Here is a 144,179-nt window from a genome sequence, read left to right on the forward strand (position 1 = left end):
TTTGGCGTCATAAAATAGTGAGGTGACATTTTGTCACCCCTTGGCCTTACCGGTTGGGACTGTAGCTAGTAGTCGGGGTGTAGGAGTGTCTGCCCTATATAGATCTATACACACGATGCCCACTCTCCCTCCAGGAGACTCTGGTTACAAAGTGATACAACAATGTATTGTTGTATCGAGAAGTAGTATTTCACATTCAAATTATCGTATCCTAGTGTTTGTATAGTAATTCATAGTGTAGTAATGTTCTCTCTGTACTAGTGTATAGTATGTTCTCTTGTATAGTGTATTGTATGAATTGTTTCTCATAATAGTATGTTCCCTTAGTTTCTCATAATAGTATGTTCTCTTAGTTTCTCATAATAGTAAGTTTGTATCGACTCATAAATGAACTGACTCTTGTATATATCGTTGTATTAGTAATATGGAATAGTAATCTCTTAAACTATACCTATTATAGTTTACTAGTAATGTTGTTTGAATAACTGCTTGCATATTGAATAGAAATAAAAGCTTTTATATCTATATACATATACATAATATATAACTAATGTTCAAACAACACTCGGACAAACAACCGAATACTCTAAGTCCACAACCAAACAAGGAACAGGAAATAAGTTATCAGTCCTAAGTCCTTTCAACCTTATTTATATAACTATATCTATATAGACACGATTTTGACAATATATAAGTTTAAAAGAGTTTAAGAAAGAGTTTTAGCATAAAAAAGTTTGATAAAATGTTTTGAAGTATTTGAAATCCATAAGTTTGACAACAGCTTGAAAGTAATAGAGAAATCTTTCTATTTGTTCTAGTTATTAATCGCATGTGATTGATATAATAACTAGAATGTTTGAACTTGTATTCCCCCCCCCCCCCATAAAAGCATTTAAAATCATCCAAAGGTTGATTAAGGGGTATGACTCACCTGTAGTGAGTGGTTCTGACATGTGGTTGGAAGAGGATTGCAGAATGTCAGGTGTAACCTTGAGCACACAATGATCCTAATAGACACATATAGACATGTATGTGTATGAATTTAGTGTACAGACGAATTAATAAGTAGGGTAACACCCTTATTGGCTAGGAAACTCTAAGATTTATGGGATACAATCACATATGATTACAAAACTAGGGTATATGGCCACCCTATAGAGTTTACGGTCAAAGAGGTATGACCATTGGAGTTCACGGTCCAAGTGTTCACGTTCTTAGGTGTTTATGGTCTTAGGTGTTTACGATCTTAATGTTTACGGTCCAATGACCTTATGGTCATGGAGTTCACGGTCTAAGGAGATTCAACCTTAAACTCATCAAATCTTGCACAAATGATGGTTTTCAAGGGTTTCATTCAAAGGCATCGGATTCTAGGGACCATGCTTAGCCTTAGGAAGGGTAAAGGCTATAAGAACACCCTTTATAAGGGTTTACGGTCTATGAAGATTCACAGAACCGTAAACTCTTTTGTTAATGCAAAGAGTGATGATCTTAAGTCCAAAATGAAGGATTGTAACTAGATAGATGTAAAGGAGGGTGGTACTTACGGTTTTGATGTCAAGGAAGGTTTTTTCGGTCCAAAACACAACCGTGTTCTTGAGAATCTTTGATGATCTAGGTAAAAGATGAAATCCTTGGATGAATCAAGAGTGAAACATGGATTTAGGAAGGATCTAACATCCAAAGAAGGAATCACTTACATGTTCTTGAAGATTTGGAAGCAAAAGTTTATGATCCTTGAGAGTGAATCCGATTTCTAGGCTTGAAATGGTGAAAAGTGATTGAAAATGGCTAAGTGTCATATATATAAGGATGGGTTTACGGTCACCATGACCGTAAACTCATTGGTCTTGACCGTAAACTCCCTTTTTGAGGAGGTTTACAGTTGCAAGCAGTTAAGAACTTAAGTTGCTATTTTGAATCTCTTATTACTTTGATGTACTAGGGTTAGAACACTCAAAACGGGTTCCAAACAGTGATAACTGGAAGCAAAATGAGTCTAACACCGATAGGTTGAATTGATTAAACAAGCTTGGAAATTTCAGGTTGTCACATCATCCCCTCGTTAGAGGGAATTTCGTCCTGAAATTAGAGTTTAAGCAGCTAAGTTATTACAAATAACTAAGTAAAAAGATGAGGATATTTAAGTTTCATTTGATCATCGCGCTCCCAAGTGAATTTGGGTCCACGCTTGGCATTCCAGCGAACCTTCACCATCGGGATACGACATTGCTTTGTTCATTTGACCTCTTGGTCCATGATCTCTACCGGTTCTTCCAATGGTTTCCTTCTCTTGTCAGCATAGCTTTTCTGTCGGTCTCTAAAGGCTTTTAGTTGTTCACGAATCTGAACGATCTTCTCTGTCGTTTCCCGAATGATCTCCGGACCTTTGAGAGTGTTGTCAAGAACTCGTCCTTTAGCTAACTATGTGTCACCCACCTCAGCCCAGCACATAGGGGATCTACATTTCCGGCCATAGAGGGCTTCAAATGGAGCAGCCTTTATGCTCGTGTGATAACTGTTGTTGTAGGAAAACTTGACAAGGGGTAAATGAGTATCCCCTGCCTTCCCAAAGTCGATCACACAGGCTCATAACATATCTTCCAAGGTTTGGATAATTCTCTCACTTTGTCTGTCGTTCTGTGGATGGTAGGTTGTACTCATGTCCAACCTCGTTCCTAGGGAACTTTGCACTGACTGCTAGAACCTCGAAGTGAATATACTATCTCAATAAGAGATAATGGATATGGGAACACCGTGCGGTCATACAATCTCCCAAATGTATGTTCTTGTGAGCTTTTCCATCTTGTCAGCTTCTTTGATGGGCAGGAAGTGTGCGGACTTGGTTAACCTGTCAACGATCACCCAGATGGTATCGAGACCACCCGTAGTCTTGGGAAACTTAGTTATGAAGTCGATCGTGATCCGCTCCCACTTCCATTCCGGTATGTCCACCTCGTATCCCTGACTGGGACCGGCGTTGGTTTCCTTCGGGTAGTTACCTAGGGTTCTTTTCTCATGGAGACATATTGAATTTCTACTTCGTCTTACTTCCAATTCCGACTCTGGGTGTCATCACTTCATGATGGATGACTGGAAATCTCGGAAGTTTAGGCGAATCTCTCACCGATGTCCCTAAAAGATATAGGCACTTGGTGATTTCAATAGTCTCGACCTAGTTCATTTATTTCCGAACTGGGAATCTTCTCAATGAACCTCTTCTGGGTCTGAATCAACTATTCTGTCAAGCACTGAAGTGGATAGGGTTTTCTACAGGGTTCGTGCGAGAATGGAAATGTCTAAAGAATCCTAAGAGATTATTTCATTTCACTGGGTGATCCATATCGAGTCATGCTACGATTACACAGGGTATACAAATCATATATAGCTTAGATCCGATAGGCCTTCGAATATGTGATACTACTCTATATCCACATCCCAACGAGGAAAAGGAAGTAGAGCGAAACCACACATTCTTAGCCTATGGGATCCTTATTATATATAACCTTGGGAGTATACCCTCTGTAATTGTAGGTATATCAATAAGGATTCTTTTTAGTTCTTCACACAAGGTTGTCTATGGATCCTAAAATACCCCTATGGTATTTTAATTTCTTGTTTGTTTCTTATCTTCTGAATTTGATTCTGGGATTAACGTGAGTCTTTTAGTATTCCAAAATACTCCCATAGTATTTTAAACTTTATGTTTGGCTCTAGCATTCCTAGTTGGTAAGTTTCAGACCTGTTGCAACACCACTAGCACTCCCAAGCACACGTTCATCGAATCTCGAATAAATGTAGTTGATCAGGTTACATTTATTCCAGCTTACGATTACATAACTGCCCAGGTTTGACGGTAATGCTCAATATCCGAAGAGCTTTATTATTGTTCTTCTTGTGATACTTGTGTTCGAGTGTTTAGATTCTGGATGTTCTTATACTTTGGTAAAATATGGTTATATTTTAAAGTATAATTCTTGGTCAGAGTGTTTTATCCCTAAGTATTTATAGGCTGTATATCTTTTATGAATTGATATACTTGGCTCACTATAAACAATGCTCTGATACCAATCTGTCACACGCCAAAACCGGAACGGCGGAAACGTTCTGGGGTGGATGACGTCATGTCAAGTATCACAACATATGCAGTATAGTAATCAAAGTACAACAACCATTGCATCAATAGTAATAGTTTTACATAGTTTACATTTCATAGAAGCATTGAAGTAATACAAGTAATAATAAAGGTGCAGCTTGGTACTAAACGGTCTTCACCAAAAGTGCCTGGGATGTACCTGTCTATTGCTGACCTGAGAATACAAGTTATTTGAAAGCGAGTATCAGCATTTTTACAAATGCTGGTGAGTTCATAAGTATTTAGTGTCATTTTATCCAAATAACTTTATATAAGTAGTAGTTTTTAGAGTATACAGTGAATTAGAGTCCTTTCCAGAAAATCCTATATTTTCTAATTAAAAGCAGTCTTCTACCAAGACTGGACAGAGTTATGTTGTAAAAAGTAATTTTTCCCTTAACACTATCATTATCAAAATATGGCATTGATTTTAAAGAAAGTAGGAGAATATCAGGGAAAATAACATATGCCTCAGCAGTGAAGACTGCTGACTAAGGCAAAAGAGATCATAGGCTCCAGGAGAGTATCGAATGAACGACACGCCTGACTCAGTCTAACAAAAGAGAGACACAGACCCCAGATGGTATCAAATGAAAGATACAGCTAGCAAGGTCCAAGACAGTGGATACAGACCCCAGACAGTATCAAATGAAAGATACAGCTGGCAAGGTCTAAAATAGTGGATACAGACCCTAGACAGTATCAAATGAAAGATACAGCTGACAAGGTCTAAAACAGTGTAATTCTAAGAGTGTGTTTCAAACATATAGTGTTAAATATCGTTACCTTCAGACCATGAATTATAAGGTAACATGGAGATACTCGTAACCATACTAATCGACACTAGAGTACTTGACGCCCTGCAAGCGTCGGTGTAAGTATGACATTTGTCACCCCTTGGCTTGGTAGGCCGTGGACTGTAGCTAGCAGTCAGGGTGCGGGGGTGTCAATCTCGTATAGATCTATACACACAATGTCCGCTCTCCCTACAAGAGACTCTGGTTACCAACTAGACAACGGAGAAGGCCGTGTCCTGAAGATGTATCCCAAATAGTGAATTCTGATGAAAGTACTGGACTAGCAGTAGAGACTCATAACTGAACCGACCGATGTAAACCCATATGTTTATACATGTATACATGACATATAATTAATGATCAAACGACCTTCGGATGGATATTCGATCCCACCAGACCACATCTCAATGAAAAAATGGAAATAGGGCGAACTAGCCTTCCTAAGTCCTTTAATCATTATTTATATACTTATACAAGTACAGGCATACATTTAACGATGTGGAAGCATTTAAATAAGTAGAAGCGTTAACAAAGTAGGAGTGTTTCACGAAGTAGAAGCGTTTCTCGAAGTAAAAGTGTATATGGAGTATAAGTGTTTACAAAGTAGTAGAATTAATAAAGTAGGAGTGGTTCGTGAAGTAGTAGCATCAATATAGTAAGAGTGGTTCGTGAAGTAGTAGCATAAATAAGGTAGGAGCGTTAATAAGTGGAAGCGTTAATAAGTAGGAGCGTTTACAAAGTAGGAGCGTATCACTAAGTAAGAGTGTATCACGAAGTAAAAACGTAAAAAAGTAAGCGTATCTCGAAGTAGAAGCGTAAATAAAGTAATAGCGTTTAACTAAGTAGGAGTATTAAAAAACTAAAAGCATAATGAAGCAGTAGTATCTAACCAAGTAGGAGTATAAAAATATGGAAGAAAACTTTGGAAAAACCTTTATGCGTAAGAAAAATCATGACTTGGTATTCTTTTGTAAAATCAGTTTGAAAACCTTTAGAATTTCTTTGGAAACCTCTCATAAACAAGTTTTAAGTGAAACTTTGATAAAACATTCAGTGCGAGAGTCAATTTGAGGAAAGCTTTGTACAAGTAAAAACGTTTTAGAAAAAAAAACATTTACTGTATCATACTTGGTAAAACAGTTGACAGTGTAAGAAATCCTTGTGCATGCGGGTTATCAATCACATGTGATTGATATGATAACTAGCATGTTTAACTTGTATCCCCCCTCCATAAAAACATGTAAAAACATTTAAAAGGTTCATTCAGGGGTATGAACTCACCTGTTGTAAGTGGATCCGACGGAGGTGCCGGTTGGGTTCTCGGTGTCAAGTAAAGACTTGAACACACTTAGTGACCTATTAACATATGATGAAATATGTTTACATACAATTAGTACATTTAATACTAATTAAACAAGTATACGCATCCTAAAGTGCGGAAAACATTTTGATTAAGTGCTAGGGGTGTCCCGGGTAACATTTAAGGGTGTGTATGGATTAGATAGGGAAGAGTAAACTCTTTATAAAGTTCACTGCCTGGGACTAACTCCCCATGAGTTTACGGCCGTAAACTCATGGTGAGGTGTTCTAGGATGCCAAAAGGTCTTATATCACTCAAAGAATTAAGTTAGGTCCAAATACAAAGTGTATGAATGGATTTAAGGCATCAAATGGACCATTTGAGGAGTTTACGGCCCTAAACAAGGAGTTTACGGCCGTAAGCTCCTATATGCATGTTCTTTTTGTGTTTTAGGGTCTTAAATGGTAGAGAATAAAATCCTGTGTATTTTTCCAAGTCAAAAGAAGAGTTTAGGGCATCATTTGGGCACTTAATGGGAGTTTACGGCCCATAGACCAATTCTATGGGGGTTTACGGCCGTAAACTCCTATTTCCTTGGTTTCTTAAATATTTAAAGCCTTTGCTTCAATGGGGTTTGCTTCTAGACATTTTCCAAGGCCATCGGAGGTGTTTGAGGGCATTTCTAACACTTGAATTCAAGTTTACTCCCCATGAAGAGGAGTTTACGGCCTAAGCATGTCCTTGGGCAGTAAACTAAAGTTTACTCTTCAAAATTTAAGTTCAAGGTGTTCTAAGTCGGTTCCCATAAGTCATTTATCCATATCTAAGCCTTAGGGGTAGTTTAGAGGGGTTTTGGGGCTTAAAAACCCCACTTAGGGGTGTTCACGGTCGAAGAGTGTTCTTGGGCCGTAAGCACATGAATTTACCCCTATTTGATGTCTCAAACACGAATTTGCATGTTAGCTAAGCTATACAACAAGTTAGGGTAGATTGCTTACTCGTTTGGGGCTCGAAACGGGCGGTTTTTGGCTCGAAAACAAGTTGTAGAGAGAGAGAGAGAGAGAGTAGAGAGAGAGAGAGAGAGAGCAAAAGGTGGAAGTGAAGTTTACTCTTCCTTATATAGGGGCTAGAGTTGAGGCTCAGTGGAAATCTAGCCGATACTGCCATTAAACGGGGCTTTTGGTCGCACCCGATTTAGTGGTCGTATTTTGACTTGGTTGAAACTAAAATTTTCCAAGGGATTAATGAGGGTGTTTCTAATTTGTTTCAACCCTTACAAAGTCATTTAAAAAGTCCCAAATTAATTAGCCAGTCCAAAAGTTAACGGACAGTTAAATAAAACGAGGCTTATTAACGGAAAAGGGGTTAAAAATGACGGAATAAATTTCGGGTTGTCACAGTGTAATTTTGGATGCAAGAAAAGAAACCCTAGCTTAATATTTTTACCATCTAGGCATTGTACTTTGTTTTCTCTATAAAGCATTTGTATTTTGGATCATGGATTGATATTGGAATTGTCATTTTGACTCAATGGATTTGGGTTGCTATCAAGATACCATTTTTCATGGTTTAAAGTCATTGAATAATGACTTATTGGGTTAAGTTGTCAAATTAACTCATTAAGTCAAAACTGGAAAATTATCAGAAAAATGTGTAATCTGCCCCTGTTTTGTAAAAAATCTAGAAAAATCATCAAAAGTCAGAGTTAGAATCCCTTTTCTATAAAATCTTACAAATTAAGTCTATTTTGTCCCATATTTTTTCCCAGATCTGATGTGAATCGTAACGAGGGTGAAAGTCATCGTTTTTCTAGAATGGTACGAAATGAGATGCAATGATATGTAGTTTTGTAAAATTACCCGTAAATTCTATTAAAATAAAATGAATGAGTGTAAGTAGTCCTTGAAAAGGTATTGACCTGAACTACTTGCCTGTAGTTCAGTTTTGTAAAACATGGGGTCTAAGGGCGAAAAATAAGTCTTAAACAGACTGTGGTTTTTTTAATGTAAAAGGCTGAAAAGAAACATAGGAATGTTCTAGTGAATTCATGGACCAAAGAGTATTTTCTAACACCATAAATATTAATATAGGGAATAAGGAAGTACCTTTTTTGAAAAGCTTGGGTCCTTGGTTCAGGGGTGATTCACATACGATTTCAGGTGAGTTCCTCACCACATAATATTAGGGTGTTAATGCTTACTATTTGATCACCTACAAATTAGAACTATGTGAATAATATTTGATTTTGTTATTGTTTGTATTGATTGTATTTAAAAATTTTGCGGCCGAAGGCCGAGCCGATTTACCAAAGGTCATCGTGCCAAGTCAGACTGGCCAAAGGCCATTGTGTTAATTCATGGGACCGAAAGCAGAGACCCCTATTGTGACAACCGTCAAAATTAAAGTCGGTTGTAGATTTGAATAAACTTAGTTGCACTTATAGGCACGACACATAGATTTAATAACTAGAAGCTAAGTTATAACCTACTAGAAACTTGGAAACACTTAAAACGATGGATAGTATACTTAGATTTCAGATTGATATGTGAATTCTACAACTATTTAACTGTCATGACTATCCATATTCGGGTCATTCCTAGACTAGAACACCTTTTCGTGAATCATACACACATCATGCATTTGACCTAGTAGTAGAAATTAGGTGTGAATCTCATTGGAACTTAAGTCAAAGTTGAAAGCTAGGACTAGTATACTTGATTCCTCAATTTCACTTAAATCTCGAAACCACTACATAGAATGCCAATAAACCGATAAAATAAGTTGCAAATATTATTTATAACTATAAAAGAGTTATAATCCCATAAGATAAGTTTAAGTCTCAAAGATTCTATTGATTTTGATATCCAAAGATTTACAAACTCTCAAAAATTTAACTCATTAATGTTTACCCTTAATTTATAAATCAAAAATCAAGGTTTTATGAATAAAAACTTGATTTTAGTGCACATTTTATATAAAAATTGAGATATTTTATAATGTTTACCCTTAATTTATAAACCAAAGTTCGAGATTTGTTTTTTGAAATATTTAAGTTAGCTTTCAAACCTATCCGACCTCACTGGAAAATTCCAATATTTTGATTTTTAGCAACTTTTACAAAATTGTTGTTCAAAAAGCACCTTATGTGAATACTAGTTTTTGTATTGCATGTTCAAAGGTCTTATTCTTGACTAAAAATCTAGGAAAAATTAAATTGGGCACCTAACATTATGTATTAAGAGGGACAAAAAGATCATGATTCAAAAGTGTTTGGAACATGTCGAAAAAATTCTCAAAGTAACATCAATAATCTTTACCAAAATCACAAGAACCAAATTCTCTCTATAATTTATTGAGCCTTTAGTCATGTTTTTCTAAATCAAAAATAAGAAGAAGATTTTTCATTGTTATTAAATTGTATGAAGATGCATTCTGGAAATTTTCAGCTCAATATATATTTTCTTTATTTTTACATGAAAATAATAGGAAAATAGAGTGTTAAAGCATATAAAATACTTACAATAGTAACTAAATTCTAGAAAAGTTCATGAATGACCTATACCTTAAAAAACATCCCCCATGAAGTTTGGGAAATTGTTATTACTATTTACTATTAGTTTTTAATTTATTGTTATTAAGCACAAATAAATAACAAAAAGTCAGGTTCCAAATTATAAAAATCATATTTATTATTTTTCAAAGCTTCTATATATTATATAAGCTTCACATAAAAATTTTATGAATTTTCCATAACATTTTACTATTTTTCCAAGATTTAATGTATATTAAAAGAATTAAATAAATGAAAACTAGTTAAACTTATCCAAAATTCACAAACATTTACCAGGAAATCTTTTATTACATTATAACCATAAATAAAATTTTGGGGATTTATCTTTATTGTTTACTATTTATTTCTATTTTCTTGATATTAAACACACTTAAATCCTAAAAATAAGGATTTTCTGTTCAAATATGACTCTCAATAATTTTCCCAAGTTATGTACACTGTATATGAAGTTTACAAAAAGTTTGGTAATTTTTCTAAACTGTACAAAATAATGCTTATTTAAGTGAATAAAACAAAGAAAATATCTAAATTATTTAGAAGCCAACTTTTATATTTTTACCAACTTTTATAAATGTAATAACACTATTAAAAAAAGTTTGGGGAATTTTTGAAACTATTTTATATTTATCTCTATTTTGATAGAATAAATACACAAAATTAGAATAATTGTGTTAAACTATTTGAAAATACATTTTATTATTTTTTCCAGATTATGTAATCTGTAAAACAGGTACACAAAAATTATAAGAATTTTTCATTATAATTTACTATTTTTTCATGATTTTACGATTATTCAAGGAATTAACATGGTGAAAAATAGTTAGACAAATCAAAAATTCAAGAAAATTGATCTTAACATCTTTGACTTCATTTGAAACGAAAATAAGAAGTTTGGGAAAGTTTATAACTAAATTGATTCAGTTTTTGAATATTTAATCATTGGAACACCTCTTAAAATGTTAAATATTAACATTTTAATAATGGGAATTTTCCACTTAAATTGTTATATAACAATTTATTCATAGAAATCTAAATTTTACGGAAAAATGTTTGTAACTTATCAATATTAAATTTTGACACAATATTGGCAGAATTCTATTGTAGTATGTATTCTAGTGTTAGATTTCAAATAGAGACTCATTAGTGTGTACAATTATTGTAGGAATCGGTAGTGGCACAAGTGGAATGTAGTTCAAGGCACCATTTTCATCATCTCAATGCATTGTGAGTATCGACGACTCCCCCTATTTTTGGTTTTTATGTTTTGGGGTGGCAAAGCATGTCCGAAAAACTATTTATTGTCGTTGTATTTAAATCGATTTCTATCAAACTTGATTGCTATATTTTGCTATGTATGTTTATGAAACTTGAAACATGTGTCCTTATCGTCTTAAGTCCCTTCCCTTACACTTTACTCCACTCGTTAACTCTTTGAGCCAATGGTCATTATGGATAGCGCTATTAGGAACTAACAACTCCTTACTCGGCCGATTGCTTGAGTGTGATATCATATTAATCTATGGAACGATAAGCATAGATCTTGATAGGGAATCAGTCATATGCTTGGTTGCTAACTCATTGTTTGCTCATATACATACAAAACTAGGTTACTTATTGTAGCAACGAGCTTTTATCACTGGAAACTTATTTACTTGTCTTAGCAACGAACTTGGTTGCTTATTATAGCAATGAAACTTGTTTACTCGTTTTAGTAACAAACTTTGTTTACCATGAGAATATGAACGTTGCATCTCATTTGGGCAGCATAATTTATCTCTCATGATGACAACGAACTTTGTTTATGCAAACTTATTACTCATTTTGCAATATATTTCTATTTATGGAAACTTTATTAATCGCTTTAGCAACGAACTTCTATTCATGAAAAACCACCATTTTGCAGAAAAATATCCATCATCCATAAGGGCTCATCAAGGTAAAAAGCACCTAACTAAATCATGCATGCAAGTTTCTACAATTTTCTTATGATTTTATGTGCGTATTACTTCAAAAACCAACTTCTACTTCTTCATCTTCTTCAAAATTGTTTCCTTTTGGTTAAAATGGATTTTATAACATCATGGATGTGTTTTAACACCATGCATGTAGAAAAACATGGTTGCATGTTCATGATCTTAGCACAAAAATAGTTTTCAAGTTAAGAACATAAAACTCATTTTTAAGAGTTCTTGAGAAATAAGATTTTTGTATTTTAATGCATGTATGTAAATTATGATTTTTAAATATATTTGATCTCTGGAAACATGACCATAACATGCATGGATCATGATTTCATAAAATATTTCAAAAAATTTACTCAAAGAAATGATGAAAACTCACTTTTCTAACCAATCATCATGCATGCAATCTGCCAGATTTCTTTACTTGACTTTAAACTCCCATATCTCACTCATTTCTTAACCAAAATTCAAAGATTCTTTTTCTAAAATATAATATTGTGAGTTAGCTTCCAAACCCATCTGACCTCACTGGAAAATTCCAATATTTATTATTATTATTATTATTTCAAACTATATTATGTTATAAACTTGTGAGTACCCACCAACTATTTTTATAGTTTACGCTCGTTTTACATGCTTTTTCAGGAATCATCTAGTAAGAGGCACTTAGAGACACTTTACTTTTAGGAGCATTCGCATGTGTTGTATTTCAGTTTACATTGTAATTTCTTTTAAAAAAAAAAATTCAAACTCATTGTAAATTTCTAATGATTTTTAATACCATGGTTCGTGTTGCCTTTTAACTTTTGCTATGAAACCCTTTGTACTGCCATGTCCCGTATTTCCGCTTTAGCGGGGTGTGACAAAAATGGTATCAAAGCCTAAGGTTATAGAGAATACTAGTTTTCCTTTAGAGAACCACAACTATTGCAAAAAAAATTCAAAACCTTTTTAAAATACTGAACATACTACTGGTATAACTAATTCGAGTACACATTATTGGAATTAAATTAAGTATAGCCTGGCCAACTATGCTTAATTAAGGAAAGTTAATGCGAGGCTGGAAACGGTTATAGTAGAATTATGTTTAAAATGATTTTCAACTTATACTTTTGAAAAACAAAATTTTCCGTTGTCCGTACGGGAATTGCATATTGTAGGCATTCATCTAGGTATACTTAGAAACTAAGTGCACTTTTACCATAATGTCTTATTTAGAAATATTCGCATCCCTTATCAAGTGCTAGGTTAACCACTTAGGTTATATCACTAGCCACTCTAGGAGCAATCCACTCAGTATTGAGAATGAGTGTTCATCGGTGGCAGTTGACTTTAGATGTATGGTTAGTAACTAGATAGACACTAGTAATAATCCTATGTTGAAACCTACACCAATTATTCCTCAATACCTCTTCATCATCATCGTACTAGAGTTACAAATAGGAAAAGCATTTTGATACCGACAAAAATGAAAATTGGAGCATCGCGTAAGGAGGTAGATGAGTCGCCACTAAATAATCATTTGGATACCATTTGCGGGCATTCTGGATTCGTGTCACGAGGAGACACGAAGGTTTAACCCATATGTTAGACCTTATTACTTCACTACTATTTAGCTCTAGGTTGTTTCCACCTTGAGCTTAAAACTTAACATAGGATATCCCTTTGACCTCTATAAAAGGCCGTAAACTGCATTGGCAACATAAAACGTTTTACAAACAATTTTTCTTGTCCTTATTCTTGGGGAAAAGACATTAGTACTTGCCTTGTATTCGCTTTAGTATTTAGGTACGATCAGCTAAACTAATCTATATATTCCTTACTTCTTAATCTTCCATCGAAAAGTTATTTCGCTTCATCGGTTTTATTTATCATCGATAAAATACTTTATAACCACTTCATACAACTTACTAGACCTTTCTTAACAATGTGAGTCATATCCTCGCTAAAATCTTTTAATAACTTGCTTTAAGTTAACACTTTTTTTCAAAACTGAATTTAACCAATATTGCCATTTTGGCACGTTTTCGAAAAACTTAGAAACATTTTCTTTTATAAAATTGTTTAAATTCTATGTTATAAAACTTAATCATATGACATTAAAGTTCATATTACGCGTAAAAGCTTCACCGGATATTTCAAACCACTTTTGTTTTAGCTCTTTTGACCACCTTCTCATCTAGGCATTGTACTTTACTTAAATGTGTTTTCTTGAAAATTTCAAAACATACCTCATTTGTGTACTTTGCTTCAATGTAGTTGTATAAACTATAAAGTTTCTGCAATTTACAGCATTGCAAAACTTAGTGTTCGCTTTTAAACTTCTATTGACACACTTTCAACAATGTATAATTATTATTGTAACTATGTTGAGTCTTTACCTTATGCGTTTTAACCATTCTTGGACTCCAATTTAAAAAGTCAAAAGTTGTCATATTTTCAATTACTAGTGTCAGTGTTTCTTCTTTTTCACAAATGAAATTTAACTTAACAGATAACTCATGATTTCTTTTTAGCAAACACTTTAAAACTTCCACATGTCTATTTAGTCACCAGCATACATCAATGATTGAAGCTTGAAATATATTTCAACCTAAGATTTAAATCTACTTACGGATATTGTCCTTAAAATTTTAATTGTCGCTGCTACCTTCCTTTTCTTTCCCCCGCACTTGATTTCCTTCTCTCCTTCTGATTTTAGATCTCGCACATCCATAATAATAACATAATACATTGTCTAACTTTGTTTCTACCTATTTTGTTTCTCTCGGTATCATGTTCGTAAAAATGCAGACTAGAAGTCTACCATTTCGTTTTGAGCGATTAAGATGTGTATAGTCGTGAGGCATAATTTTGATTTAGTCAACTTTGATATACTCAATTATGTCTTTTATCATATACATCTTGTTTTTATTTTGAAATCTATTGTAAACAAGTAATCCTTATTTACATTTGCTCTTTCATTCTAAATTCGGAAACTTGATTTAAAGTGCAATTTTCATTGTATTTACCTTACAATTAATACACAAGATGAATACTCTTATGCTTATCATTTTTCTATATCCGAAAAATATATGTGAAAGAATACATTTTCTTATGTTTCTTCTTTTCTTTAATAGTATATAAAAAAAGGTTTTTAAATGTTACGATTATCTATCATTCAAATGATTGTTTTTGTAAGATTACAAAATAAAGAATGCACCATTTTCAATGATCAACTTTTTGACACCTTTCTTAAAATAGAATTCTACTTTTCAATTTCCATTGAGTTCCTAAACTCTCAAACATGTTTTCATAGATACTCTGACTCCTCGTAAACTTGAATTTTTCATGACTTAAACAATTGGACAATTTCTCAAAAATATAATATGAATATTTCTATATAAATTCTATCATTGACGACTTAAACCTTTAACATTAATTAATCTCTTTATTATTTTAATACTTCGTTTTATTGCCACACATGTATCTTCATTCTTTTGGAATTATCACATATTTTTAATAATAGTGAGATTAGTTATCATTTTAAACTCTCAAAATGCAACCCAGATAACGTAATTTAAAATATCGTAAACTTTCACCGCCTTCATTAGAAACAATTATGGTTCTATTATAGTTAGAGTACCCATAGTAGAAATTTTAACTTCAGAAATCCTCGATCGTTTCGTAACTTCTTTTGTAGACAAGACTTAAATAGTTTTACGCTTGAGATGTACCAATAGCACGTATCATTAGGAACTTACCATTAATTGCTTCTCTTTCATTCATGCTACCCCTTCTTATTTCCGAATATACCTTTTTCAGATTCAGTAGCCAATCTGGACGTGAACAAATTGTTCCCTATCTCTTCTTTATTAGCCAACAAATTTAAATTTACAGTTGATTTAGAGCGTGACTTAAAGATCAATGCTGACTTAACGCTCAATGCAGTTGGTGCTTCAGCAAAACTTATAGCACTTCTTTTTCGACATCAAAAATAAGAATACGATTTTTCATTGTTATTAAATTGTATGAAGATTCATTTTGGAAATTTTCAGCTCGATATATATTTTCTTTATTTTTACATGAAAATAATAAGAAAATAGAGTGTTAAAGCATATAAAATACTTCCACTAGTAAATAAATTCTAGAAAAATTCATGAATGACACATACTTTAAAAAAATATCCCTTGAAGTTTGAGAAATTTTTATTACTATTTACTATTCGTTTTTTATTTTATTGTTATTAAGCACAAATAAATAACAAAATTCAGGTTCGAAGTTATAAAAATCATATTTATTATTTTTTGAAGCTTCTATATATTATATAAGCTTCACATAAAATTTTTATGAGTTTTCCATAGCCTTTTACTATTTTTTCCAAGATTTAATGTGTATTAAAAGAATTAAATAAGTGAAAAATAGTTAAACGTATCCAAAATTCACAAAAACTTACCAAGATAAATAGGGATTTTTGGGATTTATCTTACCTATTTACTTTTTATTTCTATTTTTTTGGTATTAAACACACTTAAATTCTAAAAATAGGGATTTTTTGTTCACAAAGGACTTTAAATAATTTCCCAGATTATGTACAGTATATATGAAGCTTAAAAAAAGTTTGGTAATTTTTCTTAACTCTTTACTAATTATTCACAGATTAATGCTTATTTAAGTGAATAAAACAAAGAAAATATCTAAACTGTTAGGAAACCAACTTTTATAATTTTCCCAGCTTTTATAAATGTAATAACACTAGTACAAAAAGTTTGGAGAATTTTTGAAACTGTTTTATATTTATCTCTATTTTTATAGAATAAATACACAAAAATCAGAAAATTCGTGTTAAACTATTTGAAAATACATTTTATTATCTTTCCCAGATTATAGAATTTGTAAAACAGTTACACGAAACTTATTAGAATTTTATGATAATTTAATATTTTTCCACGAATTTTTGATTATTAAAGGAATTAAAATGGTGAAAATAGTTAGACAAATAAAAAATTCAAGAAAATGTGTCTTAACATCTTTGACTTCATTTGAAACTAAAATACAAAGTTTGGAAAAGTTTAGAATCAAATTGATTCATTTTTTGAATATTTAATCATTGGAACACCGCTTAAAATGTTAAATATTAACATTTCAATAATGAGAATTTTCCACTTAAATTGTTATATAACAATTGATTCATAGAAATCTAAATTTCATAGAAAAATGTTTTTAATTTATCAATATTAATTTTTGACACAATATTGGCATAATTCTATTGTAGTAATAAGTATACTAGTGTTAGATTTTGATTAGAGACTCACTAGTGTGTACCATTATCGTAGGAATCGGTAGTGGTACAAGTGGAATGTAGTTCAAGGCACCCTTTGCATCATCTCAATGCATTGTCAGTATTGACGACTCCCCCTATTTTTGGTTTTTATGTTTTGGGGTGGCAAAGCATGTCCGAAAAACTATTTATTGTTTGTTGTATTTAAATTGATTTGTATCAAACTTGATTGTTATATTTTGCTATGTATCTATATGCAACTTGAAACATGAGGCCTTATCTTCATTAGTCCCTACCCTTACACTTTACTCCAACCATTAACTCTTTGATCCAATGGTCATTATGGATAACGCTATTAGGAAGTGACAACTCTTTACTTGCCTGATTGCTTGAGTGCATTATACCATATTAATCTATGGAACGATAAGCACAGATCTTGATACGGCATCAGTCATAGGCTTTGTTGTGAACTCATTGTTTGCTCATAGACATATGAAACTAGCTTACTTATTAGCAACAAATTTTTATTATTGGAAACTTATTTACTTGTCTTAGTAACGAAGTTGGTTCCTTAGTATAGCAATGAAACTTGTTTACTTGTTTTAGAAACGAACTTTATTTCCCATGAGAATATGAACGTTGCGTACTTTATCTCTCATGATAACAACGAACTTTGTTTATGCAAACTTATTACTCATTTTTGCAATATATTTCTATTTATGGAAACTTTATTACTCGCTTTAGCAACAAACTTCTATTCATGAAAACTTATTTACTAATTTTAGCAATGAACATTTGTTTATGAAAATTGTTATCAATATTCTTATTATCATGATTTCAAACTATATTATGTTATAAACTTGTGAGTACTCACCAACTATTTTTATAGTTGACACTCGTTTTACATGCTTTTTCAGGAATCATCTAGTAAAAGGCACGTAGAGACACTTTATTTTTAGGAGCATTCGCATATGTTGTATTTTAGTTTATATTGTAATTTCTTTTAAGAATTTGTGCAAACTCATTGTAAATTTGTAATGATTTTAATACTATGGTTAGTGTTGTCTTTTAACTTTTGCTATGAAACCCTTTGTACTTCCACGCCCCGTATTTCCACTTTAGCGTGGTGTAACACCTAGTCCGTGGATTGAAGGCAGTAATGTCGAGTCCTTATTTGGGTTCTGTTTACGATGTTTAGGATTGTTTTTTCTTGAACATCCACGTATTCTATGATGTACATGCATACACGTTACATATATTTGTATGATTGATGATGGCAGGGTAATTTGGAGTACGATATACTACTCTGATTCTATGGTTGAAAGATCTAGAAATCATATAAAAGTGATATTGATATTTAACATATGATACTAATGACTCACTCTAACAAAAACTTGATACAATTTATTATTTATTAGTAAATGATTGTAATAAATATTCAATAAACTCTTATAATTAAACTGAAAATTATTTATTTCTAAGAAATAATTGATTTTCATTAGAAAGTAGCATATTATTTCATTTGGTATGAATTAATAATTCATCTACAACCCTTTGGAAGAGTTGAATCCCTTTGTATTTTACCTAAAGACAAAGTTTATATTTTATAAACTTTGAGTTTATAAAATTCAAACATTTCTTCTTCTTTTTAAAGCATGGCCCGGAAATTGATAAAGAAAGAAAGGGATAGGTTTTCCAGTTCTTTAATTGAAAGAAATCAGGCTAAGAAAGCATGTTAAGTGTAACGTCCAGATCCTGGTATATAGTTTAACAATTCGTTTTTGAAAAGGGACTCGACGATTTGGAAGCCCCAAACTTGTCAAGTAGGAATGGAATTGTAACAGCCCGGATTTCCAGGTATCTTTTATGTTTTCAATTTTTGATGTTTGTGAGGGGACTCAGCGAGTTGGAGCTCAGACTCGCCGAGTAGGATCGCGATTCTGGACGCGGGTTCACACCTGGACTCGGCGAGTCCAAAGTATGGACTCGGCGAGTCCGCGCTGTTTAGTGAAACCCTAATTTCTCGGGTTTGGGGACCTATTTAAAGGGCCTTATGGCCGTCATTTGTGCTCACCAGTCCCTTGAGCGAAACCCTAATCGAGTGTGAGCGTTTTGAGCATAGAAGGAGGCCATTAGTGAGCTTGGAAGTGTCATCTTGCAAGGAAAAGGAAGGATCAGCTAAGGAAAGGCAAGAGGAGCCACTTTATGAGAGTTTGGGGTCCAGAGCATCGCATTTGAGGTATATTCTTCGAGCTATTTCTGCTATGTCGAGATTTATGTTGATTTAGGGCTTATTGAGCCCTTTTATGATAAGATCTAGTGCTTCCTTGGTCCCTTGAGTGAGTTAAGTTGTAGATCTGGACCTTTAGAGGTCCAGAGTGTCCCTTTGCCCAAGCTTTTTGTGAATCAATGGAGGTTTTGGATTGGAATCCTTATGCCTTAGGTCAAAATGCCATTTATGAGCCTTGGGGTGTGTTATGAACACCAAGATAAGGACTTTACGTGTTGAATCAGTCTAGGGAGGCCAGATCTATGAATTGCTAGAGCAGATCTGACCTTAGAAGCAGGTTTGAGTGATTGCATGGCATGGACTCGCCGAGTCCGATGAGCAGACTCGGCGAGTAGCTTGAAGATTGCCCTCAGATCGCCCAATGAGTGGTCCAGTCGAGTCATAGGTTGACTCAGTGAGTCAGGGCGAGTCTGAGAGGGTTGACCGGTGGTCTGAGTTGAACTGGTACTCGCCGAGTTGTTCTTGTGACTCGGCGAGTTGAGTCGGGGTAGCCCCGCGATTCTTCCAGGTGGAACTCGTCGAGTCAGGGGGAGTACTCGACATGTAAAAAGGGAATTCCATAGAGATTGGTGAAAATGTCTAGACTTGCCGAGTCGCCATAGTGCACTCGCCGAGTCCGGTCAAAGTTGACCGTTGACCAAGAGTTGACCAGTGTTGACTTCTTAGGGGTAGTCAACCTTAGTGTTAGAAGTGTTAATTAGAGTCATATGATGTTATAGGGAGATTGTAGCTCGGAGGATCGAGCACGTGTGATTTCGGGATTTGCTAGCCATCGATATTCACGAGGTGAGTCTTCTCACTATACTGTACCCGGGAGGGTTTTGACTGTGTGACCGGAGGGTCGGATATGTTATGAGACGTATGTGCTATATGTGAAAAGTTAATTGTTATATGTGCTGAGTATGATATGCTTGATTGGGCCGGAAGGCATTATGTTATGGCCGGAAGGCGAATATGTTATGGGTCGGAAGGCGTTGTGATGTGGACCGTCAGGTTGACGTAGGAAGGAAGTCCCCTGAGACATATGGACCGGAAGGTCAGGGCCTGGAAAGGCGTATGTGCGTAAGTTGTATTTTGGGGAACTCACTAAGCGTTTATGCTTACAGTGTTGTGTATGTGTTTTAGGTACTAGCGAGGACCGTGGGAAGGCGCCGGCGTGATCTGTACACACTGAGGGATGATTTATGATCTTGGGATTTATATGATTGTATTATGATATGATACGTTGGATACTTATGCCTTGTTTTGGTTGAAAATACATTTTAGAAATGAAAATTTTGTTTTAAAATTTCCGGTGTTATAGGAATTTAGACGCGGGAATTGAAGTCTACTTGACGAGTAGGGCTGCCAGAGTGAAACTCTAATTTTCAGGGTTTTGCACCATATTTAAGCACCTTAACCTCCAAATATTGGCCTCATTTAGAGCCTCCATCACTCCAAACCCTAGCCACGAAACCCTAATCCACCTTTGAGTGTTTATGAACCATTGTTGTGTCTTTTTGGTGATTTTGAAGCTTGAGAAGGAAGGAGAAACTTGAGGATTCAAGAGAAAGCTAGTAGATCTGGAAGTTGAGTTGCATTTCTGAGTTATTTGAGGTATAAAGTTGATACCTTGGCTTTCTTTTGCTTAGAGATCTTCTTTTAGGGTAGTATGTTGTCATTTCTGGGCCACATTGGAGTCATTTTCGAGATTTGAGTGTATCATGAAGTTTTGACTTCAGATCTAGGCACTCATAAGCTTATGAGGCATAAAGTTGCCAGCTTTATCAAGCCTTGGCCCATCCCCCATGCCCTAGATCTCTTATATAGCTTATTTTTGGTGTTTCTAGATTCATGACACCATGCATGGACATAAAGTTAGCAACTTTATGTGATAACTTAGTCTTAAGGAACCAGATCTATGGTTTGGAAGCATTGAACTTGTCTGGAAGTGATAGAATGGATTTAGATTAACGGGACTCGACGAGTTGTTCATGCAACTTGGCGAGTTGGGTCGTGGTCCCCCAACCTTTTTTTTATTGGGCAAACTTGTGGAGTCTAGGTGTAACATCCCGAATTCCCAGGTATTATTTATTATTGTATTTTTGGCGATTTGTGAGGAGACTCGGCGAGTTGGAGCCCAAACTCGCTGAGTATGATCGCGGTTATCGGTGCGAGTTCGCGTCGGGACTCGGCGAGTCCAAAAGTGGACTCGGCGAGTCCACTCTGTTTAATGAAACCCTAATTCCCCGGGTTTGGAACCTATTTAAGGGAACTTATAGCCTCCCATTGCGGCTACCAGTCCCTTGAGAGAACCCTAAGAGAGCTAAATCGCTTTGAGAGAGAAGAAGTCACTTTTCGATCTTTGTATCCTTTGTTTAGCAAGAAGAGGGTGACAAGAGCAAGGAGGAGGTGAGATTCAAGAAGATCCAGAGTCTAGAGGCTTCATTTTGAGGTAATAGTTCGAACCTCCTTCAGTTTTAGGGTTGATCTTTTGAGTTAGGGTTTTCTAACCCCTTTGGAGAGTGATTATGTGAAGCAAATGGTCCCTCTTCGAGTTTGTCCCTTGGATCTGGACTTAAAGAGGTCCAGAGACCTTACCCCTTGGAGCTTTTTGGGTTAGTATGGAGTTATTGGACTTAGGTTGTCATTTTTGGGACCAAATCTCCTTTTGATGCCTTGTTGTGGTTATACAAGCATCAAGTTTCGAACTTTACGTGACATTCATGCTTGGGAAGGCCAGATCTATGGTTTGGGGAAACAGATCTAAACTCAGGAGGTCAATAGAGTTTGTGCATGGCATGAACTCGTCGAGTTGTTCTTGAGACTCGGCGAGTAGGGTTTGGATTTCACGTAAATTTTTCAGCGAGTAGACTCGCTGGGTTGGGGGATGACCCAGTGAGTCAGGGAGAGTCAAAGGGGGTTTGAGTCAAGCCGGAACTCGCCGAGTTGTTCTTGAGACTCGGCGAGTTGAGTCGTGGTGGCCCCGCGATTTATGTCAGGTGGAACTCGTCGAGTTAGGGAAGTACTCGACGTATCAAGAGAGGATCCGAGGGAGTCAGTGAACCCGTATAGACTCGCCGAGTCGCTCTAGTGCACTCGCCGAGTCCAGTCAAAGTTGACCGTTGATCATTGACCAGAGTTGACCAGCGTTGAATTGATAGGGTTGGTCAACCTTATTTGTGAAAGTGTTAATTAGAGATATATTGTGTTATAGGAGGACTATAGCTCGGGAGATCGAGCGCTAGTGATTTCAGGGATTTGCGAGTTATCGAGATACGCGAGGTGAGTCTTCTCACTATACTTTACCTTGAGTAAGTAATCAGAGTTATGTGACAGAGTATTTGTGTGCTATATGTATGATATGTGTTGTACTGCATTATTTCTATGTGATTTATGCTGTGCATCCTTATAGAGTTAGAACCGGAAGGTTCACAGAGTTAGAACCAGAGGGTTCATAGAGTAGGGTACACGGACCCACAGAGTTATAGCCTCGAGTGGCTAATATGTGCTATGTGTGGTATTTTGGGGAACTCACTAAGCTTTCTGCTTACAGTGTTTGGTGTTATTTGTTTCAGGTACTAGTGATGACCGTGGGAAGGCGCCGGCTTGATCAGTACACACACGGGATTTTTATGTTATGAGATCTTGGGATTTTTATATGTCATGGATTGAGTTTCAAACATTGATGTTTTTATGAATATTAAATGAATTATGATTTTATAAAATGCGAAAAATTGTTTTGAATTTTACGGTGTTACAAGTTGGTATCAAAGCCTTGGTTTGAGGGATTTGAGTACTCCTTCAGGCGTATTTGAACTCAAACTGAGGATTTGAGAAATATTTTCAAAAAGAGTAAAAGATTTTTGGAAAAACGCAGAGCAGAGTTGTGTGTACGATCAGTCCGCGCCCGAACGGTGATTTCCCATGATACCCTCGTATTATGTGTTATGATATTGATATGATGTATTCTCATGCTAGAGTAGGCTAGGTACTCCTATTAGGACTAGAGTGGCCTGATTTGTGATGCCTTAGCCTAGGGAGAGGTGAGCTGCTATGAGATGCTTGAGAGTGAGTAAGTAGCAGCGAGGAGCTTATGAGAGATCTGTTAGAGAGTGGATTATGCATAATAGAGTACGAGGAGCTTATGAGAGATCTGTTAGAGAGTGGATTATGCATAATAGAGTACTTGGAACTTGGGATCCGAAGAGGAAGACTTGGGGTGTATTCTGATAAGGTGCGGACAGTAGTATTGGGCCCGTACTACTGAAAGCACTGGGGCGGTGTACAACCCAAGTAAGAATCTTTGGAATGCCAAGGATCAAGGAGGGATGAGTTGTCGAGTGTGAGTATGCTCGAATGGATTCTAATTTATCGTATGTTGTATTTCAGAGATAGATCATGGTGAGGACACATCTTATGCCTGAGAGCAGTGGGGCCAGTGATGAGGAGATCCGCCGGATCATCCATGAGGAGGTGACTTCGGTCATCAGGGAAGAGATACCAGAGATGTTCGGGTCTATTAATACCACGTTGATTGAGACTTTCAACAAGCGTTATGCTGCTCTTTCTGAGGCTGCTGTTGCAGCGGCCACCGCAGCTATTGCTGCCGCGAGGCCGCAGGGTGGTGATGCGTTGCTGTTCCGAGGGTTCAGCAACACGAAACCGCCGGAGTTTGATGGGACCTAGTACCCGGTAGCGGCTATGAGATGCATTTCAGACATAGAGGGGTGTTTCTTCACTTGCTTATCTCCTGAGCATTTGAGAGTTCGGTTCGTGCTGAACCAGCTTCGCTTGGGAGCGAAGGACTGGTGGAAGTTTGTGACGGCGCACTTTACGTCTGCTGAGCTTGCGGCAGTGACCTGGGAGAGGTTCACTGCCATGTTCCGAGATGAGTACGTTCCCCAAGTGGAGAGGGATCGTTTGGCCTAGGAGTTTTTGACCCTCAAGCAGGGTACTGAGTCTGTTACGGTGATTATCAGGATGTTCCACGAGACGGCGATGTTCTACCCTAAGCACGTGTCCACTGAGCAGGCACGTATGAGCCGATATTTGAGTATCTTGAGGCGAGACATTCGGGAGTTCGTGGCGAACTCCTCGTACCGGACATTTGCCGAGCTTCAGGCAAATTCCCGGAAGAGGGAGATTGAGCTAGAGACTCAGGCTAGGGAGGAGGCGGAGTCTCAGGGGAGGGATCGGCGACCGGCACAGTCCCAGCCGGCAGCCAAGCGGGCCAAGCCCGCTGATCTCAAATCAGGGAGCCAGAAGGGCCGCACTGTGGGAAGTGCGGCAAGGGTCATGTTGGAGTTTGTAGAGCTGGATCTTGCTACAAGTGTGGCAAGGAGGGGCATATGGCCATGGACTGCCCAAGGGGTTTGCAGTGTGTTTCCACTGCAACCAGACCGGACACCGAAAGGCATAATGTCCGCAGTTGCGGGGATCAGCTCAGGGAGCACCTCAGGGATCTGCCCCTACCGCCATCAGAGCTACCGAGAGTCGGCCAATGAAGGTCGAGGCGCCGAGGGCACGAGGGAGAGCCTTTAATTTGACCGCGGAGGAGGTCCACGCAACGCCCAATGTCGTGGATGGTATGTATTCTTTCGTTTATTTATTTTGATGATGAGATATTATGCTTATATTATGTTATGTGTAGTTACTTTTCTTGTGAATTTTGTACCTGCCTTGGTGTTATTTGACTCGGGTGCGAGTCGGTCTTTTGTATCTTTGGCTTTTAGTCAGCATCTCAGTGTTAGTCGTGAGGCGTTGAGTCAGCCTCTGAGAGTTTCCATAGCTGACGAGAGGGTGATTTATGCCACAGAGGTTATCCGTGGGTGCGTATTCGAGATTTTCGGTGTTGAGTTCCCGATTGATTTGGTTTCTATTGCGATGGGTGATGTCTGTGTCATTGTGGGCATGGACTGGTTGAGCAGGTTCGGTGTAGTTATTGACTGCGAGCGGCAGCTGGTGACCATACGAGACCCTAGTGGGGGAGTTCTTATGGTATACGGCGAGGGTACACGTTCTGAGTCAACATTTAGTTCGGCCGCTAGGGTGAGGCAGTGTCTACAGCAGGGCTGTAAGGGCTTTGTGGCGTATGTGATGGATACGCGGGTTGATTCAGAGAGGCCGAGGTCAGTTGAGGAGGTTCCGATAGTGCGTGAGTTCCCGAATGTATTTCCCGAGGAGTTGCCGGGTGTGCCTCCTGTGAGGCAAGTGGAGTTCAGTATCGATTTGGTTCCGGGGGCCGCGCCTATCGCCAAGGTGCCTTATTGCCTTGCACCTCCAGAGATGCAAGAGTTATCCTCGCAGCTTCAGGAGCTGCTGGGAAAGGGGTTTATTCGGCCGAGCAGCTCGCCGTGGGCAGCGCCTATCGTTTTTGGTAAGAAGAAGGATGGTTCACACCGGATGTGCATTGATTACCGGGAGTTGAACAAGCTGACGGTCAAGAATCGTTACCCGTTGCTGAGGATCGATGATTTGTTCGATCAGTTACAGGGAGCATCTTGGTTCTCCAAGATCGATTTGAGGTCAGGATATCATCGGGTGAGGGTGCGAGATGAGGACATCCAGAAGACAGCGTTCAGGACGTGTTATGGGCATTACGAGTTTGTGATGATGCCTTTCGGGCTCACCAATGCCCCGGCAGTGTTCATGAATCTCATGAACCGAGTGTGCAGGCCGATGTTGGATCGGTCGGTGATTGTATTCATCGACGACATTTTGGTATATTCGAGATCTAGAGAGCAGCATGAAGAGCATTTGAGGGAGATCCTTGGAGTTTTGAGATCGGAGAGGCTTTATGCCAAATTCTCCAAGTGTGATTTCTGGTTGCGAGAGGTCCAGTTCCTAGGGCATCTCGTTAACCAGAAAGGGATATTAGTCGTTCCGGCCAAAGTTGAGGCAGTGATGAGTTGGGTGGTGCCGAGGTCACCCTCCGAGATCAGGAGTTTCTTAGGGTTGGCAGGTTATTATCGGAGATTTATCAAGGATTTCTCTAAGATCGCAGTGCCACTCACCAGGTTGACCCGAAAGGGTGTCGTTTTTTCATGGGGCCCCGAGCAGCAGGCCTCCTTTGAGACGCTTCGCCAAAGGTTATGCGAAGCCCTGGTGTTAGCCCTCCCAGAGGGGATGGAGGACTTTGTGGTATACTGTGATACGTCGATCCTGGGGTTGGGCGCGGTGCTGATGCGGAGAGGGCATGTGATAGCATACGCATCGAGGCAGCTGAAGCCTCATGAGACAAGGTATCCCACCCATGATCTAGAGTTGGGGGTAGTGGTGTTCGCTCTCAAAATTTGGCGTCACTATCTGTATGGGGTTCAGTGTACGATATACACGGACCATAAGAGCCTGAAGTATTTGATGGATCAGCCCAGCCTAAACATGCGGCAGAGGAGGTGGTTGGATGTGGTCAAGGATTATGATTGTGAGATCCTGTACCATCCGGGCAAGGCTAATGTGGTAGCCGACGCCCTGAGTCGCAGGGCGGAGAGTGCCCCATTGCGAGATGTATGTTTGCGATTGACCGTGATGGCTCCGGTGTTGGACACCATTCGTGGAGCACAGGCTGAGGCCGTGAGATCGGGGAACCAGAAGAGGGAGCGAGTTGTTGGGTTGGTATCGGAGTTTGTTACCGATGGTCGGGGGCTTATGACATTTCAAGGGCGTATATGGGTACCATTTGTGGGAGGGACGTGTACCATTTTGATGGAAGAGGCTCATCGGTCGAAATTCTCGATCCATCCTAGGGCTACTAAGATGTATTTGGACCTGAGGAGAGAGTATTGGTGGCCCTGTATGAAGAGGGATGTTGCGTGGTTTGTTGAGAGGTGCTTAACCTGCCGTAGGGTTAAGGCCGAGCACCAGAGACCGCATGGTAAGTTGCAGTCGTTGGAGGTTCCCGAATGGTAGTGGGAACAAATTACCATGGATTTTATCACCAAATTGCCAAGGACTGCTAGGGGAGTCGATGCAATTTGGGTGATTGTGGACAGATTGACAAATAGCGCCCACTTCCTTGCTATCAGTGAGAGCTCCTCCGCAGAGAAGTTAGCAGAGATGTACGTGAGGGAAGTGGTATCTCGGCATGGGGTGCCGATCTCGATTGTCTCAGACCGGGATGTACATTTCACTTCCAGATTCTGGAAGAAGTTTCACGAGGAGTTGGGTACTAGGCTGCATTTTAGTACCGCTTATCACCCCCAGACAGACCGACAGAGTGAGCGGACGATCCAGACGCTCGAGGACATGCTCCGGGCATGTGTGTTGGATTTTAGGGGGAGTTGGGATACGTATTTGCGCTTGGCAGAGTTTTCCTACAACAACAGCCATCATTCGAGCATTGGTATGCCACCCTTTAAGCTGTTGTATGGGAGGAGGTGTCGGACCCCCATTTGCTGGGGAGAGGTCGGACAGCATGTTATGGGCAGTACAAAGATCGTGCTTCAGACGACAGAGCAGATCCAACAGGTCAGACAGAGGTTGTTGACCGCTCAGAGTCGTCAGAAGAGTTATGCGGACAGACGCCGGTCCGAGCTTGAGTTTCAGGTCGGCGACTTTGTGCTCCTGAAGGTCTCTCCTTGGAAAGGAGTGATTCGATTTAGGAAGAGGGGCAAGTTGGGACCCCAATATATTGGTCCATTCCAGGTGGTAGCGAGGGTAGGTAGGGTAGCCTATCGCTTGGAGTTGCCAGCAGAGTTGGGTCAGATTCACGACACTTTCCACGTGTCGCAATTGCGGAAGTGTATAGCCGATGAGTCGGCGGTGGTTCCATTAGAGGATATTCAGGTGGATGCGAGCCTGAACTATGCTGAGAGACCGGTGGCAATCAGAGATCGGAAAATCAAGGTTTTGAGGAACAAGGAGTTAGCCTTGGTTTTGGTTCAGTGGCAACATCGGAAGGGGTCCGAGATGACTTGGGAGCCGGAGCGTGAGAAGCATCCGGAGTTATTTGCGGAGCGAGACTTCGAGGGAGAAGTCTAGTTCTAGTGGGGGAGAATTGTAACATCCCGAATTCCCAGGTATTATTTATTATTGTATTTTTGGCGATTTGTGAGGAGACTCGGCGAGTTGGAGCCCAAACTCGCCGAGTATGATCGCGGTTATGGGTGCGGGTTCGCGTCGGGACTCGGCGAGTCCAAAAGTAGACTCGGCGAGTCCACGTTGTTTATTGAAACCCTAATTCCCCGGGTTTGGAGCCTATTTAAGGGCACTTATAGCCTCCCATTGTAGCTACCAGTCCCTTGAGAGAACCCTAAGAGAGCTAAATCCCTTTGAGAGAGAAGAAGTCACTTTTGGATCTTTGTATCCTTTGTTTAGCAAGAAGAGGGTGACAAGATCAAGGAGGAGGTGAGATTCAAGCAGATCCAGAGTCCAGAGGCTTCATTTTGAGGTAATAGTTCGAACCTCCTTCAGTTTTAGGGTTGATCTTTTGAGTTAGGGTTTTTTAACCCCTTTGGAGAGTGATTATGTGAAGCAAATGGTCCCTCTTCGAGTTTGTCCCTTGGATCTGGACTCAAAGAGGTCCAGAGACCTTAACCCTTGGAGCTTTTTGGGTTAGTATGGAGTTATTGGACTTAGGTTGTCATTTTTGGGACCAAATCTCCTTTTGATGCCTTGTTGTGGTTATACAAGCATCAAGTTTCGAACTTTACATGACATTCATGCTTGGGAAAGCCAGATCTATGGTTTGGGGAAACAGATCTGACCTCAGGAGGTCAATAGAGTTTTTCCATGGCATGAACTCGCCGAGTTGTTCTTGAGACTCAGCGAGTAGGGTTTGGGTTTCACGTAAATTGTTCAGCGAGTAGACTCGCTGGGTTGGGGGATGACCCAGTGAGTCAGGGAGAGTCAAAGGGGGGTTGAGTCAAGCCGGAACTCGCCGAGTTGTTCTTGAGACTCGCCGAGTTGTTCTTGAGACTCGGCGAGTTGAGACGTGGTGGCCCCGCGATTTATGCCAGGTGGAACTCGTCGAGTTAGGGAAGTACTCGCCGTATCAAGAGAGGATCCGAGGGAGTCAGTGAACCCGTATAGACTCGCTGAGTCGCTCTAGTGCACTCGTCGAGTCCGGTCAAAGTTGACCATTGACCATTGACCAGAGTTGACCAGTGTTGAATTGATAGGGTTAGTCAACCTTAGTTGTGAAAGTGTTAATTAGAGATATATTGTGTTATAGGAGGACTATAGCTCGGTAGATCGAGCGCTAGTGATTTCAGGGATTTGCGAGTTATCGAGATACGCGAGGTGAGTCTTCTCACTATACTTTACCTTGAGTAAGTAATCAGAGTTATGTGACAGAGTATTTGTATGCTATATGTATGATATGTGTTGTAACTCATTATTTCTATGTTATTTATGTTGTGCATGCTTATAGAGTTAGAACCGGAAGGTTCACAGAGTTAGAACTAGAGGGTTCACGGAGTAGGGTCCATGGACCCACAGAGTTATAGCCTCGAGTGGCTAATATGTGCTATGTGTGGTATTTTGGGGAACTCACTAAGCTTTCTGCTTACAGTGTTTGGTGTTATTTGTTTCAGGTACTAGTGATGACCGTGGGAAGGCGCCGGCTTGATCAGTACACACACGGGATTTTTATGTTATGAGATCTTGGGATTTTTATATGTCATGGATTGAGTTTCAAAAATTGATGTTTTTATGAATATTAAATGAATTATGTTTTTATAAAATGCGAAAAATTGTTTTGAAATTTACGGTGTTACAAGTTGGTATCAGAGCCTTGGTTTGAGGGATTTGAGTACACCTTCGGGCGTATTTGAACTCAAACTGAGGATTTGAGAAATATTTTCAAAAAGAGTAAAAGATTTTTGGAAAAACACAGAGCAGAGTTGTGTGTACGATCAGTCCGCGCCCGAACGGTGATTTCCCAAGATACCCTCGTATTATGTGTTATGATATTGATATGATGTATTCTCATGCTAGAGTAGGCTAGATACCCTACTAGTATTTATTATAGTTGAGTTGATTGTATTTGTGATAATTGTTTGGTATGCCACTATCTGTTATGCTTTATGTGCTAGTATGTTATGTTATTATGTGGTAGTGGTAGGGGTGAAATTGTCCCCGGATACCGGTTGAAAGAGACCGAAGGGGAGGCCAGCACCCGCATATGCTAGGCAGCTTGTGATTTATATGTATATACTAGGGTATTATGTTGTAGTGGTACGAAGTGAAATAGTCCCAGTTACCGGTTGAAAGTGACCGAAGGGGTAGGGTAACACCCAGATATGCTCGGCAGTTACCGGTTGAAAGAGACGGAAGGGGTAGGCCAACATCCAGAGATACTAGGCAATTACCTGTTGAAAGACACCGAAGGGGATTCCAGCACCCAAATATGCTAGGCATTATGTTATTGTATGGTATGTGGTATTATGGGGCAACTCACTAAGCTTTGTTCTTATGGTTTTCAGTTTTTGTTTCAGGACCTTCTTCTTTGAAGGGAAAGGAGCCGACACGATAACAATGCATCACACACATGATTTTCTACACATGAGATTCTTGGGATTTATACTATGACATTATTTTCCTATGATATGTTTTTGAGATGTTTGACTTACGGTTTTCAAGATATTAGATAACATTGATGGAATTTTTAGTAATCTGTTTTATGAATCTTTAAATTAAAAATGAAATTTTTGGTCTTGAAATTTGGTATGTTACAAGTTTGTATTAGGAGCCTTGGTTTGAAGGATTCAGACACCTCTTCGGGGGTGTCTGGACTCAAATCGAGGGTTTGAAAGACTTTTACAAGAAAATAGCTTTTCTAAAAATTAAAATAATTTTTTTTGATAAAAGAACAAGGTGTGTGATGTGTGCAATCGGACGAGCTCAAGTAAGTTTTCCCCAAGATACCCCTACATGTTTGTTATGATATATTATATGATTATCAGAACTAGATACTAGATTAAGGTTGAGGATCTATGAAGGATGTAGTATATGCCTACTGTATGTGTATGAGAACTGCATGCTAGATTAAGGCTAAGGATGTAGGAAGAGGCCTTATGTGCCTGCTATATGTGCTTATTAAATTACATGCAAGAACTGATTAGTCAGTGATATGACGGCTTGGATAGGATATGCTTCGTTTGGTTTGATAAGTTAAAACTAACTTGAAGATCGATTAGATCTATAAAATAGCTAAAGAAATAAACGAACAAACAGCAAGAACACAAGAATGGATCAAAAGATGTCGAATGATTAATAAACAATCCTCAGAAGAGCTCGATAAAGAACTTCTACTATAGAGGATTTAGGGTTTACAAGAACGATGAAGAAAATCTCTAAAGCTATCGTAATTGCTATCAATCGTTTTTTTTTTAATATGCATGCAAGCACATTATTATATACTAAACCCTATCAGCTCACGGTTGGACAGGCCCAAACCGGAGTACAAAACATGGACTATTAACCAAGCCCAATAGACGCAATACATCAAAAATGCTACGCTATGCTACCCAACAATCTCCCCCTTTGCGTTAAATTGGAGCGAGATCACTTTGTCTTCTTACTTGGGCCAGCAGCAGCAGCAGGAACCTTCTTCTTTACAGTCTCAAAAGACGAGAGATAAGCGTGAGGATTGTCTGTCTGAATCGGATGTACCACTGTATCATATCGTCAAAATATTTGATATCATCCGCCGTATTTTCTTTGCACCTATGGATGATCCCCAGCACATGCTCAAGACAAGCAGTGGTATAAAGATGTTTATCAGCTAAGGCAAAGAGACATTTCTGTCCTTCACTCCTAGTGAACATGACCGAATTAAGCCTCGGGTCAATTTTTCCCATCTTCATCTGGTTTAGATCACTGGCTGAGCCAACAGGAGAGATCTTCGGTTTCTTCTTGAAGACATTTGCAATCTCCTGATCCATCAGGGCGACCTCCATGATATAACACACCAACATCCTCTTGAGATGGTCAATGATCAGACCATATTCAGCCTCATTAGTCAGAAGGATGTTGTGCAGAACGATCCAGTCATGGGGGTTGAGGTTCGGTAGATCTGCTAAAGAGATGGCATGTTCAGTTTTTGCAGACCCTCTGAGCACTTTGAACCGAACGTTGATAAATCTCCCTTCAGTATATGGCTTCAGAACCCGAACGTTGATGATCTTCTGAGTGCTCCAGGTTTGGTACTGGGGTTGAGCAGCCTTCAGATAGAACTCAATCAATTCCCGATCAACCTCCGGATGAGGATGAGGGATCTCGGCAACGTTGGCGAAGGCGTGAAAGATGAACGCCTTTCAGGTTAAGGGCATGTCGAACTGAGAGTCGACAGAGTTGTAGCAGTCAAAGGAGATTACCGGTTCAAGCCATAAGATACTCGGAGTATCGATTGCCTCCTTTATCATCCTCTCTCGAGTCCAAGCAGGAAACAGAGTTTTCCTACTCTCAAGGAGGTCGTGGGCTTCTTTCTGTTTGCGCTCAGCTTCTTCAGCTTCTCTCGCCACACGAACATTATCGTCTTCAACATTGCGTCAACTTTTGCGTTTCAGCAAGTTGGCAATGGTTTCGTTGTCTTCTTCCTCTTCTTCCTCAGCAATTTTCTTGCCTTTGTCCTTCACACCCGAACCAAAGGCTTGGCCTGTAGGAGGAGGTTCGGTTGTGTGAGTTGCTTTTGAGGAATGAGGTGGTTGCGATCCGGACTCCTTTTCTCCCCCTTGTTTCGGAGTGGACACGAAACTGGGTAGCCCTTCAATTTTACTTAGCAGATCCAAGGCAGGAGCGAGTTTCTCTGCAAGGGTACGCCTCACAAAATGGTTCAGGATCGGATCGTGCGCTTCAAGGATGTTGGATATAGCTGAGTGTACATCCGAAACACACGTCTTGATTACCTCTCGTTCGGATCGAAGAGTGTCATGTTGTTGTTGAGAATAGGAGAGTTGAGCACTCTTGACCTTTAGGGCAGTGGTCTTCTTTGCTAGAATGTCCATCAATGAGTTTTCAACGGCCAGATCCTCTTGGAGTTTAGAGAGGCGCTCGTCGATAGAGGCACGAAGGGCAGAGTTGTCGTCACAGATCGATTGGCGAAGTGTGGCAAATGACTTCAACTCCGTGGAGACAAACGTGGCCAACTGTTGAACAATTGGTTCCAACGTTGTCTTGGTAGCAGTGGCACTCTCCTGCAAAGATTGTAACAGGGTAGAGGCATCAGTGAATAGTTTATCGACTTTTTCGGTCGCTGCCTCACAAGCTTTTGTCGAGGCATCTGTGGCGGCGGTGGCAGAAGCGACCGAATCTTGCTGAGCCCTAGAGAAGGCATCAACAATCTTCTAAAGAGCGGCTTCAGAGAGAGATGATTGAGAGTTGGAGGAAGAAGCAATGAGCAAGTCGACCTTCTCATGGAGCTCCTTAAGGTGCTTCTTTGTTATCGGAGCATCCTCATCATCGTCGCTTTGCACTTGAAACGGACTGTAATAGACCGAATCAAAGGTCATGTTTTCCCCGCCAAGGAAAGGGTTATCTCTGTCAGAGGCATGACCGGGAGATGGTGGTGGTGGTGAAACTGGGGGTGTAGTGGTATGAGTAGGTTCAGGTTGGGTTTGAGCAGGAGTAGGTTCGGGTTGTGTTTGAGTGGGGGTAGGTTCGGGTGGTTGTTGGGTTTCGGTTGTGTGTATGGGTTTGGTTGCTGGCGGTGGTTCGGTTGCATCGGTATGAACCCCCGTATCAGATACGGTGGTTGTAACCTTTGCAGTAGATGTTGTTGTTGCATCGGTGAAAATGGGTGGTGGTATAGGGATTGAGGTATTTGGAATATCGGTAAAGGGGTTTATGGTGGGAATGGAAGTAGGAATTGTTTGAGTAGGAGAGGGAAGTGGAGAGGTATGGATTTGCATATCAGGGGTAGGTGATCTAGGTGGTGTGTTGCCCCTTGGAGGTGTGTTGCCTCTTGGAGAGTCGTCCGAATCCGAACTCTCACCCTCCGACTCACTTGAAGAGGAAGCGATAATGAGCTTTTGCTTTGGTTGAGTCTTTCGCCTCTTCTGCTGCGGGGACTGAGCAGCTTTAGTAGCTTTCCTCTTTTTAGGAGAAGGGCCTTTAGCCCCTTTCGCCACTTGCTTCCCTTTGTCTTCCTTTTTGCCTCTATGAACAAGCTTATCAGCATCGTGAATTGACTTGAGCATCTCCGGCGTGAGATCCCTCGGACCAGACCTCTTGAACTCTTTGTAGGTCCGGATGATCCTGCTGTCAGCTGGAACATCAGCGTACATGGTCTCCAGAATGGAACCATTGAAAGGGAATTTCGATGCATCTAAGACGATGATCTTCGTGGTATGGAATGTACCAATCGAAGACATCGATGCGCCGGCAACAGTGGGGACATTGTTCTTATCCATCACCCACTTAGTGATCAAGGTCCAAAACCTGGCATACGACACCTCAGAATGTCGTGAAGAAGAAGATAAACTCTGGATGATTTGTTGCCAGAGAACCAACCCATAGTCGACGTTGACGCCGTTGTAAACTCCGTACAGAATGGACATGAATAGTCGACTGGAGCCATCTGAACCGGAGCTCCTTTCTGAGAGACCCTTGAAAAGTACAGTGAACAGTTCGTTCCACTGTGGCGGTAAACATGACTTTTTGAACTTTGCGACGGAGGCTAGCACCTCCGTGTACCCCATATTATAGAACATGTTGAAGAGATGCCCCAACGGAATAGTCTCCGGATTAACCCTTGAAGGATCAGCGACAAACCCTAGCAGTGAGCCAAATCGTTGCTTGGAAATAGAGGCTTTGTGATCAGAAACCTCGAAGAAGATCCTATCGACCACTTTATCATAGTGTGCAGTCGCATAAATCTGCGATAAGAGCTCCATGGGCACTGATTCTACCCTCGAAAGTGCAGGTGCTATTGGTGAATACTTCAAGCACTCGATGATTGGGAACATGTAGGAGTCATATGCCTGAGGAGTTAAATCGATTACGAGACACTGTTGAGGGCGAATGAGAAGGATGTGAGAAGTAGCGTGAACGGAGGATGAATCTGCCATTGTTGAAGATCAGAAGAAGATGATGAACAGTAAGGGTTCAGGAAATTCTTTTGCTCTGGTAATTTGGATTGTAGTAAAGAGGTAAATGGTGGATGCGAACGCCCATTTATACTGGGGTTTAAGGAGAGAGAAAGATCTGCCCAAATCTTCTATCAAAATACCAAGAGTTTACCGGAGGTGACTGATGCGTGACAGTTGGGGAACCGATGATCACGCATGAGAGAGAGTGTCAGAATCCGGAGAACACGCCTCCCGTCAAGCGCCGTTTCTGATAAAACGTTTCAAATTCACACGCGCCTGTCTGTGCCAGAGAGGAACCGTTTCATATTCGCACACGCGTCTGCGACGTCAGTTAGAGATTAGACGCTTGAAATTTGCATGCTTTCCCTATTCCGCCGTTTGAAATCAAATCAATTAAACTCCCGCCTGAGTCAGCAACTCTTCCTCTTATCCCTTTAATGTGTAACGCCATCTTTTGAATAACACACCCATGTGGATTAATTTTGACCACATCTTTATAATTAATTACCAATCCAAAGAAAAAGCCTGTAATTATTAGTACCAGATTTTTGGAAAATCAAAGATTTTCGTGCTAAGGGTGTAAAAAGAAAAGAAATAAAGCAAATCTTTTTAGGAATAATTGTGATGTCAATAAAGACACGAAACAAATGATCCCGGGCACGAATCTCTTCCTTCAAAGTCAAGAGAGACCTTAAAGTGTTAGTGTGGTTTCCCGTTGAATAACGATCAAACACTTATTAAGAAGTGTTGAAAGGCTTCTTTTAATTAGGCTCCTTAGCTTTGATTCAAGAGTCCTAATCTTGAAATAAGATAGAAAGTGAACAAAGTACTTGTGAGACCGGTGTAGTCTGTTGAACAAGTAGGTAGGTAATGATTTTAAAGTGGCTTGGAAAATATAAAATATTAAAAAAAATAAACCTGGATCCCAAGGGAAGAAATGTTATGGTGTTTAACAATTTCATAGGAATCACACAAAAGAAAAACTTGAGATTTCATGTGGATACGTCCGTCAATTCATTAGTGAAAACTTGAGCAAATTAATTGTTCACCGTCAATTCAGATTTGGTATTGAAGTTTGGGTTTCACTCAGCTCGTAGTGGCACGAAACTAAGATCATAAAAACAGTTTTTGAGTAACCATAAACCTCAGTGGTAATTTCTGAGATTCTCAAGGGTTACGTTGATGAAACGAATTTAATGGAGAAATGTAATGGAGATGGTGTAAAAAAGAAAAGTACCTCTGCTATGAAAAGAAGGACCAAGCAGAAAACTCTTATCTCATGTGAGAAGAGAGTTAGGTAGCTCACGATTAGAATAAGATAGTAGTAGCCTAATTGGTAAGACAAGGTTTGTGTATACCAAGTCATTAAGGCTGTTATTCAGAATCTGATGAGGCTTTGGGCACATACAACAGCATGCTTCTAGGGACACTTAACTAATGCATCAAATATTTCCCCATAAACGTACGAACACACATATAAAAATTAAAGACAAAAAGCAAATGAAGAACAAAATATTTTTGGAGTTTTGAAATATATAAAAAAATGATAAATAATAAGAAAAAAAATAATACTAAGAAAGAAAATAAAAGATAAAAAAAAATTTGGAAAGGAAAAGAAAAACATTGAGAAAGAAAAAAAAAACTTTGGAACCAAACCCGAGCGTTCGGTTGGTTTCGGTTGAGAAAATTTTTGAAAAACCAAACCCGAGCGTTCGGTTGGTTTCGGTTTTGAAAATTTTTGAAAAACCGAACCCTAGCGTTCGGTTGGTTTCGGTTTTGAAAAATTTTGAAAAACCGAACCCGAGCGTTCGGTTGGTTTCGGTTTTGAAAAATTTTGAAAAACCAAGGAATGTAGACTTTCAAAAAGGAAATACTTTTGACAATAAGATAAACAACTTTGTACATGAAATTTACAACCAAGAAAACTACCTTTCAAATGATGAGCGAGTGCAGATCATTCAACCTTACCCGAACGTTCGGTCTATTTCGCTTCTGACGTTTGAGTTTGAGAGATAGTATGTGGTACTGACTCTGATTCCATCATACCTATCCCTTGTAGAATTTTGTTGAATGACGCTTCAGGAAGATCTTTGGTAAAGACATCAGCCAATTGATCAGTGGTTCTAACAAAGTGTACTTCAACGTTTCCATCTTCCACATGATCTTTGATGAAGTGATACCTCAGTGCTATGTGCTTGGTCTTGGAGTGTTGCACTGGGTTATGACAGATCCTAATTGCACTTTCAGAGTCACAATATAGTGGGATCTTTTTCATATTGAGTCCATAGTCTCGGAGTTAACTCTTGATCCAAATCACTTAAGAGGTACAGGATGCAGCTGCAATGTATTCTGCTTCAGCTGTAGACAAAAACACGCACGTTTGTTTCTTTGACTGCCAGCTAACCAACTTCCCATCAAGGAATTGGCAGCCGCCAGTGGTGCCTTTCCTGTCGAGTCTACAACCTCCAAGGTCTGCATCTGAGTAGGCTTGAGCGAAGAAGCCTGAGTTGGAAGGGTACCATAGACCTAAAGAGGTAGTTCGCTTGAGATATCGTAAAATGTTCTTCACTGCAAGCATGTGAGGTTCGCGTGGGTTTGCCTGAAATCTAGCACAGTAACAAACAGAAAACATTATGTCAGGCCTGCTAGCAGTGAGATAGATTAGAGAGCCTATCATTTGACGATAAAGCGTAATATCAACAGCCGGTTTATCCAAGGATGAAGTGAGCTTGGTGACGATAAAGCCTATCATTTTGAATCTCCCATCATGCCAAATTTTGCTAAGAGAGTCTTCGTGTAAGCTTCCTGAATGATAAAGATGCCTTCGGGTCCCTGTCTAATATTTAAACCAAGGAAAAAGTTAATAGGACCCATTGAGCTCATTTCAAATTTAGTCTCCATCAGCTTTCTGAATTCAACTGTTAGGCTAGGATTCGTTGAGCCAAAGATGATATCATCGACATAAATTTGAACGATCATAAGGTGGTTACCTTCCTTTTTACGAAAGAAGGTTGGGTCAACCGAACCTTGTTTGAATTTGGACATCTTTAAAAATTTAGTCAGCGTTTCATACCAGGCTCTCGGAGCTTCTTTCAGTCCATACACGGCTTTATCCAAAATGTAACAATGATTAGGATACTTTTCATTCACGAATCCAGGAGGTTGCTCCACATACACAGTTTCTTCGAGTTCTCCATTGAGAAATGCACACTTGACGTCCATTTGGTAGACCTCAAAGTTTTTGTGGGCAGCATAGGCAAGAAATATTCTTACTGATTCCAGCCTAGCTACAGGAGCGAAAGTCTCTTCATAGTCAATGCCTTCCTCCTGACAGTATCCTTTCACTACCAGACGTGCTTTGTTCCTTATAACGTTCCCTTCCTTGTCCATTTTGTTCCTGAAGACCCATTTGAGACCAACAACCGAGGCATCTGGAGGAGTTGGAATAAGTCGCCAAACTTTGTTCCTTTCAAATTCATTCAGTTCGTCTTGCATAGCTTGAACCCAATCGGAGTGATCAAGAGCAGTGTTAACTGTCTTTGGTTCAACTTTTGATACGAATGAGTTAAACATGCAGAATTCGACTTTTGAAAACAAGGAAGTCTGTTTTGCCTTGAGTTATGATCGAGTCAGAACTTTATCAGATACATCACCAACAACTTGAGAGACAGGATGATCTCTGGTCCATTTGGTGAGAGGAGGGTAGTTTGGATCAAAGGTTGGATCTAATTTAGCGTTTATCATTTCTTCTGGTTTGGACTGGCTTTCATAGTCATAAGACATATCAGCATGCTCCCCCTCGATAGATGATCTTACAGGAATGTCTTGAGAATCCTGAGCTACAGTGGTTTCTTGTGGTGCTGAGCTTTCAGGCGTTGATGCACCTTCGGATGGTGAGGCACTTTCGGTTGGCGAAGTGCTTTCGGGAGTAGTTTCAGACCTTAGCTCCCCCTCAACTTGTGAGCTCGGCTGGGATGATGATGGTGGATCCTCCCCCTCGATTGAAGCATTGTGTTGTGGAGAGTCTTCAGAACCTGATTCTCCTTCATTCATTCTCCTTGCAGCATCTCGACAAGTTGCTTTAAGTGATCTACCCTGTTGTCTGCTGCACTGGCTTCAGAAAGAGTGGCCTTCTCTGGTTCATCAAAAAGCTCCATGAACTTCTCGAATAGATTAGCGATCGAGGCTGTGACTTGGCCAGTTTGAGGAAAGATTTCTCCAGCTGTGTCTTCGTTGGCCTTTAGCTTTTTGACATAGCTATCATCAAAAGTCACATAGTAAGTTTCTTATGTTTTCCTCGAACGCTTGTTTAATACCCTATACGCTTTAGAAGAGAGAGAATAGCCCAGAAATATCCCTTCGTCGGCTTTGACATCAAACTTGTTGCGGTGTTCTTTAGAATTGAAGATAAAACACCTTGAACCGAACACATGGAAAAACTTCACATTTGGCTTCCTGTTGTTGATGATCTCATAGGGAGTGAGAGTGAAGCGCTTGTTGAGATATGACCTATTATAAGGATCGGTTGCGTCTTTCGACAATTCCGTTCTGTTGAGGTGTGTAGGGAGCTGAGAAGTTGTGACTGATTCCCTTTTCTGCCAAGAATTCTTCGAATTCTCTATTTTTGAACTCCAATCCATTGTCGCTCCTGATGTTGCGAACGACCTTCTTCAGCTGTACTTCAATCTGCTTGATGAACACTTTTAGCTTGTGAGTCGCTTCAGATTTAAGCTTCAGAAAGAACACCCATGTAAAACGCGAAAAGTCATCAACAATAACAAGAATATACTTGCTACCACCGATGCTTTCGATAGATGATGGACCACACAAATCAATATGAAGTAATTCTAGTGGTTCAACAACTTTAGTGTTTATTATAGATGGATGACTTTGACGACTCTGCTTCCCCATTTCACATGCAGCATACAAATGATCTCTATCGTACTTGAGCAATGGAAGACCTCGAACATGACCTCCAGTAACAAGTTTGTTGACTTCTTTAAAGTTGAGATGAGAGAGTCTTCGGTGCCACAGCCAGCTTTCGTTAGATTGTGCTTTGGATAACAGGCAGATAGTTGGGTTTCCTTTGATGGGTTTGAGGTTTAAAGGAAACATTTCGCCTTTACGCTCCGATTTGAGAATAACTCTTTTCGTCTTCTTCTCAATTATTTCAGAACCCTCATCGTCGAATGAGACTTTGAGACCGGTACCTCCAACAAGCTGAGATACACTGATGAGGTTGTGTTGTAGTCCTTCCACATATGCAACCTTCCTTATCGTGAAATCACCGTTTGTAATCATTCCATAGCCTTTTATGGTGCCGAAGGAGTTGTTCCCGAACTTGACGTTTCCACCAGTTGAAAGAGACCTGTATTCCCTTAGCTCTTCCTTCCTTCCTGTCATGTGACGCGAGCAGCCACTATCAATGTACCATTCTTCGTCAAACTGCTCGTCACTGATAACCTGCAAAAATTAAGCAGATTTAGGAACCCAAAGCTTCTTGGGTCCACGTGAGCCTTTCATAGGAACAAGAATTCTAAGAGAGATGTCAACTAAATATGTTCTTTTTATTAGTTTCGTTTCATCTTTCTTTTTTATGGTAAAAACTTTAATTTTATTGGGATTCGATGCTTTCGGTTTTGACTCTGGTTCAACCACTAAAACCTTCTGTTTTCCTTTTTGTTCAGCTGATGATTGAGTTTTTTGAGAAGAAACAGAATGGAATTTAGGACAAGGTGGAGAAGAGATAGAAGAGTTTGAAGAATTAGAAGAATTAGAATGAGAGAGCTTAGATTGAGATGACTTCTTGGTTGAAGATTCTAGGTGACCCTTTTGCTTTTGATCATCAGTGGGACCGACCCTAGAGTTTTGATCTCTTTTGATTTCCAAACCAAACCTTTGCTTTTGGTTGATATAGTTCTCTGAACCGAACCTCTGTTTTTGGTTGTTGTTGCTCTCTTTTGATTCAAAAGGACTTTTCTCTGATTTTAAGTTCTTGTCTTGATGTGAGAAATAGGCATTCTGAGATTGCCAAAACTGTTTTCTTCAGAGAGATTCTTCCTGTATCTCTGATTCCTTTTTCGTTTTTGATTTCTCATCTGCTTCGGTTGATGATGGATGTTAGCTTTCGGTTTTTGTTTTTCTTTAGCTGGTTCACTCTGAACTGATGAAGTTTCACTTGGGGATGTGACTTCTTTTGCAGGAATTTCTTTTTCCTGAGGAACATCTTTCGTACCACTAGTACTTGGCACATTGAAGCTATCAGGTTTATTCAAAGGTTCTGGCACATATCTGCCTTTGCTTTTCCATGAAGTCCTTTCAGACAAACCTACCGTTTCATCAGCATTATCAATGGGAGTTGACTAGAAGAACTCATCGCAACCATCAGCATTGTCTTCGTTTACAATGGCTGTGAGTTCAGCAGTCTGATGTTCGGTTACGCCTGTTACCTTGTACACCTGATTTGGAGTGGTTCTAACCTTTTGGTATACGACTGCCTTCTCTGCAAGGATCGGGGACTTTTGTTGGGACATACGAGCGAACTCCACTGAATTTTCTGAAATGAGATTTTTGTGGTTCTCGGGTTCGCTCTTGACAAATTCTGAACAGTCAACTGTGTCCTCTACAGAAATTTCACTCATATTGTCGTCCTCATTAAGCTCAGATGCATTTTCAACATCAATTTTATTTTCTGAGCTCAAGTTGGCATTCAAAGAGTCAAATTTTTGTATGGTTTCGGTTCTCAGTTTCAGTTTATCATTTTCATCCAAAAGGTTTTTAAGCATGTCCTTATGGTCCTTGGACTTAATGAAAGATTCGATTTTGTCCAGTCCATACATATACGTCGGATTAACATCCTCAGATGAAATAACACTCTCACAATTATACGCTTCAGCATCAATTTCATCCTCCTTAAACTCAAGGAAGGGTAAAATCATGCCATGAATCTTTTGTCCTATTTCACAATCCAAATGAAGCTGAGTAATATTAGTATAAAGACGTTTGGCAATCAAACAAAAACCATTTCGCTGTTTCAAAAGCTTTAAATTGTCTCTTTGCAAATAAATGTTTTCATCTTTTATTTTGATTAATTCCGACTCCTTCAGTTCGATCCACATCCGCCGTTCCTCACTCTTTGAAGACACCCTGCTTAATTGGTCAGTTAGGTTAGAATTGGTGACTCGAGTTTGAGTTAAACTACTATCTAGATGAGAGATTCTTGAATTAACACTTTTTAATTCTTTTTCATATGAACATTGTGGGACTTTAAATGAGACAAAAACTGATTGTACCTTCTTGATCAGTTCATCAAGTTCGTTGAACTGCACGCTGAGTGGTTTGGCTGTAAAGCACAAGTTCTGTTGCTCCTTCGTGTCATCATTCCCACCATCAGTGTTGTATCCCCTCATATGAGATACGTCGGACACCATCAAGCATCTTCCTCCACTACTCTCTTCTTTCGCCACATAAGACTTTCCATGTGAAGGCTTCCTCACCTCATCATCTTCAGAGTCGGTTGACCAGACCTCCACGCCACCGAACTCATCATCAGCTACCGAACCATGCACAATTAACGCATTCATAGGAGGGTTAGCAGTAGATTTCTTCTTCCTGATTTCATCAAGCTTTTCCTGCAACAAAGCTTCTTCATCCTTTTCCTCATCCTTTTCTGCCATCTTTTTGAGGACGCAATCTTTTGCATAGTGGTTCTTTCCTCCACAATAATAGCAGCTCACTCCCGAATCTCCTTCAGCCTTCGGTTCCTTCTTTGACTCTTCAGCCTTCGGTTCATCTTTGACCTTTTCAGAATTGTAACTCCCTTGCCAATTTCGGTTCTTGTTAGTGGGGAATCTCTTCTTGATGAACCTCTTGGGGTTTGACACCATCATAGCATAGTCCTCAGAAGTGAGGTCATAGTCATCCAAGTTGAGGTCTTCGTCCTCCATCACCGCTTTGCTTTTGGACAGGAGGGCCAACGAACCTAGGCTTGAAACCACATTTTTCTCCTGTAACACGATCTATTCTTGATATTTTAGGATGCCCACCAGTTTCGCCAAAGAATAGGATTTGAATTGCTCGTGCGCTTTAACTGTGGACACAACTACTCTCCACTCAGATCTGAGTCCATTCAAAAACGTAACCTTCTGCTCAATAAGCTTCCTTTCGATGTCGTGTTTGATCATCTTGCTAAGAAGATGATTGAAGCGATCGAACGTTTGAGTCACAGTTTCTTCGGCTCCTTGCTTGAATTCACCAAACTCGGACAAGAGTAAGGTTTGAATGGAGTGTTCGAGATCTTCGTCTGTAGAGTACAATTCATGTAGCCTGTCCCATATCTCTTTTGCAGTCGTGCATGAACTCACCAGCCTAAAAGTATCGGATTGAAGAGCGAATCTGATCAATCTTAACGCTTTGATATTGCACTGAAATTTATCTTTTTCATCTTGCGCAATATCTTTAACATCTTTCAGAAGATCATTATACTCCTTTTGAGTTTTAATAATCCTTGAAGTTGCTGAATGAGAAAAAGGTCCAGAAATGATTGCTTCCCAGATGAGGTATCCATTATCCTCAGATCCTATAACATAATCTTCAAAGTGATGCGCCCAGACTTCATAGTCATGGGTGTACAGGATGGGAATCTTCGTTGTTGATCCAATGCTGTTCGAAATATTAATGGGATTGGATTGCGACTCGTCCATAATTGATCGAATAACCTGTTCAAAGATCAGACTTGTAATATATCAAATTAGGGCAAAACAATAAATATCGAGATACGTCAATTATGAGATGACGGCTCAATAAATATCAATAAATGCGGAATAACCCTAATCGAAACCTTTTTCACAGAAAAGAAGTGTATCGATTACACAGCCTCCTACTCTGATACCAATTGATAAGTTAAAACTAACTTGAAGATTGATTAGATCTATAAAACAGGTAAAGAAATAAACGAACAAACAGCAAGAACACAAGAATGGATCAAAAGATGTCGAATGATTAATAAACAATCCTCAGAAGAGCTCGATAAAGAACTTCTACTGTAGAGGATTTAGGGTTTACAAGAACGATGAAGAAAATCTGTAAAGCTATCGTAATTGCTATCAATCGTTTTTTTTTAATATGCATGCAAGCACATTATTATATACTAAACCCTATCAGCTCACGGTTGGACAGGCCCAAACCAGAGTACAAAACATTCACTATTAACCGAGCCCACTAGATGCAATACATCAAAAATGCTACGCTATGCTACCCAACAGTTTGGTTACTCAATGCCCAAATCCTGCTTTCTTTGTGCTTTTAGGAGTTCTAGTTATCTTTAATTAATTAGTAAACGAATACGTTAAGTTACATATTACGAGGACTAAATAATTTCAGAAGATTAGGTTTAGCCCTATTTCGCAGCTCTTGTCTGAGTCCAACCGTTGTAGGGTAGGACCTCTCATTTGAAGAATTATCTGGTCTTAGTTATATGTAATGGTATTCGCGAGCTAGTTAAGTAAAGGTAGCAGGGATTTCTTATGTAGCTGATGGCGGAAAGTAGGTCGGAGAGTTACCCTAGAGTAAGCCTAGGAAGAGATTAGTACATCAAGCAGCAATAGTGAAAACGACTTGGTAAAGTCAAGGCAATCCTTGAGGAAAGTATGGATATATGTGGAAGGTAGTATGAGACCATACTACTGAAAGCAGAGGATTCGTACTCGAGTCAAGGAGGGCTGAGATAGAACCAGCGAACTTGTAAAGTGTGTGAGACCTATCGAGATGATGTATGACCCTGACGCTTAAGTGTTTTGTTTCAGAATGGTGGTGACACATCACGGAGCAGGAGGTTCAGGGTCTGGGTTAGGTTCAGGTTTGGGTGCAGGTTCCGAGCCGGTTGATGCTGGACTACGCGAGTTTATCTCATCTGAGATTACAAGAGGCATCCTTGAGGCGACCTCGGTGATTTTCGGGTCGATCAAGGATGGGATCATCGAGTTGATGGAGGAGTGCCTAAGGCGTTCAGGAGTGACATGGCATTTATCCAGTCAGGGACACGGACACTCTCCTTCAAGGATTTTAGGGGATGTGGTGCGCCATACTTTCAATGGGTGAAGGACCCCATTGTGACATGAGGTGGATTGTATACATCGAGTCTAAACAGTTGACGAGCTTCTTCCCTAAGGGTTCGAAGGTCCAGTATGTTGCAGGATGTTTGAGCATAGAGCTAGAGATTAGTGGGAGGCAGTCAGTGATTCCTTTGGAGCCCCAGCCATTGAGGCTATGACCTAGTCGAACTTTGTGACTAGGTTTAGGGATGAGTTTGGCCGGCTGTGAAGCTTCAACAGCTAGTCAGGGAGTTTCTAGATATGAGGCAGACTACTGAGTTGGTGGCGGAAATTACCGCAAAGTTCAGGGAGAGGGCCTTACTGGTGCCACAGTATGCAAGCGATGAAGAAATGAGGAGGACTCGGTACCATGACATGTTAAGAGCTGACATCCAGAAACATATAAGCTACTCGGCATGTCCGACCTTGGACGATATGATAGCCACGGTGAGGGAAATGTAGATTGACATAGAGCACCTCCAAAAGAGGAAGGCGGAGGCTGGGCAGGTTACTGGGGTTTTTGGGAAGAAACCCAAGGGATTCGACTCTAGGTCCAAGGGCCAGCAGGGCCGGAGCCGCTGTGGGAAATGCGGCAAGCCGCATGAGGGAGTGTGCAAATTAGGAGGATCGGGCTGCTATAAGTGTGGCAAGCTCGGGCACTTTGTCAGGGATTGTACTGCTCCTACCCCCACCCTTCAGACATCAGACCTGATATCCTTCCATTACAATTAGAAGGGCCATAAAAGGGCTAACTGCCCGAGATTGAGATCAGGAGCACCAGTGGCGGCGCCAACTCCACCAACCCTGCGGATCACAGATGGTGACATGGCAATGCCGAGGATCTAGTGGTGAAGAGCCGAGCCTTCCAGTTGACTGTTGAGGAGGTGTGTGTCGTACTGGATGCGGTGACATGTATGTTTTCTTCTCCCTAACTCTTATTACATGTTAGTTATGATATTTATGTTCTATTTTTTTTTGTGTTTTGTTTAGGATCATTCCATGTGAATGATGTCCCAATACAAGTGTTATTCGACTTCGGGGCTACCCAATCATTTGTCTCTCTTGCACTTAGCAAGTGGTTTTCTGAGATTTGGGTATGTTGGATTGTCCTTTAGAGGTTGAGATTCTCGACGACCGATTTGTACGGGCATCAGAGGTTTCCAGAGATTGCGTCTTGAAGGTTGTATGGTGAGTAGTATCTTGTGGATTTGGTTCCCATTCCTTTGAGGGGGAACAAGGTCATCATCAACATAGATTGGTTGAGCACTAATGGGGCGGTGATCGACTGTGCACAACAGTTTGTACGTTTTAGGACCCTAAGTGGGAGAAAGTTGGTGATTCAAGGCGAGAGGCCGCAGTGTCGACCATCTTTGTGCTCAACAGCTAGGACTAGGTGTTACCTTTAGCAAGGTTATGTAGGGTATGTCGCCTACGTTATGGATACCCGGGAGTCATGTACGGCGACCGTGACTGATGTGCCAGTGGTGCGAGAGTACCTGGAAGTATTTCCAGATGAGTTCTATAGGATACCTCTAGAGATACAGGTGGAGTTCAGGATCGAACTAGTCCCTGGTGCGGCTCTGATAGCCAAGGCACCATATCGGTTGGTTCCTCTCGAGATGCAGGAGTTGTCTACACAGATGCAGGAGCTGTTAAACGGGGGATTCATTAGGCCGAGCAGTTCTCCTTGGGGAACCCTGATCCTATTTTTGAAGAAGAAGGATGAGTCACATCGGATATGTATACATTACTGGGAGCTGAACAAGGTAATGGTGATGAACCGTTACGCACTCCCGAGGATTGATGATCTCTTCGACCAGTTACAAGGGGCATCTTCGTTTTCCAAGATAGATTTGCGTTCTGGATGTCACCAGGTGCGAGTCAGAGATGAGGATGTACAGAAGACTGCTTTCTAGACATAATATGTCCACTACAAGTTTGTGGTGATGCCCTTTGGGCTCACTAATTCCCCTGCCGCATTCATGGACCTCATGAACCGCGTATGCATACCGATACTGGATCGGTCTGTATAGTCTTTATTGATGACATCTTGGTTTACTCCAATACACAGGAGTAGCACAAGGAGCACTTGCGGGAGGTGTTGGATACCCTGAGTAGGGAGAGCTTGTACGCTAAATTTTCCAAGTGTAAGTTTTGGTTGCGCGAGGTGCAGTTTCTGTGGCACCTTGTCAACCAGAACGGTATTTTGGTTGACCCAGCCAAAGTAGAGGTCGTGATGAGATGGGAGGTTCCAAACTGTCCATTTGAGATTCGGAGTTTCCTGGGGTTAGCAGGCTATTACTGGAGATTCATACATGACTTCTCCAAGATAGTAGTACCCTTGACCCGGCTGACGAAGAAGGTCGTTGTATTTCGTTGGGGACTGAGTAGCAGACAACGTTCGAGCCATTGAGGCATAGGTTCTGCGAGGCACTGATCATAGCCCTGCTAGAGGGCGTTGAGAATTTTGTAGTATACTGCGATGCGTCCATTTCAGGTTTAGGCTCAGTGTTGATGCAGAGAGGGCGTGTCATCTCCTACGCCTTGAGGCATCTAAAGCATCACGACGCGAACTACCTGACACACGATCTGGAGTTGGGGGTGATTGTTTTAGCCCTCAAGATTTGGTGACACTACATCTATGGGGTCTGTTGTACTATTTACACAGACCACAAGAGTTTGAGGTTCCTCTTGGATCAGCCGAATCTAAACATGAGGCAGCGTTGGTGGTTAGATGTGCTGAAGGATTACTGTGAGGTCCCCTACCACCCTGGGCAGGCCAATGTTGTGGCCGATTCACATAGCCATAAGGAATTCATAGCACTAATTAGATATATCTATATGTGGATGATAGTAGTGAATCCGCTTCTGGAGAAGATCTGGGAGGCCCAGTAGGAGGTTATGAAGGAGGAATACTAGAAGAGTGAGAGTATAGTGGGCCAGATTTAATCTTTCGACTATGATTGTCGTAGCCTATTGACACTTCACTACAGAGTGTAGGTTCTGTATGCAGGCGGTGTGCGTTAGATCCTGATGGAGGAGGTGCACAAGTCAATATTTTCCATCCATCCTAGGGCGATGAAGATGTACATAGATCTTTGCCCTGATTACTGGTGGCTCCACATGAAGCGGGATGTAGCCTGGTACGTCAAGAGATGCCTGACATGTAGGAAGGTCAATGCAGAGCACCAGAGACCTCACAACAAGACGAAACCATTGGATATCCCTATGTGGAAATGGGAGGATATTACTATGGATTTCATCACGAAACCTCCCAAGACTACACGGGGAGTGGATTTGATTTGGGTCATCGTGGATTGGTTGACCAAGAGTGCCCATTTGATTCTGATCTAGGAGAGCATTTTGGTCGTGTAACACCGAACACATCGAATCGTTCCCTGACTCTAATACCATTTATAACGTCCCCCTCTGGCACGTATCACAATATTGTCCGCTTTAGGCCACTCGGTACAAGGACTTCCCAGGGGGTCACCCATCCTTGTATTGCTCTCACCCGTGTACGCTTAACTGCAGAGTTCTTATGGGATCTGTGGCCCTCACGGCTTTAAAACGCGTTGTAAGGAAGGTATCCACCCCCCTTTATAAGGAATGTTTAGTTCTCCTTCATTACAATGCGGATCAGTTGAATATAAATGATACATAGCAACCAAACATCATACATTACAATGTACCAACATTGATTATTTACAAATTGTACTTGTTCTTCGATTATACAAAAATAACAATAAGTATGATGTCTCAAAAAGATAGCCAAATACCCAAATCCAAGGCTCAAGTTCCTGATCACTAAGTCCATGAGAATACAAGTCTTTTTGAAAAGTGTCAACAAAGAATGTTGGTGAGTTCATAAGCATATTTGTAAGAAAACTTTGTAACATCCTTGTTTATAATTAGTTGTAAAACTCCAAAATATCCAATATTTTCTATAAAAGTAGTTTGTGAGTCTCGTTCCAAAATCATGTATTATTTGTGACTATTTCTATTCTATACAACCATTCAATTCAACAGAAGTTAGAACAATTTCTGCTAACTTTCAAGCTTTTTGGAATAAGTTTGAATGTTTTAAAGTTAGTGCTTTAGAAGTTAACAGGAGAGAGGATGCCCTAGGGTTTATTGTGCATCAACAAAGTTCCAAAAACTCCAAGAGTTTGGAGTTTACGACACAAATGGTATTTGGACCGTAAACCCTAATGGCTATATAAGTGAGACTTAGTTATTTTATCACTTTTTCATCATTTCAAGCTAGAACTCAAATCCTCTCAATTAGCATCAGAATTTTCCTTCTTGATCTTCAACTTGCAAGTGTTTCTAGCCCTAATAAGTTGATATCTACCTTAATCTAGTGATCTAACACACTTCCATCCATGAAATCATTCCAAAAGTGTAGATCTTCAAGTTTCACCAAGAACACACACTAGTGTTCTTGGACTTTTAGCACCCTTTCAAGCTTTTACCTAGTAAGTACTTCTATCCTAGAGTATTATAAGACTTGCTACACTTCTAAACATCAAGAAAACACCCAAGAAAGTCATGATCAAAGGTGTTTATGGTCCAAGATGTTCTTGGACCGTAAACCCTAAAAATGGTGCCAAAGTGTTCCCTAGTCCCTTCTAAGCCTTGGAAACTAGCCTAGATCCCTTCCTTCATGAGCTTAGTACTTGAAAACATCATCTTTAAAGCTAATAAACAATGACACTAAAATGCTTATGAACTCACCAGCTTTAAAGCTGATAAACTCTTTCAAAATAACTTGTATTCTCAGGTTATCGGTAGACAGGTATAGAGACCAGCTTCTGAGAAGATGAAGCACTTCCAAGACTCATCTTTTATTTTGATTCATATTTTGGTGTCTTATAAACTATACAGAACACACCTGTATTAAAATACATTATTAATGCAATGGATGATGTTGTTTGTTTGTTTACTATATTTCTGTCTTGTGATACTGTACATGACGTCCTCCGCCCCAGAATGTTTCCGCCGTTCCGGTTTTGGGGTGTGACAGATTGGTATCATAGCATTGTTTATAATGAATTGACTATATCAAACCATAAAAGATATACTAACTATAAACACAATGGGATTAAAATACTCTGACCAAGAGTTTATACTTTTAAGTAATAAAATATTTAACTAAGTATACATACCTGCATTCATTCTAAAATCAGTGTCACTAGGACAGAACAAAAGTATTAAGATTGTTGAATATCACAAGTAAGCTCAGGGAAGTATGCTCAGTTCTGGGAATGGCATAACCTGATCAACTATGATGGTCCGAGAAGTGATTAGCATATGCCCAAGAATGGTTGTGATATGGTAGCAAGTCTAAAAACTTACCAACACTACTACAATGATAACATTTGAACAGAGCATAAACCTAAAATATTATAGGAGTATTTTGTGTACTATAGTTACTTGTTTGAGAACTAAAAAGGGTCCATACCAAGTAGGTCAATAGTTGTTAAGTGGATATGCTAAGGTTATATGAGATTAAGGTGTCATAGACTTAGAATATATGATCTTTGCTTTACTTCCTGTTCCTTCTTTGGTTGTGGATTTGGACTTAAGGTAACTTATTCGAAGGTTTATCCTGTTTTGATTTCATATAACTGGTATGCACTATACAAGTGTTGAGGTAACTGGGGAGGGCCATCTTATAATTATCTTAAGTAGTACGTCTCTCTCTCTCTCTCTCTCTCTCTATATATATATATATATATATATATATATATATATATATATATATATATATATATATATATAAGATTCTGATATCCCTTTCTCGCGTAGATATCATGGCTAGATTCCATCATCATGGCGACCCGTACTTCCCAAACCAAGGCAATGCTGGATGGCTTGAAGATGAGCCCGAAGATGAGCATCCAATCCCTTTGGATGATCACCTCGCAGAAGGCTTCTCGGATGGTTCAGACTCTGAGCCAGAAGTCAACAACCTACCCCAAGAGGGTCAAGCCCCAAATCTCAACCCCCAACCCGCGTTTCAAGGTCCCACACCCTTGTGGGCAACAAACTTGAATCGCTGGAGTGATGAACAGGGTCAACCTTTACCTTACAACGGGGACCGAAGCTTTTACAACATAAGCGAGGGTGGCTCAGCTGACTGAGTCCTGTCCGTGATGGTCCGTAGGATTGCTCAGAATGTCGAGCAAGGTTGAGCAGCCATCGACCGAATCATGGAAATTGATGCCAACTCTGGTGTCAACACGGTCCGCATTCGCCATCTCGAAGAGGCTATGGAAAGGACCAGGAGAACCAATGAGACTCTACAACAACAGCTAGCTGCCTCCTAACCTGAAGTTATAGAACTTCGAGTTCGCCAGAGGGCTCATGAGCGACACCTTCAAGAAGTGGTTCGTCAACTGGCAGATCTGAGGGTTCGCCCGAGGAATTCCCATCACCGGTAGAAGATGTTTAGTACATCTTTTCTTTTAATTAAGGAATAGCCTTTCTTAACTATGCTCTATGAAGCATTTGACTGTAAAATATACCTACCTTCCAAGTACTTTAACTAGACTTCTAAAAAATGTCAACCTTTTTCCCTTATGTTTTGATGTAAGACCTATTGTTAGGTCATTTTTCCCCGAACTTGTTACATCAATAATACCAGTAATATTGACAGTTATCTAATCTGTTGGAAAAATCTGTACTCTTGTGTTTCCCTACTCTTCTATTGTGCTTCTATTTCAAAACATACACTCATTCAACTGTTGGACTATGGCGATTTAGCCCACTGATCACTCTCACTATGCTTACAATTGATTCTGACTATCATGTTCATTTTTTTTAAACTTATAGTTGAAAGATGCCTCCTCGAAAGTCCGGAAGGGGTAATCCTCCAATTACTCCAACTCCAATACCACCACCTCCTCCAGTAATCGATACGGCGACTCTGAATGTTGTTGTAGCTGTGGCTGTGGCATCAACTATGGCTCAATATCAATCCACCGGTGCCAACGGAGGTGGCACACCAGTTCATTCTACTCAAGGTGAAATCCCTAGGTGCTCGAGATAGTGCTCCTACAAGTACTTCACTAACTTCAAGCCAAAGCCCTTCAAAGGGACTAGCGGAGTCATTGCCCTTTCGCAATGGTTCGAAAAGACGGAGTCGATCTTCGAGATCTGCTCCTGCCTAGCAGGGAGCAAGGTCAAGTTTGCTGCTTGCACCTTCAAAGAAAAGGCCCTGACATGGTGGAATAGCCATCTTAAGTCACTAACTCTTATAGTGGCAAACGACATGGGCTGGGAAACTCTAAAAGACCTCATGATCGAGGAATAGTGCCCGCGGGGCAAAATCCAGAAGTTAGAACAATAACTATGCGGCCTAACCATGAAGGGGTCCGACATAGTTTCTTATACTGCCAAATTCAGCGACTTGGTGGCCCTCTGTCCCAACATGGTTCCTACGGAGGGAAAGAATATAGAGAGGTATATCTGGGGGCTGTTGCCTCCAGTTCATGGGAATGTTTTAGCTTCCAACCCCACTACCTTCGATAGTGCCAAGCGATTGGCGCAACGCCTCATTGACCATGGGGTCCGTACCCTGTCATTAACAACAACCCTAGCCATCCCCGAATCTCCCAAAGTCGTTTACAACAAGCGGAAGTTATGGGATGACAAGAAGAAACAAAAAGTTGCCAAAAAGCAGCAAGTTGTGGTGGTTCATGCCGCGATATGTCACACCCCAAAACCAATAACGGCGGAAACGTTTTGGGGTGGAGGACGTCATGTAAAGTATCACAACACAGTATAACAGTAAATAAGCAAACAACATCATCCATTGCATTAAATATATAATTTTAATACAAGTGTGTTCAGTACAGTTATAGACACCGAAAAGTAAATCAAAATAATAAGATGAGTCTTGGATGCACTCCATCTTCTCAAAAGCTGGCATCGGTACCCGTCTATTGACGGCCTGAGAATACAAGTTATTTTGAAAGAGTTTATCAGCATTAAGCTGGTGAGTTCATAAGTAATTTAGTGTCAGTGTTTGTATCAAAACATTTGAACGTGGTTTTAAACATGAGTTTGTAAACATTGGTGATAAAAGTATGTGAATGTTTGTAAGTGTATGTAAAAGTTTGAATCTCTCAGAAAAACCTATATTTTCTATTAAAAGTAGCCTTCTACCAAGGCGTAACTGTTTTGTATGTTCGTTTATCGTAAAAGTGTGTAATTTTCCCAAGTGTAACTATCATTAACAAAATATAGTATGTACATTAATGTTTAAGTGAAATGATCACTAAATGTATATAAAGGGTAAATTATTGTAGTACTGTAGTGTTGTATTATAGGAACTACTGTTGTACTAACTACCTTAAACCGGATTTATATTAAGGTATCATGTGATTAATTGTACCATCCTATCGACTAGGTAACAACGACAAATGTAGGTCGTAAAAAGGTATGACGTTTGGCACCCGCAGACCTGCAGGTCCGTCTGTAGCTAGCAGCAAGGTGTAGGATAGTCAATCCAGTATAGATCTATACGCAAACTCACGCTCTCCCTCTAAGAGACTCTGGATACAACTCGGGCCATGACATTTAAGGCATGCTCTGATACAGTGGATCACAATTTTGTCAACGTATTTATGTATATGTAATGTATTGTTACTCGTTCTAGTACTGTTGTATATGTTCTCTCTCTAGTATAGTTGTATATGTTCTTCCTCTATGTGACAACCCGAAATTTCCATTCTGAACAAACCATTTGAAGCCAATAGAAGTAGAACAGTTACAGTGAAAACTCAGATTTCGAGTATAAGTTTGGCAGTTTTCAGGATTTTACACTTAAGGAGATATTAGGAGAGTGGATGCACTAGGGTTTTGTGCAAGACTGTTATTCCAATACTCTAGGACATTAGAATTCATTTCAGGAATAAAAATATTTTCTGCCAAAAATATCTCAGGACTATAAATAGAATTCTGAACCAAATTGGTTCATTAGTTGAATTCCATTTAGAGAAAAGTCAAAATTCTCTCTCATGGATCTTCAGGTTTTTATCCTAAATTGTGAGTAACTCTTTCTAGTAGTGTTAGAAAGCTTTAAATGTGTTCATAACATAGATTACATAACTAAATCATTCGATTTAGGAGTTTACTCCCCAAGGTGTTCTTGGGCGGTAAACTCCCGAAACCAAGCCTAGATTGTCCCCCGTGATATACTACTACCTTGGACTTGTATAGGAGTGTATTAGGAACATGAAATCAAGCAAGAATCACCCAAGTTTGGGAGTTCACGGCCGAAGAGTATCTTAAGCCGTAAACTCCAAAAAGCATGCTCAAAATGGTGCTTTAAGGCACCTAAGGCTTAGTGTCACACCCCCAAACCAGAACGGCGGAAACGTTCGGGGGCGGAGGACGTCATATTCAGTATCATAACAGTTCATAGAAAGGAAAGTACACACCACCATACATACATAAAGGTTTTTAAAAATGTTTACATCATTGTATTCTTTACATGTTCAAAAGATAAATGCATAAACATCTTTCAAAAGAAATAATTAACGCCAGCGCGTTAATCTCCAAAAGTTGATTTCCAAACCTGCTTAATGGTTCCCTGAGAATACAAGTTATTTCAAAGAAAAAGTGTCAACAATTAAGTTGGTGAGTTCATAAGTGATTTAGAAACATTGAATGCCATTCCAAAATGAATGTATAATTTCCAAGAAAATCCCTTATTTTCTTATAAAAGTATGTAGTGCATGAGAGTATTTGTGTTGAAAAATGTAGATAGTTGAACCAAGAAAATCCCTTATATTCCTAATAGTTGTTTGTTTAATGTCCAAGACTAACAATTGGAAGCAATCCACATGCTTTAGAAGATTTTAAACATAGATTTATATAATAAACCTATCAGAAGATTTCAGTTTGTTGGATAATGAATAACTGTAGTAGCTACTCATTCATCAGTCAAAAGTACTACAATAGTTGTGTATCCAATGAGTTTTATAACCATACTAAACATAATATGCCTGTAGCGACGTTCTTCAGGCGTCGTAGCATTATGACAAACTGTCACCCCAAAGGAAGGACTGTAGCTAACAGTTAGGGCGCGGGATCATGACTTCCCGTATAGATCTATACACATTTGACACGTTCTCCGACCAGGAGACTCTGGTTATAGACAGGACTTGTAGCGATACCTTTTAACAAAAAGGCAGTATTTGAAGATGTACACGTCTCATGGATTCTCAACTAAGTCTATATTAAAGTAATAGTTTTGTGTGCAAAGTTTATCCTTTTTCACAATGTTTGACAAAGCATAAATCATAAGTTTTTTGAATGTATAAAACGGTTTAGCAACGAAGGATACTTTGGAATTACTAAATACTTTGTATAAATCTAGTGCATGCGAAGTGTGACAACCCGAAATTTCCATTTGTACGAACATCATCTATTCAATAGAAGCTAGTTCATTTTCAGTGATTTTTTATACTTTTCCGAAGAAGTTTGTGTACATTAGGGTTTATGTTTAAGAAGATATCAGGAGAGTGGATGCTCCTAGTTTTGTGAAATTTGGGCATTTCAAGTTTCAAAATGTTACAGTCCAAAATCAGGAATAAAAATATTTTCTGCCAAAATATTCCAGGACTATAAATAGTTTTCTGAATTAAATTAATTCATTATTCACAATTCCAAATAGAGATAAGCCATATTCTCTCTGATGGATCTTCGGGTTTTCATCCCATATTGTGAGTCTACTTTACTAAATTTGTTTCAATACTTGTTAGATGCTTATTAACATCAATAACATGCTTAGATTACAAGATCCGGGAGTTTACCGCCCAAGAACGTTCTTGGGGAGTAAACTCCAAAACGGAGCCTAAAGGCTTCCTAGTCCCGATTTCCTTGTTAGACAACTTGTTTAGGGGTTAGTGTATAATCATTAGGGACTAAAAAGCAACCAAGAAACACAAGTTATTGGAGTTTACGGCCAAGGAACTTCCTTGGGCCGTAAACCCCTTTTCAAGGGCATTTAGTGCCCTAAACCACCTCTAATGCTTAAGGACTTTAACCCTCAAATGCTTGTGCTTATTTAGGACATCAAAACCCATCAAAATCACAAGTTTATAGGAGTTTACGGCCAAGAACCCCTCTTGGGCCGTAAACCCCTTTTTCTAGGGTAAAAAGCATTCCAAACACCCCTTAGGCCTTAAGACAATTTACCTTGAACACATGGGACTTGAATGCAGAGCAAAACACATCATAATCACTCCTTAAAAGGAGTTTACGGCCAAGGAACATATCTTGGGCCGTAAACTCCAAGTGAAGGCACAAAAGTGTGCCTCTTGTCCCCATTAGCCTTAGATAAAATCATGGAAGCCATCCTTGATGTTTAACTGCCTCAAAACAATTAAAAGCCATCACCCCATAGGAGTTTACGGCCGTAAACTCTAGGGTGAATGGACTTTAGTCCGTAAACTCCCTATGGAGCTTTCTAGGGCCTTAAACTACTTCATGTGCTATTCCAACAAAGCTAAGAGTGTACTAGGATCAAGATAACACTTTAAAACACCCAAAACCACCATGTGAGGAGTTCACGGCCATAAACCCATGAGTTTACGACCGTAAACTCCAAACGGTAGGGTTTGTTGGGTGGTCAACTCTTATGCAAGGCCATTTGATGTTTCAAACCCTTTTGCCTTGTCCCGTAGCAACATAGATGCAACCATTTGGACCTTAAACACTTATAAAAAGTGTTTACTTGTTCCTAAGTGTCTTAACTTATTTATTAAGTTATTAATTGTCTAATTAGTTATATATATGCTTATTATATGATAACTAGGCTCGTGCGTGTAAACAAGTCTCCGTTTGCCACCTAGCACGGTATCCGACACTACAATTCAAACAGCTCACCACAAGTGAGTTCATACCCCTTGAATCAACCTTTGAAATGATTTTAAATGTTTTAAATACTTTATGGGGGGGGGGGGGAATACAAGTCAAATACTTATAGTTATTGTTTCAATCACATGTGATTGCATTTAATCACATGTGATTAATAACTAGGAAAACAACGATTTTTACCACTGTTCAAATTGTTTACCAAACTGCTTTACATTGAAATGTTTTACAAACCCTTTTTACTATCCAAACTTATTTATAGACTATGATTCAAACAAATGCTTCTTATACTTCAACTGTTTTATCAACTTATACCTTCAAATTGTTTTATAGATCGACATCAAGTCGATCTTCTCTTGAAATTATGTTTATGCTTCAAATGTCTTATGAAAACTTATTTTATGCTTTTATATATATTCAATTGCATGCCCATATATGTCTAGATATATAAATAATGTTTAAAGGTCTTAGGAAGGCCATCCGCCCTATTTCCTTTTTCTCGATTTGGATGTGGTCTGGTGGGATTTCGGGTGACCATCCGAAGGTCGTTTCCATTTTACTTACATATCATATATACATGTATAGACATAAAAGTACTTCCATATTCATACTTATCAGTACATCAATAGTTAGTTACCATCGGGGTAACACAGGATCACACATCTATAGCTATACTAGAAACAAGTACATATACAGCTATACTAGAAACAAGTACATATACAGCTATACTAGAAACAAGTACATATACAGTTATACTAGAAACAAGTACATATACAGCTATACTAGAAACATGAACATATACAGTTATACTAGAAACAAGTACATATACAATTATACTAGAAACAAGTACATATACAGTTATACTAGAAACATGAACATATACAGTTATACTAGAAACATGAACATATACAGCTATACTAGAACGAGAAACATTACATATACATGAATACGTAACAATTGTGATCCACTGTGTCGGAGCATGCCTTAAATGTCATGGCCCGAGTTGTAGCCAGAATTCTCTTGGAGGGAGAGCGTGAGTTTGCGTATAGATCTATACTGGATTGACTATCCTACACCTTGCTGCTAGCTACAGCCGGACTTGCAGGTCTGCGGGTGCCAAACGTCATTTCTTTTATTACGACCATTCATTATGTCGTTGTTACCAGTCGATAGCATGGTGCAATTTATCACAATATACCTTAATATAAATCCGGTTTAAGGTAGTAGTAATTAGTACAACAGTAGTTCTTATTATACAAAACTACAGTACTACAGTGATTTACCCATTACATATTTTAGTGATAATCTCACTTAAGCATTAATGTACAAACTATATTTTATCAAATGATAGTTATACTTGGGTAATTACACACTTTTACAACAGACGAGTTTACAAAACAGTTTAGCCTTGGTAAAAGGTTACTTTTATAGAAAATATAGGATTTTCTGAGAGATTCAAACTTTTACAAACACTCTTAAACCTTTACTTACATTTTTACAAACTTATACATTGAGACAGGTTCAAACGTTTTGACAACAAACATTGACACTAAAATACTTATGAACTCACCAGCTTAATGCTGATAAACTCTTTCAAAATAACTTGTATTCTCAGGTCGTCAGTAGACAGGTACCGAGGCTAGCTTTTGAGAAGATGGAGTGCATTCAAGACTCATCTCATATTATTTTGTATTACAGTATTTTGGTGTCTATAACTGTACGGAACACACTTGTATTAAAGTTATATATTTAATGCAATGGATGATGTTGTTTGCTTATTTACAATTATTGTGTTGTGATACTATACATGACGTCCTCCGCCCCAGAACGTTTCCGCCGTTCTTGGTTTTGGGGTGTGACAGATTGGTATCAGAGCATTGTTTATAGTGAATCAAGTATATCAACCCATAAAAGATATACTAAACTATAAACCCAAATGGGATTAAAACACTCTGACCAAGAGTCTATACTTTAAATAATAAAATATTTAATTAAGTATACTAGTCTGCATTCATACTAAAATCAGTGTCACAATGACAAGAACAAAAGTATTACGATTGTTAAATATCACAAGTGAGCTCGGGGATGTATGGTCAGTCCTGGGAATGGCATAGCCTGATCAACTATGCTGGTCCTGGGAGTGATTAGCATATGCCCTAGAATGGTTGTGATATGTTAATAAGTCTAAAAACTTACCAACAATACCACAAGAAGATCAGTAGAACTTAAACTTAAAATACTATAGGAGTATTTTGTGCTACTAGTTACACGTATACTATATTCTTATACCTCTCTTCTCGCGTAGATCTACATGGCTGGATTCCATCACGGCGACCCGTACTTTCCCAATGAGGGCAATGCTGGGTGGATCGATGAAGAGCCCGAAGATGAGCATCCAATCCCTTTGGATGATCACCTCGCAGAAGGCTTTTCCGATGGATCCGACTCCGAGCCTGAAGTCAACAACCTACCGCTTGTAGGTCAAGCCCCGAACAACAACCCTCGACCAGCGTTTCCAGGTCCTACTCCCATGTGGGCAAACGACTTAAATCGCTGGAGTGATGAGCAGGGTCAGCCCTTACCATACTTTGGGGACCAAACCTTTTACAACATCAGCGATGGTGGCTCTGCTGACAGAGCTCTGCCGGTAATCATCCGCAGAATAGCTCGTAATGTCAAGCAAGGTCGAGCAGCCATCGACCGGGTCATGGAGATTGATGCCAACTCAGGTGTCAATACAGTCCGCATCCGCCATCTTGAAGAAGACATGGAACAGACCTGGAGAACCAACGAAACTCTGCAGCAACAGCTGGCTGCCTCCCGTGCTGAAGTCTTGGAACTTCGAGCTTGTCAGAGAGCTCAGGATCGACACCTTCAAGAGGTGTTTCGCCAAGTGTCCGACCTCAGGGCTCGCCCGAGGAACTCCCATCGCCATTAGATGATGTCTAGTACATCTCTGTCTTTTGATTTAGGGATAGCCTTGAACTTATGTGCTCTAAGTAGCACTTATCTGTAAAATATTCCTAACTTTCGATACTCTAATTAGGAATCTAGGACTGTCAGTCTTGTCCTTATGGTATGATGTAAGACCTACTGTTAGGTCGATTTTCCTTGAACTTATTACATCAGTAATACCCGTACTATTGAAATCTATCTAATCTGTGGGAAAAATTTGTACACTTGTGTATTCCTACTAATATTTCTTATTGTGATTTCAAACACTCATTCAAACTGTTGGGCTATGGTTGGTTAGTCCATGGGTCACTCTCACGTTGCTTACAAATTGATTCTTACTGTCTTTCTTATCTTTATAAACTTATAGCTGAAAGATGCCTCCTCGCAAATCTCCCAGGAATAGGAATAATCCCGCACCTCCACCGCCTCCGGTCATCGATACTGCAGCCCTGAATGCTGCCGTAGCTGCAGCAGTGGCAACTGCCATGGCTCAGTATCACTCATCAGATGCTAGCAGAGGTGGAACCCCTGTTGAATCCATTCCAGTTGAAATCCCTGTGCGCTCGAGAGAGTGCTCTTACAAGGATTTCACAAACGGCAAGCCGAAGCCGTTCTATGGCACCGGCGGAGTCATTGCTCTCTCGCAATGGTTCGAGAAGACTGAATCAGTCTTCGAAATCTGTTCATGCCCTGCTGCGTGCAAGGTGAAATATGCTGCATGCACCTTTGAGGATAAAGCCCTAACGTGGTGGAACGGCCACGTCAAAGCCCTAACTCTCGTCGTGGCTAACGACATGGGCTGGGAAACGATGAAGGACCTCATGACTGAGGAATACTGCCCGAGGGGCGAAGTCCAGAAGTTATAACATGAACTCTGGAATCTGACCATGAAGGGCACCAACGTGATCGCTTATACTGCCCGATTTAGCGAACTGGTGGCCCTCTGCCCCAATATGGTTCCCACTGAAGGGAAAAAGATCGAACGGTACATATGGGGGCTAGTGCCTCCGTACCAGGGGAATGTCTTAGCATCCAACCCCGCTACCTTCGACAGTGCCAAGCGATTGGCACAAAGACTCATTGATCATGGAGTCAAGACCTCTACATCCACAACCACCCTAGCCATCCAAGAACCCTCCAAATCCGCTGGCACCAAGCGGAAGTTTTGGGATGAGAAGAAGAAGCAGCGAGCTGCAAAGAAACAACAAATCGTGGCAGTGCATGCCGCGGTAACCCCTACTGCTGTTACTGCTCCAGGGAAGCAGTATGCTGGAAGTTTGCCAAAGTGCAACAAATGCAACTTCCACCACAACGGCGCCTGCCGTGAAATGCAGTGTTCTAACTGCAACAGAAAAGGACACACCGTCCGATTCTGTAAGTTCCCGACGCAACCGATCTCCCAAGTTCCTGGCTCTGGCGCGAGCCCAACTTGCTATGGATGTGGCGAAACAGGCCACTTTAAAAGGGACTGCCCCAAGGCAAGGAATACTGGAGGAGCAGGGAGGGTACTAGCAATAGGCCATGGGGAAGCAGTTGCTGACCCGACAGTGGTGACTGGTACGTTCCTCCTTGATAACTCCTATGCATGCATTCTGTTCGATAGTGGAGCGGAGCGAAGCTTCGTAAACCACAAATTTGCTCGCATGCTTAAGCAACAACCACACGCACTTAATGAACAATTCACAGTAGAAATGGCCAATGGGAAAACTGAAAGTACTAATAGTATATACTTAGGTTGTCTTCTAACCTTAGATAACCATTCATTCCCAATCGACCTTATGCCGGTCTCAATAAAAAGTTTCGACGTTATTATCGGCATGGATTGGTTAAGTCTTCATCGCGCCGACATCATGTTCTACGAGAAAGCAGTCCGTCTAAACCTCCCGTCTAATGAAACTCTTATAGTCTACGGCGACAAACCTGGTGCGAGTCTTCGCATTATATCTAGTATTCAAGCACATAAATATCTGCGCAAAGAATACCACGCATTCCTTGCTCACGTCGTCGACACGAACCTAGAAACGAAAGAACTAAAGAACCTCCCAGTAGTGAGCGACTTCCCCGACATTTTCCCAGAAGAACTACCCGGGTTACCTCCGCAACGACAAGTCGAGTTCAGAATCGACTTAGTCCCAGGAGCTACACCAGTAGCCAAGTCGCCCTACCGTTTAGCACCGGCCGAGATGCAAGAACTCTCTGGTCAACTTAACGAACTGCTCAGCAAGGGCTTTATAAGACCAAGTTTCTCACCTTGGGGAGCACCGGTCTTGTTCGTTAAGAAGAAAGACGGATCATTCCGTATGTGTATTGACTATAGAGAACTCAACAAATTGACGATCAAAAATCGTTATCCTCTGCCACGCATAGATGATCTATTCGACCAACTGCAAGGGGCGAACTATTTTTCCAAGATTGATCTGAGATCCGGATATCACCAGTTACGAGTGCTAGAGGAGGATGTGCCGAAGACAGCCTTCCAAACTCGTTACGGACACTACGAGTTCGTGGTGATGCCATTCGGATTGACCAATGCGCCCGCAGTCTTCATGGATCTGATGAATAGAGTATGCCGACCTTACTTAGATCAGTTCGTCATCGTTTTCATTGACGGCATCCTGATCTACTCCCTAAGTAAGAAAGAGCATGGTGATCATCTGCGACAAGTTCTAGAGACATTACGAAAGGAGAAACTTTATAAGAAGTTCTCGAAATGTGAATTTTGGATCCGAAGAGTCGAATTCTTAGGACACGTGGTAAGCGAAGAGGGAATCCACGTGGACCCATCCAAAATAAAAGCCATTGAGAACTGGTCAGCGCCAAAGACGCCTACAGAAATTCGTCAATTTCTAGGTCTCGCTGGCTACTACCGCAGGTTCATTCAGAACTTCTCCCGAATAGCAAAACCTCTTACGACCCTGACCCAGAAAGGCGTGGCCTTTGACTGGGAAAAGAAGCAAGAAAGAGCGTTCCAAACGCTCAAACGAGCCTTGTGCACCGCACCAATACTATCCCTTCCAGAAGGAATAGAAGACTTCGTAGTCTATTGCGATGCATCAAATCAAGGACTCGGATGTGTTCTAATGCAGCGAGGTAAGGTCGTCGCCTACGCCTCGAGACAGTTGAAGACACACGAGGTTAACTACACGGCCCATGATCTTGAACTAGGAGCAGTAGTGTTTGCTCTGAAGATCTGGAGACATTACTTGTATGGAACGAAGAGCACTATCTTTACCGACCACAAGAGTTTACAACATATTTTCGATCAGAAGGAGCTCAACATGAGACAACGACGGTGGGTCGACCTACTCAGTGACTACGAATGCGACATTCGTTATCATCCGGGTAAAGCCAACGTAGTAGCAGACACCCTGAGTCGGAAGGAATATTCTGGTCGCAAAGTCAAGTCATTATCAATAACCATCCATTCACACCTGACTAAGCAAATTCAGATGGCTCAACTTGAGGCCATGAAACCTGAAAATGTGTCGAGTGAATCCCTTACGGGAATGGACAAGAACTTTGAAGCCAAGGGTGACGGAGCTTTATATTTCATGAACCGGATCTGGACACTGAAACACGGTGGTTTCCGAGACTTGGTCATGACCGAGGCGCACAACACTCGGTATTCCGTCCACCCAGGTTCAGATAAGATGTATCTGGATCTTAAAAAGCTATACTGGTGGCCTAATATGAAAGCAGAGATTGCTACCTTTGTGAGTAAATGCCTTACTTTCGCAAAGGTTAAGGTCGAGTACCAGAAGCCCTCTGGTTTAATGCAACAACCAGAGATCCCGGGATGGAAGTGGGAGCGGATCACTATGGATTTCCTAACCAAGTTGCCCAAGACGACGGGTGGACTTGACACCATATGGGTCATCGTTGATAGATTGACCAAGTCTGCACAATTCCTGCCTATCAAAGAAACCGACAAGATGGAGAAACTTACGAGAACATACATTAGGGAAATTGTACGGTTGCATGGTGTACCTATGTCCATTATCTCCGATAGAGATAGTAGATTCACCTCAAGATTTTGGCAATCACTACAACGTTCCCTAGGAACAAGGCTGGACATGAGCACAGCCTACCATCCACAGACCGACGGACAGAGTGAGAGAACCATCCAAACACTGGAAGATATGTTGCGAGCCTGTGTGATTGATTTTGGGAAGGCATGGGATACTCATTTACCCCTTGTCGAATTTTCCTATAATAACAGTTATCACACGAGCATCAAGGCTACTCCATTCGAAGCTCTCTACGGCCGAAAGTGTAGATCCGCTCTGTGCTGGGCTGAGGTGGGTGATACCCAATTAGCAAGAGGGCAAGCTTCCGACAGTACTCTCACTGGTCCGGAAATCATTCGTGAAACGACAGAGAAAATAGTTCAGATCCGTGAACGATTGAAAGCCTCTAGAGACCGACAGAAGAGCAACGCCGATAAACGAAGAAAACCTTTGGAATTTCAGGTGGGAGACCGAGTCCTTCTCAAAGTCTCACCCTAGAAAGGCTTGATACGCTTCGGCAAGCGTGGGAAGCTAAATCCGAGGTACATAGGATACTTTGGAATGTATAAATCATAATGTTTGACAAAGCATAAATCAAAAGTTTTTAGAATGTATAAAACGGTTTAGCAACGAAGGATACTTTGGAATTACTAAATACTTTGTATAAATCTAGTGCATGCGAAGTGTGACAACCCGAAATTTCCATTTGTACGAACATCATCTATTCAATAGAAGCTAGTTCATTTTCATTGATTTGCATACTTTTCCGAACAAGTTTGTGTACATTAGGGTTTATGTTTAAGAAGATATCAGGAGAGTGGATGCTCCTGGTTTTGTGAAATTTGGGCATTTCAAGTTTCAAAATGTTACAGTCCAAAATCAGGAATAAAAATAATTTCTGCCAAAATATTCCAAGACTATAAATAGTTTTCTGAATTAAATTAATTCATTATTCACAATTCCAAATAGAGAAAAGCCATATTCTCTCTGACGGATCTTCGGGTTTTCATCCCATATTGTGAGTCTACTTTACTAAATTTGTTTCAATACTTGTTAGATGCTTATTAACATCAATAACATGCTTAGATTACAAGATCCGGGAGTTTACCGCCCAAGAACGTTCTTGGGGACTAAACTCCAAAACGGAGCCTAAAGGCTTCCTAGTCCCGATTTCCTTGTTAGACAACTTGTTTAGGGGTTAGTGTATAATCATTAGGGACTAAAAAGCAACCAAGAAACACAAGTTATTGGAGTTTACGGCCAAGGAACTTCCTTGGGCCGTAAAACCCTTTTCAAGGGCATTTAGTGCCCTAAACCACCTCTAATGCTTAAGGACTTTAACCCTCAAATGCTTGTGCTTATTTAGGACATCAAAACCCATCAAAATCACAAGTTTATAGGAGTTTACGGCCAAGAACCCCTCTTGGGCCGTAAACCCCTTTTTCTAGGGTAAAAAGCATTCCAAACACCCCTTAGGCCTTAAGACAATTTACCTTGAACACATGGGACTTGAATGGAGAGCAAAACACATCATAATCACTCCTTAAAAGGAGTTTACGGCCAAGGAACATATCTTGGGCCGTAAACTCCAAGTGAAGGCACAAAAGTGTGCCTCTTGTCCCCATTAGCCTTAGATAAAATCATGGAAGCCATCCTTGATGTTTAAGTGCCTCAAAACAATTAAAAGCCATCACCCCATAGGAGTTTACGGCCATAAACTCTAGGGTGAATGGACTTTAGGCCGTAAACTCCCCTATGGAGCATTCTAGGGCCTTAAACTACTTCATGTGTTATTCCAACAAAGCTAGGAGTGTACTAGGATCAAGATAACACTTTAAAACACCCAAAACCACCATGTGAGGAGTTCACGGCCTTAAACCCATGAGTTTACGGCCGTAAACTCCAAAGGGTGGGGTTTGTTGGGTGGTGAACTCTTATGCAAGGCCATTTGATGTTTCAAACCCTTTTTCCTTGTCCCGTAGCAACGTAGATGCAACCATTTGGACCTTAAACACTTATAAAAAGTGTTTACTTGTTCCTAAGTGTCTTAAATTATTTATTAAGTTATTAGTTGTCTAATTAGTTATATATATGCTTATTATATGATAACTAGGCTCGTGCGTGTAAACAAGTCTCCGTTTGCCACCTAGCACGGTATCCGACACTACAATTCAAACAGCTCACCACAAGTGAGTTCATACCCCTTGAATCAACCTTTGAAATGATTTTAAATGTTTTAAATACTTTATGGGGGGGAATACAAGTCAAATACTTATAGTTATTGTTTCAATCATATGTGATTGAATTTAATCACATGTGATTAATAACTAGGAAAACAACGATTCTTACCACTGTTCAAACTGTTTACCAAACTGCTTTACATTGAAATGTTTTACAAACCCTTTTTACTATCCAAACTTATTTATAGACTATGATTCAAACAAATGCTTCTTATACTTAAACTGTTTTATCAACTTATACCTTCAAATTGTTTTATAGATCGACATCAAGTCGATCTTCTCTTGAAATTATGTTTATGCTTCAAATGTCTTATGAAAACTTATTTTATGCTTTTATATATATTCAATTGCATGCCCATATATGTCTAGATATATAAATAATGTTTAAAGGGCTTAGGAAGGCCATCCGCCCTATTTCCTTTTTCTCGATTTGGATGTGGTCTGGTGGGATTTCGGGTGACCATCCGAAGGTCGTTTCCATATTACTTACATATCATATATACATGTATAGACATAAAAGTACTTCCATATTCATACTTATCAGTACATCAATAGTTAGTTACCATCGGGGTAACACAGGATCACACATATACAGCTATACTAGAAACAAGTACATATACAGCTATACTAGAAACAAGTACATATACAGTTATACTAGAAACAAGTACATATACAGCTATACTAGAAACATGAACATATACAGTTATACTAGAAACAAGTACATATACAGTTATACTAGAAACAAGTACATATACAGTTATACTAGAAACATGAACATATACAGTTATACTAGAAACATGAACATATACAGCTATACTAGAACGAGAAACATTACATATACATGAATACGTAACAATTGTGATCCACTGTGTCGGAGCATGCCTTAAATGTCATGGCCCGAGTTGTAGCCAGAATTCTCTTGGAGGGAGAGCGTGAGTTTGCGTATAGATCTATACTGGATTGACTATCCTACACCTTGCTGCTAGCTACAGCCGGACTTGCAGGTCTGCGGGTGCCAAACGTCATTTCTTTTATTACGACCATTCATTATGTCGTTGTTACCAGTCGATAGCATGGTGCAATTTATCACAATATACCTTAATATAAATCCGGTTTAAGGTAGTAGTAATTAGTACAACAGTAGTTCTTATTATACAAAACTACAGTACTACAGTGATTTACCCATTACATATTTTAGTGATAATCTCACTTAAGCATTAATGTAGAAACTATATTTTATCAAATGATAGTTATACTTGGGTAATTACACACTTTTACAACAGACGAGTTTACAAAACAGTTTAGCCTTGGTAAAAGGTTACTTTTATAGAAAATATAGGATTTTCTGAGAGATTCAAACTTTTACAAACACTCTTAAACCTTTACTTACATTTTTACAAACTTATACATTGAGACAGGTTCAAACGTTTTGACAACAAACATTGACACTAAAATACTTATGAACTCACCAGCTTAATGCTGATAAACTCTTTCAAAATAACTTGTATTCTCAGGTCGCCAGTAGACAGGTACCGAGGCTAGCTTTTGAGAAGATGGAGTGCATTCAAGACTCATCTCATATTATTTTGTATTACATTATTTTGGTGTGTATAACTGTACAGAACACACTTGTATTAAAGTTATATATTTAATGCAATGGATGATGTTGTTTGCTTATTTACATTTACTGTGTTGTGATACTATACACGACGTCCTCCGCCCCAGAACGTTTCCGTCGTTCTTGGTTTTGGGGTGTGACACGAAGTATGACAAGAGTTTTCACATAGTAGTACTAAATCACAAGTGATTCATTTGATAAAGACGAGTACAGTGAAATTTTATGGAATACACGATAATAACCGAATGTTTACTTGTATTCCTCCCCTAAAAGAGTATAAAAGCATTTAAAATGTATTTAAAGTGTGTTTGAAGGGAATATGAACTCACTTGAAAGTTTGAAGATAGCGAGATGGAAAACCGGGCAGAGTTTCGTCTCGGGAAACAGATTTTTCTCGGGATTCTCGGGAATCTCGGGAGTAAAATCGATCCTCGGGACTTGACCAAAAAGATCAGGGCTTCGGGGTAGTGCGGGCACGGAAAACGAGGCAAAATGCAAGAAAATAGAGAGAGAATGAGCAAAATTCCCGGGAACCCTCGCATTTCTATTTATAGGAGTGCTGAACCGCCTCGGTACGCGGGGCGTACGCTCGTACACAGCGCGTATGCGTACGTCATGCATGACCGAGTCCTCGACTGCCTCGGCTTCGGATGGGACGGAAAGGGGGTAGCTTCGCATAGGGGTGACGTGGACGGACCGAGACCAAGGCCCTCGCGTACGCGGGGCGTACGAGACTACGCAACGCGTAACTCGGATGAGGACGCTGACTCCTCCTTCAGATATTACCAGATTTTTGAATTAAATTTATATATAATTTATTTAATAAACTTCAAAATATCATATCTCCTTCATACGAACTCCATTTTCGATGGTCTTTATATCCACGTGTAGGTGAGACTATGCTCTACAACTTTCGTTTAGACTCCGTTGGCAAATTATGAAATTATTTTTATTATTTATTTATAAAATATCGTGATTAAGGAATTTCTTTAAAAATTCATAACTCCTTTATCTGACGTCGGTTTTTGCCAGACTTTTTACCGCTGAAATACCATTGTCGAGACCTTCTATTCTCGTTTAGGTCATTTCGGCCAAACGTCGCTCGACCTCCGATTCGAGTTTTTTGTTGTCTGCTGCTAAGTCGAACTTAGAAAAATCTTAACTTCAATATACGAAGCCGGATTTTGGGCATTCTTTTTACGTGCGATCCCGGTTTAATGATATTAAACATAGTAGGAATTTAAATAGATACTTTTTGGTCATTTTATTATCAAAGTTAAATTTTATTAACTCCAAGGTGGTTACAATACTTGACTTTTTAGGTCATTACAAAGAGTTGAAATATCGGGTTGTTACACTTAGACTTGATTTTAGACATGTACCCTAAAGTGTTTAAAGCCTAGAAAACATAAGGAATCACAAGTATTAAGGAGTTTACGGCCAAGACAAGTTCTTGGACCGTAAACCCCTATAAAGGGGTCAAATGACACCCTAACTCCTTCCTTATGCCTAGAACCCAACATAGATCATAACCTTGAAATGTTAGAGACTTGAAAACACCATAAACACCCTCCCAAGTGAGTTTACGGCTGTAAACTCCAAGGGAATATGGTCCCAGGGCCGTAAACTCCTTAAAGGAGTTAATAGGAAGCCCAAACACTTGATTTAGCATTGAAACAATTCACCACTAGAGTTGTAGTAATTCTAAGCTTCATTTAGTGACCCTAAGGAGAGTTTACAGCCAGGAGTTTACTCCCCTTGGCCGTAAACTCCAAAGCCTATGGTCATTTGACCATAAACTCCCGTTAGATGTTTTGCACTCCTTTGTTGCAACCCATTAGCCTCCTAGCACTTGACCAAAAGTGTTTTCCTCACGTTTAAATGTTTATACTTGTATAATTAGTGTTTTAATCACTAATTATTTATATACATATGTCTTCATATGTAATTAGGATCATTGTGTGGGTCTAAAGTCTTCACTTGACACCAAGCCTTTGTCCGATCCTTCCTTATGATAACAGTCCGTTCAATTCCAGTCACTTACTACAGGTGAGTTCATACCCCTTAATCAATGTTTTAAACCGTTTTTAAATGTTTTATGGGGGGTATACAAGTAGAATTATGCTAATTATTATATCAATCACATGTGATTAATAAGCAGCATTCAAATGATTGGCTACTCATTAGCCGTTTTACCAAACAGTTTCCTTCAAATGTTTTTCATAAACATTTTATATGTTTTTAAAACTCCTTATTACACTGTACATTTTACTCTGTATATTACATTTCAAACTTATTTACAATTGTGTTTTCAAACAAATGTTCTTTATACTAAACTGCTTTATCAAACCCATGCCATCAAAACCATTTTATAGATCGACATCAAGTCGATCTTTTCTTAGAAAATATTTATGTTCAAAGGTTTTACAAATCTTATTTTATGCTTTTGTATTATAAATTGCATGCCTCTATATGTATAGTTATATAAGAAATGTTTAAAAGACTTAGGAAGGTGATCCACCCAATTTCCTTTTCGCGCTTGAGATGTGGTCTGGTGGGATATCGGGTACTTGTCCGAAGGTCATTTAAATATTAGTTATATAACATATGTACATATATAGTCATAAAGGCCCTTCCGGTTCATCCCATTCCCTTGGGTAGCAAGGGTATACATCCATGTCCATACGTACCAGTTAGATTACTAGTAAACTACCATATGGGTAGTTTAGGAAGATACTAGAACTATTACAAGAACACAATATCATACTATGAGTCAGTTCATTCATGAGTCAATACTTACTACTATGAGAGCATATACAACTATACTAGAGAAGAACATATACAACTATACTAGAGAGAGAACATATACAACTATACTAGAGAAGAACATGTACAACTATACTAGAAAGAGAACATATACAACGATAGTAGAGCGAGTACATTATTATACTTGGTAGGTAGAGAGTATGTACATTACAGCTAGAACAGTTCATTACATTACATATATATATATATATATATATATATATATATATATATATATATGAATACGTCATTCCTTATTATGACCATTCTTATGTCGTTGTTACCAGTCAATAGTATGGTACAATTAATCACATGATGCCTTAATATAAATCCGTTTTAAGGTAGTTAGTACAGTAGTAGTTCTTATAGCGCTACATTTTAGTACTACATTAATTTTCCCTATACATATATTTAGTGATCTTTTCACTTAAACTTTAAATGTAAAAACTATATTTTGTTAATGATAGTTACACTTGGGAAAATTACACCCTTTTACATGAAACGAACATTTAGAACGGTTAAGTCTTGGTAGAAGACTACATTAAGAACAGTTAGGTCTTGGTAGAAGACACACTTTATATAATAGTAGGAATCATAGGGATTTATAGGGTTTTTCCAAATGTTTCCAGTTGTTTTACAAACATTTTTACATTTACAGTTCATATAAAATTACAATACTTACAAATCATTTACTTACAAATTCTTACATACAAATTAAGACACTAAAATACTTATGATCTCACCAGCTTTAAAGCTGACACTCGCTTTCAAAATTACTTGTATCCTCAGGTTATCATAGACAGGTACCGATGCAAGGATTAGGGAAGATGGAGATCGTTGAAGACTCATCTTTCATTTTGATTTATGCTTTAGTGTTTATCAAAATTTGACAGAATACACTTGTATAATAATTATATTATTAATGCAATGGGTGATGTTGTTGCTTGTTTACTACTTTACATTGTTGTGATACTGTACATGACGTCCTCCGCCCCAGAACGTTTCCGCCGTTCTTGGTTTTGGGGTGTGACACTCTAGTATAGTTGTATATGTTCTTCTTCTAGTATAGTTGTATATGTTCTTCCTCTAGTATAGTTGTATATGCTCTTCTTCTAGTATAGTTGTATATGTTCTTCTTCTAGTATAGTTGTATATGTTCTTCCTCTAGTATAGTTGTATATGTTTTTCTTCTAGTATAGTTGTATATGTTCTTCTTCTAGTATAGTTGTATATGTTCTTCTTCTAGTATAGTTATATATGTTCTTCCTCTAGTATAGTTGTATATGTTTTTCTTCTAGTATAGTTGTATATGTTCTTCCTCTAGTATAGCGTATATGTTCTCATGGTAATGTAATGTATATGTTTTCATAGTAATAAGCACTGACTCATGAATGAACTGACTCATTGATCTAGCAATACTATAAGTATGATCCTGTGCTACCTCGATGGTAACTTACTAATGATGTAACTAGTACGCATGAATATGGAAGCACTTTTATGTCTATATATGTAGACATGATATATAATTAATATTGAAACGACTTTCGGACGGCTACCCGATATCTCACCAGACCACATCTCAAGCGCGAAAAGGAAATAGGGCGGATGACCTTCCTAAGCCTTTTAAACATTCCTTATATAACTATACATATACGGGCATGTAATTTATAATAATTGTAACAAAGTTTAAGTAAAAGTATTTGATAAGTAAAAGAGTTTGTAAAGCAATTTGAAGTAGAACAATTTGATAAACAGTTTGAACAGTAAGAAAATCATAGGTTTTATACTTATTAATCACATGTGATTGATGTAATAACTATAAGTATTCAACTTGTATTCCCCCCCACCCCCATTAAAGATTTTTAATAATTTAAAAGTATTTCAAAGGTTAGTTAAGGGGTATGAACTCACTTGCGGTGAGTGGATTGGATTGAAGTGTCGGGTACGGTGCTAGGTGACAAATGAAGACTTGTACACATGCACGAGCCTAGTTATCATATAATGAACATATATATAACTAATTAGCCAAATTATAACTAATAAAATAAGTTGGGACACTCTAGAACATGAAAACACTTTGTTTCAAGTGTTAATTATGTTGGGTTTTGAGCATTCTAACACTCCTAAGTGTACATGCAACCCTAAATACCTTGGATCTATGTTTTCTCTATTATACATGCAAATAAGAACTTCCAAGGTATTATCCTAATCTAGCATACAAAACATTGAGTGTAACAAGATAGAATACATACCTCTTTGATGTAGAAAGTCTTCATGAAGCTTGAGTGCCTAGTGCCCCAAGTGTGACACATCAAATGGTTCACACAACACCAAATACACTTGGAATAACTTGAGAGAAATCTACAACTCATGAAATCGGCTAGCCCTTCATTACTCACACTAGTGGCCGATTTTGGTCAAGAATAAGATGCTTATATAGTTAGGGTTACACCGTGTAAAACCTAATTGACATGGCCTTTCATTTCCATGATCCATGGGTACAAATACACCATGGAGCATCCATGGACCATCCTATGGGTTTTAGCCCAACTTGATTATCCATGGAGCATTAGCCCACTATATAAGTATGGATGATTTACATAATCAACCCATATATTTAATTAGTCTTCTTTTGATCACTTAATTAATCCTAGAATAATTCTTGATCAATACTAATTAAATAATCTTATTATTCTTATTATTAATATACTAGAACTTATAATATATTAATAACCATAAGTGTCTTATTTCTCTCATTATAGTTTATCCAAGTGCATGATGCTATGCAACCCAAATGGACCATGCCCGGTCGGGTCAAGTCTTACCAATTATAGTTATGGACTTAGACATTAATCCAACAAAAGATCACAACGATTGCATCCAAGTGTTGGTAGGGCAAAGCTAAGGTGTTTAGGGTTCAAGGGTAAACTCCCTTGGAGTTTACGGTTTTGATGGTCATAACTCAAGGAGTTTACGGAAGTAAACTCTAGAGTTTACGGTTGTAAACTCTAGTCCTAATGACCAAGTGTTGTTTTGTGGTTTAACAAGCCCTTTGAAGCATTTCTACTAAGTGGTTTGGCCTTTGGAATGGACTAGGGCAACATTAGGGTGTTTACGGTTTTGGGAGATCCCCAAGCTGTAAACACCTATAGATTTTGGATTTTGGTGTTTTTCAAGGCTTAAACACATCAAGGGAAGGTTTCAACAGATCAAGGAAGGCTTAAATATCAAACTAGGGCTTAGATAAAGACTTAGGCACACTTTGGTGCCCTTTACGGTGTTTACGGCCCAAGCATCTTCTTGGACCGTGAACACCTCAATCCTTGTGTTCTTGGCATAATTTCTTGATGCTAACATGTAATACTTGCCTAAGAAGTCTTAAGGATGGAAGTACTTACTATTAGGAGGCTTGATTTGAGCTAAAAGGCCAAGAACACTTAGTGTGTGTTCTTGGTGTTCTTGGTGTTTTGGAAATCTAGACAAAATACATAAATGAATGGATGAATAGATGTACAAACACTAGATTAAGTGTTTTACTAACTTCAAATGGTTAGAACACTTACAACTTTGAAGATTTGGAATTAAATCTAGGATGATACTTGAAAGAGTTTTTGGAGTTTATTCTTTTGTGAACTTAGGGAGTAAACACAAATGGCTAGACTTTTGGGGAGTAAACTCATACATAGGTATGAGTTCATGGTTTTTGGGTGATTTTTCAACCCAAACATAAAAGTTTGGTCGGGAATTTCTAGGACGCGAAGTGTTTGCGTTTTTTTCAAAATTCAAAACCCGAGACGGCACTTTCTTTCACCCGTTCGTTTAAAAATAATATTAAAATAATCAAACGAACTTTATATTTCTTAAAAACAAGAAATAATGACATTAACTTATGATACGAAGTGGTTGACTTTTAGGGTTTGACCGAATGGAAATTTCGGGTTGTCACATCATCCCCCTGTTAAAGGGAATTTCGTCCCGAAATTAAAGTCTAAACAAATAAAGTAGTTACAAATAACTAAGCAAAAAGATGAGGGTATTTCAGTTTCATCTGATCCTCATGCTCCCAAGTGAATTCCGGTCCTCTCTTGGCATTCCAGCAGACCTTCACAATCGGGATACGACTTTGTTTCGTCTTCTTGACTTCTCGGTCCATGACCTCTACTGGTTCTTCCACGAAGTTGAGTCTCTCATTGATCTCGATCTCGTCGAGTGGGATTACAAGAGTCTCGTCGGACAAACACTTTTTCAAGTTAGATACGTGGAATGTAGAATGTACATTACGAAGTTCGTCTGGTAGATTGAGTTTGTAAGCTACAAGGCCGATTCTTGCGAGAATCTCGAAGGGCCCTATGTATCTCGGATTAAGCTTCCCACGCTTATCAAAGCGTATCAAGCCCTTCCAAGGTGAGACTTTAAGAAGGACTCGGTCTCCCACCTAGAATTCCAAAGGTTTCCTTCACATATCCGCATAGCTCTTCTGTCGGTCTCTAGAAGCTTTCAATCGTTCACGAATCTGAACGATCTTCTCTATCGTTTCCCGAATGATTTCCGGACCTGTGAGAGTACTGTCAGAAACTTTGCCCCTAGCTAATTGGGTATCACCCACCTCAGCCCAGCACAGAGCGGATCTACACTTTCGGCCGTAGAGAGCTTCGAATGGAGTAGCCTTGATGCTCGTGTGATAACTGTTATTGTAGGAAAACTCGACAAGGGGTAAATGAGTATCCCATGCCTTTCCAAAGTCAATCACACAGGCTCTCAACATATCTTCCAGTGGTTGGATGGTTCGCTCACTTTGTCCGTCTGTCTGTGGATGGTAGGGTGTGCTCATGTCCAGCCTTGTTCCCAGGGAATGTTGTAGCGATTGCCAGAATCTTGAGGTGAACCTACTATCTCTATTGGAGATAATGGATATAGGAACACCATGCAATCGTACAATTTCCCTAATGTATGTTCTCATAAGCTTCTCCATCTTGTCAGTTTCTTTGATAGGCAGGTGACCCATATGGTATCAAGTCCACCCGTTGTCTTGGGCAACTTGGTTATGAAATCCATAGTGATCCGCTCCCACTTCCATTTTGGAATCTCTGGTTGTTGTAATAAACTAGAGGGCATCTGGTACTCGATCTTAACCTTTGCGCAAGTAAGGCATTTACTTACGAAGGTAGCAATCTCTGCTTTCATATTAGGCCACCAGTATAGCTTTTTAAGATCCAGATACATCTTATCTGAACCTGGGTGGACGAAATACCGAGTATTGTGTGCCTCGGTCATGACCAAGTCTCGAAAACCACCGTGTTTCGGTGTCCAGATCCAGTTCATTAAATATAAGGCTCCGCCACCCTTGGCTTCTAAATTTTTATCCATTCCTCTAAGGGATTCACTCGTCACGTTTTCAGGTTTCATGGCTTCAAGCTGGGCCACCTGAATTTGCTTAGACAAGTGTGAATGGATAGTCATTGTCAACGACTTGACTCTTCGACCAAAATATTCCTTCCGACTTAGGGCGTCTGCTACTATGTTGGCTTTACCCGGATGATAACGAATTTCACATTCGTAGTCACTGAGTAGCTCGACCCACCGTCGTTGTCTCATGTTGAGCTCCTTCTGATTGAATATGTGTTGTAAACTCTTGTGGTCGGTAAATATAGTGCTTTTCATTCCGTACAAGTAATGTCTCCATATCTTCAGAGAAAACACAACTGCTCCTAGTTCAAGATCATGGGTTGTGTAGTTAACTTCGTGTGTCTTCAATTCTCTCGAGGCGTAGGCGATGACCTTACCTCATTGCATCAGAACACACCCGAGCCCTTGATTCGATGTATCGCAATAGACTACGAAGTCTTCTATCCCTTCGGGGACAGATTGTATTGGTGCGGTGCACAAGGCTCGCTTGAGCATTTGGAACGCTCTCTCCTGTTTGTCTTCCCAGTCAAAGGCTACGCCTTTCTGGGTCAGTGTTGTAAGAGGTTTCGCAATTCGGGAGAAGTTCTGTATGAACCTACGGTAGTAGCCAGCGAGACCTAGAAATTGACGAATTTCTGTAGGCGTCTTCAGTGCTGACCAGTTCTCAATGGCCTTAATTTTGGATGGGTCCACATGGATTCCCTCTTCGGTTACCACATGTCCTAATAATTCGAATCTTCGGATCCAAAATTCACATTTAGAGAACTTTGCATAGAGCTTCTCCGTTGTAAAGTTCCTAGAACTTGTCGTAGGTGATCGCCATGCTCTTCCTTACTTCGGGAGTAGATCAGGATGTCATCGATGAAGACAATAACGAACTGATCCAAGTAAGGTCGGCATACTCGATTCATCAGATCCATGAAAACTGCGGGTGCATTGGTCAATCCGAATGGCATCACCACAAACTCGTAGTGTCCGTAACGAGTTCGGAAGTCTTTCTTCAGAACATCCTCCTTTATCACTCGTAACCGGTGATATCCGGATCTTAGATCAATTTTTGAAAAGTAGTTCGCCTCTTGCAGTTGGTCAAATAGATCGTCTATGCGAGGCAGAGGGTAACGATTCTTGACCGTCAGTTTGTTGAGTTCTCTGTAGTCGATGCACATACGGAATGATCCGTCTTTCTTCTTAACGAACAAGACCGGTGCTCCCCAAGGTGAGAAACTTGGTCTTATAAAGCCCTTGCTGAGCAGTTCATTAAGTTGACCAGATAGTTCCTGCATCTCTGCTGGTGCTAATCGGTATGGCAACTTGGCTGCTGGGGTAGCTCCTGGGACTAAGTCGATTCTAAACACGACCTGTCGTTGTGGAGGTAATCCTGGTAGCTCTTCTGGGAAGATGTCGGGAAAGTCGCTCACTACTGGGATGTTCTTTAGTTCTTTCATTTCGAGGCTCGTATCGATGACGTGAGCAAGGAATGCATGGTATTCTTTACGTAGATACTTCTGTGCTTGAATACTTGATAATATGAAGACTCGCACCGGGTTTGTCGCTGTAGACGATAAGAGTTTTGCTAGACGGGAGGTTTAGACGGACTGCTTTCTCGTAGCACATGATGTCAGCGCAATGAAGACTTAACCAATCCATGCCGATGATAACGTCGAAGCTTTTAATCGAGACCGGCATAAGGTCGATTAAGAATGAATGGTTATCTAGGGTTAGGATACAACCTAAGTATATGTTATTCGTGCTTTCTGTTTTTCCATTAGCAATTTCTACTGTGAATTTTTCTTTAAGTGTGTGTGGTTGTTGTTTAAGCATGCGAGCAAATTTATGATTCACGAAGCTTTGCTCCGCTCCACTATCGAACAGAATGCATGCATAGGAGTTATCAAGGAGGAACGTACCAGTCACCACCGTCGGGTCAGCAACTGCTTCCCCATGGCCTATTGCTAGTACCCTCCCTACTACGCCAGCATTCTTTGCTTTGCGGCAGTCCCTCTTATAGTGGCCCGCCTCGCCACATCCATAGCAGGTCTGGCTCACGCCAAAGCCGAGGACTTAGGTGATTGGCCTCGCCAGAGATTTACAGAAATGGACTGTGTGTCCTTTCCTGTTGCAGTTAGAGCACTGCATTTCACGGCAGGGGCCGTTGTGGTGGTAGTTGCATTTTTTGCACTTAGGCAAACTTCCAGCATACTGTCCCACCGGAGTAGTAGCAGCAGCAGGGGTTATTGCGGCATGCACTGCCACAATTTGCTGCATTTTGGTAGCTCGCTGTTTCTTCTTCTTTTCCTCCCAGAACTTTTGCTTAGTGTCAGCGGGTTTGGAGGGTTCCGAGATGGCTAGGGTTGTTGTTGCTGCTTGGGCTTTGACTCCATGGTCGATGAGTCGTTGTGCCAGTCGCTTGGCACTGTCGAAGGTAGTAGGGTTTGATGATAGGACATTCCCCTGATACGGAGGTACTAGCCCCCATATGTACCTCTCGATCTTTTTCCTTTCAGTGGGAACCATATTGGGGCAGAGGGCCACCAGTTCGCTGAACCTGGTGGTATATGAGACTACGTCGGAGCCCTTCATGGTTAGGCTCCACAGCTCCTGCTCCAATTTTTGGATTTCGCCCCTCGGGCAGTATTCCTCAATCATGAGGTCCTTCATGGTTTCCCAACCCATGTCATTCGCCACTACGAGAGTTAGAGCTTTAACGTGGCCGTTCCACCACGTCAGGGCTTTTCCTTCAAAGGTACATGTGGCATATTTGACTTTGCTCGCCGCAGGGCACGAACAAATTTTGAAGACTGTTTCAGTCTTCTCAAACCATTGCGAGAGGGTAATGACTCCGCCGGTTCCATGAAAGGACTTCGGCTTGCAGTTGGTGAAATCCTTGTAGGAGCACCCTCTCGAGCGCATAGGGATTTCAACAGTAATTGAGTCAATAGGGGTTCCACCTCTACTGGCATCAGTAGAGTGATACTGAGCCATGGGAGTTGCCACTGCTGCAGTTACGGCAGCATTCAGGGCTGCAGTATCGATGACCGGAAGAGGAGGAGGTGCAGGGTTATTCCTGGGAGATTTGCAAGGAGGCATCTTTCAGCTATAAGTTAATAAAGATAAACAAAATGGTAAGAATCAATTGTAAGTGGGGTGAGAGTGACACATGGACTAACTAACCATAGCGCAACAGTTGAATGAGTGTTTGAGATCACAACAAAGAAGATTAGTAGGAAAACACAAGTGTACAGATTTTTCCCACAAATTAGGTAGTTGTCAATAATACTGGTATTACTGATGTAATAAGTTCAGGGAAAATTGACCTAATAATAGGTCTTACATCATACCATACAGAAAGTTTGACAGTTCCTAGATTCCTAGTTAGGGTACTGAAAGTTAGGAATATTTTACAGACAAGTGCTACTTAGAGCACATATATTAAAGGCTATTCCTTAACCAAAAGACAAAGATGTACTAGGAATCTTCTAACGGCGATGGGAATTCCTCGGGCGAACCCTGAGGTCTACCACTTGACGAACCACTTCTTGAAGGCGTCGCTCATGACCCCTCTGACGGGCTCGAAGTTCCATGACTTCGGCTCGGGAGGCAGCCAGCTATTGCTGCAGGGTTTCATTGGTTCTCCTGGTCCGTTCCATTTCTTCCTCAAGACGATGGATGCGGACTATGTTGACACCAGAGTTGGCATCAATCGCCATGACCCGATCGATGACTGCTCGACCTTGCTCAACGTTACGAGCTATTCTACGGACAATGACGGGCAGAGCTCGGTCCGCATAGCCACCTTCGCTGACGTTGTAAAAGCTTCGGTCCCCAAAGTAAGGTAAGGATTAACCTTGTTCGTCACTCCAGCGATTCAAGTTGGTTGCCCACAAGGGAGTGGGACCTGGGAAAGCTGGCCGAGGGTTGTTGTTTGGGGCTTGACCTACTGGCGGTAGGTTGTTGACTTCAGGCTCAGAGTCAGATCCATCGGAAAAGCCTTCTACGAGGTGATCATCCAAAGGGATTGGATGCTCATCTTCGGGCTCTTCTTCGATCCACCCAACATTGCCTTCATTTGGGAAGTACGGGTCGCCATGATGGAATCCAGCCATTTTAAATCTACACGAGAAGAGAGGTATAAGTATATAGTATATAAGTAGCTTGTAGTAGCACAAAATACCCATATAGTATTTTAAGTTTAAGTTCTACTGATCTCCTTGTGGTATTGTTGGTAAGTTTTTAGACTTGTTAACATATCACAACCATTCTAGGGCATATGCTAATCACTCCTCGGACCAGCATAGTTAATCAGGCTATGCCATTCCCAGGACTGACCATACACCCCCGAGCTTACTTGTGATATTTAACAATCGTAATACTTTTGTTCTTGTCATTGTGACACTGATTTTAGTATGAATGCAGACTAGTATACTTAATTAAATATTTTAATATTTAAAGTATTGACTCTTGGTCAGAGTGTTTTAATCCCAAATGGGTTTATAGTTAGTATATCTTTTATGGGTTGATATACTCAATTCACTATAAACAATGCTCTGATACCAATCTGTCACACCCCAAAACCAAGGAAACGTTCTGGGGTGGAGGACGTCATGTAAAGTATCACAACACAGTATAACAGTAAATAAGCAAACAACATCATCCATTGCATTAAATATATAATTTTAATACAAGTGTGTTCTGTACAGTTATAGACACCAAAAAGTAAATCAAAATAATAAGATGAGTCTTGGATGCGCTCCATCTTCTCAAAAGTTGGCCTCGGTACCTGTCTACTGACGACCTAAGAATACAAGTTATTTTGAAAGAGTTTATCAGCATTAAGCTGGTGAGTTCATAAGTAATTTAGTGTCGATGTTTGTATCAAAACGTTTGAACGTGGTTTTAAACATGATTTTGTAAACATTGGTGATAAAAGTATGTGAATGTTTGTAAGTGTTTGTAAAAGTTTGAATCTCTCAGAAAAACCTATATTTTCTATTAAAAGTAGCCTTCTACCAAGGCGTAACTGTTTTGTATGTTCGTTTATCGTAGAAGTGTGTAATTTTCCCAAGTGTAACTATCATTAACAAAATATAGTTTGTACATTAATGTTTAAGTGAAATGATCACTAAATGTATATAAAGGGTAAATTATTGTTGTACTGTAGTGTTTTATTATAGGAACTACTGCTGTACTAACTACCTTAAACCGGATTTATATTAAGGTATCATGTGATTAATTGTACCATACTATCGACTAGGTAACAACGACAAATGTAGGTCATAAAAAGGTATGACGTTTGGCACCCGCAGACCTTCAGGTCCGGCTGTAGCTAGCAACAAGGTGTAGGATAGTCAATCCAGTATAGATATATACGCAAACTCACGCTCTCCCTCCAAGAGACGCTGGCTACAACTCGGGCCATGACATTTAAGGCATGCTCCGATACAGTGGATCACAATTTTGTCAACATATTTATGTATATGTAATGTATTGTTACTCGTTCTAGTATTGTTGTATATGTTCTCTCTCTAGTATAGTTGTATATTTTCTTCCTCTAGTATAGTTGTATATGTTCTTCTTCTAGTATAGTTGTATATGTTCTTCCTCTAGTATAGTTGTATATGTTCTTCCTCTAGTATAGTTGTATATGTTCTTCTTCTAGTATAGTTGTATATGTTCTTCCTCTAGTATAGATGTATATGTTCTTCTTCTAGTATAGTTGTATATGTTCTTCCTTTAGTATACTTGTATATGTTCTCATAGTAATAAGCACTGACTCATGAATGAACTGACTCATTGATCTAGGAATAGTATAAATATGATTATGTGCTACCCCGATGGTAACTTACTAATGATGTTACTAGTACGCATGAATATGGAAGCACTTTTATGTCTATATATGTACACATGATATATAATTAGTATTGAAACGACTTTTGGACGGCTACCCGATATCCCACCAGACCACATCTCAAGCACGAAAAGGAAATAGGGCGGATGGCCTTCCTAAGCCTTTTAAACATTGCTTATATAACTATACATATACGGGCATGTAATTTATAATAAGTGTAACAAAGTTTAAGTAAAAGTATTTGATAAGTAAAAGAGTTTGTAAAGTAGCTTGAAGTAGAACATTTTGATAAACAGTTTCAACAGTAAGAAAATCATTGGTTTTATAGTTATTAATCACATGTGATTGATGTAATAACTATAAGTATTTAACTTGTATTCCCCCCCCCCCCCCCCCCATTAAGACATTTAAAACATTTAAAAGTATTTCAAAGGTTAGTTAAGGGGCATGAACTCACTTGCGGTGAGTGGATTGGATTGAAGTGTCGGGTACGGTGCTAGGTGACAAATGAAGACTTGTACACACGCACGAGCCTAGTTATCATATAATGAACATATATATAACTAATTAGCCAAATTATAACTAATAAAATTATTTGGGACACTCTAGAACATGAAAACACTTTGTTTCAAGTGTTAAAGATCACAAGGATTGCATCTAAGTGTTGGTAGGGCAAAGCTAGGGTGTTTAGGGTTCAAGGGTAAACTCCCTTGGAGTTTACGGTTTTGATGGTCATAAGTCAAGGAGTTTACGACAGTAAAATCTAGAGTTTCCAGTCGTAAACTCTAGTCCTAATGACCAAGTGTTGTTTTGTGGTTTAACAAGCCCGTTGAAGTATTTCTACTAAGTGGTTTGGCCTTTGGAATGGACTAGGGCAACAAAAACACTCCTTGGAGGAGTTTACGGCCTCATGGCATTTCCCTTTGGTTTTACTAGTGTAAACCCTTATGGAGAAGGCTATTGCCATGTTTTCAAGTCCTTAACACAACTAGGTAATTATCTAAGCCAGGTTTTAGGCCTAAGGAAGGAAAATGACCCATTTATACACACTTTAGGGTGTTTACGGTTTTGGGAGATCCCCAAACTATAAACACCTATAGATGTTGGATTTTGGTGTTTTTAAAGGCTTAAACACATCAAGGGAAGGTTTAAACATATCAAAGAAGGCTTAAACATCAAACTAGGGCTTAGATAAGGACTTAGGCACACTTTGGTGCCCTTTATGGTGTTTACGGCCCAAGCATCTTCTTGGACCGTGAACACCTCAATCCTTGTGGTCTTGGCATAATTTCTTGATGCTAACATGTAATACTAGCCTAAGAAGTCTTAAGGATGGAAGTACTTACTATTAGGAGGCTTGATTTGAGCTAAAAGGCCAAGAACACTTAGTGTGTGTTCTTGGTGTTCTTGGTGTTTTGGAAATCTAGACAAAATACATAAATGAATGGATGAATAGATGTACAAACACTAGATTAAGTGTTTTACTAACTTGAAATGGTTAGAACACTTACAACTTTGAAGATTTGGAATTAAATCTAGGATGATACTTGAAAGAGTTTTTGGAGTTTACTCTTTTGTGAACTTGGGGAGTAAACACAAATGGCTAGACTTTTGGGGAGTAAACTCATACATAGGTATGAGTTCACGGTTTTTTGGTGACTTTTCAACCCAAACATAAAAGTTTGGTCGGGAATTTCTAGGACGCGAAGTTTTTGCGTTTTTCTTAAAATTCAAAACCCGAGACGGCACTTTCTTTCACCCGTTCATTTAAAAATAATATTAAAATAATCAAACGAACTTTATATTTCTTAAAAACAAGAAATAATGACATTAATTTATCATACGAAGTGGTTGACTTTTAGGGTTTGACCGAATGGAAATTTCGGGTTGTCATACGATAGCACCTGTCGCTGCTGCTCCGATAAAGCAGTATGCTGGGAACTTGCCAAAGTGCAACAAATGCAGCTTCCACCACAATGGACCCTGCCGGGAATTGCAATGTTCCAACTTCAACAAAAAGGGACACACTGTCCGCTTCTGCAGAGCCTCGGCAAGGCTAATCAACCAACTTCCAGGATCTGGTGTGAACCAGTCTTTTTATGGATGTGGCGAAGTGGGCCACTACAAAAGGGACTGCCCCAAGGCAGGAAATGTTGGTGGAGTGGGAAGAGTTTTGGCTATAGGCCACAAGGAAGCAGTTGCTGACCCTACGGTGGTGACCGGTACGTTTCTCCTTGAAAACCCTTATGCATGCATACTATTTGAGAGTGAGGCAGAAAGAAGTTTCGTGAACCAGAAATTTGCACACTTACTTAAATAACAACCACACCCACTTAAAGAACCATTCACTATAGAAATGGCTAATGGGAAGACTGAGAGCACTAGTAGTATATACATAGGATGTATTCTAACTCTAGATAGCCATTTATTTCCAATCGACCTCATGCCGGTCTCAATTAAAAGTTTCGACGTCATCATCGGCATGGATTGGTTGAGTCTACACCGTGCCGACATCATGTGTTATGAAAAGGTTGTTCACCTTAATCTTCCGTCTAACGAAACTCTTATTATCTACGGCGACAAACCCGGCACAAGCCTTAGCATCATCTCAAGTATTCAAGCTCAAAAGTATCTCCGTAAGGAATATCGTCCATTCCTTGCACACGTTATTGATACGAGCCAAGAAACCAAAGACCTAAAAAACATCCTTGTAGTAAGCGACTTTCCCGACATCTTTCGAGAAGAACTACCAGGGTTACCTCCAAAGCGACAGGTCGAGTTCAGAATCGACTTAGTTCCAGGAGCTACCCCAGTAGCCAAATCGCCCTATCGTCTAGCACTAGCAGAGATGCAGGAACTATCCGGTCAACTTAACGAACTGCTCAGCAAGGGATTTATTAGACCAAGCTTCTCACCCTGGGGAGCACCAGTCTTGTTCGTCAAGAAGAAAGACGAATCATTTTGTATGTGCATTGACTACAGGGAGCTCAACAAGCTAACGGTTAAAAATCATTACCCTTTGCCTCGCATAGACGATTTGTTTGACCAACTACAAGGGGCGTCTTACTTTTCAAAGATTGATCTGAGGTCCGGGTATCACCAGTTGTGATTGTTAGAAGAGGATGTTCCAAAGACAACCTTCCGAACTCGTTACGGACACTACGAGTTCGTACTGATGCCATTCGGATTGACAAATGTGCCCGCGGTGTTTCTGGACTTAATGAATCGGGTATGCCGTCCTTACTTGGATCAATTCGTCATCGTCTTCATCGATGACATACTTATCTACTCTCAAACTAAGGAGGAACATAGTGATCATCTGTGACAACCCGATATTTCAACTCTATGTAATGACCTAAAAAGTCAAGTATTGTAACCACTTTTGATATAAGGAAATAAACTTCGAAAATAAAATGTCCAAAAATCTCAAATTAATTACCTACTATGTTAGATGACATTAAACCGTGATCGTACGTAAAAAGAACGCCCAAATCTGACTTTGAATAAAAAAGTTATGATTTTTCCAAGTTCGGCTTAGCGACAGACAGCTAAAAACTCGAAACGGAGATCGAGCGACTTTTGGCCGGAATGACCCAAATGAGAATTGAAGGTCTCAGCAATGGTTTTGCAACGGTCAAAAGTCTGGCAAAAACAGACGTCAGATAATGAAGTTATGAATTTCTAACGAAATTTTCTTACCGCGACCATTTAAAAATAAATAATAAAAATAATTTCAAAATTTTCCGACGGAATCTAAACGAAAGTTGTAGAGCGTAGTCTCACCTACGCGTGGATATAAAGAACGTCGAAAACGGAGTTCGTATGAAGAAGATATGAATTTTTGAAGTTTATTAAATAATTAAAATTAAAATTTTATTATTTAACCTTGGTATTATCCGAAGGAGGAGTCACCAAGTCGAGCCGAGTTACGCCCAGCGTACGCTCGTACGTCCAGCGTACTCAAGGACTTGGCCTCAGATCGTCCACGTCGCCCCTATGCGAGGCTATACCCGTCCCATCCGAAGTTCCGAGGCAGTCGAGGAGGCAGTCATGCATGACGCACGCATACGCCCAGCGTACCGAGGCGATTCCCACTCCCTATAAAAGGGATGCCTGGGTTCCAAAGAAAGGGCTCAATTTCTCTCAACTTTCTTGCGTTCTTGCCTCGTTTTCCGTTCCCGTGCTAACCCTAAGCCCCGGTTTCCTTGCTCAAGTCCCGAAGGTCGTTTGTGCTGCCGAGATTCCCGAGAATCCCGAGAAAATCCGCTTTCTCGAGTCGAAATTCTGCTCGGTTTCATCTCGCCTTTTTCGATCTTCCAAGTGAGTTCATACCCTTATAATCCACACTTTTAAATGTTTTATAAATGCATTTATATGCTTTTAAGGGGGGAAATACAAGTAAAACACACGACTATTATCGTGTGTTATATAAAGTTTCATTATACACTTTTTATCAATGGAATCATATGTGATTTATAACTATTATAGGGAAACTTTCATATGCAAAATATATCACGATAACATCATATCTTTTGAAATGAAAAATGTTGTTATATATGTATAAATCAAACACTCTGCTTATATTGTATGTATATGTGTCCATCTTAGACACTATAAAAATTATACTTTTCATAACAAGTGAGCATTTTACTAGGGATTACTATACAAACGAGACACACTTAAAGCAAAAATACAATAGGTACAGTTTTACGAGAACATTACTAACTTTTACATACTAGAAACACTATTTTCAAGAAGTCACTTTCACATACAAGAACAAACGAACATTTTTACACGTAAATATGTTTTTATACTAAGTTTTGTGAGACATTAACTTCGCGTACGTTCGAGTACACATTTCAAGTCCTGTATTATATACCAGAATCCCTTGGAGGGGGAGCATGGTGTTTATGTATAGATCTATACGGGCTTGACAACCCCGCGCCCTGACTGTTAGCTACAGTACACCATTTGGGGTGACAAACGTCAGAACATTCCAACGCCTGAAGAACGTTGCGTATAGGCATTCCTAGTCAATAGCATGGTTATAAAAACTCACATGGGTAATTAAAAATACATTGATTTACGGTGTTTTTCAGACGTATTCGAAATTTTATACGTACATACATTTTCTAGAAACAAACATTGGTCTTGATAGAAGGCTACATTTATGCTAGTAGAAAAATGGGATTTTCTAGGAACAAACAAACAAAAACAAAACTTTTCATTTCATACAAACGTTGTCATTTAATACTTATGAAACTCGCCAGCTTAAATGCTGATCTACTCTTTCAAAACTACTTGTATGTCCCAGGGATTCAGTAATTACAGGTAACAAACAGCTTTTGAAGAAGGGACGCTGCGGCGCCAGTTTAAATTCATATTTTGGCATCATATTGTAATTGGTTTTGAACATGTACCTTTTAACAATGTAAACTTTCAATTATATATATGATGGTTGTATTGCTTTCTTTACTATGTATTCATTTGTTACGCTACCACATGAAGTCATCCGCCCCCGAACGTTTCCGCCGTTCCGGTTTGGGGGTATGATAGATTGGTATCAGAGTAATGTTTGTAGTGGTGTTGATTATGATGGCATATGCGGAATTAGAAAGATCTAGTGAATCATCATGTAAAATAAAGAACACAAGGAGTAAATAAATCTGTGTAAGCTCATATTAGATCTAGAAAGAATATACAAATGGGTTTGTACACAATTTCTCTCTCTAGTCTAACACTCCAAATGGTTCCTTTTTTCATAATGGGAGTCACTCACTTCCTATTTATCGGAAAGACTCAACCCATTTACACATACAAGAGAGTAAGCCTAAAACACTACATCAAAGAGTGACTTTGCACCCTAACATTCTCCCCCTCAAAGTTAGGATTGGATGTCCGGCTTTAATCTCCAACGAGCTAGCGCGATCAAGACCAAACTCCCCCTCGAAGTAACACCGGTCTTCAAATCCGCAAATGAATATTCAACAAACCCGAGAAGCTTCGAATACCCATCATTCTCCCCCTTTTTATAATCAAAAAATGATTATAAAACCCACTAAGGATGAGAAGCGCCCGAGGAATAGTCTTCAAGATACTCCCCCTTGATGTGTACCAAAAATGAATCACCAAAAATCTTGCACGGAAAAACAATCACGAAAAAGCCACAAAAATTTCCAATTTATGAAAAATTTTGACTTTTTTGGGTGAAAGTTGCAAGATTTTTCAAAATCCGGGTAGATATTGTCACTTTCTGAAACTTGCAGGGACCCTTTGCGCCAAAAACAACCTAATATGCGAAACTCTATCCCATTTACGAAAAAGGGCATAAAGCGTAAATTCGCACAAACTGCAGGGACCAGAACTGAAAATTCTGCAATTTCTCAGCTTTTATTACGCATTTTCGAACTTGGGTAACACATGTCAATTCTTAAAAGTTCCAGGGATGCAAATCGAAAATGTTTCATGTTCTTCCCCAATTCACTTCGTTCCCAACACACTAATGAGTAGCAGCAACAGTCGAATATGAGTTCGACCCCACTAACCCCAGCAAGTAATATTGAGTGTCGACTAAGCATCCACAAACCTTCATTACAAACTCAATGAATTCGACATCTAAATCAAAATACCAACATTGAATACTCGATTTCTACCCCAACACGAACTATTCCAAATCAAACTCGACTCCAATGAGTTCCATCTATTCAGACCATTCGACCTTAAGCTATTGGATTTCGACACTCAAATCCATAACGCAATTTCAGATGCGAATATGAGCATCACACGTCGAGATTTCTTTTCAAAGAATTCATCATAAATCGAAATCACCAGGTACACATCGAACTACTTCCAACCATAAACGATTGATGCGAATGATCTCAAACAGCCTTCCCATTTGATATCAAACAAACCATTTAACCAGTTCACTTCGTTATCCAACCCTCTTATATTGACTTCGCTATCAGCCATTGATCGATCATAGCGAATTCTCAGTTCGTTCCCAACCATCAAATATGTTATCATCCTTTTCATTCGATGTTGACTTTTAAAAAAAATCATCTTTGACCATCCAATCGTCTGCAACTATCGAATCTGTTAATTAACATTCATGAATTGTTCTTGTAACCATCGAAGTCCAATTTCATTGCAATAAACACTAATTTTTTCCACTTATGATTCCTTTTAAGATCAAAGTTCCCACGTTCAACCGAATTCATCTTATTCATCGTTTGTTCTTCACCGGAAATCATCAACAATCACTTTCTAAAATTTCTCATCAAATTGAGTCGATCACAACATTTGATTCACAAATCCAATCATCAATTTAATCCCAATCGAACAAAAGAATGCCAATTAACCGATTCAATTTCAAAAACTCACGAACAAAGGACTAACAATGAACTAATCGAGAAATGAAATAACACGAATCGGGATTGAATCAATGTTTATGCGCCAGAACAAGATTTGTAAATTGCTTTCAGAACATAAATCAAAAATCGTATAAGCAATTAGATCTAGATGTCGATGCGATTAGCTTGAATTTGATAGAACGAGCGAAGTCAGACAACAAATCGAATTTCTTCATTGATCAATTATATGAATAGCAACACGTGAAAGATCAGACAAAAGAGATCTTAATAAGATTGAAAAACGAATTTGGATCGGAATTCAAATTAATATTGTGCTTAACCGAACATGAACTATAACAAATGATGATTTGGGCTCTTGATGAACGGTATTTGGATTTCTCAAGATGGACTCTGTGAACAGTAAACAGATCTTGTTTGAGAATTTAATTTTGATTTTGAATTGGGTTTGATCTATGAAAGAAAACATATTGGATCTACAATTGGGCTTGAAACAAATTCGATCCAATCAAGACAAAATGATCAAAAATGAAAAACGCAAAGCACGAATTGAAATCATGGATGTTTTGGAATCCATTTGAGAATTTGAGATACCTTTTTGACGAATCGAGTTCCATTTTCAACAAACGAATCGAATTTAGAAGATCTTGGTTCTTTTGTCGGAATGAGAAAATCTCCAAACCGAACATTGTACCACCCACCATGCGAGATGTACAACTCGTTCTTCGTGTTCTTCAACGATCCAAGAACATCTTCAAAAGAGCCACCAACACATTTTGGTTTTGACTTCAAATTCAATTCAACACTTGGAGATTGTTGCTTTGGAACCCAAATTTGCTTCACGGATTTTGGCTTCACAACATATGACAATTTTTGTGAGTAAACCCGCTTGTTCTTCCGATTCATCTTCTTTTTCTTTTTCTTTCTCATCTTTTTGCATCTTGAAGACTTGACTTCATGAATAAACCCACTTTCAACAACATGAACATTTTGAGTTTGAATCAAATCTTTTGGAGTTTGATACTTGTGATTTTCTTGGATCACCGGCTTCCGATAAGGAATCATTCCTTCAAACAAATCACAAGAACACAAAATATCATCGGTTTGAACTCCAATTGAGCAAAAAACTTTTTCATCATGAGAATCAACTTGAACTCCTTTTTCTTGAACATCAAGAACATCACATTGAACTCCATTGTCAAGAACTTCAACAAACTTAAGAGCACGAAGATCATTTGGGTTTTCAATTAGAGAAATGTATTTCTTATTGAACAAATCTCTTTCTTCTCCTTCTTTTTGATTTCTACTACGAACTAATATGGACAAGGCAATTTTATTCAACCATGTAATCTTACAAATTGGTTGAAATACCAAGCTTGCATGATCATCCTTCAAACCTCCATAAGAAACCAAATTACCCCATGAAATCAATTTGCTTAACAACAACCCATAAAATTGATCTTCATTGACTTTGTATTTCACATCTTTAACAATCACAATCCAAGAATCATATGGCAAACCCACCATGATCACAAAAACTTGAAGAATTTTAGAGAGAGAAAGTGATTTTGAATGGGTTTTCTAGAGAGATAAAGTGATACAAACAAGTATTCTAGAGAAAGAAAGTCGAATTATGGATCAAATCAAAGAAAAATTCGACTTCTAGAACACAAAATCACTCTCTAAACACGAAGATCAATGAACAAAAAGAATCACCAAATCAAAAATAGCCATCAAGGATCAATTCTTGATGAGATTCAAGAACACCCACTCTGATACCAATTGTAGTGGTGTTGATTATGATGGCATATGCGGAATTAGAAAGATCTAGTGAATCATCATGTAAAATCAAGAACACAAGGAGTAAATAAATTTGTGTAAGCTCATATTAGATCTAGAAAGAATATACAAATGGGTTTGTACACAATTTCTCTCTCTAGTCTAACACTCCAAATGGTTCCTTTTTTCATAATGGGAGTCACTCACTTCCTATTTATAGGAAAGACTCAACCCATTTACACATACAAGAGAGTAAGCCTAAAACACTACATCCAAGAGTGACTTTGCACCCTAACAATGTGTATAGTGAACTAAGTATATCGAACCACATAATATATACAAACTATAAATGCTTAAGGGACTAATACTCTCTGACAAAACATTTTTTGGTTTAACGCCTAAGCCGCGTTTCGTTTAACTTAAATTGTTAATTCATTTAGTACAAATACATGCATACAACAACTTATTTTCATGAGTATAAATATACAAGAAGTATTTAGACAAGTTGAACACTACGATTAAGACTCGATATATGTAATCAAATTTGGGACAAACATAGCATGATCAACTATATTTGTCCGAGATCGGACCAATGTATATCAAGGAATGCTCGTAGTGAGCAACAAGTCAAAACTTACCAAAACATCACGAGAATCAAACACACGAATTTAAATACTATAGGAGTATTTATTACAAAGAATAGCTTATCATACATGTTTAGTCTTACATGTTCCAAACATTATTCGATTCTTATAACCCTATTCTCGTATAGTCAAATGGTTGGATTTCACCACCCCGGCGACCCCTACTATCCTAACCAAGACAATGGGGGATGGATCAAAGAGGATTCCGAGGAGGACGAAGAACCCATAGAATTGGATGAAGAGGATGAATCCGGTACCGACTCCGAGCCGGAAGTGATCAACCCACCACCCGCACAACCTCCCGTCTTCGTGAGAAACTTTCAACGACCGAATCCCGTCTGGGGAAGTCGCCTCCACCATTGGAGCCAACAACAAAGTCTACGCCCTCCCTACGGCATGTGCCGAGACTTCTACGATGTCCGCGGTGGAGGTTCAGCTGATCGGGCACTCCCAGTCATGGTGGGCAAACTAGCCAAGCAGTCTTACCAATCTGGAGTTCAAGCTAGCCGGATTCGGAAAGTCAACGTGGAAGTACAGGTTCACACTTCCGACATCCGTAGGCTAGATAGAGCTCAGGACAATGCCCAACTCCAAACCGAGGCATTCCAAGCGCAAATGATTGCAGCCCTCTCTGAATTGAGGGAACAACAAGCCGCCTTCGACAGGCATCTTATGGAATCAAAGCAATCAGATGCGGAGACAAGATCCAAGCGCAACCTACGACACAAGTAGTGCTTACCAAAATCCCAAATTTTGTTATAAATTAGGACCTCGGCTAAAAGTTTTATTTTCTTTAACTTTGTAACCGGAGACCCTTGTAGGGGTCAAATTTTTCATGATCGTTGTATCAACTATTATATTAATATAATTGGCACGCTATTACTACTACATTGAGTATTTCGTTCAATCCTTAAAATATTATGGAGAAACCGTATGCTTGTTTCATATATTCGGTCTTATGAATAACTTTCATTCTCCTATCTTTGAGACTCATACTATCATCTGTTGTTGAACTATAACGATTTAGTTCATGAGACACATTCATTTTCTATGCTACGGAATTCTTATCTTTAACTTTTCAACCTATAGTTGAAGGATGCCTCTGCGTAGAAACCTGAGACAAAACAACGGTGGGGAAGCACCTCTACCACCACCGCCTCCACCTCCTTGATTTGATGCTGCCATGTTCCAAGCAGCAGTCACTACAGCTGTAGCAGCTGCCATGTCACAGATCAATACCCCTGTTACTACTGGCTCGAGAACTGGCACACTTCCTTCCAACCATGGCGAGAGTCATGGGCAACCCCGAGAACGCACCTATAAGGACTTTACGAATGCCAAACCCTGGATGTTTAATGGAACTGGTGGTGTGATGATTCTGAGGCACTGGATTGAAAGGACATAATCAATCTTTGAAATTTGCTCTTGTCCCAAGCATAACAAAGTTAAGTTTGCAACCTACACGCTTATCGATAGAGCTTTAACTTGGTGGAATGGCTACGTTAAAGTACTTACTCTGATAGTGGCGAATTCAATAAGCTGGGAGAGCTTAAAATTCATGCTGATGAGAGAGTACTGTCCATGAGGAGAGACTCAAAAACTCAAGCACGAACTCTGGACTCTTGAAATGATTGGTACCGACATAGCAACGTATACCAACAGATTCTGTGATCTGGCAATCCTTTGCCCAGATATGATTGCTCCTGAGAGCAAGAAAATAGAGAGATACATTTGGGGACTGTCGCCCCAAATTCAGTTGAGCGTCTTAGCTTCAAAACCTAACACTTTTGAAAGTGCCAAAGAGCTGGCAGAATCTCTTATTGATCACGGAAGTCATCAGAACTCGACAATTTCTACACCATAACCACAAAAGGGAAACAACAACAACAATAACAGGAAGAGAGTATGGAATAATGGGAAGGGTGGGTCTTCCCAAGAATCCTCGAAGAAACAACAACTAGTTACAGTGAATGCTGCTATTGTACCTACTACCGTTCCTACAAATCCATACCCAACAAAGCCTTATGTGGGTAACTTTCCAAAGTGCACCAAATGCACTTACCACCACAATGGACCTTGTCGGGAAATGCAGTGCTCCAACTGCAACATAAAGGGACACACTGTCCATTTCTGCAGAGCCCTCGTAAATCCAAACACTCAAGTTCCCAATGTTGGTGTAGGCCAAGCTTGCTATGGTTGTGGCGAGGTGGGCCACTACAAGAGAAACTGCCCTAAGGCAGCAAATACCGGCGGGGTGGGACGAGTGTTGGCTATAGGCCACGAAGAAGCCGTAGCTGATCCTACAGTAGTTGCTGGTACGTTTCTTCTCGATAATTCATATGCATGCATACTGTTCGATAGTGGAGCGGAGAGAAGCTTCGTGAGCCAAAACTTTATTCACTTACTTAAACATAAACCTACCATATTAGAAAAATCATTCACTATAGAAATGGCAAACGGAAAACACTAACTGCATATACATGGGTTGTACATTAACTTTAAACGGTCATTCTTTCCCAATCGACCTCATGCCGGTCCAAATTAAAAGTTTCGACGTTATAGTCGGCATGGATTGGTTAAGTCTTCTTCGCGCCGACATCTTGTGCTTTGAAAAAGCAGTTCGTCTTAATCTCCCTAACGACGAAGCTTTAGTGATTTATGGCGACAAATCCAATACAAACCTTCGCATCATTTCATGCATCCAAGCTCGAAAGTGTTTGCGGAAGGATTATCATGCATTTCTTGCACACATAATCGATACGGGTCAGGAAGTAAAGGACATTAAGAGCATTCCAGAAGTACGCGACTTTCCCAATATCTTTCCAGAAGAACTACTGGGATTGCCACCGCAACGTCAAGTCGAGTTTAGAATCGACTTAGTTCCAGGAGCTACCCCAGTAGCAAAATCGCCTTATCGTCTGGCACCAACAGAGATGCAAGAACTTTCTAGTCAGCTTAACGAACTCCACCAAAAGGGATTTATTAGACCAAGCTTCTCACCTTAGGGAGCACCGGTATTGTTTGTAAAGAAGAAAGACGGATCGTTCCGTATGTGCATTGACTACAAGGAACTGAACAAACTTACAGTAAAAAATCGTTACTCTCTGTCGCGCATTGACGACCTATTTGATCAACATCAAGGAGCAATCTACTTCTCGAAGATAGATCTACGATCCGGATATCACCAATTACACGTACTAGAAGAGGATATTCCCAAGACAGCCTTCCGAACCCGTTATGGACACTACGAATTTGTAGTGATTCCATTCGGATTAACCAACGCACCAGCAGTATTCATGGACCTAATGAATAGGGTGTGCCATCCTTACTTGGATCAGCTCGTCATCGTCTTTATCGATGATATACTTATCAACTCCCGAAGTAAGGAAGAGCATAGTCAGCACCTACGAAAAGTCTTAGAAACCTTACGTTCGGAGAAGCTCTATGCGAAGTTCTCTAAATGTGAATTTTGGATTCGAAGAGTCAAATTTTTGGGCCACGTTGTTAGCAAGAAGGGGATACACATGGACCCCTCCAAAATTAAGGCCCTTGAGAACTGGTCGGCACCGAAGACGCCTACAGAGATTCGTCAATTTCTAGGTCTTGTTGGCTACTATCGCAGATTCATAAAGAACTTCTCTAGCATTGCAAAACCTCTTACTACACTAACCCAGAAAGGCATGGCCTTTGACTGGGAAGCAAAACAAGAGAAGGCGTTCCAAACACTGAAACAGGCCTTATGCACCGCACCGATACTATCCCTCCCCGAAGGGATAGAAGATTTTGTAGTGTATTGTGATGCATCCAATCAAGCACTTGGTTGTGTTCTTATGCAAAGAGGGAAGGTTATTGCATATGCCTCCCGTCAGCTTAAGATACACGAAGTAAACTATACAACACACGATCTTGAGTTAGGAGCAGTGGTTTTTGCTCTGAAGATCCGGAGACACTACCTGTACGGAACAAAGAGTACTATCTTCACCGACCACAAGAGCCTTCAACGCATTTTTGATCAGAAGGAGCTCAACATGCGACAACGACGATGGGTCGAGCTACTCAATGACTACAAATGTGAAATTCGTTATCATCCTGGCAAGGCCAATGTAGTAGCTGACGCCGTCAGTCGAAAAGAATACACTGGTCAGAGAGTCAAATCTCTGACTATGACTATCCATTCCCACTTATCCACACAAATTAAGGAGGCTCAAGTGGAAGCTTTGCAACCTGAAACTGTGGCGGGTGAATCCCTGAGAGGAATGGAAAAGAATCTAGAAATCAAGGGTGGCGGAGCATATTATCTCATGGACCGTATCTGGACACCGAAACATGGTGGTTTCAGAGACGTAGTCATGTCCGAAGCACACAACACGAGGTATTCCGTTCACCCAAGTTCAGATAAAATGTATCTGGATCTTAAGAAACTGTACTGGTGGCCTAACATGAAAGCAGAAATTGCTACCTTCGTAAGTAAATGCCTTACTTGCGCTAAGGTTAAGGTCGAGTATCAGAAACCTTCCGGATTACTACAACAACCGGAGATACCGGAATGGAAATGGGAACGGATTACTATGGACTTCATAACCAAGTTGCCCAAGACGACGGGTGGACTCGATACCATATGGGTCATCATCGACAGATTGACCAAATCTGCGCATTTTCTACCAATCAAGGAGACTGACAAGATGGAAAGGCTTACAAGAACTTACATAAGGGAAATAGTGCGACTGCATGGTGTTCCAGTATCCATTATCTCCGATAGAGATAGTAGATTCACTTCAAGGTTCTGGTAGTCACTACAAAGTTCCCTGGGGACTAGGCTAGACATGAGTACAGCCTACCATCCACAAACAGATGGGCAAAGCGAGAGAACGATACAAACTTTGGAAGATATGCTGAAAGCCTGTGTGATTGACTTTGGAAAGGTATGGGATATCCATTTACCCCTTGTCGAATTTTCATACAACAATAGTTATCATACGAGCATAAAGGCTGCTCCATTTGAGGCCCTCTATGGCCGTAAGTGCAGGTCCCCTCTGTGCTGGGCTGAAGTTGGAGAAACACAGTTAGCTAAAGGACGAGTTCCTGAAAGCACTCTCACCGGTCCGGAAATAGTACGAGAAACGACCGAGAAGATCGTTCGGATTCGTGAACGATTGAAAGCCTCTAGAGACCGACAGAAAAGCTACGCTGACCAAAGGAGGAAACCTTTGGAATTCCAGGTAGGAAACCGTGTTCTATTGAAGGTCTCACCGTAGAAAGGCTTAATACGCTTTGGAAAGCATGGAAAGCTAAATCCAAGATACGTAGGGCCTTTCGAGATTCTCGCCAGGATCGGCCCAGTAGCTTACAAGCTTAATTTACCACGTGAACTTAGTAACATACATCCAACCTTCCACGTCTTGAACTTGAAAAAGTGTCTGTCCGATGAGACTCTTGTTATTCCACTCGACGAGATCGAGATCAACGAGAGCCTCAACTTTGTGGAAGAACCGGTAGAAATCATGGACCGAGAGGCCAAACAAACAAAACAAAGTCACATACCCATCGTGAAGGTTCGCTGGAATGCCAAGCGACGACCTAAATTTACATGGGAACGTGAAGATCAGATGAAACAAAAGTACCCTCATCTTCTTCTCTGATTCACAAGTATCTTTCTTACTTTAAATTTCGGGACGAAATTCTCTCTAACAGGGGGATGATGTGACAACCCGATATTTCAACTCTATGTAATGACCTAAAAAGTCAAGTATTGTAACCACTTTTGATATAAGGAAATAAACTTCGAAAATAAAATGTCCAAAAATCTCAAATTAATTAACTACTATGTTAGATGACATTAAACCGTGATTGTACGTAAAAAGAACGCCCAAATTTGACTTCGTATAAAGAAGTTATGATTTTTCCAAGTTCGGCTTAGCGACAGACAGCTAAAAACTTGAAACGGAGATCGAGCGACTTTTGGCCGGAATGACCCAAATGAGAATTGAAGGTCTCGGCAATGGTTTTGCAACGATAAAAAGTCTGACAAAAACAGACGTCAGATAATGAAGTTATGAATTTCTAACAAAATTTTCTTACCGCGATCTTTTAAAAAAAAATAATAAAAATAATTTCAAAATTTGTCGACGGAATCTAAATGAAAGTTGTAGAGAGTAGTCGCACCTACGCGTGGATATAAAGAACGTCGAAAACGGAGTTCGTATGAAGAAGATATGAATTTTTGAAGTTTATTAAATAATTAAAATATAAATTTTATTATTTAACCTTGGTATTATTCGAAGGAGGAGTCACCAGGTCGAGCCGAGTTACGCCCAGCGTACTCGAGGACTAGGCCTCGGATCATCCATGTCGCCCCTTTGCGAGGCTATACCCATCCCATCCGAAGCTCCGAGGCAGTCGAGGAGGCGATCACGCATGACGCACGCGTACGCCCAGCGTACCGAGGCGGTTCCCACCCCCTATAAAAGGGATGTGAGGGTTCCGAAGAAAGGGCTCAATTTCTCTCAACTTTCTTGCGTTCTTGCCTCGTTTTCCGTGCCCGTGCTAACCCAAAGCCCCGGTTTCCATGCTCAAGTCCCGAAGGTCGTTTGTGCTCCCGAGATTCCCGAGAATCCCGAGAAAATCCGTTTTCTCGAGTCGAAATTCTGCCCGGTTTTCATCTCGCCTTTTTCGATCTTCCAAGTGAGTTCATACCCTTATAATCCACACTTTTAAATGTTTTATAAATGCTTTTATATGCTTTTAAGGGGGGAAATACAAGTAAAACACACGATTATTATCGTGTGTTATATAAAGTTTCATTATACACTTTTTATCAACGGAATTATATGTGATTTATAACTATTATAGGGAAACTTTCATGTGCAAAATATATCACGATAACATCATATCTTTTGAAATGAAAAATGTTATTATATATGTATAAATCAAACACTCTGCTTATATTGTATGTATATGTGTCCATCTTAGACACTATAAAAATTATACTTTTCATAACAAGTGAGCATTTTACTAGGGATTACTATACAAACGAGACACACTTAAAGCAAAAATATAATAGGTACAGTTTTACGAGAACATTACTAACTTTTACATACTAGAAACACTATTTTCAAGAAGTCACTTTCACATACAAGAACAAACGAACATTTTTACACGTAAATATGTTTTTATACTAAGTTTTGTGAGACATTAACTTCGCGTACGTTCGAGTACACATTTCAAGTCCTGTATTATATACCAGAATCCCTTGGAGGGGGAGCATGGTGTTTATGTATAGATCTATACGGGCTTGACAACCCCGCGCCCTGACTGTTAGCTACAGTACACCATTTGGGGTGACAAACGTCAGAACATTCCAACGCCTGAAGAACGTTGCGTATAGGCATTCCTAGTCAATAGCATGGTTATAAAAACTCACATGGGGCATTAAAAATACATTGATTTACGGTGTTTTTCAGACGTATTGGAAATTTTATACGTACATACATTTTCTAGAAACAAACATTGGTCTTGATAGAAGGCTACATTTATGCTAGTAGAAAATATGGGATTTTCTAGGAACAAACAAACAAAAACAAAACATTTCATTTCATACAAACGTTGTCATTTAATACTTATGAAACTCACCAGCTTAAATGCTGATCTACTCTTTCAAAAATACTTGTATGTCCCAAGGATTCAGTAATTACAGGTAACAAACAGCTTTTGAAGAAGGGACGCTGCGGCGCCAGTTTAAATTCATATTTTGGCATCATATTGTAATTGGTTTTGAACATGTACCTTTTAACAATGTAAACTTTCAATTATATATATGATGGTTGTATTGCTTTCTTTACTATGTATTCATTTGTTACGCTACCACATGAAGTCGTCCGCCCCCGAACGTTTCCACCGTTCCGGTTTGGGGGTGTGACATCATCTGCGACAAGTCCTAGGAACCCTGCAAACAGAGAAGCTCTACACAAAGTTCTCTAAATGCGAATTTTGGATCCGAAGGGTCGAATTCTTAGGATACGTGGTTAGTGAAAAAGGAATGCACGTGGACCCTTCCAAAATTAAAGCCATTGAGAATTGGTCAGCACCAAAGACGCCTACCGAGATTCGTCAATTTCTAGGCCTCGCTGGCTACTACCGTAGATTCATACTTAACTTCTCCCGAATTGCGAAACCTCTTACAACATTGACCCAGAAGGGTGTGGCATTTGACTGGGAAGAGAAACAAGAGAAGGCATTCCAAACGCTAAAACGAGCCTTGTGCACAGCGCCGATACTATTCCTCCCCGAAGGAATAGAAGACTTCGTAGTCTATTGCGATGCATCACATCAAGGGCTCGGTTGTGTCCTCATGCAACAAGGTAAGGTCATCACCTATACCACAAGGCAGCTGAAGACACATGAAGTGAACTACACTACACACGATCTGGAGCTACGAGCAGTTGTGTTTGCTCTGATGATCTGGAGGCACTACCTATATGGTACAAAAAGCACGATCTTTACAGAGCACAAAAGCCTACAACACATATTCAACAAGAAGGAGCTCAATATGAGACAACGACGATGGGTTGAGTTACTCAATGACTACGAATGTGACGTTCGTTATCATCCGGGTAAAGCCAACGTAGTAACAGATGCCCTAAGTTGGAAAGAATATTCTGGTCGAAAAGTCAAGTCACTGACCATAACTGTCCACTCACATCTGTCCACACAAATTAAGGAGGCTCAGCTTGAAGCCTTGAAACCTGAAAATGTGGCTGGTGAATCCCTGGGAGGAATGGATAAGAACTTGGAAGTCAAGGGTGGCGGAGCATTGTATCTCATGGACCGGATCTGAACACCGAAACACGATGGCTTCAGAGACTTGGTCATGACCGAGGCGCACAACACTAGATATTATGTCCACCCGGGTTCAGAAAAGATGTATCTGGATCTTAAAATGTTATACTGATGGCCTAACATGAAGGGCTGAAGGCAGAGATTGCTACCTTCGTGAGTAAATGCCTTACTTGCGCAAAGGTTAAGGTTGAATACCTAAAACCATTAGGTTTACTTCAACAACTAGAGATACCGGAGTGGAAATGGGAGCGGATTGCTATGGAATTCATAACCAAGTTGCCCAAGACAACGGGTGGACTTGATACCATGTGGGTCATCGTCGATAGATTGACCAAATTCGTGCATTTCTTACCAATCAAAAAGACTGACAAGATGGAGAAGCTTACAAGAACTTACGTTATGGAAATCGTGCGACTGCATGGTGTCCCTATATCCATTATCTCCGATAGAGATCGTAGGTTCACTTCGAGAATCTGGCAGTCGCTACAAAGTTCCCTAGTGACGAGGCTGGACATGAGTACAACCTACCACCCACAGACCGATGGACAAAGTGAGAGAACTATCCAAACACTAGAGGATATGTTGCGAGCTTGTGTGATCGACTTTGGGAAAGCATGGGATACCCATTTTCCCCTTGTCGAGTTCTCCTATAACAATAGTTATCACACGAGCATAAAGGTTGCTCCATCTGAAGCCCTCTATAGCCGGAAGTGCAGATCCCCTCTGTGCTGGGCTGAGGTGGGTGACACACAGTTAGCTAAAGGACGAGTTCCTGACAGCGCTCTCACAGGTCTGGAGATCATTCGGGAAACGACAAAGAAAATCGTTCAAATTCGGGAACGATTGAAAGCCTCTAGACACCGACAGAAAAGATACGCAAACAAACGAAGGAAACCTTTGGAATTCCAGGTGGGAGACCGCATTCTTTTGAAAGTCTCGCCCTGGAAGGGCTTGATACGCTTCGGAAAGCATGGAAAGCTAAATCCAAGATACATAGGGCCTTTCGAGATTCTTGCCAGAATCGGCCCTGTAGCTTACAAACTCAACCTACCCCGTGAGCTCAGTAACGTACATTCTACTTTCCACGTCTCGAACTTAAAAAATTGCATGTCCGACGAGACTCTTGTAATCCCACTCGATGAAATCGAGATCAACGAGAGCCTCAACTTCGCGGAAGAACCAGTAGAGATCATGGACCGTAAGATCAAGCAGGCGAAGCAAAGCCGCATCCCAATGGTGAAGGCTCACTGGAACGCCAAGCGAGGACCGGAATTCACTTGGGAGCATGAGGATCAAATGAAATTGAAATATCCTCATCTTTTTTCTTAGTTATTTGTAACTACTTTTTGCGTAAACTCTAATTTCGAGACGAAATTCCCTCTAATGGGGGGATGATGTGACAACCCAAATTTTCTATTTGTACAAACCCTACAGTCAAGCACTTCAATAAAAAGTTAAACTCATTTATGCTAATTTTTAGCTCGGCTTAATGTCCCTATGGGTGTTTTTAATATTAATTCTTCAAGAGAACAAATGAAAGGAAGTATTTCTAGGATACTTGTGTAACAACTAAAACAATTAACACCTGAATGAGGTGTTCACGGCCAAACATTAGGAGTTTGGGCCGTGAACTCCCCTTTGGCCGTGAACTCATGCTTAAGGCATGAGTTTACTCCCTTCCTTCCTCATTTCTCACTTCCGAGTTCTAGAACATCAACATTCTCTCTCAAGTATCATAAAATCTTCCTTCCAATCTTCCAAAAATGTAAGTGTTTCTTCTCTTGAATTGTTGTTAGAACACTTCATTTAGTAGTTATACATGATTTCATCCATGAAATCTTCTCTTTTTCATAGATCTTCAAGTGTTCTTCATTTCACCTAGAACACCAAGAACACACACTAGTGTTCTTGGACCTTAAACACTCTTACAAGCTTCCTATAAGTAAGTACACTCCTCTTAACTAGTTATATGTTAAGATTTCTTGTTAAACCATTAAAAAACTTCAAGAATTCCCAAGAACACATGGGTTAACGGCCAAGGCAATCTCCTTGGGCCGTAAACACCATTCGGTGGTGCATATGTGCTACCATTACTTCATAGGGCTTGGATATTGGACTAGAACCCTTCATACATGAGCTAAGGACCTTAAACTACGAAATGGTAGGAGTTAACATTGGTTTACGGCCATAAACCCACTAGGGCCGTAAACCCTAGGCCGTAAACTCCATGGGAGATGGTCCTTGGGCCGTAAACTCTAAAGCAAGGCCTTACACCCCTTTGATGCAACCCTATGACCCTCTAACACTTAAACCAAAGTGTTTTCCACGTTTTAGGGTGTTTATACTTGCTTAATTGGTGTTATAATAACTAATTAGATACATATATATGTGTTTATATGCTAAATAGGATCATTGTGTGTGATCAAGTTTTCACTTCACACCTAGCACCTTGTCCAACACTTCCATCCAAACCACTCACTACAGGTGAGTTCATACCCCTTAATCAACCTTTTAAATGTTTTAAATGCTTTTATGGGGGATACAAGTTGAATCAAACTAGTTATGATATCAATCACATGTGATTTATAACTTACGAACGAATGGATTTACTATACTTTTAACTGCTTTGTCAACAAAACTACTTCAAAATGAGTATCAAACACTTTTACATGTTAAATGATTTATAAAATTTAGTCTTAGTTACCAAATCTTTGCTTTCAATTCTTTAAACTTATATATTTCCAAATCATGTCTAATGCATATATAGTTATATAAGTAAGGTCTAAAGGACTTATGACTGATAACTCACTTTAAATCCTGTTCCTTGTTTGGTTGTGGACTTAGAGTACCCTGCTGTTTGTCCGAGTATCGTTTGATCCTTAGTTATATATCATGTATATATGCATAGATATAAAGCTTTTACTTCAGTTCTAACACTTTGGGTAGCAAAGGTGTATATACTAAGTCATTTATACAACATTACTAGTAAATTATAATAGGTATAGTTTAGAAGTATGCTACTTACTATTTCTAATACTATGAAACATACAAAGAGTCAGTTCATACATGAGTCAATACATACTGTAAACAAGATTTACACTACACTATACAACTGATCATACTATAATGAGAGTCAGAGGGAACATACTACATAATAGAAAGAGAGAACATACACTAGTACATACTATTCATACTCACTAAATATTATACTAAAGAACATATTATGATGAGAATCGAGGACATACACTACACTAGTACATACAATACATACATACTATAACATAAATGTGAACCACTATTTCGGGGCATGGCATCACCTTCCATGGCTCGATTTGTATCCAGAATCTCCTGGAGGGAGAGCGTGAATTTATGTATAGATATATACTGGATTGACAATCCTACACCTTACTGCTAGCTACAGTGGGATCTGCAGATCTTCGGGTGACAAATGTCATTACTATTCGACGCATTACAGCGTCGTGATTTTCCTAGTCAATTAGTATGGGTATAATTATATCACATTATACCTTAATTAACAATTGGTTTAAGGTAACTAGTACTGTAGTAGTTACTATATCATAATACTATAGTACTTCGTTATTTTCCCATTACATCTACTTTGTGATCTTCTCACATAAACAGTAATGTAAAAACTATATTTTATTAAATGATAGTCACATTCGGGAGAAATACTCACTTTTACAATGAACAAACATGCAGCACCTGATGCCTTCGTAGAGGGCCACTTTTAATAGAAAGTATAGGATTTTCTAAGAGTTACAAACAATTACTACAAACATTTTTACAAACTTACACACTCAAACACTTACAAACATTTGCATGCAAACAATGACACTAAAATGCTTATGAACTCACCAGATTTAAAGCTAATAAACTCTTTCAAAATAATTTGTATTCTCAGGTAATCAGTAGACAGGTATAGAGACCAGCTTTGGAGAAGATGGAGCACTTCCAAGACTCATCTTTTATTTTGATTCATATTTTGGTGTCTTATAAACTGTATAGAACACACTTGTATTAAAATACATTATTAATGCAATGGATGATGTTGTTTGCTTGTTTACTATATTTCTATGTTGTGATACTGTACATGACGTCCTCCGCCCCAGAACGTTTCCGTCGTTCTGGTTTTGGGGTGTGACAATAGTAAATATAAATGTTTTTAAAAATTGTAATTTATTTGGAATTTTGGGCTATTACACATTGTAATATATTTGATATTAATATCAATTTGAATGTATTAATGAAATCAATGTAAGGATATAATTTGTTAAAAACAATATATTAGATTTAATTATATATTTTCAGTAAATAAAATTATATAATTGATATAATAAAAGTAAAAAGTATTTAAAAGTAAAAGATATAAAAAAAATACAATTTAAGTTGAAAGACCAAAAATGTTATTTAAAAGGGTAAAAATTATAGATTTTAATAATAGAACATGTTCTTTAAATACAAAATTAAATATATAAAATCAAATATATATTAACAAAAAAGTATGATATAAGTTGAAGGACTAAAAATCCGTCGTGTTGCCTGTCTCTTTCTGCAATGAGTTTAGTGCCGAGATTTCTTACTCATCCGTTATGTAATTTTAGATGTTTAAAACTGAACCTTTTTTTGTAAAAGAAATGTTTTTCTATGTGGTGCTGACAAAAGAATATTCTATTTTTTTGTGGAGGGGACAAAAAAAAAATGTATTTGAAATAGTCCTATTTTTTTTAAAGAGGGTCTGTTTAAAAAAATGTTCTACATTCTCACATCCAAAAAAAATTGGCAAGAAAACTGTAATATACTAAGTTTTAAGTTTTGTTTTTGAAATCTGGTTGGAGGACATCAAGAATAAACATCGTTTTATAATTGTTATTCATCTTTAATGCTAGCGTGATTTCATGCATCATGTTGGGAAGTCCTCTGTTAAATTCAGGTTAAAAAATAAAAAGGTGAATCATTTCGGCCATACAGAAAAGTGGCATATGATTTTCATTGTCTCTTTTTTTCTCTTTCATGATCATTTCGAATAGAATGGATGTGTGAATCTACAAACTCATTATTCAACTTTAGGATCGTAAATATTTGTTTATGGATAGTGCATACCACCCGTTTGTAAAAATGTATAACCGATTAAATTTCCTTTTTTTATATCGACAATGTCTATTGTTTCTGTAGTGGTAATTTGGCAAGACCATCTGGATATGATTGCATATTTTTATAAAGAATCATTTCAATAGTTGTTCTTTAATCTAATCGTTCTGGCTGTCGTAACTCTATTTACATGCATGTATGATTTTTGTAGTTTTGAGCATAATTAAAATGCAAACTTGTCAATTGACATTTGAATGTTTCATTGCTATAAACTATATGTAGAATCAATGCCAATTATTCATAAAAGTTATCAACTTTAGAGCATACGGATTCTCCATTCATGCATTAAAAAAAATATCCCGAGACCCCAGCCCTCACTAACGTTGAGTCTTTTTCTTTTATAGGGACCTATTAACTTTATAGTTTTGTTAGGCTGAGTTTTTTATACTTGATTGGACCACGTTGATATTCATGATTTTTATACAAACGAGGGACTCTTTGTCCATGTCCCACATTGTTCGGTCTTTTCGTGAGAAAAAAATTGAAATATTTTAGTACTTTGTTTGGTCCTGTGTACCAAAGGGAGTCTAATTATTCCTCCTTTGAGGCCAAGACAAACGTGATAGAATGAATGTTTGGAAAAAGTGCATATATTCTATTTAGTAGCTTACTACTACTTTAGTTACACGGAAAAAAAGATGGTATTCTGGATTGATATCTAAAGCAATAAAATTTTGGATTTGGATGTACTTGTTATGCTACTTTGGTTTAAAGAAAGTTACTCCTAACTATATATATATTATATATTATATGGGTACGATGATGATATACGTGCGTACGTTCACTTGATGAGTGGTTCTTTGGTCTTGTTGGGAGACTTGCATGACTGGAATTTACAAGGGTCAGCCTGAATGAGCAACTGAACAATCTCATTCATGGTAGGACGAAGGGCAGCTGTGTTGCATGTACATCGATAGGCTATACGAAGAACCTTAATTATGTCATCATTGAAATAAGCAGAAAGTGTGTTGTCCAAAACCTCGATTGCTCCTTGTTTTGTTTCGACTTTGGTTGAAATCCAATATATGATGTTCTTGTTTTCTCCAAACTCCATCTCGACGGGCTTCTTCCCAGTTATGAGTTCCATCAACACCACCCCAAAACTATACACATCACACTTTGTTGTGGCTTTACACGAATATGCATACTCTGTGTGAACGTAAAACAAATTAACTAATTAATATCAAATTAATGAATTTAAGGGTACGTTGTTAGTTAAAAGTTGTAGGTAGGTACCTGGTGCTAAGTAGCCATAGGAGCCTGCAACGACTGTGGTGGTGGAGTCTTTTCCTCGAGCCCCCCGGAGAACTTTGGCGATGCCAAAGTCAGCTACTTTTGGTTGGAAGTTTTGGTCAAGGAGGATGTTTGTTGACTTGATGTCTCGGTGAATGATAGGCGGCATAAGATGATGGTGGAGATAGGCAAGGCCTTGTGCCACCCCAAGTGCAATCTGATGACGTGTCGGCCAATCCAAAAGACATTTCCCTGTATGAAGTGCATCCCAAAGGTTCCCATTCGGCATGTATTCATATACCAACAAGTTACAATCAAAGCTTGAGAAATAGCAATACAACTTTACTATATTTTTATGCCTTATGTTTCCTAGAGTCTCCACTTCTGTTTTTAGTTCTCTATTCATAATCTGCTGCTGCTCATCGGTACCTTCATCTGCTGCTGATGCTTTGCTTTTCTGACTCCAAAGTCTCTTAACAGCAACCACCTCTCCGTTGCTAAGCTCAATCTTATAAACTGTTCCCGATCCTCCATGCCCCACCACATTCTTATCAATCATGGCTTCCACTATTTCTTCCTGATCAAAACTCACCCGATGAAAGCTTTTCACATTGTACGAGCAATATGAAGATGACCATGTTTCCTCGTGTTTTACAACGTCGTTTTCCTTACTAAACCAACGTTGCAGAAACACAACACCCCCAATGACAACCAACCCGATTGAAATCCCTATAACCCAAATGTAATCCACTTTTTTTCTACTGTAAGCCTCGCCACAAATTGAGAAATTTTGATTTTTATCTGATGATGAATTGGGGTACTCGGAAATACACAGATTTGGGTTGCCTATAAAGCTCTCCAGTTGTCCTCCTTTGATGAACGAGACGGGTATCGGCCCTGAAAGATGATTGTTTGAAAAGTTCATCGAGCTTGGAAGCAAATCACAGAAGCTTTCCGGGATTGAGCCGGTTAACAAATTTCTTGAAAGATCAAGAACATTTAAAGATGTTAGTGAGGAAAGTGAATTAGGAATGTGGGAAGTAAGTTTATTTCCTTGCAACAGGAGGAGATTGAGCCTTTTGAGGTGGCCGATTTCTGAAGGAATTGGACCCGAGATGAGGTTATTGCTAACATCAATCTTTACAAGCTTATAAACTTGAGAAATTTCACAAGGGATAACTCCGGTGATGCGATTATTCTGTAAAAACAATTCTGACAGATTTTTAGCATTCCCGAGAGATGGAGTTATTGAACCGCTTAAAAAATTGTCACTCAGATCGATGATGGATACTGACGGGAGGCTCAGAATCTTTTCTGGTATGTTTCCCTCCAACATGTTAGAACTAAGTCGGAAGCGTATTACAGAGACACATTTGCTGTAACTTTCCGGCAACACACCAGAAAACCTGTTGTCAAGGGCTAGCAAGTAATTCAACTTACCTCCATTGCATATCTCCGGTGGCAATTCTCCTGTCAACTGGTTTTCCGACAAGTCAAACAGCACCAGAGGCGATGATCTCCCTAGGTGCCTTGGAACTTCACCTGTCAAGTAGTTGCTATAAAGGGATAACATCACCAAACTCTTTGACTCCTCAAGCACACGTGGGATTTCTCCGGTGAGACTGTTGTTGTAAAACTGCAATACTCTGAGACTCGGGAGGCGGCATATGGATTCCGGCAGCCTTCCGGTTAACTTATTGACAGACATGTCGATGTCAGTGAGGTCCGTCAGGTTTCCAAGCTCTTCCGGTATCCCACCGGTTAGTTGATTGTAGTAAAGCTCGATTAATTGCAAGTTTGGAAGCGAACCGATTTCTCTCGGAACCGGACCCACTAAAAAATTCCCGCTCAATTCAAGATCAACAAGAGACGTCATGTTCCCGATGCTTTTCGGGATTAAACCACTCACCATGCACGTACTCAAGATCATTGACCTGAGTTTTGTCAGCCGGAAAATATCAATCGGCAGGCTCCACGGCTCAAAACCACCGTTTTCATTGAAGTTCACCACTTGAAGATTGGTGAGGTTTATAAGAGACTTGGGGAATTTTCCGGTGAAGGAACAGGATGACATATCAAGAAACCTCAGGGATACCATGGATGACATGTCAGGCAATTTTCCGGCGAGATTTGTATGTGTGGTTGTCAGTTCTTCCAGTAACGAACAGTTGGTAATACTGTATGGGAAGTCACCATGGATATCATTATGGCCAATATTCAAGCTTTTCAGTTCCGGCAGGTAAGAACATATGTTTTCCGGGAAGTGGCCAGATAAGTTCCACCCAGAAATGTCAACCTTCACTACGTACCCTTTACTGTCGCAGCTTATTCCAGTGTAGTTGCAGACATTTTTTCCGGATGTGACATCCCAGTCAGCCATAGGGTTTCCGGAAAGAGATTTTTTCATAAGTTTGAAGAACTCAGACTGGTTAGCTATGGTGTTTGCAAGTGAGAACAGAAATACAAGACTGAAGATGAAAACATAGCCAAATCCCATTGGGGGAATGCTGGCTTGTTAAACTTCGAATTAAAGGAAGAAAATGAAAAACAAAATAATTTGTAGTTGTAGTGGAACTTATGTTCGCGTGGGTGTGATGCACAAGAGAAGAAGAGATGATGAAGATTGAATACAAGAGATATTTAAATGATTGGGAGCTAAAAAAAAAAGTTTGTGTAAAAGTGTACACGGACAATATATATTTGGGCCTATTAACTTCAAGTAAAATTGCATTCGGCCAATGACTTTTTTCTTTCTACGTGTTAATATTGTGGCATAGATTGACCTCATATTAATGATATTCAGACAAAATTTCAATTTTTTTTTCTATTGAAATGTGAGAAAGTCAAAAGAGTCGTGAACATCGTCATTATCGTTACCATAAAAAATAACTCTTAAAATTTGTCCCATTCATTATAACGTTAACGTACTCTAGTGACCCAAATGGTTGAATACACATACACTTGCATATTTGATAGGTAATGGTCCATAGGAGAAAGAAAGTTGTGGCATAAAGTCGCTTTATGTTATACCCTAACCCTCCCACTACCTATTGTAGAGAATAACATCAAATGCAAAGTAGAGCCTTCTTTTGTACAAGAACTAGAATCAGATGCTTACTACCACTCACTGACTTGTATAGCCTATCTGGTCCTCACACCATATGCTTCACAGATAAATATTGATTCGTTCAAGACACGACATGAAAACTATAGCCTTTTGATTTCCTAAAAGATTTATGATAATTATCGAAAGGCTATTTACATTTTTGAAGTGGATGATAGTTAACATAAAAAAGAAGAATAGCAATATCTTGCATCTAGGTTGGTAAAAAATTTATATTAACATAAAAACTTAAACGGCTAAATAAATTAATGATGAAATACTTTTTCTGCATAGTTTTTTAAAAATATAAGAAATATATGTAAATAAATTAATTCACTCAAGACTCAACCTATATATATATATATATATATATATATATATATATATATATATATATATATATATATATATATATATATATATATATATATATATATATATATATATATATATATATATATATATATATATATATATAAAGAAATGATAATTTAATAGTACAATATAAAAAACATTATATACTTTGAAGTTTAAAGAAAAATGATTTCTTTTATACACAATTCCGGTGATATGTTTCTTTTACCCGAAAACAAATAAATTGTTATCGACATATATCAAACTGTCTCAAACACATTTTATTCAATTCATTTTTTTTGCCAAACATAAAAAGTCTAACCATATTTTTTTTTCTTTTAACAAAAACATAACAATCAATATTATATGTTTTTTTTCAAAAAAACAATCAATTATATGTTATCTTAAAGTATAGTTTGATTAAAATTTAATTATTATTTTACTAATATTTTTAATATGACTTTTAATCTTAATTAATAAGTGGGAATATTTAAAAGATATTAAGATTGGCAATAACATTTTTATAAATCGGTACAATTAAATAAAATAAAATAAACCATGAAAGATTACATGTAAAATCTAAGTGTGGAATATATTATTATTTTTGAGCATATTTTATTTATTTATTTAATAAAATACAACTCTACTTAAAATAAATTCTTTATGTAGGCAAAATGATCCAAAATGTCAACCAATAAAACAAAATTTATCATTAGGTCATTGAAGTTTTAATTGCATCCATTTGACCAATAAAGTTCTTTTTTTGGTTTTATTATATTATTGATATCGGTGATAGTCGGTTACCAACTCACGTAGAGAACATCATATCACTGGTCATGTCTACGTAATCGATGGTATAGCAGAACCGAAAAGAAAGTTTATTGGATCAATTGGATACAATTATATAAGTTTAGTGGCTTAAAAATCAAATAAAATGTCATTGGTTGCCATTTTATGACATTTTCATAGAGAATATCAAAACACTTTTAAACACCATTTATATATTTAAAATCTTTACATTTTCCTTAACTTACATGTCTTAAAAATATTTAGACCAATCATAAGATAACTATCCTTTTCAATGCAAAATTTTCATTTTCTTCTAACTTCATTGCTAAACTCATATAACTATTTCTAAAACTTAACAATTTAAGCAATATATTCGAAGATATTAAAAGTTATTTTGTTTATTACATTATTTCTTTTCCCAAACAATCCTCCTACATATTGCTAATTCTTAAAAATTGTTATATGGGTTTAACAATGATGTTACTAAAAAACATTTAAAAATCATTTATATATTGAAAATCTTCGATTTTGATTCAATTTATTTGTTTTAAAATTAGTCAGATCAGTCATAAGACAATTAAGATATTTTTCAACAACAATTTTCATTTTCTTCTAACTTTATTGTTAAATCCATAAAACCATTTCTAAGAATTAGCAATTATGGAGCGGATTGTTTGGGAAAAGAAATAATGTAATAAACAAAATAACTTTTAGTTTCTTTGAATACATTGCTTAAATTGTTAAGTCTTTGAAATAGTTATATCAGTTTGCGAATGAAATTATAAGAAAATAAAAATTTTGCATTGAAAAAGATAGTTGTCTTATGATTGGTCTAAATATTTTTAAGACAAGTAAATCAAGGCAAAATCGAAGATTTTAGATATATAGATGGTGATTAAAAGTGTTTTAATATTTTCTATGAAAATGTCATAAAATGGCAATCAATAATAGTTTATTTGTTTTTTAAGTCTCTAAACTTATATAATTATATCCAATTGACCCAAAAAAATTTCTTCTCGGTTCTATTATAACATCGATTATGTGGACAAAACCGGTGATGTGGACTCCACGTGGGTTGGTAATCAACTATCTGTTGGATTAGGTGTCTAACCAATAACTAAATTGCTATATACTTAAATTATTAACAAAGTTCTTTTGGATTGCCCTGAAACCTAATAATTGAATAAGATGACTTTTAGAAAGAGACTGATTTATTGAGTTATTAAATTATTAGTAAATAGCGATAAATGATTTATTAATATATATTATGAGAATAATACATTAATTAGAAATAATATTATGTAATTAAGAATTAATTAGAAATTAATTAGAATTAATTTTGGGATTAATTAGATTAACTAAAAGTGCAAGGACCTAAATTGTAATTGTTCAACAGCTGATCAAGAGATGATTTCTAGAAGAACCCTAGGTTGGACGAAAATATGAGACTTCTTTAGGATTCTAGAATATTTGTTGGAGATAATTAGAAAAGCAGATAATTACCTGATTTGAAATATTATTATTTTAATCAAGTAAGCTTATCTAGGGTTTTTCTATCAGCTATAAATTTAACACTCTAAATTTTGACCATGAGATACGCTAAGAGCATAGCCAAAATTTTCTTACTTCTCCTATCTCTTCAAGTATTCCTAGTTGTTAGGGTTTGGATGTGAACCATCAAAGGCACGAGATTTCTGGTGCTTGCTTCCAAGAGTTTTAAAGAAAGGTTTTTTTTTATTAGTTATTTCCAACAACAACTAAAAGGTATGTAATCCCTAACTTTTACATTAATTTCGAAAATAGCTAAGGCTTATAAGGTTCTTGTTGTTCAAAAGAATGTTACTTCAATAATGCTATGACTAGATCTAATAGGTTGCATGTATCCTTAAGTGTATAAGGATTTATCCGCATTATTGCATGTAAAACTCATCAGTGGTATTAGGGTGTATGGGTGTCTAACAATTGATAGTGCATTACTTGAACATGAAAAAAAACCCAAATAAGAGTTTTAGCAAAATCGTCATTTTGTAGCATGTTACAACCCGAAGTTGTTCATCGCCGAAACCTATTCTGTACGTAAAATCCGTCTATAGTGGTTCGTTCCGTTTTCGTTTTTAGGCTGATAAGTTAAAAATAAACTTCAAGATCGATTAGATCTTTGTAACAGGTAATATGAAGAACATAAACAATAAACAAGACAAAGTTGAATCACAATATGTCGAATGATTGATTCAAACAATCCTCAGCAGAGCTCGACTAAGAACTTCCGCTGTAGAGGATTTAGGGTTACAAGAACGATAATGAAACTACTGAATAATACTCTGATCTATCGTAACTATCGTTTCAGTCGTTAACCTAAGATGCATGCAAGCACCTATATTTATAAAAAACCCTATCAAGCTCACGGTTGGACAGGCCCAAACCGGAGTTACAAAACTGGACTAACTAGCGAGCCCATTCGACGCAATACATAACAAAACATGACCCAACAATCTCCCCCTTTGCGTCAAATTGGAGCGAGACTACTTCTTCTTCTTGCTTGGGCCAGCAACGGGAACTTTCTTCTTTACAGTATCAAACAAACGTGAGATAAGCGCAAGGATCGTCTGTCTGAACCGAATATACCAATGTATCATGTCGTCGAAGTACTTGATATCATCCGCTGAGTTTTGCTTGCATCTGTGGATGATCCCCAACACATGCTCTAGGCAAGCAGTGGTGTACAGATTTTTATCAGCTAAGGCAAAAAGACATTTCTGTCCTTCGTTCCTAGTGAACATGACTGAGTTCCGCCTCGAGTCAATTTTGCCGATCTGCATTTGGTTCAGATCATTGGCCGAGCCAACAGGAGATATTGTTGGTTTCTTCTTGAAGACGCTTGCTATCTCCTGATCCATCAGTGCAACTTCCATTATGTAGCACACCAGCATCCTCTTGAGATGGTCGATGATCGGACTATATTCAGCTTCGTTGGTGAGAAGGATGTTGTGCAAGATTATCCAATCATAGGGATTGAGGTTCGGAAGATCTGCTAAAGAAATGGCATGTTCGGTTTTGGCAGATCCTCGAAGCACCTTGAACCGAATGTTAATGATGTTCCCTTCAGTATACGGCTTCAAGACCCGAACGTTAATAATCTTCTGAGCGCTCCAAGTTTGATATTGGGGTTGAGCAGCTTTCAGATAGAAATCAATCAAGTCCCAATCAACCTATGGAGAAGGATGAGGGAAATCTGCAACGTTGGCGAAGGCGTGAAAGATGAATGCCTTTCGGGTCAGTGGCATGTCAAAATGAGAATCGACGGTATTGGAACAATCAAAAGAAATTACGGGTTCCAGACACAAGATGCTTGGAGAGTCGATGGCTTCCTTTATCATCCTCTCGAGAGTCCAAGCAGGAAAAAGAGTTTTCCTACTCTCAAGAAGGTCGTGGGCTTCCTTCTGTTTTCGTTCAGCTTCTTCAGCCTCTTTTGCCACACGAGCACTATCATCAGCCTCATTGCGTCGACTTCTGCGTTTCAACAAGTCGGCAATGGTTTCTTTGTCTTCTTCCTCAACAATCTTCTTGCCTTTATCTTTCACACCCGAACCGGAGGCTTGGCCTATAGGAGGAGGTTCGGTAGTGTGAGTTGCCTTTGAGGAATGAAATGGTTGGGATGCAGACTCCTTCTCTCCCCCTTGTTTCGGATTGGACACGAAAGCAGGTAACCCTTCGATTTTGCTCAACAGCTCAAGGGAGGGGGCGAGCTTCTCTGCAAGGGTACGCCTCACAGAATGGTTAAGGATAGGATCATGTGCTTCGAGGATGTTTGAGATGGCTGAGTGTACATCCGAAACACACGTATTTATGACCTCCCGTTCGGACCGAAGAGAGTCAATCTCCTGTTGAGAATGGGAGAGTTGAACACTCTTGACCTTCAGAGCAGTGGTCTTCTTTGCTAAAACATCCATCAACGAGTTCTCAGCAGCCAAATCTTCTTGGAGCTTTGAGAGACGCTCGTCAATAGTAGCACGAAATGCTGAGTTGTCGTCTGAGAGCATTCGACGAAATGAAGCGAAGGACTTCAACTTAGTGGAGACAGACGTGGCCAACTGTTGAACAAGTGGTTCCAACGTAGTCTTAGTGGCATTGGCACTCTCCTGTAAAGACTTTAACAGGGCAGAGGCATCAAAAAATAGTTTATCGACTTTTTCGGTCGCAGCCTGACAGGCTTTTGTTGAGGCATCAATGGCGGAGGTGGCAGAAGCGAGAGAATCTTGCTGAGCCTTTGAGAAAGCATCAACAATCTTCTGAACTGCAGCTTCAGAAAGTGATGATTGAGACGTGGAAGAAGAGGCAATGAGCAAGTCAACCTTGTCATGGAGCTCCTTGAGATGTTTCTTTGTAACCGGAGCGTCGTCATCATCATCGCTCTGTACTTGAAACGGACTGTAGTAGACCGAGTCAAACGTCGTATTTTCCCCGCCAAGGAATGTTTCATCTCCCTCCGAGGTGTGACTGGGAGATGGTGGTGGTGGAGAAGTTGGTGGTACAGTAGTATGGGTAGGTTCGGGTTGGGTTGTTTCAGGTGTAGGTGTGGGGGTAGGTTCGGTTGGTTTTGGGGTTTCGGTTGTGTTTGTGGTTTCGGGTGGTGGTGTAGGTTTGGTTGCATCAGTATGAACCCTCGTATCATATACGTTGGCTCTAACATCTGCAGTGGATGTTGTGGTTACTTTGGTGAATATTAGTGGTGGCATTGGGATTGAAGTGTTTGGAATGTGTGTAAAGGGGTTTATGGTGGGAATGGAAGTAGGAATAGTTTTAGGAGGAGAGGGAATTGGAGAAGGAGGGATTTGAATTTCAGAGGTAGGAGATCTGGGTGGAGTGTTGCCTCATGGAGAGTCGTCAGAATCCGAACTCCCTCCCTCAGACTCGCTTGATGAGGAAGCGATAACCAGCTTTCTCCTGGGTTGGGTTTTTCGCCTCTTTTGCTGAGGAGACTGAGCAGCCTTTGTGGATTTCCTCTTCTTTGGAGAAGGACCTTTAGCCCCTTTCGCCACCTGTTTCCCTTTATCAGCCTTCTTGCCTCTTGGAGCAGGCTTGTCGGCGTCGTGAATAGACTTCAACATCTCCGGTGTAAGATCCCTCGGACCAGAACGCTTGAATTCTTTGTAAGTTCTGATAATCCGGCTATCAGCTGGAATGTCACCATACATAGACTCCGTAATTGAACCGTTGAATGGAAATTTGGATGCGTCCGAGACAATAATCTTCGTGGTATGGAATGTACCAATCGAAAACATTGGAGCACCGGCAAAAACCGGGACGTTGTACTTGTCCATTACCCATTTCGTGACCAAGGTCCAGAACTTGGCGTAAGAAATTTCAGAATGCCTGGATGTAGAGGAGAGACTCTGGATGAGTTGTTGCCACAGAACAGACCCATAATCCATGTTGATGCCATTGTAGACACCATACATTATTGACAGAAATAACCGACTGGCCCCGTCAGATCCAGAGCTTCTTTCAGATAACCCTTTGAATAACACAGTGAACATTCCGTTCCACTGTGGAGGCAGGCACGACTTTTTGAATTTCGCAACTGAAGTAAGCACCTCCGTATAACCCATGTTGTAAAACATATTGAACAAATGCCCCAGTGGAATCGTCTCAGGATTAACCCTCGTAGAGTCAGCTTCAAACCCTAACAGGGAGCAAAATCGTTGCTTGGAAATTGACGCTTTGTGCTGAAAAACGTCAAAGAAGATTCTGTCAACCGCTTTGTCATAGTGAGCAGTCGCAAAGATTTGCGACAAGAACTCCATCGGAACTGATTCAGCCCTTGTAAGTGCAGGAGCAATCGGCGAAAAACTTCAAACACTCAATTATGGGGAACATGAAGGCATCGTAAGCATGAGGGGTTAAATCGATGATTAGGCATTGTTGTGGGCGAATAGGCAGTATGTGGGATGTGGCATGAACAGAGGATGAATCTGCCATTGCTTGAAGAAAGTGAAGAAGATGATGAACAGTGAAGGTTCAGGGATTTCTTGCGCTCTGGGAATTTTAATTGTAGTAAGGAGGTAAACGGTGGAGGATGTTGCCTTTTATAGTGTGGGGTTAGGAGAGAGAAAGATCTTCCCAAATCTTCGATTGAGAATAGAAGGGTTTTTCGGAGTTGACTGATGTGTGACAGTTGGGGTTGCCGATGATCACGCATGAGAGAGAGTGTCAGACCCCTAAGAACACGCCTCCCATCAAGCGCCGTTTGGATATGAAGGTTCAGATTCACACGCGCCCCTTCTGCGCCATTTGGAGATGCGACGGTTCCAATTCGCACACGTTCCCTTTTGCGCCGTTTGAAATCAAATCGATTAGACTCCCGCCTGAGTCAGCAAGTCTTCATCTTATCCCTTGAAATTGTAACGGCATCTTTTTGAAAAATACCGCCATGTGGATTAAAATCAACCACAACCTTTAATCGACTGCCAATCCAAGTAAAATGCCTTGTAATTATTAGAACCTGAATTTTGGAAAATCAAAGATTTTCGTGCTTAGGGTGTAAAAGAAAAGAAATAAAACAATACTTTTTAGGAAAAATTGTGATGTCAATGAAGACACGAAACAGATGATCCCGGGCACGAATCTCTTCCTTCAAAGTCAAGAGAGACCTTAAAGTGTTGGTGTGGTTTCCCGTTGAATGACGATCAAACACTTATGAAGAAGTGTTGAAAGGCTTCTTTTAATTAGGCTTAGAAGGGTGGCTTTCACTTCGATTCAACATACCTAATCTTGATATAAGATAGAAAGTGAACGAAGTACTTGTGAGACCGGTGTAGTCTATTGAACAAGTAGGTTGGGAATAATTTAAACTGGCTGGGAATATAAAATCTCAACAAAAATTAAAAACTGGATCCCAAGGGAAGAAATGTTATGGTTTTTAACAATTTCATAGGAATCACACAAAAGAAAATTTTGAGATTTCATGAAGATACGTCCATCAATTCATTAGTGAAAACTAGAGCAAATTAATTGTTCACCATCAATTCAGATTGGGTATTGAATTTTGGGTTTCACTCAGCTCGTAGTGGCACGAAACTAAGATCATGAACGCAGTGATTGGGTAACCATAAACCTCAGTGGTAATTTCTGAGAGTCTCAAGGGTTATGTTTTGTGAAACGAGTGGGATGGAGAAATGTAATGTAGATGGTGTAAGAAATCAAAAGTACCTCTGCTGTGAAAGATAGGACTAAGCAGAAAACTCTTATCTCTTGTGAGAAGAGAGTTAGGTAGCTCACAATTAGAATAAATGTGATAGCCTAATTGGGAAGACAAGGTTTGTGTATACCAAGTCATTAAGGCTATTATTCAGAATCAAATGAGGCTTTGGACACATACAGCAGCATGCTTCTCGGGACACTTAACTAATTTAACAATTTCCCCATAAACGAACACACAAATAAAATTAAAGCCAAAAAGGAAATAAAGAACAAAATATTTTTGGAGTTTTTGAAATTATATATGAGAAAAATATTATCGGAATTTTTGATAAATAATAGTGAAAAAGAATAAATTAAAATAAAAAAATAAAAAAAATAAGACTGAGAAAGAAAATAAAAAGTTAAAAAAAAATTTTGGAACCGAACCCGAGCGTTCGGTCTATTTCGGTTGTGAGAAATTGAGAAACCGAACTCGAGCGTTCGGTCTATTTCGGTTTTGAAAAACTTTGGAACCGAATCCGAGCGTTCGGTCTATTTCGGGTGAGAAAAATTGAGGAACCGAACCCGAACGTTCGGTCTATTTCGGTTACCAAAGAAAATAGATTTTCAAAAGGGGAATACTTTTGACAATAAGAAAAATGAATTTGGAACAATTGTACATGAAATTTACAACCAAGAAAATCACCTTTGATCGATGAGCAAAAAGCAGATTATCCAACTAAAACCGAGCGTTCGGTTCATTTCGGCACATGAGTACAAGAACCGAACCCGAACGTGCGGTCTATTCCGCTTCTTACTTTTGAGGTTGAGAGGTGATTTGTGGTACTGAATCTGATTCCATCATACCTAGCCCTTGTAGAATTTTGTTGAACGACGCTTCAGGAAGAGCTTTGGTGAAGATGTCAGCCAGTTGATCAGTGGTTCGAACAAAATGAATTTCAACGTTCCCATCTTCCACATGATCTTTGATGAAGTGATACCTCAGTGCTATGTGCTTAGTCTTTGAGTGTTGCACTGGGTTATGACAGATCCTAATTGCACTTTCAGAGTCACAATATAGTGGGATCTTTTTCATATTGAGTCCATAGTCCCGAAGTTGACTTTGGATCCAAATCACTTGAGAAGTACAGGAGGCGGCTGCAATGTATTCTGCTTCAGCTGTAGATAAAGACACACAGGTTTGTTTCTTTGATTGCCAGCTAACCAACTTCCCATAGAGGAATTGGCAGCCTCCCGTGATACTTTTCCTGTCTAGTCCACAACCTCCAAGGTCTGCATCTGAGTAGGCTTGAACGAAGAAGCCTGAGTTGGATGGATACCATAGACCTAAAGAGGTAGTTCGCTTGAGATAACGAAGTATGTTCTTTACTGCAAGCATATGAGGTTCACACGGATTCGCCTGAAATCTAGCACAATAACAAAAAGAGAGCATGATATCAGGCCTGCTAGCAGTAAGATACATCAGTGACCCGATCATCTGACGATACAACGTAATATCAACTGCTGGCTTATCCAATGATGGAGTAAGCTTGGTGCCGAACGCCATTGGAACTTTAACCTTTGAATCTCCCATCATGCCAAATTTTGCAAGGAGAGTCTTCGTGTAAGCTTCCTGATTAATAAAGATGCCTTCGGGTCCCTGTCTAATATTTAAACCAAGGAAAAAGTTAATTGGACCCATTGAGCTCATTTCAAATTTAGTCTCCATCAGCTTTCTGAATTCAGCCGTTAAGCTAGGATTCGTTGAGCCAAAGATGATATCATCGACGTAAATTTGAACAATCATAAGGTGGTTACCTTCCTTCTTACGAAAGAAGGTTGGGTCAACCGAACCTTGTTTGAATTTAGACATCTTTAAAAACTTTGTTAGCGTTTCATACCAGGCTCTCGGAGCTTGTTTCAGTCCATATACGACTTTGTCCAAAATATAACAATGATTAGGGTACCTTTCATTTACGAATCCAGGAGGTTGCTCCACGTACACTGTTTCTTCAAGTTCTCCATTTAGAAATGCACACTTGACATCCATTTGGTAGACTTCAAAGTTTTTGTGTGCAGCATAGGCAACAAATATTCTAACGGATTCCAGCCTAGCTACAGGAGAAAAAGTTTCTTCATAGTGAATTCCTTCCTCCTGACAGTATCCTTTCACTACCAGACGGGCTTTGTTTCGTATCATGTTGCCTTCTTTGTCCATCTTATTTCTGAAGACCCATTTGAGACCAACAACTGAGGCATCTTGAGGAGTTGGAATGAGACGCCAAACTTTATTCCATTCGAATTCATTTAGTTCATCTTGCATAGCTTGAACCCAATCGGAGTGATCAAGAGCAGTGTTAACTGTCTTTGGTTCAACTTTTGAGACGAAGGAGTTAAACATGCAGAATTCTACTTTTGTAAATAAGGAAGTTTGTTTTGCCTTTAGTTGTGATCGGGTCAGGACCTTTTCAGAGACATTACCAACAACCTGTGAGACAAGATGATCTCTGGTCCATTTGACAAGAGGAGGGTAATTTGGATCATAGGATGGATCCAATTCAGCGTTTACCATCTCTTCTAGTTCGGATTGACTGTCATCGTCATCAAGTATATCTTCATTCTCCCCCTCGACAGATAAGCTTTCTGGTGTGTCTTGAGTTTCTGGAGCCACAGAGGTTTCGGTTGGTGTCGAGCTTTCGGGTACCACTGGACTTTCGGTTGGTGAGGCACTTTCGGTTGGTGAAGTGCGTCCGGGAGCAGCTTGAGAACTGTTCTCCCCCTCAACATGTGAGCTCGCCTGTGATGACGAAGATGTGCCCTCCCCCTCAACTGAAGCATTGTGCTGTGGAGGGTCGTCAGAACAAGATCCTCCTTCATTCATTCTCTTTGCAGTATCTTCGATGAGTTGCTTCAGATGATCTACTTTGTTGTCTGCTGCACTCGCTTCTGAGAGAGTTGCCTTCTCTGGTTCATCAAATAACTCGACGAATTTCTCAAATAGGTTTGCACTCGAGGCTGTGACTTGAGCTGTTTGAGGAAAGATTTCTCCAGCTGTGTCTTCGTTGGCTTTTAGCCTTTTGACATATCTATCATCAAAAGTCACGTAATAAGTTTCTTCTATTTTCCTTGAGCGCTTGTTTAATACCCTGTACGCTTTAGAAGTGAGAGAATAGCCCAGAAATATTCCTTCATCGGCTTTGACATCAAACTTGTTGCGGTGTTCTTTAGAATTGAAGATGAAGCACCGAGAACCGAACACATGGAAGAATTTGACATTTGGCTTCCTGTTGTTGATGATCTCATAAGGAGTGAGAGTGAATCGCTTATTGACATATGACCTGTTCTGTATAAAACAAGCAGCAGAGATAGCATCAACCCAAAAATATAAAGGTAAAGAAGCAAAACTTAGCATGGTTCGGGCCGTTTCACACAAAGATCGGTTTCGTCTTTCGACAATTCCGTTTTGTTGAGGTGTGTATGGAGCTGAGAAGTTGTGACTGATTCCTTTTTCTGCCAAGAATTGTTCGAATTCTTTATTTTTGAACTCCAGTCCATTGTCGCTCCTGATGTTGCGAACGACTTTCTTCAGCTGTACTTCAACCTGCTTGATGAACATCTTTAGCTTGTGAGTCGCTTCAGATTTAAGCTTCAGAAAGAACACCCATGTAAAATGCGAAAAGTCATCAACAATAACAAGAATGTACTTGCTACCGCCGATGCTTTCGATAGATGATGGACCACACAAATCAATATGAAGTAACTCTAGTGGTTCAACAACTTTGGTGTTTATAATTGATGGATGACTTTGACGATTCTGCTTCCCCATTTCACATGCAGCACATAAGTGTTCTCTATCGTACTTGAGCAATGGAAGACCTCGAACATGACCTCCAGTGACAAGTTTGTTGATGTCCTTAAAGTTGAGATGAGAGAGCCTTCGGTGCCACAACCAGCTTTTGTCAGATTGTGCTTTGGATAACAGGCAGATAGCTGGATTCCCTTTGATGGGTTTGAGGTTCAGGGGAAACATTTCACCTTTGCGCTCCGACTTGAGAATAACTCTTTTAGACTTCTTTTCAATTATTTCTGAACCCTCATCGTCGAATGAAACCTGGAGACCGATACCTCCAACAAGCTGAGATACACTGATGAGGTTATGTTGTAGTCCTTCTACGTATGCAACCTTCCTAATCGTAAAATCACCATTTGTAATCATTCCATAGCCTTTTATGGTGCCGAAGGAGTTGTTCCCGAACTTGACATTTCCAACGTTTGAAAGAGACCTAAACTCCCTCAGTTCTTCCTTCCTTCCTGTCATGTGACGTGAGCAGCCACTGTCAATGTACCATGCTTCGTCAAACTGCTCGTCACTGATAACCTGCAAAAATTTAGCAGATTTAGGAACCCAAAGTTTCTTGGGTCCACGTGAGCCTTTCACAGGAACAGGAATAGTAAGAGAGATGTCAACAAGATATGTTCTTTTTATTAGCGTTGTTTCATCTTTCTTTTTTATGGTGAAAACCTTAATTTTATTGGGATTTGTTGCTTCTGGTTTGGATACTGGTTTAACTGACGAAACCTTCAATTTTCCTTTTAGATCTGTTGAAGATTTAGGATTTTGAGAGCGAACAGAATAGAATTTAGAATGGGGGTGAGAGGAATTACAAGAATTAGAAGAAGAAGAACGAGAGACGTTAGACTGAGATGATTTCTTGACTTGAGATTCTAGGTGACCCTTTTGTTTTTGATCATTAGTGGGACCGAACCTAGAATTTTGGTCGCTTTTGCTCTCCGAACCGAACCTCTGCTTTCGGTTGATGTTGTTCTCTGAACTGAACCTCTGCTTTCGGTTGATATTGTTCTCTTGTGATCCAACGGTACTTTTCTCTGACTTTAAGTTTATGTCACGATATGAGAAATAGGCATTTTGAGATTGCCAAAACTGTTTTCTTTCAGAGAGATTTTTCTTGTATCTCTGATGTGACAACCCGATATTTCAACTCTTTGTAACGACCTAAAAGGTCAAGTATTGTAACCACTTTTGAGTTAATAAAATTAACTTTCATAGTAAAATGTCCAAATAGTTATATTTAAATTCCTTCTATATTTAAATGTCTTTAAACCATGATCGTACGTAAAAAGAACGCCCAAATCCGACTTCGTATATTGAAGTTATGATTTTTCCAAGTTCAGCTTAGCAACAGACAGCTAAAAACTCGAATCGGAGATCGAGTGACTTTTGGCCGGAATGACCTAAACGAGAATCGAAGGTCTCGACAATGGTATTTCAGCGGTAAAAAGTCTGGCAAAAACCGACGTTAGATAAAGAAGTTATGAATTTTTGAAGAAATTCCTTAAACACGATGAGTTATAAAATAAATAATAAAAATAATTTCGGAATTTGCCAACGGAGTCTAAACGAAAGTTGTAGAGCGTAGTCTCACCTACGCGTGGATATAAAGACCATCGAAAACGGAGTTCGTATGAAGAAGATATGAATTTTTGAAGTTTATTAAATAAATTATATATTTATTTAATTCAAAATTCAAGCATTATCCGAAGAGGAGTTAGCGTCCTCATCCGAGGTACGCGCTGCGTACCCCTGTACACCCTGCGTACCCGAGGGACTTGGCCTCGGATCGTCCACGTCGCCCTATGCGAGGCTACCGACCCGTCCGACCCGCCCGTCCGACCGACCCGTCTGACCCGCCGTCCCATCCGACCCGCCAGACTGATCCGTCCCATCCGAAGCCAAGGCAGTCGAGGCTTCGGTCATGCATGACGTACGCGTACGCGCTGCATACGAGCGTACGCCCCGTGTACGAGGCTTCTCAGACCCTCCTATAAATAGCATGCGAGGGCTTCCGAGAATAATGCTCATTTCTCTTCTTTCTTTCACGATATTGTCTCGTTTTCCGTGCCCGTTGAAACCCAAAGCTCTAGTCTTTTTGCTCAAGTCCCGAGGGTCGATTTTACTCCCGAGATTCCCGAGAATCCCGAGAAAAATCCGTTTCCCGAGACGAAACTCTGCCCGGTTTTCCATCTCGCTATCTTCAAACTTTCAAGTGAGTTCATACCCCTTAATTTACCTTTTAAATGTTCTATAAATTCTTTTATATGCTTTCAAGGGGGGGGGGGATTACAAGTAAAACACACGAGTATTATCGTGTGTTACATAAAGAACTCTTTTATATGCTTTTATATATCCAAATCACATGCGATTTACAAACCTTATAAGGAACGTTCATATATATAACATATGTTAAAATAGCATTCTATCTTTTGAAATATAAATTGTTGTAATGCATGCCTAAACTAAACTTTTCTTAGATTATATGTATACTTTTCTATCTTAGACTCTACACCAAAAATCTATGCTTTCATAACAAATGATTCCTTTTTCTAGGTATTTCTAAACAAACGAGACACACTTTTAGAAAACTATAATAGGTATTGTTTTACGAACAAATTTCTAACTCTTATGTACTAGAAACATGAATTTCAAGAAGTCACTTTTGTATACAAGAACAAACGTAACATTTTAACAAGTAGATCTGTTTTTATACCACGGTTTTGTGAGACACTAACTTCATGTACGTTCGAGTACACATTTCAAGTCCTGTATTATATACCAGAATCCCTTGGAGGGGGAGCATGGTGTTTGTGTATAGATCTATACGGGCTTGACAACCCGCGCCCTGACTGTTAGTTGCAGTCCACCGTTTGGGGTGACAAACATCATAACATTCCAACGCCGGAAGAACGTTGTGTATAGGCATTCCGAGTCAATAGTATGGTTATAAAACTCACATGGGGTATTAAAAATGCATTGATTTACAAGGTTTTCAAACACATTGGTTATTTTACACTTACATACATTTTTAGAAACAAACATTGGTCTTGAGTGAAGGCTACTTTTATACTAGTAGAAAATATAGGATTTTCTAAACACAAACAAACAAAGACAAAACATTTCATTTCATACAAACATTGTCACTTAAATACTTATGAAACTCACCAGCTTAAATGCTGATCTACTCTTTCAAAATTACTTGTATGTCCCAGGAAATCAGTATTTTCAGGTATTCATTATGCTTTTGATGAAGGGATGCTGCGGCGCCAGTTTAATCTCGTATTTTGACATCATATTGTAATTGGTTTTGAACATGTAACTTTTGACAAATGTAAACTTTCAATTATATATATGATGGTTGTATTGCTTTCTTTACTATGTATTCATTTGTTACGTTACCACATGAAGTCATCCGCCCCCGAACGTTTCCGCCGTTCAGGTTTGGGGGTGTGACAGATTGGTATCATAGCAATGTTTATAGTGAACTAAGTATATCGAACCACATAAGATATACAAACTATAAATGCTTAAGGGACTAATACTCGCTGACAAAACAAATTTTCTTTTTACGCTTAAGCAGCATTGCGTTCAACTTAAATTGATAGTTCATTTAAGTACAATTACATGCATACCACAAATTATTTTCATGTTATCCAACTATACAAGTATTTAGACAAGTTGACACTACGATTGAGACTCGATATATGTAATTAGATTTTTGACAAATATAGCGTGATCAACTATATTTGCCCGAGATTGGACCAACGTATATCGAGGAATGATCGTAGTAAGCAACAAGTCAAAACTTACCAAACCATTACTAGAATCAAACACAAGAATTTAAATACTATAGGAGTATTTGCTATCTAAACTTGTTTAACTTACATGTTTTGCATGTTTCAACTTTATTCCATTCTTATAACCCTATTTCTCGTACAGTTAAATGGCTGGATTTCACCACCCTGGCGACCCCTACTTTCCCAACCAAGGCAACGGAGGATGGATCGAAGATGATCTCAAAGAGGACGAGGAACCCATAGAAGTGGGTGATGACTCCGGTACCGACTCAGAGCCGGAAGTTATCGATCCACCACCCATTCAACCTCCCATCTTCGTAAGGAACTTTCAAGGACCGACTCCCGTCTGGGGAAGTCACCTCCACCATTGGAGCCAACAGCAAAACCTACGCCCTCCCTACGGCATGTGCCGGGACTTCTATGATATCCGCGGCGGAGGTTCGGCTGATCGAGCACTCCCGGTAATGGTGGGTAAGTTAGCCAATCAGTCCTATCTGTCTGGAGTTCAAGCTAGTCAACTCCGGGATGTCAACGTGGAAGTACAGGTTCACACTTCTAACATCCGTAGGCTGGACAAGATAAAAGACAATGCTCAACTCCAAACCGAAGCATTTCAAGCGCAAATGATTACAGCCCTCGCTGAACTGAGGGAACAACAAGCCGCTTTTGATAGGCGTCTAATGGAGTCGAAGCAATCAGATGCGGAGTCAAGCTCCAAGCGCAACCTACGACACAAGTAGTGCTTGTCAAGGATTCAAATTTTGTTATAGCTTAGGACCTCGGCTAAAAGTCTTTAAATTTCTCGAACTTTGTAATCGGAGACCCTTATAGGGGTCAAATTTTCATGATCGTTGTAACAACTTTTATATTAATATAAGTGACACTATTATTACTATGTGAAGTATTTCGTTCAAACCTTGAAGGGTCTTTGTGAAACCAAATACTTGTTTCATACCTTCAGTCTTACAAATAACTTTCATTCTTCTATTTTAAGACTCATACTATCATCTGTTGTTGAACTATAGCGATTTAGTTCATGAGACACATACATTTTCTATTTTATCAAATTCTTATCCTTATCTTTTCAACCTATAGTTGAAGGATGCCTCCGCGTAGGAACCCAAGGCAAAACAACGGTGGGGAAGCACCTGTACCACCACCACCTTCACCACCTCAATTTGATGCTTTTATGTTCCAAGCAGCAGTCACCGTAGCGGTGGCAGCTGCCATGTCACAGATCAATAACTCAAGTACTAATGGCTCGGGATCTGGCACACACCTATCCAACCATGGCGAGAGTCATGGACCACCTCGAGAATGCACCTATAAGGACTTCACTAATGCCAAGCCCCGAATGTTTTATGGAACTGGTGGTGTGATGGCCCTGAGGCAGTGGATTGAAAGGACGGAGGCAGTCTTTGAAATCTGCTCCTGTCCCGAGCACAGCAAGGTCAAATTTGCAACTTTCACCCTTATTGATAAAGCTTTAACTTGGTGGAATGGCCACGTTAAAGTACTTACCCTAATCGTGGCAAACTCCATAAGCTGGGAGAGCCTGAAAGCCATGATGATGAGAGAATACTGCCCACGGGGAGAGATTCAAAAGTTCGAACACGAACTATGGACTCTCGGAATGGTTGGTACCGACATCGCTACTTATACCAACAGATTCTGCGAGCTGGCAATCCTTTGTCCAGATATGATTGCTCCTGAGAGCAAGAAAATATAAAGGTACATCTGGGGACTGACGCCCCAAATACGATCAAGCGTGTTAGCTTCCAAACCTGACACCTTTGAAAGTGCTAAGGAACTGGCACAATCTCTGATTGACTACGGAGGTCATCAGAACTCAACCACTTCTGCACCAGAACCACAGAAAGGAAACAACAACAACAACAACAACAACAACAATAGCAGGAAGAGAGTGTGGAATAAAGGGAAGGGTGGGTCTTCCAAGAATCCGCAAAGAAACAACTGGTTTCAGTGAATGCTGCCACTGTACCTACTACAGCTCCTACAAATACCTACCCAACAAAGCCTTATATAGGTAACCTCCCAAAGTGCACCAAATGCAATTACCACCACCATGGACCTTGTCGGGAAATGCAGTGCGCCAACTGCAACAGGAAGTGACACACAACCCGTTTCTGCAAGGACCCCGCAAAGCCGATCACTCAAGTTCCCGGTGCGGGTGTAGGACAGACTTGCTACGGTTGTGGCGAGGTGGGCCACTACAAGAGGAACTGTCCTAAGGCAGCAGGCACCGGAGGTGTGGGACGAGTTTTAGCAATAGGCCACGATGAAGCTGTAGCTGACGCAACTATAGTTGCTGGTACGTTCCTTCTCGATAATTCATATGCATGCATATTATTCGATAGTGGAGCGGAGAGAAGCTTCGTGAGTCAAAACTTTATTCATTTACTTAAACCCAAACCTAGCAAGTTAGAAAAATCATTCACTGTAGAGATGGCCAATGGAAAAACCGAAAACACTAACTGCATATATACATGGGCTGTACGTTAACTTTAGACGGCCATTCTTTCCCAATCAACCTCATGCCGGTCCAAATTAAAAGTTTCGACGTCATAGTCGGCATGGATTGGTTGAGTCTTCTTCGCGCCGACATCATGTGCTTTGAGAAAGCAGTCCGTCTTAATCTCCTTAACAACGAAACATTAGTTATCTACGGCGACAAATCTAGTACAAACCTTCGCATCATTTCGTGCATCCAAGCTCGAAAGTGCTTGCGGAAGGATTGTCGAGCATTCCTAGAGCACATCGTTGATACAAGTCAAGAACTGAAGGACATCAAGAGCATCTCGGTAGTACGCGACTTTCCCGATATCTTTCCAGAAGAACTACCAGGATTACCACCGCAACGCCAAGTCGAGTTCAAAATCGACTTAGTTCCAGGAGCTACCCCAGTAGCGAAGTCGCCTTACCGTCTCGCACCAGCAGAGATGCAGGAACTTTCCAGTCAACTTAATGAACTCCTTCAAAAAGGATTCATAAGACCAAGTTTCTCACCTTGGGGAGCACCGGTCTTGTTTGTAAAGAAGAAAGACGGATCGTTCCGTATGTGCATCGACTACAGAGAGCTAAACAAACTTACTGTCAAGAACCGTTATCTTCTACCCCGTATTGACGACCTATTCGATCAACTTCAAGGAGCGAACTACTTCTCAAAGATAGACCTACGATCCGGATATCACCAATTACGAGTTCTAGAGGGGGACATTCCAAAGACAGCTTTCCGAACTCGTTATGGACACTACGAATTTGTAGTGATGCCGTTCGGATTAACCAATGCACCAACAGTATTTATGGACCTAATGAATAGGGTATGTCGCCCTTACTTGGACCAGTTCGTCATCGTCTTTATCGATGATATACTTATCTACTCCCGAAGTGAGGAAGAGCATAGTCAGCACCTACGAAAAGTCCTAGAAACACTGCGAACGGAGAAACTCTATGCGAAATTCTCTAAATGCGAATTTTGGATTCGAAGAGTCGAATTTTAGGCCACGTTGTTAGCGAGAAAGGTATACACGTGGACCCCTCCAAAATTAAGGCCATTGAGAACTGGTCGGCACCAAAGACACCTACAGAAATTCGTCAATTTCTAGGTCTAGCTGGCTACTATCGCAGATTCATAAAGAACTTTTCGAGCATTGCGAAACCTCTTACTACATTAACCCAGAAAGGCGTGGCCTTTGACTAGGAAGCGAAACAAGAGAAGACATTCCAGACACTAAAGCAGGCCTTGTGCACCGCACCGATACTATCCCTCCCCGAAGGGATAGGAGACTTCGTAGTGTATTGCGATGCGTCAAATCAAGGACTTGGTTGTGTTCTTATGCAGAGAGGGAAGGTTATCGCTTATGCCTCCCGACAGCTTAAGACACACGAAGTGAACTATACGACACACGATCTCGAGTTAGGAGCAGTGGTATTTGCTCTGAAGATCTGGAGACACTACTTATACGGAACAAAGAGTACTATTTTCACCGATCACAAGATCCTTCAACACATTTTCGATAAGAAGGAACTCAACATGCGACAACGACGATGGGTTGAGTTACTAAATGACTACGAATGCGAAATTCGTTATCATCATGGCAAGGCCAACGTAGTAGCTGACCTTCTCAGTCGAAAGGAATACACTGGTCGAAGGGTCAAATCTCTGACTATGACCATCCATTCCCACTTATCCACAAAAATTAAGGAGGCACAAATGGAAGCTTTGCAACCTGAAAATGTGGCGGGTGAATCCCTACGAGGAATGGAAAAGAATCTAGAAGTCAAGGGTGGCGGAGCCTACTATCTCATGGACCGAATCTGGACCCCGAAACATGGTGGTTTCAGAAACGTAGTCATGACCGAAGCTCACAACTCAAGGTATTCCGTTCACCCGGGTTCAGATAAAATGTATTTGGATCTTAAGAAACTGTACTGGTGGCCTAACATGAATGCAAAAATTGCTACCTTCGTAGGTAAATGTCTTACTTGCGCTAAGGTTAAGGTCGAGTATCAGAAACCGTCAGGATTACTACAACAACCAGAGATACCAGAATGGAAGTGGGAGCGGATTACTATGGATTTCATAACCAAGTTACCCAAGACGACAAGTGGACTCGATACCATATGGGTCATTGTCGACAGATTGACCAAATCCGCATATTTCCTACCCATCAAGGAGACTGACAAAATGGAGAAGCTTACAAGAACTTACCTAAGGGAAGTAGTGCGACTGCATGGTGTTCCGATATCCATTATCTCGGATAGAGATAGTAGATTCACTTCAAGATTCTGGCAGTCACTACAAAGTTCCCTGGGAACTAGGCTAGACATGAGTACAGCCTACCACCCACAAACAGACGGACAAAGTGAGAGAACAATACAAACTTTAGAAGATATGCTGAGAGCCTGTGTGATTGACTTTGGAAAGGCATGGGATATCCATTTACCCCTTGTCGAATTTTCATACAACAATAGTTATCATACAAGCATAAAGGCTGCTCCGTTTGAAGCCCTCTATGGTCGAAAGTGCAGATCCCCTCTGTGCTGGACTGAAGTTGGAGATACCCAATTAGCTAGAGGAAGAGTTCCTGAAAGCACTGTCACCGGTTCGGAAATCATACGAGAAACGACAGAGAAGATCGTTCAGATTCGTGAACGATTGAAAGCCTCTAGAGACCGACAGAAAAGCTATGCTGACCAAAGGAGGAAACCTTTGGAATTCCAGGTAGGAGACCACGTCTTATTAAAGGTCTCACCATGGAAGGGTTTAATACGCTTTGGAAAGCATGGGAAACAAAATCCAAGATACATAGGGCCTTTCGAGATTCTTTCTAGAATCGGCCCTGTGGCTTACAAGCTTAACCTACCGTGCGAACTTAGTAACATCCATCCAACCTTCCACGTCTCAAACTTGAAAAAGTGTCTGTCCGACGAGACTCTTGTTATCCCACTCGACGAGATCGAGATCAACGAGAGCCTCAACTTTGTGGAAGAACCAGTAGAAATCATGGACCGAGAGGTCAAACAAACAAAACAAAGTCGCATACCCATCGTGAAGGTTCGCTGGAACACCAAGCGGGGACCTGAATTCACATGGGAACGTGAAGATCAGATGAAACAAAAGTACCATCATCTCTTTCATGTTCACTAGTATCTTTACTACTTTAAATTTCAGGACGAAATTCTCTCTAACGGGGGGATGATGTGACAACCCAATATTTCAACTCTTTGTAATGACCTAAAAGGTCAAGTATTGTAACCACTTTTGAGTTAATAAAATTAACTTTCATAATAAAATGTCCAAATAGTTCTATTTAAATTCCTTCTATATTTAAATGTCTTTAAACCATGATCGTACGTAAAAAGAACGCCCAAATCCGACTTCGTATATTGAAGTTATGATTTTTCCAAGTTCAGCTTAGCAACAGACAGCTAAAATCTCGAATCGGAGATCGAGTGACTTTTGGCCGGAATGATCTAAACGAGAATCGAAGGTCTCGACAATGGTATTTCAGCGGTAAAAAGTCTGGCAAAAACCGACGACAGATAAAGAAGTTATGAATTTTTGAAGAAATTCCTTAAACACGATGAGTTATAAAATAAATAATAAAAATAATTTCGGAATTTGCCAACGGAGTCTAAACGAAAGTTGTAGAGCGTAGTCTTACCCACGCGTGGATATAAAGACCATCGAAAACGGAGTTCGTATGAAGAAGATATGAATTTTTGAAGTTTATTAAATAAATTATATATATATATTTAATTCAAAATTCAAGCATTATCCGAAGAGGAGTCAGCGTCCTCATCCGAGGTACGCGCTGCGTACCCCTGTACGCCCTGCGTACCCGAGGGACTTGGCCTCGGATCATACACATCGCCCTATGCGAGGCTACCAACCCGTCCGACCTGCCCGTCCGACCGACCCGTCCGACCAGCCGTCCTATCCGACCCGCCAGACTGATCCGTCCCATCCGAAGCCGAGGCAGTCGAGGCTTCGGTCATGCATGACGTACGCGTACGCGCTGCGTACGAGCGTACGCCCCGCGTACGAGGCTTTTCAGACCCTCCTATAAATAGCATGCGAGGGCTTCCGAGAAGAATGCTCATTTCTCTCCTTTCTTTCACGATATTGCCTCGTTTTCCATGCCCGTTCAAACCCGAAGCTCTGGTCTTTTTGCTCAAGTCCCGAGGATCGATTTTACTCCCGAGATTCCCGAGAATCCCGAGAAAAATCCGTTTCCTGAGACGAAACTCTGCCCGGTTTTCCATCTAGCTATCTTCAAACTTTCAAGTGAGTTCATACCCCTTAATTTACCTTTTAAATGTTCTATAAATTCTTTTATATGCTTTCAAGGGGGGGATTACAAGTAAAACACATGAGTATTATCGTGTGTTACATAAATAACTCTTTTATATGCTTTTATATATCCAAATCACATGCGATTTACAAACCTTATAAGGAACTTTCATATATATAACATATGTTAAAATAGCATTCTATCTTTTGAAATATAAATTGTTGTAATGCATGCCTAAACTAAACTTTTCTTAGATTATATGTATACTTTTCTATCTTAGACTCTACACCAAAAATCTATGCTTTCATAACAAATGATTCCTTTTCTAGGTATTTCTAAACAAACGAGACACACTTTTAGAAAACTATAATAGGTATAGTTTTACGAACAAATTTCTAACTCTTATGTACTAGAAACATGAATTTCAAGAAGTCACTTTTGTATACAAGAACAAACATAACATTTTAACAAGTAGATCTGATTTTATACCACGGTTTTGTGAGACACTAACTTCATGTACGTTCGAGTACACATTTCAAGTCCTGTATTATATACCAGAATCCCTTGGAGGGGGAGCATGGTGTTTGTGTATAGATCTATACGGGCTTGACAACCCGCGCCCTGACTGTTAGCTGCAGTCCACCGTTTGGGGTGACAAACGTCATAACATTCCAACGCCGGAAGAACGTTGTGTATAGGCATTCCGAGTCAATAGTATGGTTATAAAACTCACATGGGGTATTAAAAATGCATTGATTTACAAGGTTTTCAAACACATTGGTTATTTTACACTTACATACATTTTTAGAAGCAAACATTGGTCTTGAGTGAAGGCTACTTTTATACTAGTAGAAAATATAGGATTTTCTAAACACAAACAAACAAAGACAAAACATTTCATTTCATACAAACATTGTCACTTAAATACTTATGAAACTCACCAACTTAAATGCTGATCTACTCTTTCAAAATTACTTGTATGTCCCAGGAAATCAGTAACTTCAGGTATTCATTATGCTTTTGATGAAGGGATGCTGCGGCGCCAGTTTAATCTCGTATTTTGACATCATATTGTAATTGGTTTTGAACATGTAACTTTTGACAAATGTAAACTTTCAATTATATATATGATGGTTGTATTGCTTTCTTTACTATGTATTCATTTGTTACGTTACCACATGAAGTCATCCGCCCCCGAACGTTTCCGCCGTTCAGGTTTGGGGGTGTGACATCTGATTTCTTTGTTGTTTTTGATTTCTCACCTACTTCGGCTGATGATGAATATTCGCGTTTGGTTTTTGCTTTCCGTCAGCTGGTTCACTCCGAACTGATGATGTTTCGTTCAAAGGAGTGACTTCTTTTGCAGGGATTCCTTTTTCTTCAGGAACATCTTTTGTACCACTAGTACTTGGCACGTCGAAGCTATCAGGCTTGTTCAAAGGTTCAGGCACATATCTGCCTTTGGTTTTCCATGATGTCCTTTCTGACAGACCAACCGTTTCGTCAGCATTGTCGATAGGAGCTGACCAGAAGAACACATCGCAGCCATCAGCATTATCTTCGTTTACAATGGCTATGAGTTCAGCTGTCTGATTTTTGGTTACACCTGTGACCTTATACACCTGATTTGGAGTGGTTCTAACCTTTTGATATACTACTGCCTTTTTTGCAAGGATCGGGGACTTTTGTTGGGACAAACGAGCAAACTCCACTGAATTTTCTAAAATGAGATTCTTGTGGTTTTTGGGTTCGCTCTTGACAAATTCAGAACAATCAACTGTGTCCTCTACATAAATTTCACTCATACTGTCGTCCTCATTAAGCTCAAATGCATTTTCAACATCAATTTTATTTTCTGAGCTCAAGTTGGCATTCAATGAGTCAAATTTTTGTATAGTTTCGGTCCTCAGTTTCAGTTTATCATTTTCATCCAAAAGGTTTTTCAGCATGTCCTTGTGGTCTTTGGACTTTATGAAAGATTCGATTTTGTCTAGACCATACATATATGTCGGATTAACATCCTCAGACAAAACAACACTTTCACAGTTATATGCTTCAGCGTCAATTTCATTCTCCTTAAACTCAAGGAAGGGCAAGATCATGCGATGAATTTTCTGCCCTATTTCACAGTCCAAATGAAGCTGAGTGATATTAGTATAAAGACGCTTAACAATTAAACAAAAGACATTTCGCTGTTTTAAAAGTTTTAAATTGTCTCTTTGTAAATAAATGTTTTCATCCTTGGTTTTGATTAACTCCGACTCCTTTAGTTCGATCCACATCCTCCGTTCCTCACTTTTTGAAGACACCCTGCTTATTTGGTCAGTTAGGGTAGAATTGGTGACACGTGTTTGAGTTAAACTGCTGTCTAGATGAGAGATTCTTGAATTAACATTTTTTAATTCTTTTTCATATGAACTTTGTGGGACTTTGAAAGCAATAAAAACGGATTGTACCTTCTTGATTAATTCATCAAGTTCGTTGAACTGCACGCTGAGCGGTTTTGCTGTGAAGCATAAGTCCTCTCGCTCCTTTGTGTCTTCATTCCCACCATCTGTGTTGTATCCCCTCATCTGAGATACATCAGACACCATCAAGCATTTTCCACCGCTACTCTCATCTTTCGCCACATAAGCCTTTCCATGAGAAGGCTTCCTTACTTCATCATCCTCAGAATCGGTTGACCAGACCTCCACGCCACCGAACTCACCATTCGCTACTGAACCCTGCACAATTAAAGCATTCATAGAAGGGTTAGTAGTAGATTTCTTTCTCTTGATCTCTTCCAGCTTTTTCAACAACACTGCTTCTTCATCTTTCTCCTCATCCTCTTCAGCCATTTTCTTAAGAACACAATCTTTGGCATAGTGGTTCTTTCCTCTACAATAATAGCAGCTCACTCCCGAATCTCCTTCAGCTTTCGGTTCTTTCTTTGGTTCTTCTTCCTTCGGTTCTTCCCTGACCTTTTCAGAACTATAACTTCCCTGCCAATTTATGTTCTTATTGGTGGGGAACCTTTTATTAATGAACCTCTTTGGGTTTGGGACCATCATTGCATAGTCTTCAGAGGTAAGGTCATAATCTTCTAGGTTGAGGTCTTCATCTTCCATCACTGCTTTGCTTTTGGACAGAAGGGCCAACGAACCCAAGCTTGAAACCACATTTTTCTCCTGTAGCACGATCTTTTCTTGAGATTTCAAAATCCCTACCAGTTTCGCCAAAGAGTAAGATTTGAATTGCTCATGCGCTTTAACTGTGGACACAACCGCTCTCCACTCAGATCTGAGACCGTTTAAAAATGTAACCTTTTGTTCAGTCAACTTCCTTTCAATATCATGTTTAATCATCTTACTAAGAAGATGATTGAAGCGATCGAACGTCTGAGTCACAGTTTCTTCAGGTCTCTACTTGAATTCACCAAATTTGGACAAAAGCAAGGTTTGAATGGAATGCTCAACATCTTCGTCCGTAGAATACAACTCTCGTAGCCTGTCCCATATTTCTTTGGCAGTTGTGCATGAACTCACCAGCCTGAAAGTGTCAGATTGAAGAGCGAATCTGATTAATCTCAATGCTTTAATATTGCACTGAAATTTATCTTTTTCGTCTTGAGCAATATCTTTAATATCTTTCAAAAGATCATTGTATTCCTTCTGAGTTTTAATAATTCTTGAAGTTGCTGAATGAGCGAATGGTCCAGAAACGATTGGTTCCTAGATGAGATAACCATTGTCCTCAGATCCAATGAAATAATCTTCAAAGTGATGCGCCCAGACTTCGTAATCCTGGGTATAAAGGATGAGAATCTTTGTCGTTGATCCAATACTGTTTGAGATGTTAATGGGATTGGATTGTGACTCGTGCATGCTTGATCGAATAACCTGTTTAAAAGATCAGACTTGTAATGTATTAAATTAGGGCAACACAAATAAATGTTGAGTTACGTCAATTATGGGATGATGGCTCAATAAATATTAGTTAATGCGGAATAACCCTAATCGCAACCTTTTTCATAGAAAAGATGTGTATGAATTACACAGCCTCCTGCTCTGATACCAATTGATAAGTTAAAAATAAACTTGAAGATCGATTATATCTTTGTAATAGGTAATATGAAGAACATAAACAATAAACAAGACAAAGTTGAATCACAATATGTCGAATGATTGATTCAAACAATCCTCAGCAGAGCTCGACTAAGAACTTCCGCTGTAGAGGATTTAGGGTTACAAGAACGATAATGAAACTACTGAATAATACTCTGATCTATCATAACTATTTTTTCAGTCGTTAACCTAAGATGCATGCAAGCACCTATATTTATAATAAACCCTATCAAGCTCACGGTTGGACAGGCCTAAATCGGAGTTACAAAACTGGACTAACTAGCGAGCCCAATCGACGCAATACATAACAAAACATGACCCAACATAGGCTAAGTTATTTAAACTTATATGTTTATTATAATCTCATGAGTGTTCAAACCCCTTAGAAACTCATGAAAATGGCCCAAAATCATTAATGTGAAAATTTCTAAATTCAATCCCACCGGATTACGATAACTTCATCGGGTGTGACCAAAAGCCCCGTTTAATGCCGGTATCGGGTAGAATTCCACCGTGTCCAAATCTTAGACCCTATTTAAAGATGATTAAGCTTCCATTTGAAGCTTTTGCCCTCTCTCACTACTCTCTCTCTCTAACCTCTTTCCTCAAATCAAGTTTAAGGGTCCAAAATCACAAAATTCAAGATTCAAATCATCAAGGTATCTTCCCTAACTCCTTGTATATCATCTTTGGCCTTCAAATTCGTGATTTATCTATGATTTAGGACCAGGTTTATGTGCTTACGGCCCTAGAACATGCTTGGGCCGTAAACACACATAAAAGGGGTCTTTTATGCCTTAAAACCCTTCCAAAACACCATTGAGGCTTAGATATGGCTTATAGAATTATGGAATTGGACTTGGAACACCTTGAACATCAATTTAGAGGAGTAAACATGAGTTTACTGCCCAAGAACATGCTTGGGCCGTAAACTCATCTCCATGGGGAGTAAACTCCTTCTAATGTGTTAAGATGCCACTTAAACACACCATAAGCATTGGGATAAATGCTAGAAGTAACCACAATCAAGTTAAGGATCTTAAAACATGTTAGAACAACCCCCTAAGGAGTTCACAGCCATAAGATGGAGTCTTGGGCCGTAAACTCCTAAAACATGGTCAAAAAGTGCCTTAAACTCATTCCATGGTTTTTTTGAATTAGCTAGAAAACTCTTGTAAAGGCCTATGACGAACAAAACATCAAAGAAATGTGTGTGGGGGAGTTTACGGCCGTAAACTCCATGTTTACTGCTGTAAACTCCGATAAATGATCCATAAGTGAGAGTAATCCATTCCAAGGCCCTAGATTTGATCCTAGCTAATTTTCCCAAGTGATATAAGGCCATTTAGCATCATAAAACACCCCACCATGAGTTTACGACCGTAAACTCATGGGGAATGGTACATTAGGGCCGAAAACTCTTGTGTGATTTTACTCTTGAAGAGTAAACTCCATATCCAAGCTTTATGTGTCCTTAAATGCCACCCAGGTCCTTCCAAACACTTGTAATGGAGTTTTTCCGCAACTAGAAGTGTTTGTCCCAAACTAATAAATGATTCAAGTCCTAATTAGATACAAATGTGTATCTTTTCATAATCCATAGGAACCTTGTGCATTTGCAAACCCAGAACTGACATTTAGGATCCAAGTAGACACGTTCCTTGTCCGGTGAGTTCATACCCCTACCCTTTTTCAATGTTTTCATGGGGGGGAATACAAGCAAAAGAGAAATGTTTTCAAAACCTTAAATTGATGTATTTCAGTAAATATCTGGCAAACTTATAAATATCTTTACCCCTTATGTATTATGCTGAGCATAAGGGATGTTTTATCAATTATATGTATATGAATTTCAGTAAAGGAAACAATCAAACCAATCAAATTATTATGGGAATAATTTGGGATCCTTAGCTCTTGTTTCACTCGTATTGATATATGTAAAGTTATTAGATAAACTATGTCTGATTCAGTTTATCTCTGTTTAATTTAGAATATATTGCCAGATAATTTCATCATATATAACTATATTCACTGTATTATGTTTCATAACGTTTAGTATGTTTGATATCGTCTGAGAACACCGTGAATAATTTAGTACTAGCTTGTCAGTTTCGTCATTACCCTTTGGGTTATCAGTAAATCCTCCCCGGAAGTGTAACCAGAGTCTCCTGGAGGGAGAGTGTGGAATTTGTGAATAGATCTATTCGGGACTGACAATCCCACACGTTAACTGCTAGCTACAGTTAGGCGGGCACGACTGGGGTGACAAATTATGGATATCGTCCGACATCTGACAAGCGTCAAGGAGGTCTCGTTGTCATATCAGCATGGTTACCCGGCTCACAATACGTATTAATATAAGTTTATTCACCGTTTCGGTTTTTGATTTGATTTTATATCTATTTTCTATCTATAGTTCCTACATCTAGTACGGGATGATAGTCCCAATGGTTTTCAGTCTATAGATTTTGTATCTAGTGAGGGATGATAATCCCATGATTTTCAATCTATATCTAGTACGGGGTGATAATCCCATGATTTTCAATCTATATCTAGTACGGGATGATTGTCCCATGATTTTCAATATATATCTAGTTCGGGATGATAGTCCCATGGTTTTCAATCTATATCTATCTATAGTTTCATGTATATCAAACTGTCTTATATCAAGTTCGGGATAGTAATCCCATGCTTTTCAATATATAGTTTTATGTATTAAACTATACACTGTGATATTCAGCCAAACTTACACTTAGGAAAATATGGGATTTTCCTGGGATAACATAGCAACTCGTAAACGAATTAAGAAAACAATGGATAACTAAACTATTAGGAAAATATGGGATTTTCCAGAGATAACATAACAACTCGTAAACGAATTAAGAAACTAATGGATAACTAAACTATTAGGAAAATATGGGATTTTCCTGGGGTAACATACAACACGTAATCTAATTGGTAACAAATGATAACTAAACTGTTTTGCATAAGAAAATATGAGATTTTCTTGGATAACAAACATTTTTAGAAAACTAAAGGAAACTGGTACATTTTTCAGAAAACAAACATCTTATGAACTCACCAGCTTTATGCTGATTTTCAAACTGCTTGTATTCTCAAGTCCACATTAGACAGGTACCCGATGATCCCTTTTGGCGAAGACGGAGTGCATAGAAGACACGTCTTACTTTTGTTCATATATACTATTTATCACACTTGTACAACTTTACTTTTGAACAAATGTAAACTTTTATATATGTAGTGTAATGGTTGTTTACTTTGCTTACTATGTGCATTGGATTTGATACTCAACGTGGAGTCAACCCCGAAAATGTTTCCGCCTTCGGTTTTTGGGGTGTGACAGATTGGTATCAGAGCCCTTGTTTATAGTGAACTGAGTATACCAAACCTTACATGGTATAAGACTATAAACACTAAAGGGCCTAAGTGCTCTGAACTAAAAGTATACCTTAAAGTATTAGTATTTTCAAAAGTATACAAGTATACCTAACCGTCGAAATCCATAACTATAAGTAGAACAAAACATAAGTAAATGGGTGTTGTACGCTGCGGTTAAACCTGGGCAGTTATGTAGTCGTGTCTAGGATCAATATAGCCTGTCCAACTATATTCATTCGAGACACGACCAACATGTGCTTGGGAGTAACTGTGGTATGTGGCATGCCAAAACTTACCCATTGCCCAAACAACGAGCCGTCGTTGCAGCGAATCATGAAATACTATGGGAGTATTTTACGAGCCAAATCCGTTATAGAGATCCTTAGCCCAACGTTGCTCCTCAATCATTCCTTTAACGATAATTTATCTGTTTTGATAATTCATTCGTGCTTTATCGCTTAATAGAATTATAAATCTGTCGTAATGAGATATCCCTTGTATCATATCTCTTAATTCAATTCGGAGGACTTATCACCCTCTCTTTCCCGATCTTTTTAGATCAAGATGCCTCCAAGAAAGAGACCCAGCTCAAAGACCAACAACCCTCCACCACCACCTCCTCCTCAAATCGATTTGGTAACACTTCAGGCAGCCATTACTGCCGCAGTGAGAGCCACCATGTCACAAATGAACCCTGGTAGTTCAGGAGGTGGTCCCCAGCCCCAAAACCAGGAAGGTAACCAGGGACACCGGAAGGAGTGTTCCTATAAGGACTTTATGAGTGCGAAACCTACGTTCTTTAAAGGCACAGGATGTGCCATTGCTCTAACTAGGTGGTTAGAGAAAATCGAATCTATCTTCGAGATCTATGCTTGTTCAGAATCCGACAAAGTAAAATCTGCCGCCTGCACTCTCACCGATAAAGCTCTGACTTGGTGGAACGGCCGAGTCAAATCCCTAACTCTACCTGTAGCCAATGCTATGGGTTGGGAAGTTATGAAGGAACTTCTGCGCGCAGAGTATTGCTGTGACAACCCAAGTTTATTCCGTTACATTACCCCGTTACCGTTAACGGAATATTCCATTTTATAAAAGTTCCGTTAATTAGAGGTCGCCAAATAAATAAATGTTTTATTTATATATATTTTTAGGTCGTTAAAGTCGTAATAAAATAAATAAAACAACTACTTTACATTTCCATATCAATTTTGGAAAAAGTACAATTTTATTACGAACACTAAATCGAGCGCGACCAAAAGCCCCGTTTAACAGCAGTATCGGGTAGATTCCCACTGAGCTCCAACTCTAACCCATATATAAGCGGGAATGGACTTCATTCCTCCCCTTTGCACTCTCTCTCTATACTCTCTCTCATAAAGCTCGTTTTAGCCTCAAATCCGCGAATTTTCGCCTCCAAAACGTAAGATCTTCAACCCTAACTTGTTCTAAACATGCATTATTGTCTTTATAGCTCAAAAATCACATGACTGGGACATGAAAAAGGAGTTTACGGCCTAAGAGCCTCCTTAGGCCGTAAACACCCCAAATGTGGCCAAAAGTCCCGATTCTTCCTTATGTGAGCTTGGATACTAGTTAGGGAATTTATCTAGGAGTGTTTAAACATCAGAACACAAAGTTTTAGGGTATAAAAGAGATTTTACGGCCCAAGCACATGCTTAGGCCGTAAACACCCCTTATCCTTGCAAAAATGCCCCCAAAAAGCCTTCCAATGCATATTTGGACTTAAGATATGAATTAGGGAAATTCCAATCCGATTTTTGGACATTAAAACAACATGATATGAGGGGTAAAAAGGAGTTTACGGCCCAAGCACATGCTTAGGCCGTAAACACCCCCAAACCATGCCAAATGTTGGTTTAAACATCCCCAAATGGCCTTATACTTCATTATAAATCACTAGGATTAAATCAAGGGCTTAACTTCCATAAAATCAAGAGGATAGGAGTTCACGGCCCTGAACTCCCATAGGGGTGGTTCATGGGCCATAAACTCCCATTTGGTCCCTTTAAACTACTTAAACCCATTCATACCTTTTGGATTTGGACTTAGCAAAATTCCACGATCAAGGTAAGCCTTTAAACATCCTAGAAACCCCTCACCATGAGTTTACGGCCGTAAACTCATGGGGAGTTGTCCCAGGGCCGTAAACACTATGTATAGAGTTTACTCTTGGAGAGTAAACTCCATTCCTAAGTCATTCAAGCCCTTAAATGTTACCCGGGACACCCTAAACACTTAACCAAAGTGTTTTCCGCTCCTTAGAGTGTGTATACTTGTTTAATTAGTATTAAATGTACTAATTGTATGTGAACATATGTTATAATATGTTAAATAGGTCACTAAGTGTGTCCAAGTCTTTACTTGACACCGAGCACCCAACCAGCACCTTCGTCGGATCCACTTACATCAGGTGAGTTCATACCCCTGAATGAACCTTTTAAATGTTTTTACATCTTTTATAGGGGGGGGATACAAGTTAAACATGCTAGTTATCATATCAATCACATGTGATTGATAACCCGCATGCACAAGGATTTACCACACTGTAAACTGTTTTACCGAGTAGGATACTATAAATGGTTTTCTAAAATGTTTTCACTTGTTCAAAACTCTTACTTATGCTGTTTTACCAAAGTTCATTTTAAACTGGTTTATGAAAGGTTTCCAAAGAATTTCCAAATGTTTTCAAACTTATTTTACAAAAGAATACCCTGTCGTGATTTTCTCAAGAATAAAGTTTTTCTTCCATGTTTTGATACCCCACTCGTTATATATCACTGCCTTGTTACCCTTTTACTTAGTTGATACTTTTACTTAGTTAAACGCTTATACTTGTTTACACTCTTACTTAGTGATACGCTTCTACTTCACTTATACTTGATATCGCTTCTACTTCACTTATACTCGATACGTTCCTACTTCACATGTTGTCTTTCTACCTTGTAATACGCTTATACTTGTTAGACGCTCCTACTTAACTCGTTAGTTGCTTCTACTTCACTTATTGACGCCTCTACTTGAAGAACCACTCCTGCTTGTTAAACACTCACACATAGTTAGACGTATGCTTGTGCTTGTATAGATGCATATAAAAAGTGATTCAAAGACTTAGGAAGGCTCGTCCGCCCTATTTCCTTTTCTTCGTTGAGATGTGGTCTGGTGGGATCGGATGGCCATCCGAAGGTCGTTTGATTCATTAGTTATATATTATGTATACGAGTATAGACATATAGGTTTACTCTAGTCAGTTCAGTTATGAGTCTCTACCTCTAGTTCAACACTTATATTGGAAACACACTACCCACTATTTGGGATGCATCTTCGGGACACTGCCTTCTCCGTCGTCTAGTTGGTAACCAGAGTCTCCTGTAGGGAGAGCAGACATTGTGTGTATAGATCTATACGGGATTGACACCCCCGTACCCTGACTGCTAGCTACAATCCACGGCCTACCAAGCCAAGGGGTGACAAATGTCACATTTTATAGACGCTTGTAGGGCGTCAGGTACTCTAGTGTTGGTTAGTATGGTTACGAGTATCCCAGGTTACCTTA

At 39.4% G+C, this 144,179-nt stretch overlaps 1 protein-coding gene across 1 annotated transcript; it reads right to left on the reverse strand.

Moving 5' to 3' along the window:
- Positions 1 to 106,542: 106,542 nt before the first annotated feature.
- On the reverse strand, positions 106,543 to 110,151 carry LOC111916820 (receptor protein-tyrosine kinase CEPR1). The gene is made up of 2 exons (XM_023912480.3): positions 107,211 to 110,151; positions 106,543 to 107,123 (listed from the first exon to the last, which is right to left on the reverse strand). The coding sequence occupies exons 1-2, from the start codon at positions 109,702 to 109,704 to the stop codon at positions 106,756 to 106,758; spliced, it is 2,862 nt and encodes a 953-aa protein (XP_023768248.1). The 5' UTR covers positions 109,705 to 110,151; the 3' UTR covers positions 106,543 to 106,755.
- Between the last annotated feature and the right edge of the window lie 34,028 nt (positions 110,152 to 144,179).

This window comes from Lactuca sativa, chromosome 9 (assembly GCF_002870075.4).
Source record: "Lactuca sativa cultivar Salinas chromosome 9, Lsat_Salinas_v11, whole genome shotgun sequence".
NCBI classification, from domain to species: Eukaryota; Viridiplantae; Streptophyta; class Magnoliopsida; order Asterales; family Asteraceae; genus Lactuca; species Lactuca sativa.

Excerpts from the sequence above, each read along its gene's own strand:
- LOC111916820 (XM_023912480.3), bottom strand. The coding sequence starts at position 109,704 with ATGGGATTTGGCTATGTTTTCATCTTCAGTCTTGTATTTCTGTTCTCA. Across the intron at positions 107,124-107,210 it reads CTATGGCTACTTAGCACCAG|AGTATGCATATTCGTGTAAA; the intron begins GTACCTACCTAC and ends ACGTTCACACAG.